At 39.2% G+C, this 144,179-nt stretch overlaps 6 protein-coding genes across 6 annotated transcripts; 4 read left to right on the forward strand and 2 right to left on the reverse strand.

The window, feature by feature from the left end:
- Positions 1 to 298: 298 nt before the first annotated feature.
- On the reverse strand, positions 299 to 17,972 carry ZC3H7A (zinc finger CCCH-type containing 7A). Its single transcript, XM_053471986.1, has 22 exons — positions 17,378 to 17,972; positions 16,548 to 16,587; positions 16,257 to 16,454; positions 15,264 to 15,422; positions 14,778 to 14,858; positions 14,640 to 14,678; positions 14,018 to 14,051; positions 13,145 to 13,413; positions 12,231 to 12,399; positions 11,124 to 11,185; positions 10,244 to 10,433; positions 9,434 to 9,595; positions 8,929 to 9,125; positions 8,541 to 8,641; positions 7,582 to 7,763; positions 7,032 to 7,105; positions 6,125 to 6,258; positions 5,914 to 6,019; positions 5,716 to 5,824; positions 5,175 to 5,296; positions 1,113 to 1,276; positions 299 to 501 (listed from the first exon to the last, which is right to left on the reverse strand). The coding sequence occupies exons 1-22, from the start codon at positions 17,443 to 17,445 to the stop codon at positions 312 to 314; spliced, it is 2,850 nt and encodes a 949-aa protein (XP_053327961.1). The 5' UTR covers positions 17,446 to 17,972; the 3' UTR covers positions 299 to 311.
- Positions 17,973 to 20,846: 2,874 nt separating this feature from the next.
- Positions 20,847 to 30,545, forward strand: NAGA (alpha-N-acetylgalactosaminidase). The gene is made up of 8 exons (XM_053471881.1): positions 20,847 to 20,946; positions 24,894 to 25,063; positions 25,849 to 26,023; positions 26,627 to 26,804; positions 27,460 to 27,554; positions 28,214 to 28,375; positions 28,521 to 28,718; positions 29,659 to 30,545. Exons 2-8 carry the CDS (start codon positions 24,909 to 24,911, stop codon positions 29,956 to 29,958), a joined length of 1,263 nt encoding a protein of 420 aa, XP_053327856.1. The 5' UTR covers positions 20,847 to 20,946; positions 24,894 to 24,908; the 3' UTR covers positions 29,959 to 30,545.
- Positions 30,546 to 33,573: 3,028 nt separating this feature from the next.
- On the forward strand, positions 33,574 to 44,070 carry PLA2G10 (phospholipase A2 group X). Its single transcript, XM_053471712.1, has 4 exons — positions 33,574 to 33,781; positions 40,665 to 40,830; positions 42,118 to 42,224; positions 43,691 to 44,070. Exons 1-4 carry the CDS (start codon positions 33,742 to 33,744, stop codon positions 43,840 to 43,842), a joined length of 465 nt encoding a protein of 154 aa, XP_053327687.1. The 5' UTR covers positions 33,574 to 33,741; the 3' UTR covers positions 43,843 to 44,070.
- A 3,701-nt stretch (positions 44,071 to 47,771) lies between these two features.
- On the reverse strand, positions 47,772 to 56,561 carry BFAR (bifunctional apoptosis regulator). Its single transcript, XM_053471689.1, has 8 exons — positions 56,476 to 56,561; positions 53,700 to 54,040; positions 52,194 to 52,398; positions 51,185 to 51,354; positions 50,139 to 50,283; positions 49,352 to 49,522; positions 48,515 to 48,717; positions 47,772 to 48,389 (listed from the first exon to the last, which is right to left on the reverse strand). Exons 2-8 carry the CDS (start codon positions 53,951 to 53,953, stop codon positions 48,197 to 48,199), a joined length of 1,341 nt encoding a protein of 446 aa, XP_053327664.1. The 5' UTR covers positions 53,954 to 54,040; positions 56,476 to 56,561; the 3' UTR covers positions 47,772 to 48,196.
- A 1,786-nt stretch (positions 56,562 to 58,347) lies between these two features.
- On the forward strand, positions 58,348 to 61,400 carry LOC128501109 (fibroblast growth factor receptor substrate 2-like). Its single transcript, XM_053470452.1, has 5 exons — positions 58,348 to 58,413; positions 59,219 to 59,405; positions 59,604 to 59,717; positions 60,307 to 60,449; positions 60,567 to 61,400. Exons 1-5 carry the CDS (start codon positions 58,348 to 58,350, stop codon positions 61,398 to 61,400), a joined length of 1,344 nt encoding a protein of 447 aa, XP_053326427.1.
- Positions 61,401 to 65,101: 3,701 nt separating this feature from the next.
- Positions 65,102 to 107,471, forward strand: PARN (poly(A)-specific ribonuclease). Its single transcript, XM_053471557.1, has 24 exons — positions 65,102 to 65,233; positions 66,956 to 67,033; positions 69,497 to 69,576; positions 69,794 to 69,861; positions 69,955 to 70,036; positions 70,167 to 70,227; positions 70,319 to 70,484; positions 70,936 to 71,001; positions 71,285 to 71,323; positions 71,856 to 71,898; positions 72,641 to 72,721; positions 73,086 to 73,142; positions 73,440 to 73,517; positions 74,145 to 74,188; positions 74,306 to 74,348; positions 75,068 to 75,143; positions 75,658 to 75,768; positions 76,092 to 76,161; positions 79,079 to 79,134; positions 81,131 to 81,217; positions 84,863 to 84,937; positions 104,022 to 104,214; positions 106,008 to 106,192; positions 107,106 to 107,471. Exons 1-24 carry the CDS (start codon positions 65,215 to 65,217, stop codon positions 107,156 to 107,158), a joined length of 1,911 nt encoding a protein of 636 aa, XP_053327532.1. The 5' UTR covers positions 65,102 to 65,214; the 3' UTR covers positions 107,159 to 107,471.
- Positions 107,472 to 144,179: the final 36,708 nt, after the last annotated feature.

Genomic DNA, 144,179 nt, shown 5'->3' on the forward strand with positions numbered 1-144,179 from the left:
AGTATAGTTCGTTAGTATGTTATCGTAAAAAAATACCAAATCGATGACGATAACTGTCAAAAGTGATGTAATTAGACGCATCACAATATTGCTACTCTTTTTTCTCTCATTACCGTGCCAGTTAGGCCTTTGACCGCACAAGTATACATACTGTATTTCTTACGGGCAGCAGCTTTATTCAGCTTTATGCCTTATTTTCTATCAAACACAACTGCTGTTTTCACACTGTTAGGAGCTTGTCAATACTATTGTATTTGTAATCATACTGTAATGCCTTTCTGAAGTATTTTATTATCAATTTTCTTTTTTTTTTAATTTAAATCCTTAATCAAAAAACTATATTTTCCAAAATCGTTATCGTCTGGGCTAATGAGCTGATCATTGCGAGCTTTGATTAATTTCTGGCACAGCACTTTTCTTCTCTCGTTCCATTCCAGGAGTTCAGAATGTCCATGGGCAAATTTGCATTTTTCTCCATCAGGGCACCTACTTGATAAGAACCTAATCGAATAGAGAGGAGAAAAATAAATCAGGTTTCTGAGCCATCGCATCTTCATCAGTCTTTAGAGCCAGTCTAGCCTGTCCTTGTGAAGACCGGCAGCAGGTTAGTCCTGCCTACTGATGTTACTTTTTAATCTTTGCAGCGTTTGCGCTCCAACAACTTATTGTTGGCCAATAGAGCGCAACTGCATCCAACCGGCTCAGACACAATGCTCATTATAGCTAAAAGGCCATACCTGGATAATAGACAGATTTGCAAATATACTTTATATACGAGTTCAATTTCATACATTTTAGAGATTAGGATTTTAGCAAGCCGAGTCAACACTTATGTATCTATATAATCTATACCCACGCAAGCTTTTCACGCACCACAAGCTCACTGGGGTTGGACCTTCACAATATACAGTCAAGGAGTTATAACGCAGCTATCCCTTTAGGGAATAGACCTCAAAAAGGTATATGTAGCTATATAGAAAAAGCTTTTTATTTTTTTTTATACACAATAAACTGTACAATGCATGCAATAAATCTCACAGCATTAAAATACCAATTGCTACATAAAATGAAACTTAATAGTATTCTTAAACACAATCCAAATGCAAACATACCTTTCACATAAACTAAAAGACCCCGTAGGGAATCGATGCTGCCAGATGTTGGGATCGTCCTCGGAGTGGAATACTTTTTCCTTATGCTTGTCTGAAGAGATGTGCATCTTCCACTGGCGTTCACTATTGCAGTTCTTGCCACAGAGCCAGCAATGGAAATCAACCTAAACATTAAATATGCCTACTGTTAGAAGTTGGTGTGAGCTTTTTTTTTTTTTTTTTTTTCAAAATCAGATTTTTATTGAATTTTTCAAAAACATAAAGGAAGGAGATAGGGCAGGGATACAGAAGGAAAAAGGGGAGGGAGGGCAAGGGGGAATCAGGGAAACCGCGGCATGAAACAGAGGAACACAAAAATACATAGCAAGGTACATATCAGAAGTACAGTCAGATACGTATACCAGCACGCAAACAGCATTACAAGCACCCATCACAGGAACAATGGAGAACAGAAATCAAGAAGTCAGGGCAACTCGCGGCCACGAACATCGGCCCGCTGAGTAGCCGGGCGGCCCCGGGCGAAACTAGGCAACTACACATCGTGCCCAGCAACCGAGGACATCCAGTAAAACCACGTGGCCATATAGGCCTCCCTAAGTTTCGGGGTCGAGGCGGAGAGATCCTCAACCCTCCTGATCTCCTCCACCCTTGCCACCCAGTCCCGACGAGAGGGAGGGCAAGGCTGTTTCCAGCGTAAGGGTATAAGGCTTTTAGCAGCGTCAAGGAGATGTCGGACCACCGACCGTTTGTAATGAGAGATCGAGTGAGACGTATGGTGCAAGAGCATGGGCAGAGGACGGAAAGGAGGGGGAGAGTCTGATAACTCCGAAATCACCCGGTGAACCTCCCGCCAATAAGGTTGCAGCAAGGGACAGGACCACCAGATGTGCAACATCGTGCCCACATCCCCACCGCACCTCCAACACCTGTCAGACGTACCCGGGAACATACGCTGAAGACGCTGCGGCGTCCTGTACCAGTGTGTCAACAGTTTATAGTTAGTCTCCTGCGTCTTAGTGGCCCTCGAGCTCTTGTGGGTGAAAACGAATATCTTATCCCAGTCCTTGTCAGAGAGTCGAGTGTCACAGACGGTCTCCCAGGTCTCACAAAAGGACGGTCGAGTCGCAGAGGTCACAGTCATCAGCAAGGAATAGAGCAAGGAGATGGCCCTCTCCGGTGGCCGGGCCCCCGTGCACAAGGTTTCAAAGCCCGTTAAGGGCCGGTGGAGACGGTCCCCATGCGGCAAGGTAGAGAGATAGTGCCCAAGTTGGTGGTACGTGAAGCGCTCCGACCACGTAGGATCGCGCCCCCGCAGCAACGAGCGCAAGGGGAGCAGCCCGCCCCCCTCCAGCAGCGCCCGGGCCCGGACAGGGGCAGGAACCCCGAGGAAGTCCAACCGGCCCACCTCCCGCCCCGGAGCAAAGTCCGGGTTCTCGCAGAGGGGCAGCAACGGCGACGGCGCGGTAGACAGGCGAGCGCGCAGGCACACCTCCCGCCAAACCGCCAGTGTCGCCAGTACAAAAGGATGGGAAATGCTGCCGTGGCCGCCACCCGGGCCCCACAAGGCATGGTATATACGGCCCCGCATCCCCCCAATCTCCAGATCGACCCACGGCTTAGCTAGGGGACCCAGGGTATGCCACTCCAAGATGCGAAGGAGGTGGGCAGCGCGGTAATACGCATGAAAATCAGGCAAGGCAAGCCCGCCCGCAGATTTGGGCCTCGTGAGCTGGGCAAACCGCTGCCGAGGGCTCTTATTGCCCCAGACAAACCTAGACACCAGAGACCGGAGAACCTTGAAAAAGTCCCGCGGTATCCGAATCGGAAGCGTCTGGAACAGATACAACACCCGAGGCAAAAGGTTCATCTTGACAACATTCACCCGGCCTATCCAGGAGAGATATAGCGGCGTCCACCGCCGCAGATCCTCAGACAGAACGGCTAACAAGGGTGTAAAATTAACATGATAAAGCCGCGCGGGATCGGCAGTCAGCCAAATCCCTAAATACTTAAGCTTCTCCGTGCACCACCGGAAGGGAAAGCAAGGCATAAGCGAGGACACCAGCCGAGGGGGCAGGGAGACATTTAAAATTTCGGACTTCGAATAATTTATCTTAAGGTTAGACAGCGCGCCGTAGAGGCGAAAAGCCTCAAGAATATTCGGGAGTGAAATACTGGGACGGTCTACAATAAACAGCAGATCATCAGCGTATGCCGCCACCTTATGATGTCGATCACCGTCCCGCAACCCCAAGATGTTCGGGTCCGAACGGACAGCCTCCAAAAAAGGCTCCAGGGACAGCGCAAAGAGCATCGGGGACAGGGGACAGCCCTGTCTGGTCCCGTTCCTTATCGCTATGGGGGGAGAGAGAGCCCCATTAACCCGCACGCGAGCAGTAGGCGAGGAATAGAGAGCCCCAATCCAGGCCAACATGGATGGGCCCAGACCCAGATGTTCCAGGGTAGCCTCCAAAAAACCCCAGTCCACCCTATCGAAGGCCTTCTCCGCGTCGGTCGATAACAGTAAAATCTGGCGCGCCTCCGCCCGCGCCTTATGGATGACAGAGAGAAGTCTAATAGTATTATCACGCGCCTCTCGCCGTGGGATAAAGCCAGCCTGGTCCGGGTGAACCAACAGCGGAAGGAACCGACCCAGGCGCAACGCCAGCATTTTAGCAAAAAGCTTCAAGTCGGCATTGAGGAGCGAGATCGGGCGGTAACTCTGACACAGACCAGGGTCCTTGCCCTCCTTCGGAATGACCGCGATCGTGGCCGCCAACGACTGGGAGGGAAACCGAAGTCCCCCCCGGATGGCATTGAGCGCGGCAAGCAGGTGTGGGAAAAGGGGCGCCGAGAACGTACGGTAGTACCCCAGGGGCAGACCGTCCGGACCCGGACACTTACCCCGCTGGGTGGCCTTCAGAGCCGCGGAGAGCTCCTCAGCCGAGAACGGCGCCTCCATAGATTCCGCCTGTTCACGGGTGAGTTTGCGCACACCGTGCTCCGCAAGATAACTGTTGATGCGGGCCCGCTTATCATGACTGGCACCCGGTGTGAGCTTTTATACATTATTATTGACCAATATTTCACTACTGCCAATAAGGATTTTCTTCTATTAGGTGTACTTTCCCCAAGCAGTAAGAAGTTTATTCTATACAATAATCCTTACCTCACAGGCCTCCCCACACTCACCTCTTTTGGGCAGTCCCCATCTTAAGAAATATTTCTTATTAGCCTCTCCCTACGGTAAGACACAACTAAAGCTCATCTTCCTGCACTCATCATCTGTCTTGACTACTACAACTAAGTCTTTAGTTCTTGTCCTGTACAGGCCGTCATGGATGCTGCTGCTGTTGGGTTTATCTTCCTTACCAATTGCTACATCTCTATCGCCAATGTTCCATTGGCTCCTTGTAAACCTCAGGATATAATTCTCATATACAAGACTTCTCAGGGCTGCCCAGTCATATGGAATTCCCTACTTTAGTTTTCAGGTGTCTCCCCATCATATCCTGGGTAGTCATGAGTCCATCTATAGTCTTGTCTAGCAATCATATATTTAAATAATGGGATACAGTTATGTGTCTTTTTCATCTCTAACTTTGCATCTTCACCCCCCCCCCCCCAACAGCTCACTGGAAAGTTACTATTAGGTGCATATAGAAGTAATGGTATTCAGTGTTAAAATTTTATTCAAATGGCAGTATATATTTTAAAAAAAATCCCTTTTGAAACCAGCAGCAATGGGTATAAATCCTGGGAGTAGGTGCGGGCTCTCTCCAGGGGTATGCGCAGACAGCTGGCGCTCTTGGTTAAAATATGTGCATTAAGGAGCAGCTTCAAGGCTCCATAGTAAAATCTCAATCAGACTAAAGAGACTTTTTCTTCACTGATTGTGGTATTAATAAAAAAGCTGATTGACATTTTAAAAGGGGAAAGTATAATCCAACTAATTCTTGTTTGTGACACTTAAAAAGTAAAAAAACTAAAGTTTACAAGCCCATACGGTCCACCATTTTTTCAGATACAGTACAAAAAATCCTTACTTATATTGTTACTTACAGTAGTTTCGGCATAATCGGTGGGAAGATGGATCTGTTTGTTGGCCTGAACAGAGACGCCATCGCCTTTCTCTGATTTTTTGCTTTTCAGTAACTTGTCACACAAATGTTCTATGTCCTGAACTGATTAGACAGAGAAAAGTACACGTGAGCACAAACTATCGGTTTCACCCTTCCCTCTACATATATAGCATAGATATCTACCGATGTGGTGAATGGAAAAGATACCAATCCTTTCTTATTGATAAAGTAACATTTTGAAATATTAGATAATTCTAATCCACCTATCAGATCTCCTCCTTCAAGAATGATTTACTCCACCTGTTCTCTATCATACAACCCAATACATCCAATTACAATACATAGAAGGCTTTTAACCGGCAATGTCTTTTCCAGCATTACAACCATTTCCTAAAATCATTTTCTGTGTATCTACAAGGATTTATGCGCTGCTTCCCAATGAACAAAACAAAAATATACATTTTTATTTATGAACAAAACTATTCAACAAGAAATCTTCCATAACCAAATGTTTCACTTACTGCCGCAATCTTTCATATAAGTCCAGATTTCTCTCTCTTCTGGGCTATGGGCAAAGGAGCAGTTTCCTATATATTGACATTTTTTCCCGGTCACAATATGATTGCACATCTGCAGGTAAGAATATAACGTAAGCACACTCTGAAAAAGTTGTCCATCCTGGAATTTGTTTTGGGGGATAGGGGGGAAAATCTCCATACCTCAAACTGAAGGGGTACAGGTTTCTTTGTTGGGAAAGGTCTGATAGATATCCACTTTTTGCGTTCATTGGACATGACTAAAACTACCTGGCGGTCTTTGGTCCATCTAAAAGCATAGAGTTAATTTGTGGGTAACAGCACACAAAAAAAAACACAATCTGTTGAATTTTATAGCTTTTACTGATATTCTAAGGCTTTTTTTGTTACTCACTGATGTCTTGCTTTTGCACTACAATATTTTCTGTTTTTGTCTGCCTCGATCACTTGACCGTTCCTCCAGCACTGTCCGCAAACAAACTTAATCTTGAAGTTTGGAAATCGATGATTATTGGGTATGTTGGGTATCTTAAAACAAGTTGACAGGGTCAATACTCACACACTGACTTTTACAAAACCATTGGCAATGTACAGTCTGGAAACAATGACTTTAATCTGGGCGGAATGAGCGTGATTTGGAACAGATATGGAAATAATTCTACTGTTTTTTTTATACGTTTGGACGTAACAGTATGTTTACTGTTTTTTCTATTAGATTCATTCAGTTTACTTTGTATTCACTTTTCATATTCATGGTAAAATTAACGGTAAAATAATTGAAAAACTTAAAACAATATCATGCAGAAAAATGTTGAATTTATAAGAAAATTATAAAAATAAGCACTATACAAATTTAGCTTATTACATAAGGGACCATGTTTTATATTTAAATATTCAGTTCAAATGTATTTAATCACATCCTTAAATCTACACAGGCAAAAACTGGAAAAAAAAATCCAGAAGATTTTATATATTAATTTATATACTATTTAAATGAGATGAGATTCAGTCAACTCTAATGAATACATGTAAAAAGCACTGAAGCTCAGAACGGAGAAAGTATGATCCCATTATATCAGCCCCAGAGAAATCACATTTAGTTTAGAATACTTGGATGATTGATTTATTATTAATTTTCGGTAAGTAAAAGGTAGTACGTACGATAAAAAGGTTAAAATATCAACTTTAAACTGAAGAGCGGCTCTGCATTTCATAGATGGAATTTTAGGTACCATAGTGTGTGCACTCGAGCTTAATGTATCACAATTTCCAAATCGGTGAGAAGTTACATATACAAATACCTGGGAACCAAGGGCACCCGACTCCACACCTGAGAAGTTCGTAGACTCCTGTACAAGGGTATCAAGAGACATACCTGGATGGAAAGACAGCTTACTTGTAACGTAAAAGCAGTGGTTATATGTGGCCATATAATCTAACTCTATAAAGTAATTACATTTTCTTGCAGAACTGGGTAGGGAATCCCTGATGTGAATAAATAGAAGTGACGGCCTCCCCCAAATGTATAGATCATAACATTGTAGAGCTTAAAATGAGAATTTAATTTGCAAGTGTGTCCGTTAATGGTGGAAGCTTTTGAGAGATCCATATAACCAGACCAATAGTCTTAGTGGGGTTAATGCAGGCACCCAATAAAGAGTCCATTAAATCTGCTTAATATTTTTTTGTACAACAGCAGCTTTTGGTCCATGGACTACATACATTTTGTGTTACGGGAAAAACAACAACTACAAATCAAATAAAACAGAATGCTAAGTCACTATTATGGTACTTTGTACGTAACAAATTAAAGAACTGCATAAACAGTAGGGGTTGGTCGCAGCTATTTACCGGTCTCTTTTTGCATCACCCACACCCGGAGCTCCACCAAGCTGTGAGCAAAAGAGCAGTCATCTTCTCTCAAACAGCCATAGCGGACCTCGTGCCGGCACAAATCCAACTCAAAACCCGGGCTGAAAGGACGTATCTTGTAATATTTTACTGTGCTCTCGGTAAAAATGTGAACAAGACACCTAAAAAAAACAAGATATGTATGTAGATATAAAAAGCATTTTATAGGAAATAACATTCCAAAAGCTAATGTAAACCTCCTATAGTGTAACAACAAACTGTCAACACTACAGAAGGGGAGACAAAGTACCTCAGTCTGAAAGCGATTGCGTGTTAACTTCCAGTTCACACCCTGCCCTTAATTTCACAAAAAAGTTTATTTAAGGTAAAATCATGGCCAGAAGTATTTTAGGGATCGGTAAAGGAAACCATTTGATTCATTGCTTCAATAATGATACAAGAGCGGCAGAGAAAAATAAAACTTGCAAATACAAGTCAGTGTCCTGTGAAGAATATTCTAGTCTGATTAATGATTGGCACACAAGTGGAGCCAAAACCTACTTAGCACACAATGCCAGACACCCTACTGCCAAAATAAATAAGCCACATACACAATGACACATAGGGTGCCCTCAACTGAGTTTGAAAAATGAAAATGCTTTTTTTGCTCCTCACAAACAGGACAAGGTTGGTGGGACGTCCTATAGGGGTCTATAAACAGGTATGTTAAATTAAAAAGGTGCTGCCTCACCCAAGTTACAGCAATACACAAAGCTACACAAAGCTGAAACAAGATGCAAAGAGGAAAAGCTACAGTATCAACGAGAAAACATGTCTACAGAGACCAAACGCAGCTGTGTGTTGCCTGTTGTGGTGACCGCATACATCACACAGTTATGAGTTATTCACTAATACGGTAGTAATCACTCACTATTCATATTCAGCTCGGCCAGACTTACTTGTTATCTTCAAAGTCATGCCTTAAGAGAGGATGTGAACAGTACAATGAAGAGTCCTTACTTTCCTTGCTAATAATTCTGGGCTTGTGATCAAAACATTTCTGCGGTACAAAAGAGGTTTTGTAATAAATACACATCATTTAGAATCAGTTCAATACTATGACAAATGTAATTTAGAAAATAAGAATCCCCTCTTTTGAGGATGTGCTCCAGAATCCCTGGCCAATGGAGCCAATACTGGGGAGAAGAAGATGAATAAAGAGGAAGAGGCAAGAGAAGAAGCAGACCTGCAGCAAAGAAGACAGGGATACAGAAGTGTGAAAGAGCATGACGTTATGCCATCTGCAAAAGTATGAATCATATATGAATGACGTAAAATGTAATTTACCTCACAAAGAAACACAAATCTTCCGCTGTATTCCTGCAGTAAATGCGGAATTGTTAAACTGTCTTTGCCATCTCCACCAAAAAGAGCATCTCGGCAAAAAATCCCCTTCCTCTCCAGCGTCCACACATCAATTTCTTCTTGGGAGTAGGCAAAGGTACAGTGTCCTGGATACTTACACTCTACTCCTTGAGCAACATCTAAAAAGGGATTTAAGTTACAGTATTAGATGGAGTAATATAGTTACCATACAAACATCACCATAGATACAGTACAAGTAATGTTAGATAAAATACAACAGCCCTCTACCGCTACTAAAAAGTCAACCAGGGAATCTAATGCTGTTGAATTTTACAAGTTCTCCCCGCAACCTGAAAAGACAGCAGGCTCTTTTTATATGCAGTTCATCACTCGCCTTAAACTCCAGTAAAATACATTGAAAACTAGATTAAAAGAAACAAAGAAAGCACTCAAAGCTAGAGGAATAATGTAAGCCAAAGGAATATACCTTTACATATATAAAATGGTCCCAAATATTGATTTTTTATTGGCCTTGGCCTTATTTTCTTCCATAGGCCATCTGCAGAATTTTTCATTCTACCAATAAGAATGTCCTTCTTGCATCTATGATCCAAAATGAAGTTAATGCTGAAACTATGGCATTTTGATCCTAAAAACAAAAAGGTACAGAATGTTGAGATAGTTTGTTAAAAGGAGATCACGGTTATTGAATCTGGCATAAAATAATTCTAACATCGAAAAACTACCAATTGTTTTTCAGTTGGTCTAAATGTTTTCTGGGTTTTTGGTTAATTAAGGAATGTTTCAACTTCAGGAAAGCTGAAATCCAAGTTGTTAAAACTCCAGTGCGAACATGCCTTTTCAATCTTTTGCTCTCAGCTTTTCAATTAAACAATGAGCAATAATCTTGCAGACCCAGAAAAACAGGATACCTATTCTACACTGTATACGTTACGCAATATGCATTTTATACATTGGGTTTCCACTATACTATGACATACCCAACATCATAGACACCACATTCCAAACTATACTATGGATTTAGCAAAAGGTACCTTGAAACCCTACCACCATGTTTAGAGCATCATACAGCTCTGTTGGCACCCTAACCAAATGCAGCTTTATAACAGTATTCCTAGTACTGATGAATGCCCCGATTCAGAAACAATTTGCGTATGTGCCCGAAAGAACAAACTACAGATCAGCACAGCAAGATATAGGAGGTTAATCTTCTGCATGGATCATGTATTAAATCGGGACAACCTTTAGGCACAGCCCAATAGCCATTATTGCTTACCTGCAATGGACAAGCATAGCTGACAAGCCTGCCTGAACTCATGTGTCCCTTCCAGCGGGTTTTCACCCTTCACGGGAGTAGAATATGAAACCGACAATGCACTATTGCTAAATCCTTCTAATCCTTTAATAGGACTCTCCGAAAATGGAGAAGGACTGTTTGGCTGAAGAAAATATGCAGAATTATGGACCTGAAAGAAAATAAAACTGATTAAACTGCAGCCTGTATAACTCCAGTGCTTGGATTAACACAAGAGTTTTAAATCAGCTGATCGGGGAGAATGATAGCTGTAGAATGAGATAAGTTCTCTTAGCGTTAATTGGTTAGATGAGAAAAGAGGAATTAAGGATAAGATACTTGGGCTGAGTGGAGGGGGAGCTTAGTTTCTAAATGAAGTCTTAACTTAATAAAATAAAAAAAAAAGGTCAGAAAGGAAATGAAGGAGAAGGTATGTGGAAGAGAAGAGGTTAACTGCTGTGGGTGCAAAGAACGTTTGCTTGTTGTAATAACTTCTTTTCTTGTAAGAACATGATGAACAAAGGGGTAGAAGAACAGTGAAAAAAAGCACATAAGGACCTAGATGAATGACAAAAAAACCCCCCAAAAACATACGTTAAGCATTATTGCATAATATGTATGGAAGTGTCCAGTCTTGCTAATTACTGTAGAAATAGTGGTTATGTCAACAGTAGTGCCCTTAAGTAAGACAAGGATTAAACCTTTTTTATTTTTTTATTTTTTTAACGACAAGAACGAAGTACCGCTTAAATATGCATCATGTGATACATCTAGCTCTCAGTTGTTACATATTGATACCGTTTACCTTATGGAAAAGCTACTTTTACATGTTGAGTAGTTAAAAGAATGTTGTCATACTTACTGGAAATTTGGAGGAATTCATAAAAGCAGCATTAGATGCTCCATTTTGGTGACCTAAAGACACTTTGAAATAACATTAAAAGGAAAAATACACTGTCAGTAAAGAGGTTACACAATCGCAATGGCTAATAGAAAAGAATTGTGTTTTGTTTTAATGTTCAGTAAAAGGATTTAACATACCCACTATAAAAAAATATATATATTTTACAAATATAATCATATGAAAAGCTCAGTAAATAATCACACATTATTAGAGCCAAACCCTGTCCAATGTCAATCTAAATAAATGTTAACCTTTGCAATCAGATAGTGGTACACAGATAGTGGTACACAGGGTCCCATGCTGAACATTACTGAACGCCTGACAAAAACTTGGTTGAATGTTGAGCCATTTCAAAGGAGTTGGGACGTCACTAAACCAATGCCAGAAACATACTGATCCAAATTTGGGACTTAAGTAAATGGGACCTAAAACATTCAGGGATCTGCATTACTCTCTCGCCTCAGCTAAGGTCGGATTTCATGACTCGCTCATCAGAAAAACACCGGACAAACATGGGATTTAGGACAGTCACTGGGTTTATTGGGGATTTTACCAATCCCTGCATATTACCAGGGATCTTGTGTGTTGCCCGACTGATCTCACAATAGATCATTTAGCTGTACGTGTAAGGCTTTCCTCTTTAACATAAGTAACATGCAAAACATTTCCGGGGGTAGCTGCCGACTACACTACAGAAAAGAATCAGTTTTAGAAATTGCAGATAGGGGACCCAACGGTATATGTTGTTTGCACATGTTACTTTGGAATAGATGGACGGATTTGTGACTGTAATCAAATTACAACAGATACTACTGCTTTCTAAATTACTACCAATGAGGTTACCCTGTAATTAATTCACTCGCTAAATTTTCATATAATTTGAGCCATGTCAGGTTTCAACACAAAGAAATACCCCTCCTGACAGTTTTATAAAAAAATATAATCTGTGTAACAGCCACAATGATCTTCTGCTGTGACACCATCCACCCATTTAAGCTCAAATACAAAGCATTCCTCAAAAATAATAATTCAAGTTCAGGGAGGGACAGAGATATTTAAGATTACCTCCATGAGAGTCCACAGAAGACTTTAGCGGAAAGCTATTGAATGCTGCCGTCAGCGGCTGGGAGTACATATCAGAAAATGAATAGTTGTGAAGTCGTATGGACTCTACCAAATTAGTAGGAAAACTTCCTAAAGTGGTAGATAAAGACTCTGGTAATGTCGTAATAGACTGAAAAAGAACAAGGAACACATACAGTTAATATCCCCAAAAAAATTAATAACAGGTATAACAGTCTACGTTATTTAGTGATTTCACTTCATCTAAAAGGAGAGATTGAAATAAAGTCAGCAGAACTAGCATACACACAGTAGTGCAGTTTATTGGAGGCAGGTATCCTACTCTTTATGTGGTATATATGCGTATTACCAAGACTGTATGGAACAATGTACCCCACCCCCCATTCTGGTAAAGAACATAAGAAGGGATTCCGGTGACCAGATAGAATAAAAGTAGGCAATTAACTGTGTTGCATGCTAATCCTATAGGTCTTGCTGATAACATTTGAATGCAATAAGTTGTGGATTTTGGACAATAATAGATCTACTGAACCAAGTCTTAGTTTTCAGTGGTGTTTCACTGCTTACAAAAGAGTTGAAGATGGTGGGTGATTTCACGGACCCCCAGACCAGTGGGAAGCAGCTGAGCACCAGCTTACATAGAGGGAAACCAGCAATGATGACCCAGACAACATGTACTTGCTTACTTATCTGCCAAAAAAACCTCCAGCTTCAATTTATTAGCCCAAATTCATATAGTCAGCAAGGAATTGCGTTCCTGCTCCTTTTCCAGAATGACAATTTAGTAAATATGCATGAAAATTCGATACGGAGTACATTTAACCGCAGATTTACATTTATGCATTAGGAAAAACGTGCAGGGGATATAGAGTTTTAGCAGAAGGCATTGATCTCACCATGTTTAGGTTAGAATCTGGCACAGAATCAAGGATGTGATCCAGCTCCTCTCCGATTACTTCTCCATCGCGCAAGTAGGAAGTTGGAAAGGAAGCAGAGCACCCATTACTGACAAGCGCAGATGGAAAAGTCATTGCTTCAGCCATAGAGATAACATCGGGAGAGGGAGAAGAGACTGGAACGGAATCCAGGTCATTTACAGAGTTCGTAGCAACACTCAGCGTTTGAAAGGACGACAAAGGAGACTCAGAACTGATTTCAGGCAAGTCTGGGAAAGAAAAAAGCATTTGTAAGAGAGAACAGTATTGTTAAAATACTTAGCGTAATAGTCTACATTACCATTGCCCCAAGGAACAGGCACACAAAAGGTTGTTGTTACTGCACTTTTTAAACATTACCAAAATATCACAATAGAGAACTTATTTTAACTGCACAAACTATTATGCAACAAGTATTGACTTAACATAAATCCATTTTTTTCTTGTTATATAATTTTGCTTGCAATTACGCCAGCACTGTTTATGGCGAGAGCCTCCCTCTATATGACTCTTATAATTAACATATTACATTTTCTCATGTACACATTACATTCTAACAGATAAGAGCCTTGAGAGGTTTGTCTTACTGAATTTCAGGGGTCACATCTTTGTAGAATTAAGCAGTATTACTTTTATTTAGGGACATCAGTTTAAAGAACAATGCTGTGAAAAAGTATTCCCGCCATCCAGATTTCTTCTATTCTTGCATATTTGTCACACTTTAATTTATTTGGATACTTTTGTTAGGTCAGAAGTAAAAATAAGGGACAAAATAACACAGAAGAAACATAATAGCTAAACAAAACATTCCTGAACACCTCCCAAGATACTAACCTGGCTCAATTTGCTCTGCCAAACTTTCTGACACCTGGAAGTACAAATGAAAAAGGTAAAAGGGTTCTTGATTATGACACTCACCATTTACTGTCCAATTTTTCTGTACTAAAATCAGACAAAACATTTCAAGGGACAAGGAAATAATTTTTATCCTTACTTTTTTTGTGTGAAAATCATTACTAAAATCCTAGTTTAACCTTAGGAGTTAAAAACAAAGCGGTATAGGAAAAGCTAATCCAATTATCTTTCATAATCATTAGATGCTAGTAAAAGCATGTCAAAAAGGACGACTATTATTATCTATTATTATTATTAAAATTCCCCTGACAGCAGTGGAAAAAAAACTCAATAAGCATCAAACACAAACAGAAGTCACTAGTCAATATGCTGGAATGGACGGTTCATGGCCATCGGTAATATTGGTAAGCCTTTTGTATATTATTTAAACAGGGAAGGGAAACATATGAAGTCACTACTAACATTAACAGAGACCCACAGGCCAACACATCATAATCTCTGAGAACCAGACATAACTTTTAGCCGTTAACTTTTTCCCAGCTGTTAGCTGAACTCTTCGCTTTTGAAGGTTGTGAACTGTGGATATATAAAATTACCATACCTTCTCTGTGCCATCCACGCTAGGCTTTTCTTGATCTGGCTGGAATAGATAAAACAATAAAAAATAAATTAAAAAAAAAACCCAAAACATAAAAAACGTGTCAAATCCTGATGTAAGCTTGGTAATCACAGTGTATACCTGGCATCGGACATATGCTTTTCTGATTTTTAGCTTCAACTTCTTAGCGAGATCTTGAGTTAGCTTCACAACACTTTCATCCTATGAAGGCAAAGAATTACTGACTTACTTCCAGTGCAACAAATGTTGTAAACAGTTATACATAGTTAAAAAAAAAACATTTATTAGGGTCCTGCTAAGCTTTATATTGTTTTTTTACGACGTAGTTGTTGCATGTGTATAACGAGCTACCCTTTACACAGCATGGAATTATGAAAGTGATATTTGGTGAATGAACACAAATTCATGATTTTTTTTGCTTACACTCTGTAGAAAGTTGTTTGCGTGAACATTCTGCATTTTCTTTATTACACAATCATAAAATGTTTATTGTAATCTAAACTTCATCTTTTATGAGAAATGAGCCTAACAGCCCACTGTTCGGAAAACTGGTGATGTCCACTCATATATACAGAGGAGACCCATGACCAGAAACAGAAAAATCACCTGTGGAGCAGTCAGGGAGCACCTGGCCACAGAGTCATACGCTTCCTTGTATCTTTCCAACATGTATAGCGCTTTGGATTTGCGATATAGCACTCTGAGGTTGTCCTCATTCAAGTTTATGGCGGATTCACAATCTTTTAAGGCATTCTCATGAAGGCCCTAGGACAAAGTAACAGGATTAAGAAAAAATAGATGCAACAATCTGCTTTTGAGGAGAACGGCTTCCTAAAATAAATCTTTATTAAGTACAAAGTTACCCTACACATTAAAGTAACTTTTAACTTGGCGGTGATGTCACAAATTGAAACAGATTTATAAAGTTCAGCTTTCAGGCGTCCCAAAGAACAGTAACAGTAGCAATTATTAAAGGTCTTTCTATCTAATGTGTACTGACTAGATTGTGGGTTGAAGCATTTTATGTTATTGATTTACCGTGTGCAATGAGAGCAAATGCTAGCAAGTTCCCACTACAATAAACCCTCCAGGGCTGGCCCTTGATGATGCATAGGTAAGTTTGGTAAATTAAACATTTGTTGCAAACAGGCCAAAGGAGAATGATCATCATGTTACCGTATTGGCGATAGATTAATTCAATAAAATGACATTAAACCTTAATGTTACAAAATGTTAACTTGTACTAAATTGGACAGCCAATGAATCCCAAGCGTCTCATATACAATGCTAGTGTAGCACATGGTCGTTTTAATGCTAGGAAGCTAGGAAAGCACAGGGTTTCTATAGACTCTATGCTTTGTTAGGTTCTCTTCTTCCCACTTCTGCCTGAAATAATACAACTACATTAGCTATGATAAAGAGTCCAAAAGGCGGAAACAAAAGCTTAATTTACTGTCCTTATTTCTTCTTAATGTCCTCACATCACCCATACAAAGGTTACCAGAGCCAAAGAGAAGGAGTGATATAACAGGGACTGCCAAGCTCCTGAGAAATGGATGTTACGATCATTACATAAATGCAGAGATAAAACTTAAATACCATTTTGGAGTAAGATGCTGCCCGGTTTGCATACACTTTTTCCAACACGTCATCGGGGATGGAAATATCTTCTGAAGAAGCATATTCGGCGACACTCAGTGCCTCGGAATACTGGTTAATGGAGTCATTTGCGCGGCTTTCTCTGAACAAGTCATTCCCTTCATTGTACAGGTTTCTAATGAGTCTTTGCAAGAAAACCTAAGGATAGACAAAGTTGAGGTAAACAAAATATACAATTAACAGAAAACAAGCCATAGGCAGAGACTAGAGCACGCTTAAAAACTGAAGTACCTCATATTCGTTGTCTGTTCCAAAGAATGGCAGAGAAGACCTAAAACATATATGCATGGTTACTAAATCAAGCTTGCAAGAAATCGTTCAATGTTTACCCCAAACAGTTGGACACAACTCCCATTTTATGATTTACTTCTAAAAACATACCTACCGATGTTTCTCAAAACAGCAAAAACGCTGTAGAAAATTTTTATTTTATGCACGGCTTGAACTCCGCTCATCTAACCAGCTCTCCAGCGAACTAACTCAGCAGGTGCAGAACGTGGCCGATGACCACAGCGAGTTCTGGTTCTAACTTAAACCACATCCTAAGTGGGGATATGTCTCATGAATCATTTATGAAAACTAATTGTTTTTTGCAATTTATATTTTTGTCTTTCATCCCAAAAGTAGATTTACTCAAGTTCATATGACAAAAAAAATTAGGATCTAGCCCATGCTCATTCTTTAGTAAGATATAATGAACATGTGACTTCCAATACAATAGATGCATTCATTTAAATGAGAAAGTTCCATTAGATGTCATCACAGCAGCTGCTGGAAACAGCTTGGATTTATTGTTATTAAAGACAATAATTGGAAGTGCATGAAGTTCCCTCTAACATCATAGCGCTAAGTAGTGTGAACTGTCTGGAGAAAACGTGTGAGCCAGAGGATTTATTCACTAAATAGTGAGCTGCAGAAGTTAGCTTTTGTACATTGTGAAGTGCCAACCCCCAATATCTATACCAACCCGGGCAATATGAAATATTCCATCTCATAATTTACTGTTTAGTGAATAAACTCTGGTACGCAGATTAATGACATCATAACTTAAACCGACTTACTGAATAAATTGAAGTCCCTTCTTTATGTCCTCCTGCCTGGTGAGTCTGTCACTCACAACATAAGACATGTTAACCACTATGCCGCTTCACAAAGTCCCGCAGCGTCTGAAAGGGAAGGAGAATTCCAGCTCACTGTGATGGTCACATAACTAAGGAGGTTGCTTAATACAGAACTTTTGTTCATCTTATTTTTTTTTTCTAAAATGGTTAAAGTTCACAATGTGTTTAAAAGGTCAACGCAATACATTTCACGTGATGCACACTCCCTCGTTACTACCCGGTAACCAATTTTAACAGTTAAACCAACAAGGGGATTTCCTTTAGTATCCAACTCACCCTTATGGCTTGTGAATATTTGAGATTATAAAATACAAGCTGCACCTTATTTGTAACGCAAACAAATCTTCAGATACATTGTCACACTTCATGCTTCTCACAATCAGATATTATGATGCAGTCCATCCTTTAATTCCAATTGGTAACACCTTATTACTTAGGATTTAGCAGAGCTTACCATACAGGTACCTCGGTAAACGGTAAGATCCATCTTTTCATATCAAATAATTAAGGGTATAATAAAAGGGTCTTGAGCATTGTTAATCAACCATATACATACAGTACAAACACAGTATAAAGATCTGTTCTCCCAGCTGTAGGTTACTTGTAATGCCAATGTCTTGTACACATCATTATCCATCTATCCACCTATAGACTTGGCATTACCGAGTGCTGGGTCCCCAGTAAGGTTTTATGGCACGCAGGACAGGACATTTGGCATTCATTGAAGATGCCCTGCTTGGGTGCTCTTCATGTTCCACTGACTTTATGATGGGGTCTGGCCAGGATTCCAGATAACATTTATGGCAGGATATGGCAATAGCTGGGAACTTATGGGCCCCGGCTACCTGGAGCCTATCCTTGCGGAGGCGGGGCCAGGACTGCCCACTGACATTGCTGGGAATAGTCCCATTTAAATGGGAAACGGGCAGGGAGTCGGCCACTGGGACCCTGCAATCAGGAGGATTTGTTGACCCGGAGAAGTCGAGCTTCTCCCGGAGTTCTCTGGGCCAAACCCAGACAGTTCCCAGGTATGGACATGGCCTAAGAAAAAAATACATTTTCTTTTTTTCATGCAAGATGCCTTGTTAACCCTTAAACAGACATTTTGCATGATAATTACTTTATTAATAGAAGCCTGCGGGGCCTTGAATGCAGCGCACACTGTATCTTCACCTCCCTACCTAATGTATCGGTTTGTCTTAGTCTGTTAGTTCTTGTTTTTTTAATAATTATTATTTGGGAAGATTCTTTGGAAAGTCTTCTGCTCTATGACGCAAGCTGATATTAGTACAATGCCAGAACAAGAGAACAATTCATATCCACTTGTCCTTGAGGCACTTCGTACAAAGCTAGAAGAAAAACAAGACGACGTTCAGTGAAGACATAATAAAATGGTCAGCCAAATCTTGCGCAAAGCTTTCCACACATCCAAGGTTCTGCTCATTAACCTTCTTATATTGTTTCCCTGCGACGTTTCTGAGGCATCATACCAACAGAAGCTTTGTGATGGACTATTAAAGAGTTAATATTCTCAAGGAAAGTTCCTAGGGGAGTCCATTGATAACTTAATGTTAGAGTATATTGATAGTACTATAAAAAAATCCTTAATGACATCACTGTAACTTCAAAGGGACAGCAACACTCACAATACAAGGTGTAATCCAGCCACAAACTACACTTTCTCCCAGTTTCCATAGTAACACTTCATTTCCTGCCAGGTAACCCACCTAGGCACTGGCACGTGCCCTTCCTGTACCACAATAGGGGCAGGTATGCCAATTATTACAGGAAGTGCCAACACACCCCCATTTAAAACAATTAAAAAATTCCCTTACATTCCCGGGCATTTACCGACCACCGTCACCTATGCAAGTTAACATGTTAGGTGCCGGTCAAATACGCCTCTCATACGGGTCGCACATTCCTTTGTAACCCCGCAACATCCGCCCGCCCGCCTTCTCCAATCACCGAAACCATTTTATCATGTATTCCAACAGCAAGAAGCAAACACCGTTACGTTAATGAGCGGACACAACACCCGCCGAACACACGTAAAATGCCTCGGATAACTCACTCGCTCGTTACCTGCCGTTCAAGCGGCGTTTCCGCTCCCGGCTTTCAATCTGTGTGCCGGAGCCGGTGTTACTCACAACGCCGTCTAGTGGGAGAAGGACCGAGGTGCGGCCACAATGAGAGGGCGCGAAATTCGAGCGCAGCGCTCGGGTACTTAGTTACAGATCATCGCTGCTGGGTTTTTAACTTTAGTTTTTATGTAATTTACACAGCGCTGCGCTACATTTCATACACGTGTTATGCGTCTGTAGAGAAGTCACACTGTGCAATGGTATAATACATAGGATGTTTAATCATTTCTTAATTATTTTAGCCACCAATAGGATTTACTCCAGTATCTCATGATATTTGGACAGTGTATAGTCTATGACTGGTCCGGACTGGCTAATGCTTTTGGGGCCACTGGCCAACACTTCTCCATGCTAACTCAATCTGCTGCTCTAGCGTCAGAGCGGTTGCTGCAGTTGGGTTGCGGGCTGGACATAAAGACAATGCACAGACTCTCATATAATTGAATAAGTGAGTGAGTGAATGAATAGATGTATAAGTGTTTGTGGGCCAGAGATGGCACAGGCAGGATGCTTAGGGGGCAGAGGTGGCACAGGCAGGCTGTTTAGGGGTAAAGGCGGCAGAGGCAGACTGTTTAGGGGACATAGATGGCACAGGTGTGCTGTTTAGGGGCAGATATGACACAGGTGTGCTGTTTAGGGGCAGATATGGCACATGCGGGCTGCTTAAGGGCAGAGGTGGCACAGGCAGGCTGTTTAGGGGTAGATATGGCACAGGTGTGCTGTTTAGGGGCAGATATGGCACATGCGGGCTGCTTAAGGGCAGAGGTGGCACAGGCAGGCTGTTTAGGGGTAGAAATGGCACAGACAGGCTGTCTGGGGGTATAGATGAAACAGACATGCTGTTTGGGGGAACAGATGGCAAAGACAAGCTGTTTGGGGGCAAAGGTGGCAGTGTGGGACATGTTTCTTGTAAAGCTGAGGTGCTCCCATGGCGATTTTCACACTGGGGCCCTGTGGTTTCTAGTTATGCCCCTCATGTGGCATCTGGGCACATAAGCTTGTCAAATATTTCCAGGGCTGACTTTCATTCACAGTCCCGCTCAGGTAAATATTGAAGAGGGGCTGAGCGGGCCCTGAAAAAGGAATAGTTCAATGATTATGGTAAATCCCTGTTAATATCCTGGTGTGGACGCCTTTTTATAACATGTACCAGCAGATGGCAGCAGTGATCTGTCTACAGGCTCAATGGATCCCCAGACAGAAGGGTGTGTTAGAGTGTGTGTGAGTGAATGTGTGTGTGTGGGGAAGGAGGGCTCGGGCTGGTCTCGTGATCTCTGCATTCAGTTCCTGTTTAAGGCGTTTGTGTCCCATTGTGTCACTGTGTCCGGTTACAGCAGTGGGAGAATCCACCTGCAGTGGGCACAGGTACAGTCCGATGAGGCATTCAATCATATGTTTAGGCTCTTTTAACGTTACATTATTTTGCTTATTGTTTCTTCACCTTTCCCAGTTGAAACTTCATCAGCTAATGTCTCCTTTCAGCTAAACCAAGTCATGATGTAGTTTGATTAATATTTTTATAGTAGGTACTTATAGGAGACCTAAAATCAGGACCCTGCATATGATCACAAGTGGATCGAACTGCAGGAGAATCATATAGAGACCTGCAGTCTCTAGTTAGCATTTTTGTTTTGTTTCCTGATTTTTAGTACAAGCCCTTTATCTGTAAAATTATTTATTATGCACCAGTAATATGTCTCCAGAAATATATATATTATAAGAAATTGTAGTTATTAATTTTAAAAAAGGTGTATTCTGTGCTGCATAATGCAGTGTAGGTTAGTGTGTAAAAAGGTGTTTTATGGAAATCAAACTGACTTTTGCACTTGCCTGTGGAATGATCAGACCTCTGCTTCCATCAGGTGACACAGGGCAGCTCACTTCATAACTTCCTCGGTCGCTTTAACTCTGGCCAGCTGGGATATGATATTTAAACAAGCTGTAGGTCTGATGCCTGTTTCACCAAATAGCTTTTTCCAGGACAGCCTCCGGTCACCCGCTGCTTTGCTGTCCTGTATACATTATGGGAAGAACCTCTCTGCAGTATGAGAGCAGCACAAGGTCTGCAAGGGAGTGCATGATGGAGATTTGTCCTGGAAGAGGCACAAGTAGTATACTATTACTTGATTATAAACTGTTCGTATTCATTTTGTTCCATGGGGATCTTTTTTTGCTCTTTGATAAGCATTTCTCCTAAGTCTGTTGTTTTCATGGGACAGTCCCAGTTTTTGGACACTGTTCAGCTGTGCCAGGTGGGGAGATCTTCTATTGCAACACATACCTCCACTTCAGCTCCCACGTTTCCACCTTGTGACACTGCAGTTGAGCAACACAAGGAGACCCTTCAGGTTAAGTGGGCTTATGGCTAAATCTCTGACCCGACCCATTCCTACTTCTTTTTTCCCCAGGCACAAATAGGAAAAAAGTTGATGTATTGAGGAAAAAAAAAACTTTTCTGTATATTATTAAAAGTCACATTTCGGTGTCACAGGAAGCCCCCTGAACAACGAATACATATGAAAATACTTTGTCAGTAGTTTCGTAAGCATTCATATTATCTTTTTAAACTGAGCCGGTGGAGGTGAGTACATCACATTCAGCCCAACACATCTTTTGGATTGCTTTGAGCTGGGGGATGGGGAAAGGGGCAAATGCATATATGGGGCATTCTACAGAATCCCTCCATGTACTTGCAAAGAGGGGACGCTCAGCTGGATAATGCATAAAATATTAACCCCTTTCTACTACACCATTACTTCTTGAACTACACCCAGCTTTTATGAATGCAGTATTAAAATCAGCATTCTGTCTTGTTAGTATTTGCTGTTAGTACGTAACTATTTTCTTTTTTTTTTTATTCTACTCATTGCTGTTTTTCTAGTGTGGTAATTGTCTACCAAGTAAAGCACTGTTAAGGAAAGCTAAAAACTACTAGTCCTAAACGCATGACTGAGTCTCTTGTGACTGCTCACCTAAAGAAGATCATATGACTTGAGTTGTTATTGAGTTGAGTTTATTTGTTTTTTTTTCCGCTTTCTTAAAAAAGTATTGACACTGTCCACTCTTACTGAGGACTTCACCACTGACAATGAAGGCTCAGGTTTGGGTGACAAACAAGTAAATCTGGATTCTTTCCAAACTGCTAATACCAGAACCGGTAATGGTTTGTGGATTAAAAAGTCGACTCCCAGTCCTTTCCCCTCATAGCTCCATATTTTTTGCACTAGGTCATTTTCATTGCCGTGTGTCTTGGGGGATTTTCACAGTGAAGAGTGATTTATCTTTCTACTTCACTTTTTAGAGTAACTTATATAGGAAAAAAAGCACTTTTAAAGATAAGGCCGAAAAACCTACTGAGCCTGTGCTCCTTCCGCTAAAGGCGTGAGAAAGGGTTCAGCAGCTACATACGTGTAAATCATGAGGTTTTGTGACTATTGGCATTCAGTGTCCAGTCATGAGAACATAGTAGGTCATTGTAGTTAATTTCTTTTAGTTGGCCCTGGGATGGGGTGAGTGTAAAACATGTGGTGTCCCGTTCCTATGGCGATCATTTTATATTGACATTATGGGGCTGTTTTTTGCTGGTGCACACTGGGTTCCGATTAGGTACAGTCTGATAAGGGTTGTAGTTGAAGAACATCAGTGTTTCTCCCTACAACCCAACTACAGATCCCCAACTGTTCATCCAGCTTGCTTCATCCTTACTGGACTTGGGATATCTATGATCAAGCGAGTGACGGCCTGAAACAATATGAGGCTAGGTTTCCACTTGGTTTTTTTTTGCTAAAAACGCCCATAAAAACGCCAATAGCGCCACCTGGCGTTTTTTTTAGTGAAAAAACGTTGCAGCCAGATGTTAGCTGTTCTTCACTAGGAAATCGCAAAATGCCATTTCCACTTGGCGTTTTTCTGTTTGGCGTTTTTTCAGTCCTCTTTGGCGTTTTTCTGCTTTTTTGGGCTCTGTGGCAGTTTTTCAAAATCGCAGCATGTTGACACTCTGGCGTTTTTTGCAAGGAAATCTTGGTGTTTTTCTCCAATAGAAGTCTATGGGAGAGAAAAAACGCCATGAAAAAGCCATGTGGGTTTATTGCCTTGGCGTTTTTTATGGCGTTTTTTCCACAGTTACAATGCAGAGGATGGACCCAGTATCTGTGTGTCCTACGAGAAATAGGCTGAAAACAAACAGTTTCACACAAAACAAAGTCCTGGACTGGTTCATATTGAATTTTACACCATTTGGAACAAACATGCCATTACAAACAAACTTACCCGACGCATCAACTGGATCCTGCGTGCCAAAAGCAACAGCAAACAATTTGCACCATCATTTGGGGCCAATCTTCCCAGAGGAGCAGACATTCGAAATAAAGCATGCCTTACAAACCACAGAAAAGAGACAAAAGGGTCCGCCGGGGCGTTTAAGTAGAACTCTACCAAGTAAATGACATCAGGAGAGGGCAGATACTTGCCATTTATCCTAATCCCTTTTAGCTGGGTGAAACTTCTAACTTGTAAAGGCTGGAAAAACTGCCTAAGGTCAAAAAAAGCAATTTCCACAGAAAGGCTAAAACGCCAGAAAAAACTCCAGAAAAAAACACCAAAACGCAGGTAAATGCAGTGGCAGTTTTCTTGGCGTTTTTCCTGGCGTTTTTCATCAAGAAAAAAACGCCGGACAAAAACCCAAGTGGAAACCTAGCCTAAGGAAGGTTTCTTTCAGAAAAGGATCCATGGTTATTGCGTCTCGGTGTTTCTCTTGTAAATCCGTTCGCAGTTCCCCGAGCTGTTCTCCGCCTGGGTACACAGTTGTGATTTCTCTGGCGCTCCTCGTTGAATAACTGCATGTAAGGAATGTTCAAGGATCATGTGAGCAGGAAATAAATGCCCTATTTACAAAATGTTTCATGGCAGCCACACCCTATCAGTGCCATTATATACTGATTTTGGACCTGTTTAGAAGAATATAAATAATCTATATTAAAACGCATCAGGTATGGATTCCTCATAGGGTTTGCCTACATGATGACTTTTTGAATCCTTTGTGTCATCTATATGAGGACACTTTCCCTGTCCATGAAATGCACACATCTCTAGCAGCCATGAACCTTTTCATGACTGACCCCTGCAAGGTTTGGCTTTATGGGTAATAAATTTGTTTGGCTAGTTTTTTTTTTTGTAAAAGATTTAGTATTAGGACGTGGCAAACGTAAACCGCAAAATATTTTGCTATCTAGAATTGTGCACATTTGTTTAAACCAGATTCCTGTACTGCATCAAATGATAATCTGCAATCCTTTTTGTTCACATTTTCACAGATAGTATTGGATACGATGTATCTCTTATCACTGAGCCTCCTGCTGACCCTGTACACGCTCAGTACTGCTCTGGACAACGGCTTAGTGAAGACCCCACCAATGGGATGGATGACGTGGGAACGATACAGATGCATCACAGACTGCAAGAATGATCCAGATAACTGCATAAGGTTGGTTTTAGTGACCCTGAACTTTTAGCAGTAATGCTTTGCCTTAATGTATTAGCTCCTATCCTGTTTACACATATTTATTTTCATTTGAATGGTGAAATTGTATACATCAACACTTATGCTGATGTGTATTAAAAAGATCACTGTTTCATTTAGGTATATGAATTATATTTGAATATTGCAAACAAGTATTTTAAATCCAATTGTGATTTTAGGATTTAATCGGTGGTGACAGATTAGTGAATAGATAATATATTATTATTATTATTGACAGTTTTGTAATGCAATAAAGGCCCACTAGATGGCACTCATGCTGTTGTTTCCCCACTAAACAGGACGGCGGAGAGGAGGTTCTCTTATCATGAATGATCCCATGTCATTCATAAAATGAATGTAACAATCAAGTAAAACAAGCTAGTTTCGGCAAACCCATATGTCGCATTATTAACCCATTGTGGCAAAGGGATCTTTTGTGTTTGTGTTTGTGCCATGGTAATGCAGCATGAGTTTAGATGTTGCCTTCCTACGTCAGACACCTCTTGCACTATATAGGGTAACTGTAGATTGAAAATCAATCTCAAAAGAGAGTGTCCTGTGCTCCTTCAATAAGTAGGATGATTTATTTTGTATTGCTATTATTTTTTCATTTTAACGTAAAAATGTAATTCTTTTTCATTTTAAATAACTGATACGGTATTCATCATTACATATTTTCTTGCTGAGATGCATAGACGTACACATTTACCAAATAGAAATTAGTGCTTGATGCCAAATGTTATTTACAGTGAAAATTTAATAAAAGCCATGGCAGACCGAATGGTTTATGGTGGCTGGAGAGAACTTGGATATGTGTATCTGTCAATCGACGACTGCTGGTCTCTAAAACAAAGGGATTCTCAGGGAAGACTCCAACCTGACCCAGACAGGTTCCCAAGTGGCATAAAGGCACTTGCTGACTATGTGAGTATGTGGAAACCAATAATATTCCAGTAATAAATAGATTTAAATAAAAATCTAAAGCTTGATCTGTCAATGTTCACAGTCATCTCCATGTCTAGCAGTTCAATGGCTCATTGTTCATGCCCCAGTCTGACTCTTAACTAATGAAAATCAATGGAGGAAGGGACTTTGTTAGCATTGCCATAAAGAAGCAGCTCTGTGTGGCGTTTGAGCAGGGAACGTCACATGACTGACAACAATAGCAGCCTCCTGTCTCAAGATAAATGAATCTTATTGGGACAAAATGAGAGAAATTCATTGTTTCCACTGATAAAGTTTGATTAACTCAGTAGAGAGGATAGAGTCCTAGGTATATGTATACCAGAACAGACTGGGACCGTATACATAATATATCAAGAAAAAAACTTAAAAATATGCCTGTGGCATCCAATCATACGAGAACCATGCATAAATCAGAGATAAAACATATTATATTATATATTCCTTTGTCACCATCATTCTTCCTTTACAAGAGAAGATCAATGTTACTACTACTGTTGTAATGATTTGTTTTTGGTTTTATAAAGTGTTAGCCATGGATATTCTTCCTCTCCCTTGATGCAGGTTCACTCCAAAGGACTGAAGCTGGGTATATACAGTGATATGGGTAATTATACCTGTGGTGGCTACCCTGGAACCACTCTCGAAACTATCAAGATTGATGCCGACACATTTGCATCGTGGGAAGTCGATATGTTAAAATTTGATGGTTGCTACTCAAATTCCACGGAGAAAGCCATAGGTCTGCTATCTGTTTTACTTCTGTCCATTGTATCTGTATTGTACATATCTGGGAACTTCCCAGGGGTAGGTTACCCAAGCTCTCCATCTTCTAGGAGAGTGGGTTTGTGAAGGAGGGGGGCGAACCACACATGGGGGCGGGACTAGCCCGGCAGTCTTTAGTGGGAGGGGAATGGGCACTGAGTGGGTGTGGCCAAATGTCATGCCCCTGTCCAGAGAAAGCAGAAACTGACTTGGGAAGCAGGGCTTCTCTCGGAGACTCTGGGTCAAACATAAGAGTTCTTGGGTATGATCCTGTAGCATTCATTATCTAGAGTAAATGTTTAGTTGTAAAAATAAATAAGACTTTTTATCCTATCTTTAGATATTTATGAGCCCAAAAGTGAGCGATTGCTCACATAAATTCCATAATGTATGGCACAGTCTCTTAGCATGGCCGCTTGTTTGCTATCAACTAATATAAGAGTAAATCTAGTCTAAAAGGCCACCACAATTTGTGTAATGGTTCAAAAACCTCCCATTTGATAACACAAATTCAAAGCAAGAAATAATTATATCTGAAGATTTTTTACTTAAATGGTACGTAGTGGTGCAATTATGTTGACTTAATGTTTGTACTTTTGATGTATAAGAATGAAGTTTGTTCTTTATTTTAGGATACCCTAAAATGAGCGTGGCTTTAAACGCAACAGGAAGACCTATCCTGTATTCCTGTAGTTGGCCAGCCTACGAGGGAGGCCTCCCACCTCAGGTGAGCAGAACTCTAACTCTCTCGTGACAGCTGATCATTGTCAGGAGAGAGAACTCTTTATTGTTGAATTATAGTGGGTCAGTACCTGTAGCCGGCTGCAAGATAGGTAGTCACGCCGGTTCTCAGAGTAAAGGTGCTCCTCAGGTGTGCCACCGGTCACAACACGACACACCAGTCAGGAGTTTGTGAGAGGGGTGTAACTTTTCAGCCACTTGGGGTAAAGTGGAAGAGCTGAACGTTTTAACTCCCTGATAGTACTAAGCATTATGAAGAGTCAGCCCCAAATATTTTCTCCTGAGAGAATGGCATCTCTCTGATTATTATTGAGCATCATTTACAGTGTCTTCTGCTAACTCCTTTGCACCCCAACACTCGAGGCATTTTCTAGAGCAATTGCTGGTGCTCCCCTGGCCCAGTCACCCCAGGCATCTGCCTGACTCACCTGGCACTAGAAGCAGCCATGAAGGAGTCTTACGAGTTTAACTCGTAATAAAGAGTTAAGTCAGGTAGTGTAAAAGCTCCAAGCCCCTGCTGTCTCCCATATTAATAAATAAACCCCAAACATTGGCGAGGCAAAATAAAAACGACCATGGTATATTTGCATGATATGCAAATGATAAGCATTCATTTTTCCATTTTTGTACATTAAACTTTAACAGGTAAACTACACCCTACTTGGGAATATCTGTAACATGTGGAGAAATTACGGCGACGTTCAGGACTCCTGGGACAGCGTACTTTCTATAATGAAGTGGTACGCTGCGAATCAGGATGTGTTGCAGCCGGCTGCTGGCCCGGGACGCTGGAACGATCCTGACATGGTGAGATTATTCTTCTGCTTCTCTGTGGATAGCATGAGCTGTATACCGTGTCGTAATGAAAGTACGAAGCTGTACGGAAATAGATCAGCTGAACAGTATGAGTTTCTCTGTAAATACGTGTATTGTCTGCTTTTCTGCCTTCTAGCTGATCACTGGGGACTTTGGGTTGAGCTACGAACAGTCTAAAGTCCAGCTGGCGATCTGGGCGATTCTGGCAGCTCCACTTATCATGTCCAATGATTTAAGAACAATCTCTGAAGACGCCAAGGACCTTTTGCAAAACCGCCTTCTCATCCATATCAATCAGGATTCTCTAGGAAAGCAGGGGAGACAGGTTTTAAAGGTATTTATCTCTATTGCCAAGTAACGTTTTTATTGTTTATTATCGTTTTTTACATGTCACATTTACAACAGATTGAACTGAATATAAACTCACATTTAGCACAAATGCATCAATCGTGAAACTAGTGGGTGGGAGCCATAATAAGAAGAAACCTAGTGTAAATAATCAGGAGTGGACCGATACATATCACGTTGTAGATTTTATTATATTCAGCCCGTACCAGCTGTACAGAACTAAAATACCAGAGTCCTCCCTCACCCCAGCCTTCCTCTTTTAATATTCACCCCTGAAATTCTGTTATAATGAGGCAGATGGTGCCAAGATGTGCAGCTTTATATAGTGGTTGACCCTGTTAAATGCCGCAGCGAGCGTTATAGGGTTCTGTAGACCCCGTGTTCTGAATTAAGTGAACTGTGCAAGCATGGAGTTCTCTATCCATCCACTTGGTCTGTGGACAGGTGGCAGCTTAAAAGGACACTCCAGCCATCATATGAACTTTAATGTATACGATAGCTACGTGGTCCCTTTACATTTCCATGTTGTCCATAACAAAACGTTAATGTCTGCTGAATCCCCTCAAAGTATTTGCCGTACAGAGGGGATATGTTCAGCGGAACACATCTTGTGTGATATACTTGCCTCTGGCCCGCTCCAGCACAGGCTCAGGAAATGCTGTGTCAACGGAGAAAATACTTTAAAAAAGATGCTTCTGCCGGTCTCTTCAACTCTCCTCTAACTGACCAGGGAGCATCTCCACCCAAGCACCTCTCCAGCTTCCTCCTCATCAATGCAGAAAACTGGACAGGCGCTTGCTTGGTCTCTGCAGGCATAAAAAACAAACTGGTGCATATCAACAAAGTGGCTTTGATGTCTCGGACGTGCCGACCACCTCGCACGTTTCACACACACATCTTATTTTTTATAAACAATTCTGTTACAGGTCGGACGGCTGGAGGTGTGGAAGAGGGAGATGGTGAATGGTCAGTATGCGGTGGCGATAGTTAATACGGGGGATGATGGGATTCCTAAACCCATCGCTACATCGCTCGGCATGCTGAACATCACCCAGTGTCCTGCTGGCTACAAGCTGTATGATGTGTTTGAAAAAGAGTTCCTGGGATACTTCAAATCAAACACGTTGATTAACCTGAAAGTCAATCCAACCGGCACCGTCATGCTTTTCATCCACCCAGCCTCTGTGCCGCATCATGGCCACAGAAAGTATTTTGGTGTCATGTAAATATGCCAGTCTCCATATAAAGGGCATTATGGATGGCGGTATCACCTGTGCGTCACGCCTTTCATTTCATGCGGTACATTAATATGTTTTGAGACACTGGGGTAAGCAGCGGACTCATATACAATGCTGGCATATGAAGGTTAGGATGTAAACTCGCGCCGTCTCCAGTCCTTTCTGTGACTCCAGATCACTTTGTGCCTTTCTAGAAGTTTGCCTCACTTTGGATTATGATACTTGAAAATAAATTCCAATATATGATGCTGTTACTGTTTTTTGATCAACTAAAAAATGTTTACCGTTATTTGTGATGTCTTTACTGGAAGATCAAAAAATCTAGAGTATTAGATTAAAAATCTTAGATTAAAGAATGATCACTGTATTCACCATCTAGCCATGTGAAAAATACCTAATTTGAAATATTTAAAGCTGTTCATCCAGCTGAAATAATGCTGCTTTTTGCTAAACTATCAGATGCCTTCGTTGGTAGATAATGTGGGTTTCTTTAAACATGTCCTGTTACATTTAATTTTCAGAAACGTTGTTGATATAATAATAATTAATTCTATAAAGATGTGTCATTTGCCTCAGTCACTGTTTCAAATAAGTTATTTTACATAAGATTGCGGAATCAAGACTTTAATCCTGATTTAATGGGAATTAACACAAGTATAACCCAAGCGGATTTTAGGGAATCTGGTTTCAGTACCCATTGCTTTCCATATTACAATCCGAGTTTCTTATTGGATGCATGCAAAGAGAGCTAAGACTACCTCTATATAATGATTCATTGCTAATTGCAATATCTAACTATTTTGTTTGGGAAGTTTTAGTTGTTTGGGTTTTTTTTCAAATATGATTTTTGATTTGAAATTTGATTTTGAAATCTCACTGACTTAATGAATGCATTCTATGGAGCCAGCCAAGTTTCTGAGGTGGCCGTTCATAATGTTTAGTGAAGCCAAAGAGATGAAACACAACTCTCCTGTTAACTCTCCATTTAGTGAATAAACCCCTTTGTCTGTTTTAAGGTAAAGTAAGTGAACCCCTTACTGTTTAGTTAAGAAACATAGTCGGGACAATAAATAATGTATATTACATACATTATACATATATGGGCTGACATACATACATATCTATTAACCTGTGACACAGTATAAAATGACTGATTATCTGTAGCTGTATTTTATTGCTGCTGTTCTTGTTGAATATATATTCTGTGTGTCTCTCTCTCTCTCATTCTCTCTCATTATATTTGAGGCCCAAATTAGTGCATACGAGTTAAGCCATATGTAACACCGCATTGCATATTTCATCTTTGTACAAATGAGCCATTTCACATGTAATTAGTGAAACGGCAATGAGTTTGCAGTTATATTAAGTCTTTACGCAGGTCATTTCTATAGTAGGAGCTCTTTGGTATGCAAGTGTACGGTAGCACATAAACATTAAGAAACATGCCTTTTCTGGAGCTTCAATATCCAAGTAGTAGTTGGCTGGTTTAAAAAAATGATTAGTATTGAGTATAGTATATAGAACCCCTTAATTTCCCCCGAACAAAAAACCCCATCAGCTGTGTTATTGATTTAAAAAGCAGAGGGATTGGGGAGGGGGGAGGGGTAGGGATCAGCATTATCTGTTAATGTTTCTGTTTTGTTTGCTTTAATGACAAAAACCTAATAAAAGATTTTCATAAAAAAGCTGAGATCGTTTTGTGTTTTGTACATCTTTTGTATTAAATTGTTTGGTAAGTATTGAAAATCAGATTTTTAAGTGCTGTGGAAATAATAGTTACAAGGAAACAATGTGGAATAAATAAATTCTAATAAATGTGTAGTCTTTAGTAATACTTTGGCATGATATGGAGTGATAAATGCCGATTAATCTGCAGTGTGTGGACAGAATGTGATAATACGAAGAATGTGAAAGGTTTGGGGGTTTTTGTGCCATGTAAATGAATGTGTATGTATAAATCCCCCGCAAATGACTATGCATGCACCCCTCCACTTATTTAATCTTTCGTCTCAAGGACAGGCAAAACCACCCAAAGAAATTGGCAGTTTACAAATAAAAACTCTTTCCCATTACACTGTGTAAAATCTGTTTAAAATCAGTTTGTTTATTATACAGATCCTGGAGGATGCCCTTCTTCTCTATTCTTATATATTCCTTTGTCCTTTTATTTATTAAGCTGTCGGGTAATTATTGTTGATTTTCATGCATAAAAGAAAAAGAAGGGAAAAAAACATATAATTATCCTGGGATAATACACACTAAGTAATTTGATAAAGTAACATTTATACTCCTAAATATCTGTAATTTGATTTTAAAAAAAGTGAGCTAGCTTAGTGCATGCATACAAATATAATTTCATATAATTTGGAGCATAATTGAGATGAAGGCTGAACATAATGTGGGCTTTTTCAGTGGTGGCCCCTGTCTTAAGCAAAAAACAAACAAGTATTGTGTTATATGAAAGAATATGGTTTCAAAATAAAGAACTACCAGTACTCATACCTATAAAGCAATATAAAATGTGTGTGGGTACGATATTGTCTTGATTATGAAATACCTTCGGTCACGGAGAGGTTATAAAAATACGGGAATGCGCTTCCTAAAGACAGAGAACTGGGTGTATATTTGGCCGTAATATCTACAAGGAGATTAATTTAGGGTGTGGAGAAATATCTATCATACAACACGCAGCTAAAGATTTGTATAGTGTCAAAAAAAGCCTTTCAGCTCTTATCGTATACAATACAAAACAATCTCGTGTTTCGCTTTACAGCATTTGCGGCTACTCTGGATTTCTAGCTTTGAGGTCGCTTAGTTTCTATATGGTGCATAAGATGGCGTAAAGCATCATTTTTCAATTGCATGCTGTATTTCTACACAATAAAAATGGACTGTATTACACTACTTTCTTTATATAGCACCAGAACATTCAAAAAAATATTTAACATGAGGACATTGTAATGTAACTGGACTAAGAAAGAAATGGTAAGGATGATACCGTGTTTTAATTACACGCTTAAATGGAGATGTTATACTTTCTCACACAAGCCCAATTTAAGGGTCGTTGATCAATGGGCTTACTAATTGCCAGATAGGTTCCTTGATGATCCCTTGTTATGAGAAGGAAGGCAGGCTCTCAGAGGAATTGGTGCACATGATTGTAAAGATGCAGATTTATTGTAGATGGTCTTGAAGATCCAGCAACTGACAGATATCACTTTACATCGCACTTTAGATGTTTGCACCAGGTGCCATCCTCCCGTTTGCACTTGCTTGTGGTTCTGGTTTCATGGATGGTCCCTAGGCAGCTGCCTAGTATACTTGTATGGTAAGGCTGGTCCTGATTAAGATGACCCTGGTCAAGTTTTCTATAGCTGCCGTATAAAAAAAAAATAGGAGAACATGATTTATTACCGTATAGTTATAAGAAAGGTCCATTGGGTCTACAAAGGTCACACAGGATCTTTAGTGTTGTTGCGCTGCTCTCTGCTTAAAAAACATTTAAAAAAATATTCAATGAAATGTTTGCTCAAGACACAAGCGGAAATGGTATCACCACCTCCTACAACTCAAACTCGGGAAATCACTGGGACAGATGCCAGGAATACCAACAGACAGACCTACACACACACAAAAAGAGGCTGTTGGGAGAGAAACATAGTTATTATGCCTTAAGGTCATAGAAAAGCTACTTAAAAAGGAACTCTTCTCTGCAGTCTTCGTAAGAGGAAGAAGAAATACAATAGAACTCTGTGTCTTTGCCATCACTCAATGGAGATGAAGATCGTACTCATGCTATGCCTTTATATTTGTAAGTAGATGATTTCTGGATTTGTGTGATTGAAATTCTCCCTGGTTGAGTTTGGAACTCCAGTTTGACGATCTGGTCGACGTTCTATAGATGAGACTATGTGAATGAGTATGTGTAATCTTCACTGACCATATACACTGTGTTGCAAATGATAAATTATCATGATTATATCCGGTGTGTATCTGAAAGTCAGACCATAGGTACAACTTAAATAAAATAAAATATTTCAATGGAAATGGACCGTTCAGATTTATGCAGCAATACTTTCTTATAAGAAAAGCAAAGGGAAGCGAATAATAGATATTATTACTTACATTTTATACAAAAAAAAGTTATAATACTTACCTGCTTTGCCCTGCCTGCAAAGTCATGGGTTTAATAAGTAACCACAGTAAGAAAAAACGCCTACGGGCAAACTTGTTTTAAAAAAAATAAGATTAAAATTGAAAAGAAAAAAAGCAAACAATATAATAACTTATCTCTAATATAACTTGGTGATACAACATGAAAGCGTTATTTTTCCTTGTTTTAGTGGATATTGCTACTTTGACAAAAAATAGGGAAAAACGAATGAACCCAGAGTAAGATTGTTAGATTGGCTGCGAGATGATATATTATTAATATAGTCCCCGGAAAAAATGCATTCATTTCCATACTTTTTTTTCTTAAAGTTGTGTATATGAAAGTCACGTTTTATTTAATATTGTTTGTTGCACTCTTATTAAGTTTTAATATCGATATTGTGGCTGTATTAATGGTAACGTCTAAGATCTAAAGAATAAAAACTATTCACAAATGCAGCCAACATCATCGTTAGCTCCTGAAATATGTAAAATATTAATGCTCCTATTTATCGGAAAAACGCTAGTGCGAATAGGTGGCTAAATACACAATTTTGAGCAATCAACTGGAACATTCTACTAATGTTTTGCTTTAATATGCATGAAAATAAGCTATTTTTTCACCCCAGACAACTGCAGTGGAGAATAAACTTTGTATGTTCCAAAAATAATTTTGGCCAGTATTGGTAACTTATTGGCACTTGCTGTTCTGTTGATGCCATGAAAATAAAATGGAAACAACTATTGGAAACAATGTACCTCTGAATACTAACCTTGGCCAAGCTGCACCATAATGATGTTTATTCAATAAATTCTCAAAGGTTCATCTAAATATATATGGCAAGATGTTTAGGACCTCGTACAAAAATACTATTAATAGATAGGACTATAAAGTGATTTACCTAAAACATAAAAAGAGCCCAATAGACAACTCTATCCCTAAAACACAGCTCCTTAAACAAAGCTAGAAAATATATAAAATATAAAATGTGTAATATATTAAGTAATCTTTTATACATAAATACTCAAAAGGATTATCCATTATACTCTATCAAAATCATTTTAAACAATGTCACCTCGACTATAAAACACAAATTAAACAAAACCAAAGTAGCTTAAAACTCAACTTAGATACAGTGAATAGGAGTGGAAATGTCCCAACATTTCATCTGTAAGCCTTTGTCGAGGGAGTAGTTTTGTTTAATACTAAATGAAAGGCTGGACCTTAGAGGTATGAATACATTAAAAACTAAAATATATAACCTTAAAATACCTACACAAACTCTATTTCCACCCCAACCATAGAAAGAAGATTAGACAACCATATATTTTCTGAGGTTAAGGACATGCCAGATGGATGTGCTGGAAACAGGAGAAAATAATTTATTAACTAAATATTATCTTTGTTAACATTATTATTATGTCACAGCTTGGCCAAGGTTGGTATTCAGTAGGGCTGCAACTAACGATTATTTTAATAATCGATTAATCGGCCGATTATTTTTTCGATTAATCGATTAATCGGATAAAAAAAAACAATATGCAAATTTTTCGTTTATTTAAAAGAATTTAATGAACTGGATGTTAAAAAACAACTTAAAATTTACATTAACATTCTTATTTTGTTATGATGTAATAAAAAACAATATTTTCAAAGTACAAGAACCCAAACACAATATTTATGAAACAAAATAACCCCAAACATTCTGAAAAGAGGTGGACTATTACTGTTCAAGAAACTTTGCCCCAGCACTTTGCACTTTGCACCCAGCACTTTGCACCCAGCACTTTGCACCCAGCACTTTGCACCCAGCCCTGGCACTTTGCACCCAGCACTTTGCACCCAGCACTTTGCCCCAGCCCTGGCACTTTGCATCCAGCACTTTGCACCCAGCATTCAGCACTTTGCACCAGCACTTTGCACTTTGCACCCAGCCCTGGCACTTTGCACCCAGCACTTTGCACCCAGCCCTGGCACTTTGCACCCAGCACTGGCACTTTGCACCCAGCACTTTGCACTGTGCCCCTGCACCCAGTCTCTAACTCTGCCCTGCACCCAGCCCTGCCCCCACATTCTGCCCTGCCCCCACACTCACACTCTGCCCTGCACCCACTCTGCCCTGCACCCACACTCACACCCTGCCCTGCATCCCCACCCCCACTCTGCCCTGCACCCAGTCTCCCACTCTGCTCTGCACCCACACTCACACCCTGCATCCCCACCCCCACTCTGCCCTGCACCCAGTCTCCTGCCCTGCACCCCCACCCCCACTCTGCCCTGCACCCCCACCCCCACTCTGCCCTGCACCCCCACCCCCACTCTGCCCTGCACCCACACTCACGAACCGCTCTGTGCGAATGGAGCCACTCGCACAGAGCGAACCGCTCTGTGCGAATGGAGCCACTCGCACAGAGCGAACCGCTCTGTGCGAATGGAGCCACTCGCACAGAGCGAACCGCTCTGTGCGAGTGGAGCCACTCGCACAGAGCGAACCGCTCTGTGCGAGTGGAGCCACTCGCACAGAGCGAACCGCTCTGTGCGAGTGGCTCCATTCGCACAGAGCGATTCGCTCTGTGCGAGTGGCTCTGTGCGATCCGTGCACATAGACCATGAAGAATACTTACCTCCGGAACGCGTCACATCCGTCACGTAGCTAGAAGGCGGAGACTGCAGAGCGTGTAGCAGAAGCGGGGAACGCTCGCGGAGGTAAGTAAAAGGAGCCGAGTGCTCCAACAACGAATTGATCACTCGATTAATCGATAACGGAAATCGTTATCGATGATTTCCGTTATCGATTATTATCGATTTTATCGATTCGTTGTTTCAGCTCTAGTATTCAGATAAATTGTTTCCAATATTGTTTTCCATTTTATTCTCATGTCATTAGCAGAAGAGGAGAAAAGTAACCATGAGCAAGCAGACAAAAAGCCCGATGACTGAAGGGCGTTGTTCTAGTTATAACTTCTCCTCTTTCAAGGAGCCAAAGCCAAGCCAGGTGGTGGGCTCGAGCCTCAGTCAAACCAACCAACCCTAACTCTACATAAATCTATCATTTCTACTTAAGTTTTAAAATATATGTCCTTACAAAAATCCTCACATGTCAAATGAACATGATCCCAATTTAATTGAAAAAAAAAATCTGTAGGCACTTTCCCTACATAACAGCATTTTTGTGTATGCATTTTCTTTGTAACCCACTTAAAGTTTACTTATTTTATGGTCCTAATACAGGTAGTTTACAAAAGTGTTAGAGCCTTACATGTCGTGGATTTCTGTATTGTGTTCTATAAATGTGTTGACCACCAAAATGTATACCTAAATACACCATCATCACCCTTTTTAGGTCCATTCACAGCCACCATTCAAAGCTAAAGCTCAAAGTAACTCAAGATCTCCCTTTATTCCCTTGTAATTTGTGACTTATGCTGGATATTTCTGAGCCCTCGTTGGCTTCACTGGGCGTTAGCTCAACCCAAGAGGAACTCGCCACAACCCATTTACTGTACTTCCCTCACTCCTGAACAACAAACTCTTCTACATAAATCTAAAGGCGAAGGCCCACAATGTATCATAAAATTGTGGGATCCCCTGAGTAACTTCTTAGGGCAGAAACCCTCTCATAGACCATGTTATTCTGTCTATGTGAATTTGCTGCAGTTAAATTATTTTATCTGAATTTATAACTTGAATTATAACTTGAATTTGGGAATAACTTTCCTTTTAGACAGAATATCATATATTATGTTATGGTATGATATATATTATTGTTTCATACATATATTATGTTACATGAGTAACTCTTATTTAAAAACGCCAGTTTGAAGCAGGATGCGTATCCTGTACCTTGGGCATTCTATTCTGTAAATATTCTAAACTTTCCACCCAGTTACAATGTGACACCCCTGGTTTTCCTATCCTCCCCCTTTTTTGCTTTTTTTTAAATTAAATTTTTTGACATTTTTCAATTATTTTTGGTTTGACTGAGTAGGCATATTCATTTTACCTTCAGATCCCGATGTTGAAGTGTACGGATATTTACACGCTCCACATGTTCTACTACCTATCGTTTTCTACATTGTAGATTAAACTCTTATTACCTTTTTCAAGTGGTTATAACGAGTTTGGACTGCTTCTTCATTTTAACTACAAGTTACGCTATGTACGCTTTATTTTGTTTGTTTTCCATGTAATATTATCCATATCAGCTTGAAAGAAGAACCGTGGAGTGATATATATAGATACATAAGTATATTTTTTATATTCTATCACGGTGTTGTTTCATAATATATTTATTTTACCACTTACAGCTCACTCTCACTTTATTTTGGATTATTTTTTGGGCTAGTTTAAGGGAGACTGCCCTGGCTTGGAAGCTCTCTTTTTTGTATAAATTTTTTTGTAGCGCTTATTTTCACTTTTGTTTTTTATTGAGTAAATGCTTGGTTGAAGACAAGTGGAGTTTGAATGATACCTTTGGGTGGGCAGAGGATCTGTTTCTGTATAAGATACTGAAGAACCCCATGCTCTAGAGCAACGTTGTTCATAATTTTTAATGCAAAGTGGAGGGATGTTCTGTGTTTGTGGCCTATCTGGCAAGATGTAATCTACCCACTTGCCCTCTTTCTCTTTTAATCAACATCTCAATCTAAGCTAATGTTTGGGGATTTTGCAACATCTGATTACCTGATAAGATGCTGACAATTACAGCTAAATATTTATTAGGCATTTATTAGTGTTGGTTTACAATATAAAAAGTACATCATGAGATCAAAACAGATCACAATTTACAAATCTGAACATTTCCTATACTCATTAACATCTTCCTATTATGATTTATCACAATTTGACTAAAATATATATTTTTTGCAACAAAACCATGAAAGTGGGAATGAAAAGGTAAACTTTATTGAAAAATTTTTACTGTGTACTTTTTGGCGATTTATTGTTCATACTGATGGAATCGTGAAATATAGCATAATGATCCGGTTTCCTTGAATGCTGATCTGCTAGTCACACGTTTCTCTCCTGTGAATTGTAAAGACATTAAGCTATTGTGTCTTTGAAAATGAGAAAAATAACTGTCCCGCCTATAGCTAAAAGACATTTAAATCCACTGAAATCATAATTTGTATCATGACCAGCATTGCCATGCAAGCGGATCAAGGAGCTGCTAATAGCCCCCATAGATGCATGTGCCCACTTAGAATATGTAGGAAGAATGTAGTTTATTTTTTGATTATTTGTGATAGATGGGCCCTTAAGAATACAGAGTCATCAAGCCAAGGGGCTATGAGATAAATAAAAGCAGAGTATTATTATGCTGCATTATTAAATGTAAAGATGAATTCAACAGACGACACACAGCAACCAAAAAACAGCTCTACCCCCACCGACAATAACCTCAGGTTTAAACTCGTTTCGACTTTTCAGAGAAAACAATCACTCTAATTTTATCAAAATATTCATACCCACAATGGCAATCCAAGATTAAAATACAAGACAACTCTCTGGTACCACCAGTTAGTCCTAATCAGTAAGATCCAGCTGGTGTCCCTCTAAGCACAAGTGAGCAAAAAGGTCCACGTCTGGAGTCATTGTTCCACTAGGTGAGAACCCAAAAGATCTCCCAAAGGATAAAAATGTGTAAAAAATGTACAAGACTAGCTCAACCAAGAATGGACAGCAACTTAATAGCCTGTCTCCCTGCTCAGAAGACTCTCTTAGTTCACTGGTACCATTACATGGGCCTCAGCGGGGTATATTTTTCTTTTGTGGGGATCACTTGTGGTCTCCCCAAGTGCAACAGCGAGACATCCTTGTTCATAGATAGATGTTAATCTTACCCCACTGATGAGAATGTACATCTGGGATGAATGGTTCCTTCACACATGGGATGTTGGCTTCATATTTTGGCTCTGGATGGCCCTTGTGGACAGGATGAGACTGACATTAGGCTGGTGGAGATTTTTTTTTTGGTTGAGATGGTTGTCATTGATCTCTTTGAATGCACTGAGAGGCTGTTGCCACTGACAGGCCTTATTACAGTGTATGTATTAGTTGTATGTCGGTGACTAAGGAAATAATAAACTGCTGAGGTTTACTTGCTTAACATATTAGATAGCTAAATGAATGTTTTGTCTAGGGATTATATTTTAATGTTACATATAACAAAGTAAAAAAAAATGGTATCCTTTACAGAATGATGTAACTAGAACAATGGAAATGCACTGAAGAAGTAAAGGGAAGAATACACAAGGAAGTCACGGGTACTTTTACAAATACAAGTACACAAGCACACCCTGAAACGTATAATACGTATAATCGTGAATGTGTATGGTGCATATTCTTTGTATGTTATCATATAATTCCCTTCTGAAAATGCAGTGCAATACAGGTCATGGAGAAACATATAGTGATCATCGCAGATGATAAACCCATCTACTATAGTGAACAATAAACACTACCCGGGATCATAAGCACAATATCACATTTGTAATTTGGTTGATATCATCTATAAAAACCTATGTTTCTATGTTTGCAGCTTTGAAAGAAATAGAAGGCAAATCTCATGTGATTCGGCGGAGGGGACTTGTGGACCTGGCAGAAGTTATCTACTGTTACACTGGTAGATCTTCATTTGCTTATATTGGGTATGGGTGCTACTGTGGAGTTGGAGGCCAAGGAAGGCCAAAAGACAGGACAGACTGGTACGTAGATGATATGGAAGATGATAAAATAAGTAATACGTCTAGGGAATTTATTTACTAAATCACATTTCAATTCACTGTACATTATTAAAGGCCCACCCAAGTTGCTGAGCTGGCCTTGTATAATATGTGGTTACTTTGAAGGAGTTTTGAAGAAAAATAATTTTATACATTTTGTCATGCATTTAAACAGTCTATAACTAGCTAGTAATTGAAATGTGTACTATGGTGTAGACCAAAATACGGCATTAAGTCCATACACCCATCTTGGTGGAACCAGCCCTAGCTACCAGTTCATAAGAAAAGATTGCCATTGGCCACTGTGCTGGGGACGGCCTGATCCCTCAACTTGAAGTCCCATCTACGTTCTTCTCCATTAAGCAGCAAATAAAGATGTGTTCCTATGCCAGCCTACAGAGCCTAGAGATAAAAACTACAAATATGGCTGCTTGTTGGGCTGGGCTCTCATGCCATGTACTTTTCTCAGAATTCAGAATGTAAACCTTAGGTCACCTCTTGCACACGGCAATGTTCTATTTTATCTCAGATACTGTTAGCCTATAAATACGTTTTATGTTTGTTTTGGCCGAGTTACATAGACAGGGGCTATTAAAAAACCACACTGCGTCAGCAGCAATTGCTTGTATATCATATCATCCGACTTCCACAAGCCATTGGAGCTCATGGTTAATGAAAGTTACCTAATGCAATGCCAAATGAATTGGTGGTTAGATACAAAATAGGTTTTTAATATATGTTTTAGCATTTTTATATTTTGATCATACATTGTATCCAAGTATTTATCACAGTGACAAGTGTTCCAAAAGATAATCAGTTAGCGATACTCTGCTGGTTCCGTGATATCATCAATCATAATTGGTTCAGCCAATTTCAACATGGTCAATGTAAACTTGTAACGTAAAGAAATCCAGCCTATAAAACATGCCTGATATATTGGTCTTTAGCTTTTGAGGTTCTTCCAGTCAATTTGAAATAGATGGAAAAGTTTAGAAAAGTGTTATTGAGGGAGGCGTAGTGTTCAGCTGCAACTGGAGAAGTCCTTGACTCCACAATGACTAGGATGGACTGTGGCTTTATGGTACGTCTTGAGTTGACATATTGGAGAGATCTGCTGAGGGCTGTAGCAGGGATGTCCCAGTTTTATTACCTTCCACCCAAGCTCACCGAAGACTTTTGTAAATTTGTTATATTATTCAATGCCTTTTAGTAACAAATGTACTAACGTTCAGGTTTATCCGCATTTACTACTTGCCTTTTTTCTGTAAGGTGCTGTCAGCAGCACGACTGTTGCTACGACAGAGCGGATGCAGCTGGCTGCGTCACCAAAATGGGTCATTACAGCTGGACCTGCAAAGATAACGCTGTGAATTGTGGTAAGTCCTGCCGAAACCAGTCTTCTGTGATTCATTTTTACTTATCTGATGGGCACTAGAAGGAATATATTATACATATTCACCCTTAGTTGGCATCAGATTTATGAAATTGCCTTCAGACAAGAATATCGTTGTTCTAAATAAAAGATGAATTTCAGAAAAATATTTTTGTACATGCTTTGTAACCAAAGATGAGCAAATGTGTTAAATTCAGACTAAACAGCAAATGGCATTTTAAGGGCACAACGATGGACGCAAGTTACAGGGAATGTAACGTCAACCCTCTATAATTGCAAAGCCAAGCGAGGACACATTTTAATTATAGTAATATTAAAAATGTAACTTCAGCACATGCTGCTGTCCCCGTATGATTAAATTTATAGTAGCCTCTGCTGGGCAGACTTCCTATCATAATTATGGCTTGCTGAGCCAGCAGGATGGTGATGAGTGAGAGCCAAGCCAGAACTCAGAGCTTCCCATAAGAAGAATGCCCCACCAAAGAAGAATGTATGTTAAAGTATTTTCTGAATACCTTAATATGCATTAAAAAAAAAACAAAAAGAAAGAAAAAAAATAACTATGTCATGTCCCTGCGCCTTTTAATGATGTCTATGAAGTTTATCCATAGCGTAAATAGGCCAGTTGGGGAGATCGAAGATCTCCCTTGTAATCGGTCCATTGTACGGAGTCTACCGCCCCTGAACCTGTCACCCCAGGCTTAGGCCTAGTCAGCCAAGGCTGTGATGTGTCACTGCGCACAGGGGGGGGTCTTCTTACAGCTGGAGCTGATTGGCCAAACACATCGCCTGCATGGAAAATTAGATGCAAGTAGGCAAAGAAGCAAATGAATATGGGAGGGTTCAGTAGAGTCCCCCATACATTTACAAAGGGGTATTGACAGATCCAGGGCAGCAAAGAGGGGAATTAGCCGACCAAAGAGACAGCGGCATGCTCCAGAAGTAGGGACAAAAGAGTCCCGACACCTACACTTTATTTCCCTAATTTCCAGCAGGAAGGTTGAGCGAGGCCACTGAACGTCATATTAACTGTGACCCAGGCTGAGGCGTTAGTGTGTGTGTGTGCGCACGGGGGGGGGGGGTGCCATTGTGTGAACATGTGGCTTTGTCTGGGTATGTTTGTGTGTCTGGGTGTCTGGGGGTTGCCACTGTATGAGCATGTCTTTGTGTATGTTTGTGTGGGGGGGTATGCCATTTGTCTGTGTATGTTTGTGTGTCTGGGTGTGTTAGTGTGTGTGTGTGGGGTATGCCATTGTGTGAGCACGTGTCTTTGTCTGTGTATGTTTGTGTGCGTCTGGATATCTAAGACAAGAACAAGGACCGATTAAGCTTTGAGTCTTTACATCAGGAAAAACAGAAAGACCAGATGTGCTGAACGGTTATCCGCCATCAAATATCGTGTTTCTATCTTTAAAACGATACAGACTTTCATACACTTTTCTCTTTCAGATGAGGCGGTTGATAAATGCCAAAAAATGGTGTGCAAATGTGACAGAGAATTTGGGAAATGCCTAACGAAATCAGCTTATAACAACAGGTATATTCTTTATCCAGACTTCTTATGTGGAAGTGTCTATCCATCATGCAAATATAAACCATAGTATGAAGCGAAGAAGACAAAATAAATATTTCATATGCGAAATGCACTAAACGTTAATGTTACATTTATTTGGAGTGAGGGGGAATTGAAGAAAAAAAATAATGATCTTGTGCTTGAGGAAAAATAAACATTGACATTGTAGCAGCATATCGGGCTATGAAAACAACCAGACGACAACTGTCAATCACTCTGCACTTTTCTTGTTCTATACAAATTGTCAATAAACCACCTAAACAGAGTTTGTGAAGATCGTTTTTAGTACTATAATATTATATAATATTTTAGAGAAATACTCCAGCCATCATATGAGAGGTCCCAATACATTTTCATGGCGTCCGCATACATCTGCCTCTTCCGCCCCCCCAGCAATATACTATACAGGCCAAAAACAGCTCATGTCATGTGATCTCCAGCACAGGCTTTGCACACCTTTCAGGGGGGGGAATGGGGGTCTAATGAGACCACCCGTGTATATGCCTAGAAAATGCCCCAATTGATTTTAAAGGGACAGCTTTCCTGCCACTGATTGGCCATTCTAAGCAGCCAATCATAGGACCAACAGAACCGACCACACAGGGGCAATCTGCTGCAGCTATGGAGCTGCAGCTTTTTCATAAGGTAAGTGATATTTTCCTTGTTTGCAGGTTTATTTACTATTTACTTTAATTGCATTAAAATGACAGAAGTGTCTGGTTTACATAGTAGACCAAAATACATTAGTTGCTGCCCTAGTCCATCCTCTTTTTCTATTGGAGGCAATGTGTTTTGTATTCTATTTAGGGGAAAAGTGCTAACATTTGGCAGAATCAGCATTTCCCATTTCTTTGGATGTGATTTGTTCTACATTTGCCTTTATAAATAAGATACCGTACTTGCCGGCGTATAACACGCACTCTCCCCAGGACCGGAAGTGAGGGAGATGTCGCTGCAAATCATGCAGCTCTAGGATTTAACCGGCGTATAACACGCAGGTAGGGTTTCAGCTTCGTATTTAGGTTTAAAAAGTGCGTGTTATACGCTGATAAATACGGTAAATAATAATAGCTAAAACCAGCTTAGGTGCAACACATGAGGATTTTGGTGCCGTTCCACCTACTAAATCGTAACCATATGCAGCATTAGGAATATAATTCTTTGTACTGGCGAAATTCAAAACCATAAGCATGTAAAAATATGCCCGTTCCTGAATTTTATGCAATTTTGATCATTTGTTTTAGTTTGTAAAAGGAAAACAACTGACCAATTCTTTTTTGTGGCATTTTGTAAGAAGGCTTTAAATGGCAACAAAAAATGACTGCCTTTTGCAGTAATTACAGTGAATTTAGCTGAAATCTTGGTCTACACATGTGATTATCCTGGATATCCAACTTCCTCGCATTTTCTTCCAGCCAAATATTTAACTTCAACAGCAAGCTGAAAATAAACTGTACTGGAACATGGTAACAAACCATTGATTAACTCTGAACACCATGGGAAAGTTGAAAACATGTATTACATAAAGACTTGAGATTTGCCCAGGGACAATGTGAATTGAGTTTGCCCTTCAAAGCCAAATACATTAACAAAATGCATGAAAACCTGACATATGTATGAGCTGTAATATTAAAAAAAAAAAATAATAATAATAATAATAATAAAAAAAACTGGGTAGGGGGATTATGAATGAAAAATCATTCAAACCTTTCTGTCTCTCATTCTTCCTTTCTGGGTATGAATCTCTGGTAACGTTCCAAAGCTCGCAAATGTTGCAATAAAAGGTGTATAAACAGCAGCATTTACACTGTATGGCCAAAGGTATGTGGAAACCCCGATTAGTTGTTTCAGTCACACCCATTGCTAAGATAAGGTGTATAACATCAAGCATATAGGCAGCCATCTCCATAGACAAACATCGGCAGTAGAATGGGTTGTACCGAAGAGGATGACACCCTTGACACAAGTCAGTTTGCGAATATTCTGCCATGCCAGGTCTGAACTGTAAGTGCTATTATTGTAAAGTGGAAGCATCTAGGCAACATGAAGCAGTAGACCACTCGTACCCAGAGGGGGGGAAACCGTGCTGAAGCATGTAACGCATAAAAGTCTCCCTTCCTCTGTAGCATCACTCACTACAGAGTTTCAAAACTGCCTCTGGAAGCAACATCAGCACAAGCACCGTGCGTCGGGAGCTTCATGAAATAGGTTTCCATGGCCCAGGAGCCACACACAAGCCAATGGTCACTATAAGCAATGCCAAGCTTCGGGTGGAGTGGTGTAGAGCACACAACTGGACTCTGGAGCAGTGGAAACATGTTCTCTGGAGTGATGAATAATGCATCATCTGATGGGCTAATTTTGGCAGATGTAAGGAGATCACAACCTACCGGAATGCATACAGAAACAACAGGTGAGGAGGACCCTGCTCAAAAGGAGCTTACAATCTACAGGGAGTATGTTAAACAGACAACCAGCTGACACCGCCTAAACTCAACCAAGCAAAAAAGTATACATTTATTAAACAGGTTTCTGAGCTTTTTTGGGATCACAACTTAGTTCTGTGATTTACATGGGGTGCGTGTGCAAAGTAAATCACTACATATTGCATACGCTTACTATAGGGGGAAGCTTTTAAGAAATTCAGTTTAAGCTAATTATACTATTTGGTTATTTATGGGAAATAACGAGCGGGATGAATGATGTCCCTCTGGCAAGTTGAAATGTTAGGATGTTCAAGAAGTTATGGTAACAACAGAATGAGGGTACGGCTTAATAATCCCATTCTAACCTCCATCAAGAATGCGTTTGAGCAACGTACTCCAGTATTTTGTTTTTCCAAAGTAGCTGGACAGTGCAAGTATATAGTGTTTTATACGGTACTTCCAAAACATTTACATGAGAACAAAAACAGGAAAAAGACAAATTTGCAAATCTTGTTTTATTTAAAGCACATTTAATAAAAAAAAAAAATCTGTTTCACAGTACTAGCTAAAAAAAAAAAAAAAAAAAAAAAAAAGTAGCTTGGAGCATGTATAGTCACAGCGACATAAACAAGCTGCTGGAAATATATTTAGGTTTAATTGGTATTAAATAGAACATATTTATATATTCACAGAGAAGACATTATACGGATGTATTTACAGAAGACCCATAAAACCATATTTATATACCTTATAAATACAGTTCAGGAATTAGCAAAGAAAAAAAAATGACCAATTCATGGCAAATCAGGAGGGTTTTTTTTATTTTTTAAAACATTTGTATAGCTCCAAAATTTCATAAACCCAGTTAAATTTAAATTAAATTCAACTAAGAAATGCGAAGAGATGCGGCATAAATCCTTTCCAAATTTACTTAAATTATGAGAAAAAAGGACCCAGATGGAAAGGTTCCTACCCTAGCCATCGCGATCCTTTTTTGATTTGATTTGATTATTTTGCCAACGTAACAAAAAGAAGAATTTTTTTCCCCACATCTCAAATGAACTTACCACAATCACAGTAACAAATGTCAACCTAAACATAAAGGAGTTTGTTCAGTAAAGAGAGAGTTGACAGGAGAATGTGAAGGAGAGCTGTGGCTTCAGCTCCTTGACTTCATTATACATTAGGGAGGGTCAACCCCATCGAGCGTTTGCTGCCGGAAAAGCTTGGCTGGCCCTGTATGCTGTGAAGTTAAATCGGCAAGGTTTTATACATTGAATTATGCATTATACAGGGCCAGCTGAGCATCACATTGGAGAAACCTTCTAGTGGTGGCTCTTCATAATGGATAGTAAAGTTAAAAAAGCACATTTTTTGCAAACTCCGCCTTTAGTGAATTAACACCAAAATGTTGCTATTTACGTAGAACTGGAAACATATTTAAAAAATGTCTAGTAAGTTAAAATAATTTGGGATAACAGGTCGTCTTTGTTATGCTGACATTCTTTTTAGCACACCCAGTGAAAACATTTTGGTAACATTTTTTTTAAAGCCACTCACTGTACAAGCCAAACTATATAATATAAGCTCAGGCCACTCAATTATTGCACAGTCCACTAACAAACCGAAATTTATCATGACCACTTATTAGCAATGATCCACTCGCAGGACCATAGTTCATATCACAGGACACCTTGCATTTGCACTGGTTTAAAGCAGCTGTACAATAATCCTCGAGTAGAACATAAAAAGTTCACCCAAACTAAGTTTTCCTCTCATCTCTCAAAAAAAGGGAAACATTGGTAACGGTTGATAAAGGTGATCTTAAAGTAAAATATGCTTGAAAATATTGTGACATTTTAAATCCCTTGACAACTCTTAGCTTGAAAGAAAGTGAAGTCTTGTCTTTCAGTTCAGTGTCATGACTTGTCTGTCCGTCCCCCCCGGGGCTTGACTTTAAATCACTTGCGTTTCCAGTCTCCTAATTTCTTTGACCACCAGGTCAATGTTTATGATTGGGTTAAAATACAAGGCCCAGTAAAACAAGCAGTTGCAGACAAACTGGGGGATTACTGGCCAGAAGATAGCAACAAAAAGCCCTTGAGTTGACATCTTCCAGAAATGCCCCCACATCAGTCGAGGAAGAGACCTAAAAGAAAAAGGGGGGGAAAAAAACAAACTGTAACTTTGTGACAGGTGCAGAGTCGTAGAGACCTTATGGGAGTCATTGACACTCGTCACACTGGGTTTCACATAAAACTAGTTAATACGTACTTCAGTTCCCTCCTTGACCACAATCTCCAGAATGAGAATAATTCCAGGACCGAGTGTAACATAGCATTCACAATAATAAACCGAGACGTCCAGTAATGAGCTTCTAGCCAGTCCCACGCAAACTCAGCAAGAAGCTGATATGGAAGAAACAAGTATTTCACCAGGAACTCTCTCCACTGCTTCCATGTTGGATCATTGAGATCCTGAAGAGAAAGCACACAACGGAACATTATATTACATACACAAGAGAAAGCAAGAGATGTTTATACCGTTTGCAGTAAGCAGCCACCAGTGTCAAAGCTTGATTTTTATTTCCCTTACCAACGGTTTAAGATGTACCTTCGCTTTGAGCCGCTATCAAAACTGGCCAGTTATTCTGATCACCAGGTTACAAGCAAACCCAAACACAGCATGTCCAAACTATGCATGAAACGCGGTACTCCTTCCCTGATCTTAACGCTCATTTCCCAGCCAAATGCTCTCGCAAGCTCTGCTTTATCTAGCAGGTAAATGACCTGCGAAGGCAACAGCCACATTCTGTGGGCTGATTATGCCGGCGGTATGCAGTCAAATAGAAAAAAGTGCAAGCTAAGTCGTTTTAATAAATACATTTGGTTATGCAGCTCTATATAACATGCGTGTATTTCTTCTATCCAATAGAAGGCCTGTAGATAATTACAGTATGCCTTTCTCATTGAACACAATTATATAAAAGAGTTGTAACTATAAGGTTTTTTTTTTTGCATCCAGCCTCAACATTATGAAAAGGATCTTTTCAACAAACACAAACTTTCTTAACTTAGAATGTATTGTATGCGAGTACACTGAATTACTTACAATAAATTTGGAGATGATATCCTCCTCTTGCTCACCCTGTAAAGGACACGTTGTATGGATAAAAGGTAAGAAGGTTTCTGTGTAGTCAAAGAAGAACATATACAAAATGCTGAACCGTGGAGAACTCTTCAGGGCATATAAAAGAAACAGCGATTTCCCAGGGTTTACGGCCTGCAATACAATAAAACAATATATATATCATATATATCATATCAAACAATGAGACCCAGCAAAAGAGGGTGGCAAAGTCCTTTGACAAGAGCTGTGTGAGCCAATCTTGGTTCATGCGCAATACCTGGAGCTAGAGCAGGACTCTCTCTATACAACAGGTAAATCTGGCTCAAGTTGTGTATAACGCGACATGCCAGCCCACCAGTCTCTACCAGATAAACTGACGGTTATTGACAAACCACACACCTTTTAACGTCCCTGTTTGACATTTTTTATGCTTTGCTTAGCTCCCTGGGAATTCTATGCAATGTTCTGGCAAATAAAAAAGGGCCATCTGCATTTCATCTTTAAGCCCATTACAAAGGCAAATGCCACTGGATAAAAGTTGCCAAATCACAGCAATTTTATGATGACCAAAAAGTAACACCCCCAATATTCCAATCTAATCCACCCATTTGGCTGCAATGGACAGACATTCTACGCTTTGCACGTAACATTCTCACACACCATCAGCGCTACAAGCCTTTTAAAAATACCGGCACTGTAGTATGAACACACATTCTGCACCGGAGGGATGTAAACATTAATCATTCTCATTAAAAATATATATACATACCTTATACTCCCATAAATTTTGAGGTGGCTTAACGCCTAATGTTTTGACTCTGTCCAGTTCCATGATAATGGCCTTTCTGTGGCTGTTATTCTCAATGCTGTAAGGCTCTTTGTAGAATTCATCCTCAACAAGAGTCAGGAGGAGTCTGAAAATAAAGATGCCAACCGCAATAAATTACTAAAATGGGCTTATTCACAAAAGGAGTGTTGGGGTTTCACACTCCTAACTTCACTATAAGTTATAGAGGGCCATCCCTAGTAAGTCTCTTTGCAGGAACAGAAAAGTTGGTCCTACATAATGCATTCTTCGGTTAGATGACTCCTAAACTCTCCTATTCTTGGAGCGGGGGCTCATTGCCTTGGCCTTCATTATGCACACTCCAGAAAAGCAAGAAGCACTCAAAACGCAGACTATAGAACCAGTCAGCATCAGCAAAGATCTAAAGCTCTTATCAGTAGAAAATACAAAAAGACACAGAGCTGGACACACTTAACGTGTTTCGCACATAAGCGCGCTTAATCACGAGCTTGCGGAGTGGTTCTATAGTTCGCGGATTTTGAGCACCGCTTGCCTTTCCTTTGTCTGGATTTGCCAAGATTTGTCTGCTTTCTTGGGGGGAGTTGATTTTTCACCTTATCTGGATAAGCCTGGCGCTTGGGAGCGTCCTCCATAATGCAAAGTAAATTCGAGGTGATGAATCTATAGCTCCCCTGGCATAGAGAACAAACCCTGACCCCGTTGACGAGTCAAGCAGCATGACGTCACGTCACATCTTCCCTTTAATCCTCTTTTATGTACTTTCCGAAGACCATTTAGCCTCAGGGGATTTTACATATAAATATATACACACAATCATTGTTCTCCGGCATCCATCAGATACAAGATAAATAAGGAAGTTAGATAGAGAACAGCAAATAATTTAAGGTTCTTTTCATAATAATATGATGCCAAGTAAAAATAAATTGAGCAATGCGGCATGCATAGAGGTCAGTGTATTATACTCATGCCAGCTTTACTTTAAAATAGCAATAAAAACAATGACTTGCCTCCCATTAACCCTCTCTGCCAAAAAACGTTCTTTGTAATGGGAAGCCCATGGACCCAACTGTTCTAGCCACAGGATGACTTCTTCAGGGGTCCATTTAGTAACCGGTTTATGGACGAGGAGGTCTTGTTCAGACTCGCGGCTGCTCCAGTGATACACAAGCAGGACAACCTGATGAAAGAGGAAAGGAGGATATACAGCTGATTAAGAATCCCATTAACCCAGAGAAACGATACAATGTAGGAAGAAGTAAAAATGTCAAAATGAATAACTAGAGATTCTAGGCCAGAGACAATTGTAAATATCCACAATGTTAAAAATCAGGTCTTTTCACAAGTGATTTGAGTAATTTGTTACTACGTAACCCTCACATCACAAGACAATGTTAGAAAAGTAGGAAACTGAGTATGCGCAAAGACAACAGGAGGGAATATTCTCAGCTAACGTTTAACCCTCCGGAGCCGCATATAAATAACATTACTTATTTGCCAACTGCAGCAACGCTCAACGTCAATTTTATATTACTAAGATTTGGAACGATAGCAGAATTACATCGCTCAGGGCCCTCGGATAGCAGATGATTTTACAGCTTTTTTCATTAATTATATTTATCAACAACTGCACAGATTAGGATTGTGGCCAAGAGAAAAACAGTTTACATTCTGCGTTAAGATTAACTTCACTAGTAAAAACAAAAAGGAGACGATTTGCTTGAAAAGATCAGCGTGCAGTAAACCATTCAAGAAGACAGATTATTGTCCATTAATACTAATACATAACTTCATATACTAATTGTTATATTGGCCAGTCGTCTAAAGTATGGTGTGATTTTAGCATGGTTTTCAAAAGAAGGTAGCTCTCAAGAGTAGAAGAGAAGCTCTATATATCACTATATATGACAATTAAAAGTAAGGTAATGTGAATGCTACCATCTATCTTTTACAACGACGGCGGAGAAGCCCAGATGGAAAGAAAGTTGTTGAAAGCATAGGATAGTTCAGTTTTCTTACCGCCACGCCTGTCAATGCGGACAGAACACCTGAGAAGAATCCCCCTCCTCTTTGTGGATTTGCTCGTCCACCGGTGGAAGAAGTCTGATTCTGATCATTGCCGTATTTATTGAAGGCCTGCAGCGCCTGGGCGATGTCACGGTTTTGCTCAATGTCCTGATATTTCTGCTGAATGTCATCAGGAAACAGCTTTTCTATGACATCCCTGAAAGAACGCCAAAGAAACAAAGTGACATTTTATACAATATACCACTCAGGCCAAGACCATTTCAAAATGCATACAAATCAAGTTTGATTTTTGCACGTGTACATGAATTTCATGATAATTGCCATTTAAAGTAATGTAGACCATTTATTTTCTTGAAATATAACAGATACCGCTACCTCTCTGTGCCTCCAGCTTAAGGGGCTTTGGTCACGAATCTGCCTTTAAGGGGAGAACACAGATCTATGCAACTAAATTCCCAGTGAGGTACGGTAGGCAAGCCAAGGTTAGACATTGCAGTAATCGGTTCCGTGTAACTTGTTCTCAGATATGTTGAACTGCAATGTTACATGTAGAAGAAAAGCAACTACTAAGCAACCTACATATTCACTAAAATAGGAAAGCTGTGATCTCAGGTCATTGACGTCACCTGAAAAGCTGGAGTGGTCCCTGTATAACAAATAGTTAAATCTGTTCTTCCTCACCCATTGAATTGTACATCACACAGGGCCAGACCAGACCTTCACACTGGATAAACCTGCCAGTCTCTGCATTTCATAATGAATAATGGACAACTATCCTGCCAACTCTTCCTCTAGTAAATAAACACAACATATTTAACTATATGAAACGCTGTCTTGTAATGGAAACAAATAGAGGGACTTTCTTTACACTATGACGATCCCCTGCAGCGCCACTGAGTGGCTTGACGTAGTGTGCTGTCCATCCAAATTGTGTTCCAAAAATCTTGGAATTTATTTTTATTTTATTTTTTTAAAGGTGCCGTTCCACCTAGGGAACCTCTTAAAATATCACCAGATAAATGCTGTAAAAAGTTTTACAGAACCTTAAAGGCATCTCCCCTACTAAACTGGCAGCAGAGCAGAACAGAGACAGGATTAAGAAAATACAGCAAAACAGTATGTTATTATAAAAAGGAATATAAGCGAGATGTACATAACACTAGTACATAATAAAAATCTAGGAACGTTGGGGGAAAAAAAAAACACCTATATGGAACAGCACCTTTAATACTTTCTCGACCAAGACAAAAACTTTGAATGATCTTTTTAGTTTTCTCATATTTATATCTACAGCTAATTATTTTGTAGGAGTTAACTAAAATTTTTGTTTGTCTGGTACCTCTTTCGCAAAGAAAAATATTACAATAATTTAATAAAATATAAATATTTACTTGCCAATGAGTGGATTGAAAAGCGTGGAAAGCTAGAAATAGGAAGTAAAATATACAACGAAAGTTTAAAAACATCTATATAGATATCGCCATGGTAACCACTTACCTAAGTAGAATGTTCACTTTAGGAAAGCCCTCCCACTTGTCTCGGCATTCAGGACACTCCGTCTTCTTTGAAGATACCCACCAAAGCGCCAGGCAGTGCCTGCAGAAACTATGGCCACAGTTCAGAGTGGTGGGGTTCACCAATATATCGTAACAGCAGTGGCACGAGAACTCGCTCACCGAAATCTTACGGTCTATCTTAGATGTCGGGATGGGGTCGACGCTGCTTCCTTTTAACTTCACGTCCTCCTCCATGCCTGAAGCTCACAAAACGTCTTTTCTATTGAAACGGAGAAACCAGTCCTCAGGGATATTCGTGAAATCCTTGATATGTAATTAATCCTAGAAAACAGCAGACGTCTATTTATATCAAGAACTCACATGTAAAAAGTCCCATTTTCCCAGAGCTGCATAAGGAATAAAAAAACCAAAAACATAATAGTTTGAATGCCGTTTTACCCCAAATGTTATCTATCACAGCCTCTGTTAGGTCCTGAACTAACAGAACATTAATCCAAGCCGTATCCAGAGCTGAGAACATGATGTTGTAAGTGGCCTATTTCACACGACTCTGGACAGCGCCAGTAACTTGTGAAGAGGAAGCCCCCCTGAAGAACTGGCTGAACGTGGCACAGCAGCGTGTGATGGACATAGTCTTCTGTGATGGTGGGTGACCACACAGGCACAGCTGGGACCCTTAGACAGTTCTTGCAGGACCTGCGTGTGAACGTCCGTGAGCCATGCATTGAATCTGGTTGGGTTTCCTACTACCGGCCAACGCGAAGTCAGATGAAGTCTTTCCCCCATTTGCGTTCCCAATTTTACAAACGACTATACGGCTCTGACTGAATGAGAAAGGTAAGTGGAACAGCATTTCGAGCAGAAGTGGTAGAGACTAACATAGTCAATGAATGTAAACATGCCTGCGATAAGCATACGGCTATCCTGAATCTGAGACAAAATCCGAGAACTGATTAACATTACACAATGTTGGGGCATTCGCACGTCAACTACTGCTCTTATACACGCATACACCTCCCATCACAGCTAAAGCAGCCAGACATGCTGCGCTTCACCGTGTTCTTTCTGTAGCTCATCTCGCAGATAAATCGGACTTCACCTCTGCCTACAGCAGCTCTAGCAAACAATGAGTATCCAAGGAGCTTTTCTACTATTGGGCGAGTAATAAAACAAAGACTCAAGGAACGATACAGTGCTCCAGCCGGCCTTAAGGACAAAGAATCCATTCTTTAATATGCATTTTTCAAAACTCGTCAACAAATCGCTTGCCTTTAGTGGATGCTGCAGCTTCCTGCCTCCTCTGCTATCTGATACTGGAAACAGCCAATCAGCGGCAGGAAAGCACTCCCATTCTGAATACGTGCATTGGGGTCCTCATTAGATTTCACCTAGTATAGATGGCATATGGGAGGATTCATTTGAAATGGGGACCTCATAGCTATCCTACCCATTAGAGTCCATATGATGGCTGGATATTCCATATTAATATAATACACCTGTGATTTCCCGATGGACATGAACACACGCCTCTTTGATATCCTCACTCACGTAGCGCCATCATAGATATGCCTGCGAAGTTAGGCAGTAATTCCCGCATGATTGTTTTCCCTACGGGGTAACAAAACTCCAGGGGTGGATTTCTAACAACTGTAAGCATATAACGAGAAGGAGAAAATGTGCGCCTTCGCCATAACCGAACGTATCAATCAGATTGCCACTTTTTGATGCACAACCCCCAGACCTTTTATGCGTTTAATGGCACTGATCAGTCTCTCTCGCTACAGAAAAGTTCTGGAAATTTGGTGGCGACGCTATTTATACATCGGACCAAGCGCACGCTTCCTCATTTTTTTTCTTTTTGTGCGTTGTCCTGTCGCTCAGCACTTAGAAACGCTCCACCTTCCCGGCATCCGTCTCCTAAGTGCAGACAAGTAACAGGATAAGGGAGCAGGCATCGGAAGGAAGCGTTCGCACGCTCAGCGCTTCTATGGAAGGGAAGGCACTCGAGATCTCTCGCTGCCACGTTCTGCAATGCACTGCGCTGGAGAAAACTTTATTCACACGAACAATAAAAAAAAACAACAACATGACTGACTAATGACAACGTAGACCAGGGTCACTGACACAAACTAGCAAGGGAATGACAAAATGAACCCATGACGGTGCAACCAGCCCTAGTGAGGTCAACCCAGTGGCAAACAGACTACCGTCGGGGGCTATTTTATTAACCAACACAGTACAAACCACAAAAATATGACATTCGAAGAGGGACTGAAATATAGGTGTGTGCACATTATATATATATATATATATATATATATATATATATATATATATATAATTACCACGTAGATATGACCTATTCAGCTCATCTAGTTTTTGTCTATAAAGTCATTAATCAGCCCCTGGTCTCGTCTTACATTCGGAATAGCCATATGCCAATCTCACACATGTTCAACCTCCCTGTTAACCTCTACCACTTCTCCTGGGAGGCTGTTCCATTTGCCTACCACTTTATCATTAGCATTAGCATTAGACTCTTAGGAACCATGCCAACCTGGCCCCTGAGATTTCTACCGGTTTGCACAAGCGTCATACATACTGGAAACCCCCAATTCACAGAGAAAGCAGCAGGCAGAGCCGCTGCACGATTGCTGCTTCCGTATAAACGTTGGCTGTAAACCCGAGCATAGCCCGCATCGTTACAACAAACGAAACCACCCGAAACGGCTGACGTTACGCAACTTAATAAATACCTTGATCCCCTTCCTCTTCACTTCTGGAGGGTGCCGCCATATTTCTAAGCGTCAACACATAGAGTACATCTCCTTCCTCTTAGAGACCGCCCAAGTGCTGGCAGCTTCGTGCGTAATCTCTCTGCCGGAATAGCAATGACGTCACCAAACCCGTACGTAGAGCCATAAACACAAGATACAGAAAACTTTGTATCTATAATTATCTCTTAAAAACGCTACACATTTTAGGCACAACCTCGTCTTATCTTTTATTTTAGACAAAGTGCCACTATCACAATATGAGGTGAAGTCCCAGTGCATTTATGTATTGTTATAAACACATATGTTGTGTTTTGAACTCGAGGCAGGAATCATTGAGCACTTCGGCACAATTTGTCAGTGTGGTGGACGCTGGGTCCTAGCACCGGTGCAGTGCTAACCAGCGTGCTGAATCCATTTACATTTGTATAGCATATGAGAGAAATAAAGTTTCATATTAATTATTATTATCTTTTATTTATATAAAGATTATTTCAAAGCTCTGTTTGATTTTTAAAACGCTTCTCGTTTCAGAGAGCAGAGCATTTTATGTGCGGTAACTGTGGTACATACCTCCCAGGTGTCCTGTTTTCCGCAGGGCAGTCATGATTTTGGGGTGCTGTCCCATTGAGCAGCCTCACCGTCTCGCTTCTCCGACCTCCCCTGACTGACCCAGCAAGCTGTGAAATCTATTGCTGCTTCCCTATGAGAAGTAGTGATGCTCTGCATTATGATATGACATCATATCGCACTTAGCAAGGTGCCCTGGCTGTGCATATCTATAACACTGCCTCTGTTCCCCTATAGCTGTATATACCTCCTGAAATGTTTAGGGGTAAGTTGTCATCTTGACCTAAAGGGAGAGCTTGTAGGAGAGTTGTGCACCTTGACTTCACTATACATTATGGAGGGCCAACCCCAATGAGCACTTGGCCGGCCCTGTATAATGTATAGTTAAACCATCAAGATTTCTTACATGCTGAATTATGCATTATACAGGGGCAGCTCTACAGTGGAGGGACCTGCCAGTATTGGGCCTTCATACTGAAAAGTGAAGCAAGAGAGTTTAAACCACAACTCCCCTCACAAGCTTTATGCCCAACTCTCCTTTTAGTGAATAAAACCCCAATAGAGATAATATGCCTGAGGATTCAATGTATGCTTCAATCCTGACTTGTTTCACAAAACTCAAACCCCATAGAAGTTTGGTTGTAAGGGATTTGGGGCAGGTGAGAGAGGAGTTAACGGGGTGTCTACATGCGCTCATTTGCGTTATTATATAAACCTGGTCCTGGGGCAGTCTGAGTGTTTATATATAACGGGGTATTTGTGGTAGTAAATAGGCGGCCTGGTCTGACTAGGTTAGAGAATCAGGCAGGTAGTAGGATATGTGGGGTTCTCTGGGGACTTTATTGGTTTATATCAGGCTTTTAGTGTTGTAACCTGGTGTGAACGATAAACTTATGGCGCAGTGAATTAAGTTAGCGTGTGGACCTATTTTTGCGGGAAAAAAATTGTGATGTTTATTTTATGTCATGTCCCCTAATGACAACATGCGATTGTGTATAAATTTGGACAAATTAAGTTCAGCAAGTCTGCTGGACTCAAATCCATCTTTAATATGAGACCCAACTGGAACTATACCTGTTGGGCTGGCTGTCATGTAAATTGCATCAGCTTTGGTGAACTTTTACTTTGTTTGTCTAATTGCAGTTTAAAAAAACAAAAAAAAAAAAACACTTTTTTTTAACAGAGATACAATGAGAAAGCTTGAGGCTGCTTAATAATTTATTAATGGTCATGTATTAACGGTGAGGAGTTGATCATTTTTGCTCTGGGATCTTTGCAGGCGGGATGGGCCTTTGTCTCTGCAGTAAAAGAAAGCGATGTGATGTCGAAGAAGCTGAAAACCGGTTTAAGGTAACGGTTCCGTTAAGGGCCCTTCCATCATGCGATCTGTTTTGGTAATTGTAACTAGTGATTACAACTAGGACCTCGGTGAACCTATGTTGTGTGTTGTACTTTGCTACAGTTGTATCGCTTTTCTAAGCTGATTTTTGTATCGTACTGTTCTGGGCTGATATCAAAAACCCCATCTGTGAAGTCAGAGGACAGTATTGTTGCAAATAGATGGATTTGACGGTACGTGGCTTGTGTAAGGATGTTTGACGCCGCTTATGTCATTGTTATTTAACTAAGACATGCAAAATTTGGTGATGAAATATAACTGTTCAGCCCACTTTTTCCCCAAGTTAAAGACTCCGACCTTAATCAGTCCTTGGTCTTAGAGTCTAGTTAGCTATATGTCTATTCCAGTCCCTTGCTGTATTAGTCTCTACCACTTCTGATGGGAGGCTGTTCCATTTATCTACCGCCCTCTCAGTAAAATAAAGATAACGGTTACGCAATCAGCGCCGTGCTCTGATCTCCAAGAGCCTTTCAGGTTGAGACCTAGCTTTACAAATGGCAGAAGATCGCAGGGTGGCTACTTCTATGTAACCTAAAATTAACAATTCCTTCCAACCGTAGGGCAATAACCAGGGGGCGTAAATGTTTTTGGAAGCTCCCCTTTAATAACATTAACCCTTCGCCAACATGCATCATAGAACTATACTGACTGAGGGATGGAACTTATAACAAATGCTAAAACCCCAAAGCTATTAACTTTGATTGCTATTAGCGACAGTTTACATTCACCTGTAATTGTGTCCTTTTTGAATCGAAGGTAATAAATGTGAATGATGATGGTAGAAAGATATGCCCGGGGGTTATGGAGCTTACAGAGACTTGTTTAGTCCTGCATCTGGAAAAAGGAGGGTTTGTGAAGTGGCCCTATATCTGCTTGGTGAAGTATGGATACAACTCCAATCTCTTCTCGTTCGTATGTGGCAGAAGATGTCAGACTGGGGAAGGTAATTATACGGTCCACTTATTTTAAAGCCCACACAGATTCTCTCTTGTTTTTTTGATCCACGCCATGGTTACTTTTTAATCCTTTCTTGCATCATATAGTTAAAAATATGCAAAACCAAAAAAGGTTCCAAATAGATCAGATTGCTGCGTGTTCAATATAAAATAAATGTCTTAATGTGATACTTTATCATTTCTAGGTATATTTGGCTTCAAGTGCAGCCGTGCAGAAGAGTTATTTAATAAGTTACAGGATTCCATGCAAAATAACAGGATAAGCATAATTTCTGATACAGACAGCGACAGTCCCACATGTAAGAAAAATAATTTTTTGCCACTGTTTTCTTGTAGATTTCCCTGTGGTACACAGTTACCTACAGACTGTTTGGTCGCATTAATGTATGAATCCCCCGGGTCACCGTGGTTTTTTATTATGATGTGAAGTGTTAAGGCTTTATTAATATAGTATGGGCTCATTGACCAATTTAGTTGATAAATGATGGAATATTTTTGTTGCTAGCTGAGTCTTTTAGCCCCAAATGATGACTCAACGCTAAAATACACTTTAGATAAGAGCAGCTAAAAATAGGTTAAAATTAATAAAACCTGGTTAATCTTTCAATAAACTCCTATTATCTGCATGCATGTAGGCATCTATTGGCAACCATGTGATATATTGGGTAATCTAAAACACCACACTGAGATGATTCTTTATGGCAATGCTAATGAAGTCTGTTCCATCGTAGTATTTAATTGGTATAGTAGATTGGGCAAAGATAAGACCTAGAATATATGCAAGCACCCAGAAACTTTACAAACAGAAAAACGAACAGCACAATAGCTTTAGGAGAACCTATTTCTGATATTATACTAGTAATAAAAAAAAAAAATGTTTCCATCTAGGTGCAGAGCAAACCTTGCCTTACAGATATGAGACCTACCCATCATTTCCAGCCTCGTCGTATGTGTTGTCATCTTCTAGCAGACCTGAACCAATTGGGGGTGAGATTATCCCTGATGTGATTTCCCCGCAAACTTCAGAACAGGTGAGAATCCTTCTTCTTAATCTCACCTGAGTGGAAATACTTGTACTTTTATTCTACGACCTTCCCCTTATGCATGTGTTCATTCTTGTTAAGCCTTACAGGTACATGGATTATAAGGATGACAGAGTGAGACTTGGATGTGATCATAAACCCCTGGAAAAGCAAACTTCAGATGGTGGGGTCAGCCAAGCATCTTCCACACGCAGTTATCTTGAGATGTCTTGGGAGTATCAAGGATCAAGAGCCTACCAAAAGCCCTTATTTGTGTTTCGAAACAAAGAGGAAAAGGCAGAAGTGGACGTCCTACACAGCATTAATTCTAATGTAGACCTGAATCATGCTATATGTGACACAGGCTATGACAGCGATGACCGTCGAGAAGCATCTTGTATCAGAAGGATGGGTTATGAGAACATTGGCGCTCTTCAGAGTGAGCGTTTCAGGTCTAGAAGTATGGTTGTTTCAGTCAGCAGCAGCTCAGATTCACAAAATACAAATTATATTTCAACACGAACTGCATTGTGTGGCTTTGACAGTCAGCCCTCAAGTCCGTCTGTCTTTGAGGAGAAATATAGCTTAGAACAGAGGGCTTCTCCTTCCAAAGAAGCAATGCGTTTGTGTCATAATAGACTGTCTTTAGGACAAGACTCTCTCAACCGTCAGGACTGCGTTGCTACGTATTTTAACTTTGATATGAAACAGCAAACTCAAGACTATAGGAAACTAAACTACATTCAAGTTGAGATGGAGAGTGGGTGCGATTCGGACAACCCCCAAACGCCACAAAGCCCTGATACGACTTCGGTTTCATGGACAACAAATCTGCAATGTGAGCTTTATGCTGAATTGGACCTAGAGAAAACTGTTGCTTTATCTCGCATACACAGGCACAGGCCAAAGGATGATGGCACTAGAAAGACCCGGCATAACAGCAAGCATTTCCCTATGTGATGGGGGGCGAAGAATGGAAACCCAAAACAGGGTATTGGTACCGGACAATCCAACCTCTTGAATGTCATAGCCCTTATACTCCAGACTCTATGCGATCTTGACTTGGCTTTTGCTTAGAATTTTTTTTTAGTTTTTCTTTTTTTGTTTAGAATTGATAAGTAGACTTGCAGCCTTGTAGACCATGCAGAATGTATTTCAGTGTTTAGTTATGTATTGAGTTGAAACGACAATTTAAACGTGTTTTTGTAACTTGTGTAAAAAGTTCGGTTTTATTGACATTTAGCACTAAAGATGTCGTCTCTTATTTGAAGATGCAGACTTCATCGGTTTCAGAAAGTAAGAAAATTACTGGAGGAGAGTGTTTTAGGATGAACGTTTATTTTTAAAGCATTTTTTATTGTAAAGATAAACAATATATAGTCTTAAGAGTTGGACAAATTATAATGTCTGTAAGATCCAAGTTGTGTGGTTTCTTGTGTGGTTGGGGGAGTTCCTGCTGAAGTTGGGGTACGCCACCCTTAAAAGGAAAAATGGGTGGGGAGCGGGACGTGTCAAAACCCAGAGAGTTCCCAGGTATAGCCATATGCATACCTTACATATAGTACCCTATAGGGTAGTGATTTTCCTACTTATGGCTTAACAGGTGTGGGGGTTGTAACTCTTAGATGTACTATGGTAATGGGATGTAAGGTATTTTTCTTATTTTTAATCTTTTATTTATTTTTTTTTATTTGGGAAAAAAAAAAATGCAGTTATCAGTGCAGTACAATTAGAGGACCTCTTGACCGTGTTACTTATGCAAGGGGGATAAATGGCATATCATGGGGCACAGTGGCATATAGGGGGTTAAAAGGCATATCAGGGAGGCAGAGTGGCATATAGGGGGTATAAGGCATTTCTGGGGGCAGAGTACATAACTGGGGAGAGCAGGTTGGCAAATAAAAGGAAATAAAAACAAAAAAAAATTCTCAATCATAGCTTTTAGTAAATATGAAAAAATAGTTGACATGAATTAATATTTACTAGTAAAACGTCTTTCCTATAGCGTACTCTTGTATTCAAGCTTTTTCTTTTTCCTAAATTAATATAATAAAACAGCCTGTTACTTAAGGGGTTAAATGGGAAATGGGAGGGGAGTGGGGCATGACAGGACCCCGTGACCTAGATGATTCAGGTGTTGACTCAGGGAACCAAAGAAGCGACACTTCTCCCAGAGTTCTCTGGGCCAAACCCGAAGAGTTCCCAGGTATGTTTATAGTTTTATATTGTCTTTTCAAGGTCTGTGTCAGTTGCATCTTTAATAATTTGTCAGTTTTCAGACACAGGCTGTGATGCTGTTGCACTGCTCTGTGCTCAGTCTTTATGACATCATGTGTTCCACAGCACAAGATTAGCGAGTGCAGGGCACTGAACATTTGTTCCTCTGCCAGTTAGCTGAGAGGAGCTGTGACTGTCTAGGATAACTTTATATTCCATTTTGCGAATTCAGTTGATATATTCTTCGGAGCAGGCCCGGACCGGCCATCGGGCACACCGGGCCGCGCCAGGACCAGATTGACTTAGGGGCTGATGGAGCTGCAGCTCCAGGCCCCTACCTTAAAATAGGCCCAGTCAAGACCTGCTTCGGAGATATGCCTTACTGGACTCTAAGCGATTTTACCTGTCCTGTACCATATAGCGCTTTGGGTTTCGTTACCAGAATTGATGATGGGTTTTGCTGCTATGAATGGCAGTCTATAATAGTGAGTTGCTTTATTGGAGAAATTGTGATAAACTTTACAATTAATGCCGTGAGAAACGTCGAGAGAGATAACAGACAATCTTCAATTCAAGAGTTGGAGGAGAATATAGAAGAATGTGTCCCTGGTCATGTTTACTCTGATGCTGTTCCTCCACCAGAGGAAAGTGAAGAGGACACAGGAGAAGCCGTCTCTAACATAATCATTCCAGAGGACGTTGCTGAAACTAACGAGGGAACACCATCTGATAACACCATTTACACCAATGCTGTTCCTCCACCAGAGGAAAGCGAAGAGGGCACAAGAGAAGCCGTCTCTTACACGATCATTCTAGAGTACGTTGCTGAAGCTAACGAGGAAACTATATCTGATAACATGATTTACACCAATGCTGTTCCTCCACCAGAGGAAAGCGAAGAGGACACAGGAGAAGCCGTCTCTTACACGATCATTTCAGAGTATGTTGCTGAAACTAACGAGGGAACACCATCTGATAACACCATTTACACCAATGCTGTTCCTCCACCAGAGGAAAGCGAAGAGGGCACAAGAGAAGCCGTCTCTTACACGATCATTCTAGAGTACGTTGCTGAAGCTAACGAGGAAACTATATCTGATAACATGATTTACACCAATGCTGTTCCTCCACCAGAGGAAAGCGAAGAGGACACAGGAGAAGCCGTCTCTTACACGATCATTTCAGAGTACGTTGCTGAAGCTAACGAAGAAACACCATCTGATAACACGATTTACACCAATGCTGTTCCTCCACCAGAGGAAAGCGAAGAGGACACAGGAGAAGCCGTCTCTAACATGATCATTTCAGAGGATGTTGCTGAAACTAACGAGGAAACACCTGATAACACCATCTCCTCCTCTGAAGCAGATCATAACAGCTCACCTACTCCAACCCCAAAGGTGAGCAGACGACAGAATGTGTTGGAGAGGCTGGCAAATTTTTTCTTAAAGAAGACCAAAAATGGAAGACAGCCAGCCACAGAAAAACCTAAAAAAAGTTGCCACAAATACTCTTGTTTTGGAGGAATGTTTGGAAAGTGAGAGGCCTGGTCAAATTCAATTACAGAAGGAAAACAACAGAAGAATACAACACGCAGATACTTTACTTGGACCAGAGAGCGATTCAATGTATACTGTTCATTTGTATGTAATAAATTCATAATCCTGAGAAAAAAAAGCATATGTGTGGTAATTGTTTAAAGCATATTAGAGGAGTGTATGACTGTATTGAGTGTATTGGGTGTGTTGTTTCACAGTGACATGTACCAGGAGCTGTAAAATCACACCTGAAGTGCAATTTCTGTGATAAAATGCAAATACTAAAAATTAAAATTAAATGCAAATACTAAAATGGTTAATATGCCACCATTTGAAATACCTTGGGGTATCTAGCTTTCAGAAATATATGGTTTGATGGGGTAAATTGAATAAGCCGGCTTCAAAGATGGCCCTATTAGGACACGGGGCAGTAGGACCAGATGTTAAAGTTCCAATTTAAAAAGAAGCGCACTTCCCAAATGTCGAATTTTACCTCCCAAACTACCTGATAAACCCATGCATGTGGGGTACATCAGTGTACTCGGGAGTAGGGTGACCACATATTATTTCTGGCATTCAGGGGCACACCACGAAGCACTTTAGATCACACACATATATATATATATATATATAGATATATCTATATATCTATCTATATATATATATATATCTATATATATGCGTTACACATGAATCGGTTCATGAATCGATTCATTTCAAAGAATAACTCGAAATGAACCGATTCACTTTAATGATGCGAACTTCCCATCACTAGAACCTACGCACGAACTAACGATGAGCGATGATGTTAAACGTCCGAAACCACGCCTCCGTGCAATGATTGGGCACGAATGACGTGACCACGCCCTTTCCGTATGCATGTGTGTAACGGGCGGGGGATTCCAAGCCGGCTGGAGTAGCGACCTGAGGATCTGAACACCGGAAGTGATACCCCGGGGAGGAGTTAAAGGGCAACTGGTGTTAGGCTTCTTAGCATTGCTGGTGCAAGGTTTGCAAGAATGGAAATCACCAGGACCAGTGAGTGATCCCAGTTATACGTGCTGCCTGTGTGTAATTCTAATGTGTCTTCAACCGGGGCCGAGGCGGAAAGCGTCCCCCGGAGCGCACCAAGCACACCGAGTCGTGGCTGTCATGTACTCTCACTTGGTGACACACATGCCGTGATATTTTGTGTCATCGGCTTAGTTCTGATAATTTTATATCCGGGTTAATCCGCACATGCTATAAGTAACCCTTCTTAATTCCCTGCTACGCGTTGGGATTGTGGTAGCTGTTGGTATCGGTGCTTTGGCTTTATGGAGTTAATGTCTCCGGTTCAGGCTGCCTAAACGGATTAGTATATTCCCTTAACGTGGTTATGGCCCATACAGCTGGCAGGGTTTCTACTGGTTTTGTGTTTAAACTCTGCCTCAAGGCTGTTAGTGAAATGGTAATAAAACTCATCAAGCATTCATTATAATTATTATTGGCAGTGGTGTAACAAAAAACTTCCCCCCTCCCCCTACAAGCTTTGTTGAGGGACCTCTCCCCATATAATAATTGTCCAGTTTGATGTGTTTTAGACTGTGCGTTATTGTGCGGTATGCTGGGGCTTTGTTGTTTGCGCTTATATTATGTGGCCAGTAAATGCAATTTGCTCAGAACATCACCGTGTATTAGCCCACACTCGTTTACCTCAATACAGCTTTGTATTCATGTTTTTGGGGTGAGTGATGGAGAGCACAGCCGTGGGAAATGTTATAAGGGCCGTTCGCCTGATGTGAAGAAGCGAACCGGAATCGGTCATTGTTCTCGTCTCTGAATATCCCTATCCTGTCACGGATAGTATTTAGAGTTGCGCTTTCAACTTCTTTATGAAGGGCCAACAATAGTAGGCTTTCTAGCGGGATGGATTGAGCTGGCCCTGCATAATGTACACTTTTTAGTGTACCTTAGTTAGAAGCCTCATTGAGTTTATTCAAGAACAGAACATACATATTACGTACAAGAACACAACCTTTGGCACCCTAACCAAGTACACAAAGGCTTAGCGTGTAATACGGTCAAAAATTGTAACACATGAATCAAACCATTGAAGAAGCCAGGCTCTTCCTGCCCTCCATCCCCTCGGCGGTGTGCTCTTCATAGTGTAAAGTGATGTCAAGCTGTTAAAATCCCAACTGTCCTGTCAACTTCTCCAATGTGTTCATCGACACAAAGAGCAGAAAAGACTAGAGCTAACAAGCAGGATCCCTAAGTGAAACATATACAGCGGACATGAGCAAGGGCCTTATCATGGAATAAAATGCATTTATCTGGGTTCAGAATACATATAGAATGCATCCCTGGTAATTGCTTCCTGACATCAAGGAGCAGCGCTGAGCACCCTTGAGATCTGGGAGGTCTGGTGTAGGCCACGGGAAATTGTTCAACATTTGCTGAATAGAAAGCCCAGATATTGTGCTTATTGTATACATGTTCTGACCTATTCATGCCAGCAAATGTGCATTCCTAAAGGCAGGGGCTGGCCATCAGACACCCCGGGCATCTGCCCAGCTGAGCCTCCTGGATTGGCACTACTGCAGAAGACCCTGCGCTGTAGTGTGTGGCCGCTGGCTGGATATGTGCCCATTGTAACCTTTATCTGTTATTTGCATTAAACTGCAGTCCATGATTTTAAGACTGTGTGTTTTCCTAGCCTGTAACCTCTTATTATTCTGGCCGTACGCGAGATATTACACCAAGGACTTTATTTTTCAGATTTTAAGGACCAGTTACCGAAAGTTTATCAAGCGATTGAAGAGGCAGACTTCTTAGCTATTGATGGCGAATTTTCAGGTTTGTTTCTCAAATGTTTGTTTTTGTTCTTTACGGTTGAAACATTGTGTTCTTCTGTTTCACTTTGTTCTGTAGAGGTTAGTGTCTTAAAATTAACCTGCATATAGACCGTGAATAGCTGTCTCGCTCAGGAGTCACTACGTATTACAGGAATATCGCCTTTACGTTTTGCTAGCCTGCACTCCTCTTCGTGTAGTCCCGGAAAGGCTACACGTTCGTGGCAGGAGGGATGGAATTAGGGCTGCAACTAACGATTATTTTCATAATCGATTAGTTGGCCGATTATTTTGTCGATTAATCGATTAATCGGATAAAAAAAATGAATGTAAATTTTTCATTTATTTAAAATAATTTAATAAACAAATGATGTTAAATACAAACAGCAGAATAAAAAAAAAGCTTTGATAAAATGCATTTCTTGTCTTTATTTCCCAACCAGCCCCCCAATTTATGCACATTTGAGCCCAGACATGCCACGCTGCCTCCCACATATGCCACTCCACGCTGCCTCCCACATATACCACTCCACGCTGCCTCCCACATATGCCACTCCACGCTGCCTCCCACATATGCCACTCCACGCTGCCTCCCACATATACCACTCCACGCTGCCTCCCACATATACCACTCCACGCTGCCTCCCACATATACCACTCCACGCTGCCTCCCACATATGCCACTCCACGCTGCCTCCCACATATGCCACTCCACGCTGCCTCCCACATATGCCACTCCACGCTGCCTCCCACATATACCACTCCACGCTGCCTCCCACATATACCACTCCACGCTGCCTCCCACATATGCCACGCTGCCTCCCACATATACCACTCCACCCCCACATATGCCACTGTGCCTGATACGCCTTATACCCCCTGATACACCACTCCGTCCTCCCCAGACATGCCACACTGCCCTCCCCACATATGCCTTATATACTGTATATGCCTTATACCCCCAGATATGTCACTCCGTCTTCCCCAGATATGCCTTATACCCCCCCCAGATATCTCATAGTCCCCTCATAGAGTCACAGACCCGTTCGCATGACACTGACACCATACTTTTATAAATAAGTACTGGGTTAATCTTCACTGCCCCCAGGATTTAGATTCCCTTTAGGCTGCCCCCCTTTATCTCTAACTGCACCTTAATTATTATTAATTATTAAATTAACCCTCAGTCCTCATCATTAAATTAACCCTAAACACCCCATTAACCACAGCATCCCCTATATTAACCCTAAAGACCCTGTCAACCACAACAGCCCCTAAATTAACCCTAAACACAACTGCCTCAAATTAACCCCAAACACCCCATTAACCACAGCTGCTCCTAAATTAACCCTAAACACCCCATTAACCATAGCTGCCCCTAAATACCCTATTAACCATAACTGCCCCTAAACACCCCATTAACCATAGCTGCCCCTAAACACCCCATTAACCATAACTGCCCCTAAATTAACCCTAAACACCCCATTAACCATAACTGCCCCTAAATTAACCCCCACCTCCCCTGACTTTCAGTAGCCCAAATATTAATTTTATACTTACAGTTAGATGAGTGTCACAGCCATGTGGTTCTGGCCTTCTGGGAGAAGGAAGGGGGCGGGGCCAGTTGTCACAGTGATTTACAGGGAGGGGGAGTAAGTAGGAGCTGCTGCTGTGAGTCAGACTAAACTATTATATAATGAGGGGTGTTTTTCAGAGCGTTTGCTCTGAAAAAACCCTCATTTTATAATCGATAATAATCGATTCAACTAATCGATAATGAAATTCGTTGGCAACGAATTTCATTATCGATTATTATCGATTTTATCGATTAGTTGTTGCAGCCCTAGATGGAATATGAGCCCGGCTGGAAGAACGCTTTCCGTATCTGGTGGGATTGTATGGCTGTACCCTTGTTCTGGCTTGAATAGTGCGATACCACCAGTAGGCTCCCACACCTCTACTGGTTTATGTGGAGGAAGTGGCTGATCTCCTGTTGTTGAATTGTCTCATCACCATACGATACAGAGATTTACATTAATACAAGAGCAGTATGGGGTTTGGGAGTTATGATGCAGATATGTTGAATCAAATTGGCTGGAATATCTTAAAACATTAACGCAGCTGATATTCATAGTTAAACTTACTGCTTGCCCACCTACCTGAATCAGTTTTATTATAATGTCTTGTTTGTTTGGGGATTTTTAATATCTAGTCTATAACATAGAAAGTTGATAACTTGGAATATGTATTAGACTCTTGTTGTGTAGATTTTTACGTTAATGCTTTATAGTAAAAGCCACATAATTCTGTGGAAAGTGTTCTGGTTATGAGTAGTTATGACCTAATTGTGATGTCATGTTTCCTATATGTGTAGAATATGTATAACTAAATCAGTAAAGGGAAAGATTTAATTTAAAGCACGTAATTATTGCGTGAGTTACAAGAATTTCCTGTGTTTTTTTTTTAGGAATAAGCGACGGCCCATCTGTTAGCACTTTAACAAATGGCTTCGACACACCAGAAGAAAGATATCAGAAGCTGAAAAAGGTCAGTTTGAAGACATTGTCTCGGCTTTGTAAATCAGCATGGACTTGCTTTCGAGTCGCTGACAGTGAAGCGCATGGCTACGACATGCATCACAGTCTCTTTATATTATTGGAGTGTGTGTGTGTGTGCATGCATGCGTGCGCGCGCATGAATGAATGCATGAAAACAGTTTATCAATACATTTAGACTCTATGCTATTTCCCATTTTGTCTTTCAGCACTCAATGGACTTTTTACTCTTTCAATTTGGCTTATGCACTTTTAACTATGATAACACAGATGGAAAGTAGGTGTTTCCCCCCCCCTCCCCCTTCTCTGTAGCCTTCGCTTGTCAAAATGTACCCTCATAATTGCGTGTTTTTGTTTTTTTATCTTGCAGATATTTGATAAAATCCTTTAATTTTTATATCTTTCCGAAGCCATTTAACAGAAATTCTCCAGATAAGAAGTTTGTTTGTCAGGTACTTGAACGATAGGTATTGCCACTCATGATCGCAGCGACTAATGTCTCATCAGTGCGTTCAGTTGATTTTGTTTTTATTGTGCACGAGAAATAAACTGTTGTGTGATGCTAATTTTTTGTTCTTCCAGAGCTCAAGTATAGACTTTTTGGCTAACCAGGGTTTTGATTTTAATAAAGTTTTTCGTAATGGTAAGTCGCCAGTCGGATGCTTGAATGGATCAGATGCGTTTTGTGCAGATGCTAAGGGTTTTTATTTAATCGTATGCCGTGTGTTTCCCAGGAATTCCGTATTTGAATCAAGAGGAGGAACGACGGTTGCGAGATCAGTATGAAGACAAGCGCTCTCAATCCAACGGTTCAAGCGCAACATCTTATATATCTCCGAATGCTCCAAAGACTCCTGTAAACATACCTGATGAGCAGAAGGGTTTTATTGAAAAAATCGTGTACGTTCTAGAACTGAATAACTCATTTTGTGATGAGTAAAGGTTTTGGCCTTAGCTTAGTGCTACATCTGCATGTATAGGGGAAAAAAATATTGAATATTATGTCATATGCTTGTAAGGATGGGTATTTATTAAAATATCAGTTGGAAGTATTCTCCTTCCCCAGGTAACTAAAGATGTTCCCGTTGCCCTATAGCAAGTGTGTCCAACCTGCGGCCCTCCAGCTGCTGCAGGACTACATCTCCCATACTCCTCTGCCAGTCATTGAGCTGAAAGAGCATTATGGGAGATGTAGTCCTGCAGCAGCTGGATGGCCACAGGTTGGACACCCCTGCCCTATAGTATAGGTCATTGGAGTTAGGCTCTAACACAAATAAATAAAAATAACATTTCTTTTAGAAATATGGGGCCCATTAATTTTTTTTAACTGGCTTTCTGATTTTCTTTCCAGTGAACGCGTGGAAGACTTTTTAAAAGACGAAAAGAGGAAAAGCTTAGATTTGGAGCCTTGTACTGGGTCAGTGTTTTATGGCCAAAGAAAAATATATGCAATTATTTTCCTAGTGGCTTACTTTTAATATGTGATAAGTAGATGCTTTAGGTTTATTTCATCTGTGAAGCTTTCAAAATGTATTTATATTCTTTACGTTGGTTTTAAAGTATAGCATTGCACATTAGCTCCCATTGGGTAATCCTGTTTTTAGTAAGGTAAACGCTTGGTGATATAGTTCTTGGCAAAGGGCTCTTGTTGCTGCACCTGCTGTTCATATAAGAAAATAATCTTTAATTCTCTGTCTTAGGTACCAGCGGAAGCTTATATACCAGACGCTGAACTGGAAGTAAGTGGGGTTTTTTCGCTTGTTTTTTCTTCTTCTTCTTCTCCCTTGGTCATATCATCAACCATATTTATACGATAAATAAAATTATTCCCAGTGTGGAAGAGGCAGAGCAAATGTGAACACTAACATGATAGAGTAGCAATACTTTTTCCTTCTCCATTCATATTAGTAGCATTTGTGGGTTGTAATTATTATTATTTACACAGTAATTGCTTACCTATCAGTGACACCGACCTTTCATTTATGACAGTGTATGCCTGGCTGTTGGCAATTGCTTGCAGCATTTTTGCAGACTAGAAGTGAAATGATGCTGTATAATCAACAATCCGTATTAAGCAATAGTAATAAGATCTTCATCGTATTCTGGGGTGACACCAGCGCTATGAGCAGGGATACCCCTTGGATTAAATGCTTAACAAAAGTAGTCTTTTTGCTGTTAACCTCTGTTCATTTCAGATGATGGATCGATGGTGTTCAGCAGTATTATGTGGCAATCTCATGTGAAATTCTAATCTTTTTTTCCTCTTGAAAGGTATCCAAGAGGTACTCATGTTGAGACTCTGGAGTCAGAAAAGGTAAGTTTGTTTATCTGTAATTCAGTTTCTAGTAACTATTATGTTTGGTTTTAAAAAGTAATGTGAAGCTTGGGTGCCCGCTTTAATAGTTTTCTCAGCCGAATAATTAAAGTGTATTGGACAATTCATTACGTACATGGTGTTCAAGTATGTGTCCCGATACTACTATCCTCCGTCACTTTGTATTACTATTTTTATGCTGTTGCATTCAATTTTGAATTGCAGATGTTAATTAGTAGAACTTTTTACATATACACTATTAATACCGCTTGCACCCTTTTGTGGAAGGACACGTAGTGCGTTGTTTAAGATGTCTGGGCAGGTAGTATTGCAACAGTCTTAAAGTACAAATACAGTAAGATGCAAGAAGAGATCCTGCTTTTCAACCCTTAATTTAAAAAAAAAATAAAAAAGTTTTGGTTTTTATGCATTGAATCACCGCAGCTGAAAGGTGCTTGTGTATCTTTACAAGCAAAAAAAAAAACCCAAATCAAATATATTTAAGAACTGCTTTTGGAACAAAAATTCTGCGGCCAGGATATTGTATCAATGAAAACGTTACTGAATATTAGACCCAGAATCATTGCTAGACAAGACACAGATGTGGTCCCTAAAATGGTTCGGTTTTGCTTCATCCCATGGTGACCCTCGCATTGATGCAGAGGTTTCTAAGACTAGCTAAAGTGGCATTTTTCCTGAAATATGTATAAAACTTCTGGTGTATTCTGCTTTAAAATTTCAGAAGGAGAGATATATAGTCATCAATAAAGTTGATGAAGAGGAGCGTAAGAAAATCGAACAGGACAAGCAAGCAAAGGAGCAGGTATTGGAACTTGCAATTACAAAATTACAACCAAATTAAGTGCTGAAAATAGATATCAGTCCTGAACTGATGTGGAATCAAATATATAAAGAAACACTAATATAGAAACTAAATCGCTAAATATATGTGATGACTACACATCATACTATAAAGAATAAAATACAATAAAGAACTAGAGAATAAGAACAGATGCATGATCAGTACATATGTTCTGCTCCCATAATTCATTTATTGCTCAAAATAAATCTGAACTCATGTGGAATCACTAAATTTAAATGGACTGGGCAAAAGCTGCTCACTTAACTTTTCATTTTTTTTCTGCTGTTTTGGTTTTTCTGTCTCTGTTAAATGTTTGCCGTTGCAGGAAGAACTAAATGATGCAGTGGGATTTTCTCGGATCATCCATGCAATCTCAACATCGGTTAGTCTGGTGCTTAAATGTGCTTTTCCTCCGCTTCCAAATGTATTGCTTTTACAGCACTCCTAGTACTAATATTACACGTGCAAACCCTTCCCAAAAATAATTCATCGTCTAAACTTTGGCACACTTAATTGTCATGCATTACAAGAACAGCCACTGGTAGGTAGTTACTATAGTCGGCTAAAAAGGATGTCAAGCGGCTTTGAGATAAAGTAAATATAATGCACTCATTCGCAGTTATTGGCAGTCCTATGTGTCATTCCTCTTTTTTTTTATTTTTTTATTATGTTTGAGCAGGGTAAACTTGTGGTTGGACACAACATGCTATTGGATGTTATGCACACTATTCACCAGTTCTTCTGCCAGCTGCCCGATGTAAGTATTTGCTAAATGTCTTGTGTTCTAATAACGTTCATGTTAGCGTTTTTGTGAATTTGATTCAAAGTTTTTTGTTAATGTTTTACATAACTTACTGCAGTGTTAAAAAAAAGATAAAAATAAATTACAAAGGGAATACTAGTAGGACACCATAAGTCTATAAATTTACATTTTTGGCGTGCTGCTGAAATGACCTGCATCTACAAACAACAAAACGAGGAACCAGCGAATACTATTTTGAGACCTAGCAAATACTATTTGAAAGCACCTTTCTGAGGGATGCTGCAGCCATTAAAACGTTAAGGCTTGGCTAGATGGCTGCATGGGTCCTATTTTGCATGTAGAATGCGTCAGTCTGCAGGTTTAGTAATTGGTTAACTTGGTTCGAGCAAGCCTGCTAACAAACTCTCCTGTACACCTTATAGACTACATACTGAAAGGTAAAAAAAAAATTGTACTATATTGTTTCAGTGGATAAAAAAACTCCTGAGGTTTTCTCTAAATCAATAAAATTTTGCTTATTTATATATTGCTTCAATTCCTTGGGTTTGTTCACAAACCAGTATGTACATGGTTGGGTATTTTTTCTATAAATCCAAATTATTTTTCTTTGTCTCCATGTAGGATTTAAATGAATTTAAGGAAGTAACAACTTGTGTCTTTCCAAGGTACTTTTTTTTTTGTACTATTTTTAAAATGTTTAAACATCAGAAAATTAATCCTGTTATGACATTCAGTTACATTTTCATTCAGACCTTTTTAACTTTTTTTTTTTTTCTTCTCAGAGTGTTGGACACAAAGCTTATGGCCAGTACGAATCCATTTAAGGTAGAGTACAGTAATGTAGGAAGTAGCTTATCTTAAAGGTGAAAGTCTAAGTGACCTATTAGAAATACATGTCCTGTAGTGGGGTACCCGTTTGTGGCCCGAGTCTCGAGGTACAATATATGCAAGCAACGCCACCAGAAATTTGCATTAACGACTTAACTTTTCATGGTGTTGAATCTGTTGGTGCTGTCGGAAGTACAGCTATAATTCAGGTATACCGGTCAAATTGTATATAATTTATTGAAATACAATGACAATGTCTTTTAGAAACTTTGGCCATTTGCCCTGATGCAGAAGCAAAGATTTGTACATTAGTCGGTTCTTGCTCTCATCTTAGATTCAGGGTAGCTCTATGCCTATCCCATGCGTGTTCACGTTTTATTGATTATATTCATGTTTTCTGAAAGAAAAGTGGGACACGGTTTCCGAGGCACGTGTCTGTTAGTCTAATGCATGTTATTTGAGTGGCTGTCTCATGATACCACATGGTGCCCCCTACATAGTGCAAAGTTCCATAACTTGTCTTTCCTGAAAACTATATCTATTGCCAGGGCGTGTTTTATTAATACATTGTTAGTGATGTCTATGCGTTCTGGTTCCTCTAACCTATATGTTCTCCTACCACATGAGGGCAATAGAGCAGTCTTCCCCGCTGTGCTGTAATGGTGAGCAATATACATCTGGCATTAATCTTTTTGTCTCTTTTTATGTGTTCTTAGGAAATTATTTATAACACATCCCTTGCTGAACTGGAAAAGAGATTGAAAGAGCCTCCTTTCAAACCCACGAAAGTTGGTAAGGCTTCTGTTGGCAATCGAGATGGTTACAGACTGGGTTCTGTAACGTTCATAAACCATGTTCGGTGTTGGGCTTTTTTGTTTTTGGGTTTTTTTTGTAGAACTTTTTTTTCATTACAAAGAAGCTGGTTTCAGAGGCATCATCTCATGTAGGAGCATTCTTACTGCCCGACCGCTATGTGAACTGAGAGTGCTGCCTACGTGTAGACATTGATGGGGTGTAATTGGGGCGTTGAGAGCCCTGTGCCTACGTTGGGATTCTAAATGCATAACAGACAACATGCATGTGTGGGGCAATAATGGACCTTCCTGCTATAAGCACATACATTGATTAGTTTTAGCAGAAAATCCAATTGAATGTGTGCTAAACCTGGTTGCGCATATCAGTGAAAGTTCGCTTGTTACCCACATATACGTAGATGTTTGGAGTCGACGGTGGCCCAAAGAGCAATATATGCAGTGTTCCGATTCCACTGATTTCTGATGTTTTGGGGTTTTCTTTTTCTATTTAGACAGTGCTGATGGATTTCCGAGCTACAACACTGCCTCAGAACAGCTACATGAAGCTGGCTATGATGCCTACATCACCGGACTGTGTTTTATCTCCATGGCCAACTATCTAGGTGATTGTTTTACAAATGTCTCAACGTTCTTCCATGCCATGCTTCTACTTCCATGATGCCACATCTCTCCTCTTCCAACTGTATGGCTAAGCTCCTGAATAATTTTCTGGCCTGTTACTTGCCATTTGATATAATGAATTTAACCGTATAATCTATTGGGTGGCTGGCTAGTTTAATTGTGTTTTTAGTTCTAAATCTATTTTAGGTTACTTAGACACATTTCAGCTCTCATTGAGTGCTGTTGACAGGAGCTCAGAATGCAACAAGATTCAGAAGTGTTGACTGGTTTTGTAATCTAGCACATTTCTCCTCTCCGTTACTAGGATCGTTTCTAAGTCCCCCTAAAGGCTTTGTATCGGCTCGTTCAAAGATCATCCGGCCATTTTTTAACAAGTAAGTAATGGAACTGCTTGTGGTGTACTCCAAGCAAGGCGCGTGCCTGGTTTGCATGTTTGGAAGCAGTTTGTCTCATTAATCTAAACAATAATTGAAGCCTCTCCATTTTGGAGTGTGACGTAAATCTGAGCAACTGCCCCTTTAATATCCATTCATTATTCATACTGTCTGTGCAACAGAACTCCGCATGGCTTATAGCGTTGCCCTTGACTATTTTTAGTTAGAAAATGGGTAGCTTGTGTCTGCAACTCGGCATGGCCTTCAGGCAGAAGACCCTAAACAGAATCTGGCCATGGGCTTTTCGCTGAACAGCCACGCTAACATTAAGCCTGGAAAGCATGGAGCGACGGTAAATATCTCCGCCGGTACTTTACTAAAACACAAATCTGGCATTTCATCAAAATATTATACTTGATTTGATTCTTGAAGTATAGAATAACTGCAAATATATAGCAAATTAAAATTTCAACAGGTGGGTTTTAGTTCAAGGGGATATCTGACATTTGATATCCTTTATTACTTACTGTGAAGCATTACTGCCCATCCAAGACAGTGGGTTAGGAATGACTCGGTCTACCGCTTTTGGTTTGTGGACCATCAGGCTAAATAAAGTATTGTTTGGCTTTATAACATACTCTCCCGTTCTGACAATAAGGATCTTCTGTCGTGAATTAGCTAGGATTAAGGGTGATTTAGTGGAGAGCTCCTCTTCCTACCTGCTAAGGCTGTAGAATCGACAACTAAACTGCTCTGGAGGGTTGACAGATGAGAGCTGTTGTGCTAATTTATGCTCTTGATTCTTTTAGCGCTGAAACATCTATGGAACCTGGTGTTTGAGTTATGAATCAAAGAAATATTTAGCTGATCGCAGGATATCTTGGCTGAAGACGTTTTAACCGCTTCCTTGTAAATTTAGTACAGCCATCCCGAAAGCTAGCACTGCAGCTTATGGCTTAGCAACGTACAAAGGGTTAGTGTGAGGCGTGTTGGTTTTGGACCTGGCTGCTGTTTATTAGATAGCCTTCTCTACCCACCCCGTAAAGACAGCATGTTTCTTTGATTCGACACACTTGCAATAACAGGGTACTAGAAGCGATAACAAACTTACACGGCCATAAAGATTTCGGTAAATACCAGGATATTGATTTATTTTACATAGGAAACTGTGCAAATGTTGTAATATAAAGACATCCTATTTTGCTTAGAAACCGCACTATACATGGACTCCGGTATTATAAAGGCACAGTTCACGCGCTCCGTAGTTTGCCGGATTTAACTCTCATCTGTTTCAAGAAGGCTTCCTATGCATGAGCGTTGGGAATACCCACGTACTTGTTAACAAGTGCAAAGTGTAGACTTTGGAAGAATTTTGCTTTTTATTTATTTTTTCTTCTTCTTAATGTCTGCCCTGACAAGGATTTGCCATATTAGTTTACCAAATTAAAAACTTGGTAGGGAAATCTTAGGCACTAATGTAGACCTTTCACCACAAGTTAGCGTTGGCTTTTACCCAAGAACTGTGAAAGTTGGCCAACTGGACATGGCTTTCTTGTTTTTTTTTTTTTTTTCCCTCTGTTGTCTTTATCCAGCTTTCTACCATGAGATATGGCCATGTAAAGTGTGCTTCCCATATCCATATTCAAGATCCTTCAATATGGATATCTCATGTCCTTTTAAAGGCCTCACATTGTCAGATTTTGCAAGCTCTTAACAGTGCGAGCAGCCCAGACAGCGAAGCAAATGGATAAGCGTAATAAATCTCGAGGCAGCTCTTGGTCTAACAGTATATCCGTTTTTGTTGGCGTTTAGTCATGTGTTTATCAGTGACTGTGGAATGGATTTACAATTTGTACTTAAGATTTCAAGCCGGGCTTTGGTTTAGTCTGCGTTCACATATCCAGGTGGGTTCCCGGTGAGATCATCCTGCAAAGACCAGCTATGAATCTGCCACTTTCCGTAAACGTTACCATCGCTCTTTAATTCTACAGAGGAACTCGAAGATCTTTGTCAGTCCATATGAAAAACTATACTAAAAATGTCAGTTCATGTCATGTGAGCTCATCCCATTTTGTTTTAAGGCACACGGTTGCAATTTTTTTCATCTTTATGGAGTAACTGGGGGCAGATTTTTCTCCTCCGGTAGAGTTAACCTAGCAAAAGATTATTAATGAACTAAAAAGAGATGCCCTTCCAAGGGAAAGTGTCAATATCTGATATTCTTTCCTGGCTTCTGTGGGTGCAGACGAGCATTGTTTTTGTACTTGGACTTTAAGCAATTCGCTTGAACTCCTTGTAGGTTAATCAAAATATTTTATTGCGGAAATTTGGTTTATTATGAAAAAATCGTATGTGGGCAATTTGTAGCAACCGGAGATGCTTACGAGCAAAGCGATTATCTTAATGCATTATAAATACGTTATTGCTTTATACCATATATTGCTACGGTTATACTAATACAAAAAAATGTATAAACTTTTTTTTGTGTATTTAAAAAAAAAAAAAAAAAAAGGAATGCCTATAGTATGGTGCTTGGAGGCCGCAATGTAGACAAAACAAACTATTTCGCCCAACGGAGATGTATTTGGCCAAATGTATCTCCAGACGTCAGATATGCTTCCGGTAGAGCGCTTTCCTGCCACGGATCGGACATGCAGCGCGCGTAAATTTATTAAGGAAAAATTGGATGCATTCTTTGTTCGGTGAGCTCCCAGGCAGTTGAGTGCCATAGCTATTTTTATTGTGGTCCATTTTACAGAGGCATAAACATAGACCGAACTTGGCCATGAGAATTGCTTTTTGTGTAACGGCACAATTTGCTATATGCTTTTATGCCGATGTCAATTGAAGCTGCTTTACATCTTTACGTTGTCATTTTTCTCTGCTATTAATTATATATATTTTGTTTACTATTTAGGCTGTTTTTGATGAGAATTATGGACATTCCTTATCTCAATTTAGAAGGCCCGGACTGTAAGTAATACCGTTCTTGTTCGTTAAGTTGTAGAAAACGGTCTATTGTGAGAACATAAATGTTGATGTGCTGCAGAGGACACACACACACACACACACACACACACACCTTTGTTCGTCTATCTGGCGTTGCGCTGCACTGCTATAAGCACAGTACTGCTAGTACCCAACATGGCAGAAGCAGGTAGGTTCTGATTCATCTTCATTTACTTGGCATTTGGTTTTGGGTTGAGTTTGTAAGGTGAGAAGTTTATTCTTAAAACACAAACGACGGTATTCTCCTACCATAAAAGGGCCATCGTTAATGTGATGCGTTGACTTTAGCCCTTTCTCGCCTCAACATACTGTGTACTAAATGAACCCACAAGTAAACTTAAGATGTGTTTTATACCTCGAGCTAATGCTCACAGGTTTTGTGAATAAACGTGTAAGGTTTAAGGCTGCATTTGCTGTGCCTTCTGCGTGTCAGGTATTTTGGTAACGTGAGGCTGCCGTATTTATGTGCAAAGCAGTACAAGTATATGGCGCTGCGTTATTTCCGCCTACCTGCTGTATCCGTCTTGGGTTGTGGCACCGGAAGAGTGATAGGTTTTTTATTATTTTTAAGAGACTCCTAAAATATGCAGATTCTTGGCCAATTTATGCACGCTGTCTGGGCATTTTTTTTGCCCATGGGAGATGGCGGTGGATTGCGTTTTGCGTTCTTAAAATATTATTTGATTACATTTGGCGAAGCAGGATAATGCGTTGGTAATAAGTCTCTTCATGAAGGTTTTATGTCCCTGATTTTGTAAAGAAATACTTGCAATAAATTATCTTGTAGTTGCATATGAAGTCTACCAGGGATTTTTTTTTCTTTTTCCCCACTTAAGAATATCTCATTCAGTTAAACATTAATTCTCTTTATAATAAACTTTACAAAAAAAACGACTGCCTTTGCACAAGGTCAAAAGTTCCTAAACACTCCATATGCTTTGGACTGATATAAACAAGTTCCTTTTGTGTTTTGCCATCACCCCAACATATCATAAATTCCGTGTTATCTTCCTTCATCATGCACAATTACTATGGTTATAAATTTTGATGTTTAATACTTTTCCGGACAGAAAAGAAACCTCAGTTGCTATCTAACAATAGTTATGTTTTTTTATTGTTTGTATTGGACGTGTTGTGGTGTCATTTTTAATTTTTGTTTTCGACCAAGAAATCTCTCTTCATCGGAAGTTTCCGGACAAGTACCTGGCTAGAATTTGACGGTCTTCTATTTTTAAAAACCTAGTAGAATTTTCAGAACAAAAATACTAAATGTGGCCTTGATCTTTGGCTCTTAAGCTGCCTGATAATGGCGTAGTATTTAGGGTGTGCATCTCTACAATATATGTAAAAACAGTTAAAAATGTAACTATTTATCGGCACTGTGCTATAAGGGCAGCTCTGCGAACCCTACCAGTCACCTTGGTTTGTTTCGTTCCACGGTGCACTTTTACATAAGTGGCGTGTAAGTGTTTTTTAACAAATTATGGATGCATGGGGAAATCTGACTAACATGAACCTTTTTATGCTGAAAATATCTTGGATGAAGATTTCCACGTCGTCATGCCAGAGTGCGATGCCAAGTTGTTTTTTGTAAGCTGTCATTTCTTTAAGGAATCTGTAAACGTCAAGATCTTTCTATCCCAAATGTGAGAATGGAGCCTTCAGCTGATACCTTGATGTTACCGCAGCCGCCTTGCGTTCTTGGCCGCAGCGTCAAGTCATTATGTATAGATTTATGGAGTAGATTACAGGTGGACGCTCTGCCTGTATTACAAAACTACGCCGCTCATAAACGCAAGTTTTGTGTATCGCGGGCTGATGTTCTCTCGAGACGCTTTAAAATAAATTGAAATGCAGATAACGTATGGTTATTGCCAAGCTGCAGGCATGACTTGTGCTTTCTCTCCAGTTTGTATTCTAGCTTTTAATGTGTTTTTTGTTTTGTTCTTTTTTTGTTTAGTGAATCCAAAACGAGACAATGTTCTTCATGTTGCTTTTCCAAAAGAGTGGAAGACAAGCGACCTTTACCAGCTGTTCAGTGCCTTTGGTAAGACATTGAAATATTTAAATAGCGTGCCATGAATCAGATTTGATACTTTATTTTTTTTATATTTTGTTTTTTATTGGAATTTGTAATGGACAATTGCCGATCCTGCAACGGTGTCCTATGGGGTTATTTTCTGTAACGTTATTAATTGATCAATCATTTTCCAGGCCTGTGTGTCCTCCATGGTTTTTTTTTTTTTTTTTTATTTTTTTTTTTTAAACCACTCCCATTTCCTTGGATATGTCTACCACTTAGAGAATCGTTAGATGAGCGATCTACATAGAACGTAGTTGTGAACGAAAATGTCTGAGGTTTAATATCTCTGCAGAGTATTTCCCTACGCAAAAAAAAAACCAAAACCCTCTGGAAATAATGAGAGGCTGAGAAGAAGCCTTACAGGTTAATTTAAAAATAACTGTCCCTTTAATTCTAGCCCCCTACTTCTTACTTATATTGTCTTATTTGAACCAAATTATGTGGATTAGTGAAACTTTGACAAATATTCCCGCATGTGGAATTATACAGCCTACGCTAGAGGGTTTCAAATTGTTTTCCATGTGGTTTATAGCCGGATGCGTTTATTTTTTTATTAAAGTGACCTCATCGTCCTTATTGGCCTGTGCTATAGTGTTTAAGATAAGAAGTATTCTCCAGTCTCTAACTCAAAGATAAAATGTATTTTGAAACCTTTTTTTGTAAGGTGGATATAAACCAGTTGTTAATGTAAACCTTGCCTTATGACATTGATACAGGTATCCTATGAAAATCAAATGTTTAGGGCATATTGTATCAAATTGTGATGTATTCAGATTTGACCAATTTTTCTTGATATATTTTAAACTTCATGGCGTGTATGTTTTTTAAAAATGGGCAGATTGCATTGCACCTGTTTCCAGGAAAAACGGAAAGCATTCACAACTGGAGGTCACCCTGTGTCTTTCATAGGAGTGCCTTTTTGGGTGGAATTTTACTGTCTCTGAAATGCTAAGAAAGTAGGCATTGATCACCAATGAACATCTCTTCCTAAAGTGCCCAGATAAATGTTACACGTTTGCTGTGCCAGTAGCGGGATTATTACTCCGTCACCGCATAGAGCTCTAGGTAACCTGTATCGGCCAGTGATCAGTCTTTGAAATCAAGTGGCCGATGTACAGCAGTGTATGTTGAGTGATGCCTTTGGGTCTAGCGTTAAACGTGAGGTTCGTTCCAAGAAAGTGGCTTAAATGGGCTCTTTATGTATAAATGAGCGGCGTGCAGTGTAGTCAGGCGAGGAGAAAGCAAGATAAACACTACATTTGCTATGTTTCACGGGTACAATGTATAGGGATTCTGCATTGCAGTGTGAATCTTTTATGTTGGTTATGAAGCCCTATTAAGTGATCTATTCAGTCCCAATTGGAAGAATATATTCCTTTTATATCCTTTACTTATGTAAAGGTTCTAAACTCTGACGTGTCTATAGAATATACTGTATATGTATATAATACGGTATATTTGAAATCCAGGCAAAGTGCACCTTGCAGGAAGATACTTAAGCTTCCGGCTGCTGATCTTTTCTCTGCGTTTGGAAAACCCGACTGCTTGTTCGCGGATTATGGAGAAAAAAAAAAAAAAGTTCCTAACTTTTAGACCAAATCACCTAAACTATTACATTGATTTGAGAAACTAAAAGCACAGGTTATCGGTAGTAACCGGAAGTCATTCTTATAACATCTTGGGAAGAGCTAGAATTAAGGAGATTCCCTGTCTGGGGATGTCCTAGCACTGTCCACTTACTGGGACGAATGCTTCTTCCTACCAGATGTCCTGTCCATGCCACCCCCCCCAACTAAAATGGCTTTAAAAAAAAAATAAAAAATTCCCATAAGTCACTGGAGTTAAGAACTTTATCGGAGGCTGGTTTAACTGTAAACAGTTGCTACGCCTCACCTAATTGGACCATTCCCATGGTTGCCGTGTCAGCCATAATTTATTTGTTTCTTTTCCTTCTGCAGACTGTTTCCTTTAGGGCTGCAACTAACGATTATTTTAATAATCGATTAATCGGCCGATTATTTTTTCGATTAATCGATTAATCGGATAAAAAAAAACAATATGCAAATGTTTCGTTTATTTAAAAGAATTTAATGAACTGGATGTTAAAAAACAACTTAAAATTTACATTAACATTCTTATTTTGTTATGATGTAATAAAAAACAATATTTTCAAAGTACAAGAACCCAAACACAATATTTATGAAACAAAATAACCCCAAACATTCTGAAAAGAGGTGGACTATTACTGTTCAAGAAACTTTGCCCCAGCACTTTGCACTTTGCACCCAGCACTTTGCACCCAGCACTTTGCACCCAGCACTTTGCACCCAGCACTTTGCCCCAGCCCTGGCACTTTGCATCCAGCACTTTGCACCCAGCATTCAGCACTTTGCACCAGCACTTTGCACTTTGCACCCAGCCCTGGCACTTTGCACCCAGCACTGGCACTTTGCACCCAGCACTGGCACTTTGCACCCAGCACTTTGCACTGTGCCCCTGCACCCAGTCTCTAACTCTGCCCTGCACCCAGCCCTGCCCCCACATTCTGCCCTGCCCCCACACTCACACTCTGCCCTGCACCCACTCTGCCCTGCACCCGCACTCACACCCTGCCCTGCATCCCCACCCCCACTCTGCCCTGCACCCAGTCTCCCACTCTGCTCTGCACCCACACTCACACCCTGCATCCCCACCCCCACTCTGCCCTGCACCCAGTCTCCTGCCCTGCACCCCCCACCCCCACTCTGCCCTGCACCCCCACCCCCACTCTGCCCTGCACCCACACTCACGAACCGCTCTGTGCGAATGGAGCCACTCGCACAGAGCGAACCGCTCTGTGCGAATGGAGCCACTCGCACAGAGCGAACCGCTCTGTGCGAATGGAGCCACTCGCACAGAGCGAACCGCTCTGTGCGAATGGAGCCACTCGCACAGAGCGAACCGCTCTGTGCGAATGGAGCCACTCGCACAGAGCGAACCGCTCTGTGCGAATGGAGCCACTCGCACAGAGCGAACCGCTCTGTGCGAGTGGAGCCACTCGCACAGAGCGAACCGCTCTGTGCGAGTGGAGCCACTCGCACAGAGCGAACCGCTCTGTGCGAGTGGAGCCACTCGCACAGAGCGAACCGCTCTGTGCGAGTGGCTCCATTCGCACAGAGCGATTCGCTCTGTGCGAGTGGCTCTGTGCGATCCGTGCACATAGACATGAAGAATACTTACCTCCGGAACGCGTCACATCCGTCACGTAGCTAAAAGAAGGCGGAGACTGCAGAGCGTGTAGCAGAAGCGGGGAACGCTCGCGGAGGTAAGTAAAAGGAGCCGAGTGCTCCAACAACGAATTGATCACTCGATTAATCGATAACGGAAATCGTTATCGATGATTTCCGTTATCGATTATTATCGATTTTATCGATTCGTTGTTTCAGCTCTAGTTTCCTTTGCTACGTGTAAGAGGAGCAGATATATCTGCTTAGCTGGTAGAAGTAATAGAAATTATTCTACTGCTAAAAAAAATGTGAAATGCATTCCCCCTGCTTAAGCTGTGTGTATGAATGTTTAGAGTACCGTAGCTCTCTATAGCCGGTTTACTCCTTGTATTCTCTTTTTCAGGTAATATTCAAGTATCTTGGATTGATGATACATCAGCATTTGTATCTCTAAGCCAGTCAGAACAGGTTCAAATAGGTAAGGCGTATTCCTCAAGTCGTCAATATTAATGTAAGATTTTTTGTGTTTTTTTTTTTTTTTTTTCCTGTTATCTTTTGCGTTCTTAAATGTATTTTTTATTTAGTAATATGTACATGTCTGTCTTTAGTAAAAATGTAATCCATATCAAGTTAAGCATTTTTAAAATGATTTAAATGGTTACAACCACCACATTTTGTTTAAAATAACCGTTTAAACAAATCTGCTGTGACGATACCATGTGACTCTGTGGTTGACATGTGATAGTCACAAACCTCTTTGTTTTTCCGTGTATACAGTTCTTATGACTGTTAAGAGTAAAATACACAAGCACTTGTTGATAAATTGATGTGTTGAGCTTGTGCTTCCAAAAACACTTTCTTGTGACTGAGGACTTTTCACATTGCCTTTGGGATTTATTCACTAAAACAAGAGTTGGCAGATGTTTCGGCTTCTTGAATTCCCTGTGCGCCATGATGATCCAACCCTTGGTGGCTCCTGTGGCAGGAAGATCTTGTCTGGCCCTGTATGATTTGTATTATGCATTATACAGGGCCAGCTCAGCCATTTTAGCTGGAGGAAAGTGCCTGTGTTGGCCTTTCATAATGAATAGTGAAATGAGAGTTAAAATCACAACGCACTCAATGAAAAAACTGCTTTGTAGTTTGCTTTACAAAAAACCATTAAGGAAATAGATCTTTATAAAGGACCAGACTTGCACCATAAGTGCAAAAACAACCTACCACCGCTCTCCTAGAAACCCTGGGTGTCACATTTCAGAATACTATAAAAATGTTTTTTTTTTTTTGTTTTTTTTTTTCTCTAATGCTGTAGACATTCTCCTTTATCTACTTTCGTCTCCTTTACTTGTTTTGTAAATCTTTCATGTTCTTGTTTCCATGCTTTTAATAAAGTGTCCCCACCCAGATAACACGGCTAACATGCGTATAAAACATGACCTTCCTGTACATTTATGAATATGTCTCCGCGCCCCATCGGAGCCGTACGAATGCCGTTACATTTGTTTTGTTCTTGATCCATGTATTTTAGCTGTTTCACGGAAACATTTAGTTCTGCTCTAGAAATATCGATCGCTGCAGCATGTTTTTCGCAAGGGGCATCTGCCAAATCGGCAAGTGGCCGATTGATCTGCGCATTTACCTCTAGCTCATGGCGGTGTACCAGTGGCCGCTGGCCTTAAAGTGTCAGGCCAGTGCTTATAGAATACATAAATTAACATACAGCCCTATTATAATGGCCGAGCTTGCAATTGATTTGGCTTCCAAAATTATCTTCCCTTTTGACGTGAATTTATTTGCACCACATAGATTTGACTTTTCATTAACTGGCGCTGAATGTGCCACTTTGCTGATTGTGGTGATCCTAATATCTGAAGTAACCGAGAATGTATCTAATTCCTAGGTTTTCCTTTTTGGGGGCGAGGGGGAGCTTGGGTTTATTTACCCCAAATAGTTTTGAGTGTTTCTCTTTGCAATAAAGTAACTAGAGATATATTTGCATGGGAAGTCATGCTTCATGTTCAGGACACAAAATTGGTGTATGATTTATTGATCTCATGCACGCACTTTCTTGAATGTCATTATACACGCATTTACAGTCTGAGCATGGGAAGGAAGCCAAAAAATATTAAGGAAAACATTTGGAGATCATTCAGGCTCTGTCTTTGTCCATTTTGATGCTTCTTTACTTAATGCACTCTGGAGCAGGGCTCTCTATCTAATGTATTGGTTTCTTCGTCAGTCGTAGTTCTGTCCTTTCATGTATGTATGTATTGTATGTATGTATGTATATATATATTGTATGTATATATAGTGTGTGTGTGTGTGTGTGTGTGTAGTGCTGCATGAACTGTTGGCACAATATAAATAAAGGATAATACATATACCTTGGCTTACAGACAGAGGTCCTATTCTCATTTCAAGTGCAGCCCACCAGCTGCTGTTGGACCAAATAGAAATGAAGCCAATGCTTCCCATCTGCAGCGTGCCAGCTGTGGGAATAAGTGGCATGTTTATCAGACCACAACACCTACATCTGCAAGACTCCTAACAGCTGGCGTGCTACTGTCAAATATTCCGACTTTGGCCAGTGGCACAACTTAAAAGGGCTACGAAGAGTGTAGATAGGAAGAGAATTCTGTAAAAATAGAGCATTGATCCTACAAATATGTTCTCGCGTACTATGCTACCGTGTGGGGTGGGGGAACCCTGAGAAAAAAAAAAGGTCCCCCTTGTGGCCATTGGGACTAGGGGATGCTTTGGGTGTCTTACGGCTCGATTTACTAAACTGGGGTAAATAGTAAAACTATGCGTTTTGTGTGTGTGTCCGGAACTACTGTTCTGTAAGAATTGAGATGGTTGTAACTAGTTAACCTTCCCCATATCAATAAAGCGATGAGGTTTCTTTACTCATCTCACGGCATATGCATGGCAAGCCATTCTTCCAGGATAGACTCGCTGCAGGTTTCCGCCTTGTAATGTTTGCATTAGATGTATTCACTAAACCCTTAAACTATCGGATTTGCAGGCATTTCTGATATACTCTCCTCCTTGTGTAGGAGCAGACACTGCCTTTATCACACTGCTTTACTGTCACTGTACACTAGTTCTTTGTGTAAGTTGCGCTAAATAAATGCAGTGTGTCGAGAGGCTTCTCGTGACATGCAGCATATGGCTGCAAATGGAATCCAGAGAAGCCTTTCCCTTTCATTGCAGGGCTTGTTGCTTAAACTGTGCCGTGCCAACACATGGCAATTTACACCCCGTACGCACAATAAGCCACTGCTCTAATCTCCTATACGGCATTGGGCTGCTTGGGCCCTCTGTGGAAGGGATATGCTGGTTTATACAAAAGCCGACCGACGTTCTTAAGGCTTTGAAGAAGTTGTTTTTGTTTAATTTGTGGGATTTGTTAGTGTCCGACAAACAAGCCAGACCTACATCTCGTGTAGACTTTGTCACAACTATAAACTACAATATCATCTGTGGCCAGAGCTTATATTGGCGGTAGAGGCAGGAACTTGCAGGAAAGGAGCAGAACGAAATGATTTATGGTCTTTAGTTTATGTGGTTAATCTAGAAGTTTCCTTAATGGGACAGTATGACTAAACCATCCCCAGACTGGTTAATTGTACATCTCTTGCTGCAGTGGACCTTCACTTTCTATTGCTTCCTGCACTCGGTGCCAGCCTTACATGGGGCCCAGACGGCAGCTCTTCCTGAGGCTTCAGTGGTGATAGTGCGGTGACTGAGTCTCAGTGTGTGTCTGTGATTTTTAGTTTGCGTGTAGGTCTTCATGTGTTAGTGTGTTTGGGGTATGTTAGTGTGGGTGTTATTGTAAGTGGGTCTTTTTGTCCATTTGAAGTTAGTGTGTGTGAATGAATGTCCCTGGTTGTGAATGTAGGTGCGTCTGTATGTTTGAGTGTCTGCCTGTTGGTGTCACATAATGCGGACGTGGCTTCAGGGGGCAGTACTCTATTTTTGGACACAGGCAGCACGGTGTCTTGCGCTGGCCCCATTTTGGATGCCTTTGAAATGCATATATACAAGCTCTTCAAATGAACATAATCATTTTAATAGATTGTAAACTCACAAGACCAGGGTCTCCTCTGTCAGTATGCCAGTAAGCTTGTGTTAACATGGTGTTTTTTGAAAAAAAATTATATTAATCTTCTTCCCATAGTATAAGAACACTAGTCTACTTGACTTGATGTAAAATGTACTAGTGAAATATGCTATTCGTGTTTAGCGGTAGTTGGGCAAATCTTGATTGCTAGTTGAGGGATGCACTGGGCCCATCGCGCAACTGAATTAGGTTGTCTCTGTTGCTTTGTGCGTTTCAGTAACGAGGAGTTGGAATGCTGGCGTTCTGCTTTAGAAATCAGATTTGTCAGCATGCCAAGGTAAACATTCAGTGATGATGTATGCACTTCACAGTAGAAACAGGCTTTTCTTTCAGTGTTAAAAGCACAGGAGTGCGATAGCAACTATGTAGAAAGAGCTCCTTCGTTACAATGACTAGAAAGCTGCTGTGACACATTTTCCAAACTTATTTCCTTAACACTTTTTAACCATTACTGTTGGAACAATTCTGAAACCTAATGGCATATCTGGACTGACAAGACCTGCAATAATTTTCGATAAAAATAAGAACTTGTTTGTTCTTTAAGCTTTGGTGTTAAAATAAAGCTACTTTATATGAAGTAACTAGGATTCAGGAAATGCACAAAGGCCATCTAATCTACCAAGAGTTTTGTTATGGTGGGATGTTCTCCGCTTTGGTGTCTGTCTTGTAGGCGACTTGAGGCTTCAACTCACGGATAACCCTTCATATTGCAATCCCTGTGAGTTTCTCCAGAAGTAATGGCTGAGCCAGCCTGTATAATGCAGAGTTGCATTTGAATGGTTCTTGAGTCTCTCCATGGATCAAACGCTGCTTTTATGCAGGGCAGGTCCATCCCTTCCTGCAGGGGAAATCTTAATTCATGCTGGATTCAGGGTTTTACAGCTTCCCTGCAGGTTGGTATGAGCTTGTGCATAGTTTTTGGAAGGTGTGTATTTAATCCACCCACTGGGATCTCCCTTTTCACCCTTTGCAACCATCGAAGAATCTAGAAATTCATCATTTTGAGGTACGCACCCCAGTGTCCCATGCAGGGTCCTCAACAAGAATGCATATTGCGGTACCGCAGAATCTATCCACGGACCACTCTATCATATACATTAAAGTGCCCATAACCGGAGTGTCCCTTTAATTACATATTAAGTTAGAAAGGAATATTTTTGAGCACAGTTATTCTATAATTTTGTCATGTGATATCCTATAAGAACTTGTGAAAAGAATCCTAGCCACCGGTGCAGAGGCCTTTCCTGTCAACACGCTATTTTATTGTTCCTTTTAGTGCAGCTTGAGGTCCACCTCTCTTATATAGATGACAGCTTCGTGTTTTACACCAAGCCAAACCGGACAGACAAAATAAGTGATTGAGAAACATTTGCATTAGACTTTGGTTTTGCCAATTAAAACATTATAAGGTGCTTATGGAACGCTGTTGCTTACCCAAAGTGTAAAAACCCAATGTTTCTTCTCATGGCTTAGAAGTAAATTGAAACCATCCAGCTTAGCTCCTGCCAGCATGTCCATAGTCGAAACATGTATTAGTAATTCAGCTGCATGATGAATTTACAATATTGTGCAAACCTTTTGTGCACTGAGGTTTCCCTCTTTTAGGGCATTTGAAGAGTTGATATGTATTGGGTATAAAGAACCCAGATTTGCATGGTTTGCCCAACACCTAAAAAAGCTGCCTCAGTTTGCACTATTTTATTCTATTATCTCTTGTAATTTAAAGGCTGTATCTATAACTCCAACATCCGAAGAGGTGTGTTTAGGGGCATTGCTAGACTTTCTACTTTAAATTGTGTATACAGTCTTGTAAATGCTTAGATGTATTTGGTCTGTACCTGGAATATGCTGCAGAAAAATGTGATTCACCAACATTGTTTGCAAAATTAGGGACATCGGGATGATAGAGGGACCTTTTGGGAGATACCGTGTGTGATGGCTGTAGTCTTGGAGGGGGGCTGACCCAGAAGCGGGAATTGTGTGAGATTTGGCCACCAAACCTACCTTACCCAGTTAACCGCCTAGCCTGGCAAGGAGGCAATGTGATGGCTGCAAACTAGGTCTGATTCAACCTCTCACAACTCCATTGCTTTGATCTCCCCTAAATGGCCCTGGGGGTGAAAAACGATCTCCCCAACTGGTTCATGCCCTATACTGCCTGCAAAAGTGGGGCAGTGTGATGGCTGCCTGGGACAATGTGCATAAATTGGAACCGTCCAAAAACAACAGAGACTGTTGGGATGTATGCATTGAGCTCCTAGGAAAGAAAAATTTATTTGCCCTTCTGTAAAAAAAAAAAAAAAAAAAAAAAAAAAAAAAATACTCCTTGCTGAATTAACCAACTTAAAAGGATCCTGGACCTTCTCACATGAATGAGCTGAATATCGTGTCTGAGTCACTGCAAACATAGGAGCATAGAACGTGACTTACACTTAGTCCTTAGTTGTGCCGTATATTAAGGATCCAATAATGGGCCACAATAATGCAGAATAAGTGCACCCCTGGCCCGTTGTATTGTTTAGTGTTGGCACGCATAGTAGGAAAGCCTTGGCGTGTTGAAACGTTGCCAATGGCAATGTCTAAGTCTGTAATATATCAGGATATCCCATGCATGTTTTAATTCCCTCACAGTATTAACCGGTTCCACTTATCTGTCACTTTATCTGTAAATTCACTTCCTATTTGGTGAGCCATGCCTGGCGTTTTCTTGATGGTGACGATAATTGCTTATTACAGTGTAACAGGGTGCTTGAATGGTTTAGCCTGGGGGGGGGGGGAGCTAGACATAAGCTAGGTTATTCTTTAAGGAGCCAGCACAGAGACAAACTTAATGCAATGACTCTTCACAAGTGTAATTCAGTGATGGCTCCATCATATTTATCTTGGAAGGAAAGTTGAGTTTGCTGCCACTTGACTTCCTGCTATGCATTTGATTTAGATCCACCAGATGGAGAGCAACTGTCCTTTTTATTGGCAGCGAATATTGTTGAACTGTTCCATGTGTCAGCACCCGGATATATAAAACTGCAGAGGGTTTACCGTGCATCATATGCCTGCCTCGGGAACCTGAGCAGACCAGGCCACTTGTACCTAAATTGTTGTAAAGTTTGAGATTAGAGCAGCTGCAGAAGAGCTGGGTGTCTAAACTCCCATCAAATCCCAGGTCTAAAACACAGTTTTACACCTAACTTTGTATGCATCTCATGCACCCGTAGCTTCAAACGTCCCAGAATTCCAAAGGAAATAATAATAATTAAAAAAATTGCTTGCTTTTACACCCCCTCAAGCTCATCCCCACTTAATCCGATAATGTTTAATATTTTCTGTATAGTCTAATTATAAAAGTTGTAATGTGATATTTTATAACAGAGGATTATAGGTCTACATACTCTAAGATGGTGTGTCTTTGTGGAGGAAGTAGCCGGGCTGAGAGCGAAGAAGTATTTGTGGGGAGGCTAGCAGTATGATGAAAGAAGCACTCTGATATGATGTGTGAACACATTTCTAGCAATGAACAAATGGATATTGCCTAAGATTTTCCTATACGTCACGGCTATATTTTGGTGAAAGCATGTCATCTTAATATTGCCTTTTTCTCATTGACTTTCAAGGAAAATACTTCTAACATTATCTGCTGAAGCACTGGATACCCCTTCAAGTGGTCTTTTTTTTATATAATGCCAACAATGTACAGTGTTAATACATACATTCAAAGGGTATGGCATTAATTGACAAACTAAGATAACCAATATGGCAAGTAAATGGTGCCCTGCTCACTATCTAGCCGTGCTCAGATTCAGCAGTATTTTTGTAATTGTCAATTTTAATGAAAAACCTTTAGACATTCTGTTTACTTTTTTTTTACATTAAGCCTGAGTACAGACTGCCTAATGAAAGGGTTACATACTAAGGGTTTACTTGGTTTGCTCTGTAATACAACTCCAAGCAACGGTGAAGTTGGTTCACATGTTCTTGCTAAACTGGAATTGTAACTTAATGACTTAGATGCAAAGTCAAATGCAGCAGAATCTTGTGATCAGTCAGTTCCTATCATGTTATGAATAATCTAATATGGGGGGGGGCCCTTTTTATTAGTCTTTTTCCAGATTTCTAGTGGTAGTGGGTACAAAGGCCACCTACCGATCCTTGGTGCCATAGGGGCAACAAGGCAAATAAACTGTAATTTCACTCGCTAGCTTCTTGTCTTCAGCATTTTTCTTTTTTTTAGATTTTTTTTGTATATTTACCATGTTGTAGCCAGTAAAATAGGGAGCAAACTTTAATGGCCTTTTTAGATACTAATATGGCTGCACAAATGCTCTTGTCGAAGAAGATTGTGTCCATATAACATTTCATCATAAGAAATGTTCTGTTTTTACAAAGTTGTACAATAGGCTGATCTACCCTCTGCCTTCCTGCAGGGGGAGCTTATCGGGGGCCAGTGTGTCCTGTTATTTAGCCTCAGCCACTGGCTCGTTGCATCATGTTCTAATGAAGGGCCACGCCTCGGCTGCTGCAGACTGCCCTCCTCTGCAGAACGCTACTTTTTCTCTTTAATTTATTTTTTAAGCTGAATTGGGGCTTGCCATGTCCCTACTGCAGTCGGACGGCTTGCTGGAGCCCTCATTCTCTCGCACTTTATAACTCTCGCAACTGCCTCCATTATGGAAGCTCAAGAACCTTACTCTATTTTTCTCCCAACACACCAAAATTGTACAAAACAATTCAATAACAATATTATATATATTTTATATATCATTGAATTTTTTTTGTCCAATTTTAGTGGGTTAACACACCCAAATCAGGCACAACGGTTCAATAACTAATATATATATATATATATTTATACACACACACACCCATGCTATCACAGGCACTTATTCATATACTCATTCATTCACAGAATCATTCCCACAATTACGTATACTCGTTCATACACCCTCCCCCACCTCCCTGGGTGGTAGAAGAGAGCGAGAAACACACAGGTAAGCAGGGCCCCTGCGGACTATTTTCCACCTAATTTTTTTTCATTAATTTCGGCATGTTGCTGATAATGCTATTTTTGGCCGATATGTTTCGGCCACCGATATATTACATCCCTAGTCACCATTTCTCTGCCTCTCCTTTTTTCTGCTTTGTGCCTCTCACACTCTGATTAATCTTTACATCTGTCTGGTGCTCACCTTCTTTTGAACTCCATGTATTTGACTTGCCCAAATTTAAGAAGAAAAATAAATTAGAGCTTGGGTGTGAGACTTTCTTCTCTCCCCCGAGTTCAGGACAGGGAAACTATTTATCTGGATTTTTATAAATATATATATCTCTTTTGGGGGGGGGTGTTTGTTGGTCCTATTACTATAGTGCCTCACGACCAAATTTCGTTACATGTTTTTCAAAACAAAGGTCAGATTTGAGCGGGCAGACTTTACAACTAGTGATGGGAAGTTCGGATCATTAAAGTGAATCGGATCATTTCGATTCGTTCACTGAAATGATCCGATTCATGATCCGGATCTTCGGATCACTCAGTGTGTCTGCACGGAGTTACTGTTTTCCAGTAACTCCGTGCAGGCACACTAACGATTGGCCCCGCCCCTTTTATTATGAATCCCCCCCCCCTGCCTCCAGTGATGTCAATGAAGGCAGAGAGTCGTTCAAAGATTCGGATCTTACAGGGATCCGAATCTTACAGTGATCCGGATCACTGTAAGATCCGGATCATTGTAAGATCCGGATCATTGTAAGATCCGGATCATTGTAAGATCCGGATCTTTGAACGACTCTCTGCCTTCATTGGCATTCTAATCATTAAGAGAATGTCACCATACTGTTATAAATAAATATATTAATAATCACTGCCCCCAGGATTTACATTCCCCTTAACCTGCAACTGCACCTTAAGCTAACTTTATTAAATTAATTAAATTAACCCTCACCATTAAATTAACCCTAAACACCCCATCAACCATGACTGCCCTAAAATTAACCCTTAACACACCATCAACCATGACTGCCCCTAAAATTAACCCTTAACACCCCATTAAGCATAACTGCCCCAAATTAACCCTAAACACCCCATTAAGCATAACTGCCCCTAAATTAACCCTAAACACCCCGTTAAGCATAACTGCCCCCAAATTAACCCTAAACACCCCATTAAGCATAACTGCCCCCAAATTAACACTAAAGACCCCATTAAGCATAACTGCCCCTAAATTATCCTTAAACACCCCATTAAGCATAACTGCCCCCAAATTAACACTAAAGACCCCATCAACCATACCAATTTATTAGGTAATTTATCTGGAGTACATGCAATTAATTTAGGGGTAGTTATGGTTAATGGAGTATTTAGGGTTAATTTCAGGGGCCGTTATGGTTAATGGGGTCTTTAGGGTTAATTTCAGGGGCCGTTATGGTTAATGGGATCTTTACGGTTAATTTCAGGGGCAGTTATGGTTGATGGGGTATAAGGGTTAATTTTATGCTGATGACTGAGGGTTAATTTAATTAATTTAATAAAGTTAACTGTAGGTGCAGTTATAGGTAAAGGGGGGCAAACTCAGGGGAATCTAAATCCTGGGGGCAGTGTGAACATTATTAATGTATTTATTTATAAAAGTATTGTATCAGTAATATTCTCTGAATGATTCGAATCTCTGTAAGATTCGGATCCTTGTAAGATCCGGATCCCTGTAAGATTCGAATCATTCGACTCTTCGGTTCATTCGACTCTTCGGTTCATTCGACTCTTCGGTTCATTCGACTCTTCGGTTCATTCGACTCTTCGGATCATTCGACTCTTTGAACGACTCTCTGACTCTATGAGTCATCGTTCCTATGAGAATTAATGAGCTGTAACCTGACCCCAGAGTGCTCTGCAGATGACTCACAGCTCTAGGATCAGGTTACAGCTGCATGATTCACAGACTGAACCGCTACAAACGAATCGTTCAGTCTAGTGAACCGACTCATCCGGATCACTAAAAAGAACCGGATCAAATGAACGATTCGTTCATGATCCGGACATCACTATTTACAACTTCTCTTTTAATGATGCATTGATTTGTAGAGCAGCTGATGTGATGTTTATTAAGCATTAAATCCTGAAGTACCAAGTAAAGAACATCTTGTGTACTGGGCTTTCACCTGGTAATATGGAGAAATATACTTTTATTCGGCCACATGTAGATGCTTATCTTGGACCAACGTAGAAAAAAGGCACATACTGTAAACTTATGGGATCTCGGAGGTCTCCCCCTCAAATCTTCCTCTTATCTGCAACTAAAGACCCCAGTTAAAAAATTATTTTTGAACTTATAGGACGTAATAATGTCGAAGCCACTAGGTGGAGTAAGGTAAGCTTCAGACTCATCACTGCCACAGCATCCCGAGAACTACTTATTTCTATTCAGTGTTTAGATGTCCTTTAAGTATTGGAAACACAACAGCAATTTACTAACTAGAAAAACTGATCTATGCTACCATTTTTGTTTTGGTAGTTTTTTTTGTTTTTTTGGGGGGGGGCGGGGGGGACCCGTGTAATATAGGAGCAACAACCTGCCTGTATCTTATTCTACAAATGGGAGTGTATGAAGGTTCAACTTCTGGATTTTACAAAGCTTTATGAAGGATGATTAGATTTGTTAAACATCTTTTTTTATGCAAAGTAAATCAATAGAAATTTTAAATTCACCTTATTGATTGAACCATGCATTAAGCAAGGCCAGTTTAGTGCCATTTTGTAGGAAAATCCTGTCCGGCTTAATAATGGACAGTACATTTGGACAGCAGAAACTGCAACCCTCCTAATGGACTTCCTCTTTGCTGATAAACACACAAAGTAGTTTATTCACTATACTTTCTTCTGGTCTTAACTGATATCAAACTCGTAGCACTGCAACTTCTGGTAAGAAGCATTCGTGAAGGTGCGCGGTGTAGCCAACAACTTACCTGACTTTCATGGATGCTAATGCATTTTACTGCATGCCGGTCAGTGCAAGTATTTTTTATTTGAGCTAAACAATGAGACATCTGTCACCTTTTCCTCTGTAGAAAGTACACTTTCTACATGTGCTGCACTCCCATTGAAAGTAAGGGGATTAGCATTTCGCTGGCATGCTTGAGTTTGTTGCGGCTACTCGCAATGAAATCAACAGAATATCTACAGAGCTTGTCTAGGAAGTGTACCCAAGTACACTTCCTGTTTCTAGTAGGGGCCTCCGGCAGTAGATGGAAAAGTCTGAAGAATGCCTGCGCTGGTTTGCTTGCAGTACATGCTCCTTTAAGTGGCAGTGTTACTCTAAAGTGTACTTTTCCTAACTAGCAGTGTGGCATAATGGGCGTATTGACCAGTCTGCCCGGACAATCGGCAGCCTGTTGAAACATGCTCTTGTTGTTGACTCTTGAATCTTTTTTTTTTTTTTTTTTTTTTTTTTCCTCCTCATTGTTTCCATCATAAATATTTCAATCGTACCACGATGTCAGAGGTCTCATTGCAGGCATTCCCAAACTTCAGTTGCGTTTTCTTGCCTATTACAAATACGGGCCTGCTTTATACTTTTATTTTTCTTGATAGTTGGGTGGACTGTGGAGTAATATCATCACCGAAACATTTCCCAAGGCTGTCATGCTTTGTTTATGAAAATATTTTATATTACCTAGCAAATAGGTATAAATCATTCTGCTGCGTTTGTTCAGTCCTCTAAACATGTCTTTATCCCACAGCGAAGTTTGTCTTTTGGTTCAATAATCAAATAATAAATACGCTTGTGGCAACAGCAGAGTCCCCCTGAGAGAGCAGTAAAGTCATTAAGTGCAACTTAAGCTTGTTGACCTTTTATTGCAGTATGAAGTTTGATGCCTAGGAAAGAAATATGTTCCACCCTTTCCTGGCAAGGCTCTGAATTAAAGTTACGGTGGGTTATTTGCTTACAATGTCGGGCTCTCGTTTGGCTTTTGGGATCCTGGTTATTTCCACACCTTCATTTTTCCTTGTATATGTATATATATATATATATATATATCTTTTAAAAATGGAGAATAACGCAGGGAAAGAGCGCAGCATAGCGACCTTAACAAAGGCAACCAAGCAGGAATGTCAGCAGATGCCAGGCAGCAGTAACTCCACCAAGGCCTCCTCCACAAACCTGGCATTTAGTTTTAGTTCGTAAGGAAGGTTAATGCTTCAGGTATCAGACTGAGATTTTGCGTAAACTTTAATCTAATTCTAAGATATTAAAGGCTTGGGTCCATATAAATTTGAAATGTGAAATTCCCCAGTCTTATACCATTCTGAATGATTTTTCACAAAAATATAGTTTAATCAAATGGCCGTCGAGACCCTACACTCCAGAGTTTACTATCAAAACATCTAATATATATATATTTTTATGTTTGGTATGTACATTATATCTAATAGTTACATGTTCGTTGTGTATGATATACATCTACATGTAACTAATGTCTAATAGGTTTTGAAGATAATTGCACTTGATTTAAAAAAACTATAAATCTTGCAGTTTTTGAAGCCGGCCTTCTTTGCAGTGATGTATGGATAAGTCTTGGAGGCTTTGGAAGGACTGAGCGCCTGTACAAACACTAAGCTAGGCTGGTTTCTGCATACTCACTTTCAAGTGCTTAAAGCTTTGATGCACTTCGAGGTTCCAAAACCGTTTTTGTAATATTAATAATTGAAAGTATTGTTGCCTGTAGATACCAAGTTAAAAGTTGATGGCTGACACTTGAAAGTTATATCAGAATGTACATGTATATTATGGCCTGTATCTGACTGTTTGCTTTGCACTTTTATTTTTTTAATAAACATCAGTTTTGCATTTTTTTGACTGCTAGTAGCTGTAAGATTCTTTTGATTTTCCTTTTATCAGTTAACCATAGTACAGTAGAGTCAACATCTTAGATCCAGATTGCATTTATTGGCCTTCTTCATAATCCTGATGGTTTTAGAACACGAGTTATCCTTTATAACCATGCGGCAACGCGCAGCTTAGAGCTTTAATAAGTCACAGACCTCTTGTGTAACTTATTTATTGCACTTCAAAATTTGCGTGGTTATAGCTCTGTGGATTTGTTTTTATCACCTCTGGTAGAACGCTTCCATCTACTCTGCTGAATTTAACGCTTACGACCAAATGGTGCTCGCTAGAAGTAAAGCATAATCCTAACGCAATGCGGTTAAATGTTGCCCTATTCTTGGTTTGCTGGCCATGCGAGAGAAGAGGTGACATTAATAGGTTGTCACCATATTGTACATCTGGTTTTATGTGAAAATGCCACTAAGTGGAAATTATTAAATAGTCTGCTAAGCTTTATTCGCCTAAAAAGAATAATAATTGCAGTTTTTGTATGCTGCTGTTTTACTTTAAAATGTCATGATGGTAAAAATACATGTAGGAAAAAACTCTTGAAAATAGCATTATGTTGTTGGGCTGTGTAGAATCCATTTTATAAATGGTTCTTTGACGTCAGCTCCTCCTCCAGGTGTTTCTATTGAAAGCAGGGAGCATACTGCAGTATGCCACTGCACATGATCCGTAACGCTCCCATTTTAGTCCATGGGATCTAAGCCATCATTGAAATCCATGGGGATCGCCAAACGCAATCACGTGTGTGCTATCTGAACGCAATCACGTTACCACTTACACGAAGACCAGCCTACAAATCACACATTACTAGTACCATACCAGTTAAGTAGCTATACCCCCACCAACAAAAAACAAAATGGCGGGAATGCCCTTTTAACATTGGTGCATTTGGGGGGAAAAAAAGCCCCAAAGAACAGCTGAAAAATGTGAAATAGTTAATATATATTGCTGTGTGCCTCTATGCTTTAACTGTTTCCAGTTAAATGCTACTTTAATGGAGAAATACGTGATCTAACATCCTTAAAGAAATAAGTCTTCTATGGGCGACTTACTCTAGAGATCGTCTGTTAAATGTTCCTTCCAGTGTAACTCTGCTTAGAGTATTTCTTGTAAATAGTTTACTGCTTTATCATAGCAGCACTGGGAATATTATGTTCTTGTTTCTTTTTCTGTGTTGATTGAGATTTTGTTTCTTCAGACTACTGTATTATCCGCCTCTAATTTGTCATCCTATTAGGGTGTTTTGTTTTAAAATTGTTTAATTCATTAGGATAGTCTGAAAGGCGGGTGGGTTTGACATTTTGGGAACAGGAAAACCTTTTTTATGTTTCAAAGGTCTATGCAGAACCTGAAATAGACTGGATAGATATCCTGTTATTACACACCGGGATATAATGCAATTTTGGCTTACTTTGCAGCGTCTTCGTTCTAATTTGTGCTCTGGGTCATGCTCTTTATAAAGAGCAATTAGCAGACCAAATTCCCTCGGTGGAATAGTTCCCATACGAATGGGTTGTTCCGTAGCAAGTAAAATTTTGCACTAGAATTGATCTTAATAAATATTTTAATGACCTGCCTTGTGTTATCTATAAGTATATAGGTGACATGTGATCTGGTTATTTTTTTTTTTTTTTTTGTTAATAGGTTTTATGCAACTTTGTTTGGAACTGTACCTATGTGAATCCCACCGTTCATGTATTCATCTTTTGGTTTTTGTGTTCCCACACAGCAGCAAAAGTCTGGGGTCTTTCTGTCCAGCTCTTTAGGATTGACACAAGGCTTTTGTTAACAGAATTTTCTTTGGCCTTTCGTCAAACTTTCCTCGGTATTACTGGAGTTTTCCAGTGGGCTACCATCAGAGATGGAAACCCTGCAGACCTCATCTGAAGAGTGATTCTGGACAGAGTCTTTTAGAACATAGAACAGTTTTGTATGGTAGATGTTTATAATGCAACATTACAACATTTTGGTTAACCTATAAGAATACATGTGAACCAAGTTAGCAGTTTTTTGTTTGTGGGTTAACAAAGAGGGGTTCGTCGTTGGGGAGAAAGCGCCGCTCCTTGGAACAGATGAGTCACGGGATATTTGGGTGCACAGGTGTGATAATACAGCTACAGTATCTGTAACTGACAAGAGTTTGGCACAGTTTCTTTGTTATTTTTCCCCTGCGGCAATAGATTGGCCGAGAACCAAGTTATCGTATTCCGCCTGTGGTGGATTCTTTTCATCATCTGAGACCACATCACAAGTTCCAAATGAAAATTATTTCTTTCCTTTTTAGCATCTTTTGTAATTAGTACTTGGATATACTATTTAAGCAGTTCCATAGATCACAACCTTATTTTATTTTAAAGAAACCTCACGAAAGATACAATCCTAAAGAATACATAGAAAAGGATTCAAAAAAGGGGAGACTAGCTATTCAGATGTCACGGTCTATAAAATGGCCTTGTGTAAAATCTATGGCTTGTTTAGAGCGTTGGAGCGTTATAACGTTGGGCAGTCATGCTGACGTTCTAATCCTGTCTTCCATGATCATATTATGATGCTATAAACCAAAACTCAACTCTTGTCAAAATTACCCCAGAGTAGAGAAGGGGACCATTAGATGAAGCTGGGGCCTATATTTGAGAAGATGGCTTTTGTTAGGACATGTTGCATGGTAAAGTTTTTTTTATTTGTTTTTATTTTAACAACTCGTTAAGGTCCAGCTCTGATTGTGTGATGCTTGGGCTGAACAGAATAAGTTGCATGGCTGGTAAAGAAAATAAACCTTTCTAGGAGATATTTGCCACTTTTATGCAACATTTACGGGTTTATTTTTTGCAGTTGATTTCTATGAAATCAAAATTGTAATCCGTGGAATATGCAATGATTTTGATTGGTGCGTACAATGAAATACTTGCAGCCGCAAGTTGTGAACACGAAAAATGTTGCACAATGGGCGGCCCCTAAACCCATTGAAAACAATGCATTTTGAGCTCTTACATGTACGGGCTTTGTCATTAAGGGGTTAAATCGGCGTTTAAAGCTCTTTGCAGGGGAAAACAAATGTCATCCAAATTCCAAAATTACGTTTTAAAGTTTGCGACTTCTGTCTGATATAATGCACACAGTGCTGGCTTGGAAGGTTTTAGGTTATATTTTGAAAGGGCACCACTGTATTGCCTTAGGATACGGTACTGACAGTTTTTAAGGTTTGAAGAAGTACTATATTCTGGATCGAGAGATTTTCTGGGGAATTGTTTTTAAAAAAAAAACAAAAAAAAAACTGAGAGCTCATTGCAACGAACCGATTCAGTCAAAAAAGTTGTGTGTTCGTACATGTATTAGGAATTTGTATTGACGCACAATTTCACCCACTCCTAATATTACTTTCAAAGAGGTTGCGTTTGCCGCTTGGGGATGACCTAGCGAGGAGATCTGTGCATGACACTTTGTGCTGTGAAAGTACAATAGCTCGAGCAACAATGCTTTTCCCGCCTCCTTTTTATTATTTTAATATTCCAGACAGTTAAATTGGAAACTGCAGAGGACACTAGTTGACAGCCAATTCATTTTGCTGATTCATCCATTCTCCAGATGGCTCCAGGCCAGAGCTTGGCTTGCAGATTAAAGGCTGAAAGCTGCAAAGCTGCTGGGACTTGAAGGAATGTTGGTAAATTGTTGCTGTATGAAAGCAGGCAATGAGGTTTTTTAATGCTACTTAAGTTAAAGCAGAAAAGCCATCAGTTACACATGAAGCTCGGCACCATGAAGGTTTTTTTTTTTTTGTCTAATGCAAACGTTTAACTCGGTATCTAGTTTTTCCATGTGAATAGAATATAGTTATGGTCTTAATGTGTCGTGGCTTCTTACGCAGTACAACGTAGGGATGTGGTGTTTAGCCGCATCTCCATATTGGAAGCATTCTAGACTGCCTTGGTCTTCTCCAATGATCCTGCCAACTAGAACCTGAACGATCTGAAGATGATAAACAATAGAGTTTTATATGCCGTATATGGCAGGGCTTTAAGACTTTGGATTTGTGTTTCAAGAAGAATGACGAGAGCTATTACAGAGAAATACCAGGCATCGGTCATGGCAACATCTATCGTTGATGCATAGAACCACAGCAAAAGCCAAACCAGGCTTTAAGTGTTTACTAAACACGACATTTCTGCTCTCCTCCACACACTGTATGGATCTTAACAAGATTGCCAGACTAATATTGTTTGCTGGCACACTTGCAAAGTAAACCTCCTGGTTTATGTAATGAGACTTTAAAGAAAATATTCAGAAAGCCTGTTTATACCAGTGAGCAATATGGAAGGTATGTGATGAATTAATGGCTTCCCATTAAAAGAAAACTCTGACATGCTGCAAGAGATGTATATTTCCAACAATTCCCTCTTAGGGCACCTATTTTGCATTGTTTTTATCTTCAATGGAGGTTCAATGCTTTTACATGCCATTTGTGTAGTTTACCCATCATTCAACGTATGTGTTTTTTGATTACCCACCCCCACCAAAAACCCATTTCATTCTATTGCAAATCTGACACTAAAGTACATGCATCACCCTTAACTAAAACCAATCCCTATAAAACAATAAATGTTGCAACAAAGAAGTGTGCTGATCACAGTAATGTACTGTACTTAGATTTATATTTGTGTTGTATAAATTTGTTCTTTATTCTGAAAGTAACCCCCCCCCCATATCGACAATTTGAAAGTTACAGAAACTATAAAAGATGGCTCTATCCCTTCTTCATGGTAGGAGTAAAGTATGGGAGAGAAGGGGTGATCACCGATTGGCACATGTGATCATATGACTAGACTGTTTGGTTTCTATGGGACATTGACGAAACCCAAAAATCATAAGTGACTTTACAGACGCTGGTTGGAGGGACGGTTTACTGCCCCAAACAGTTTCTCCATATGCTCACTGCAGAGCACAGGATGGAAGGCAAATAGTCGGGGGCCAGCGATAAAATACATATTGGGGTGGGGGGTTATGAAGTACTCTAATGAATAAATTAGCGGAGAGGAATATATATTCTTTGCATACAAATTTATATAATGTCCATATATTTGCTGGAGTGCTTCTTTCGTTACAAGTTGCTGCTCAGATGCTTTCCTAATCCGTGGTCCAAAGCCCTTTACGAGGATCAATGAAATAAACAATGACGTGCAAATCCTCTTCTGTAACTGTGTATGTAGTATATTGTTTATCACTGTGAAATGCTTCTGAACCATGCTGGTACAGCTCATCATCCAAGTGAAATCCCGTTAGTATGGAATTAAATCCATAAAGTCTGTCCTTGAAGAAATAGTATGTAAATTGATCTTTTCACATTTAGTGTACAAAGAAAAATAAAAGCTCTGGTCACTGGAGTGTGATAAAGGCTTGAAACATTAGAAAACTGCTTTGCTGCAATTTACATTGTTAAATTTTATTTATTTTTTCTTCCTTCCAAAGCTTGGTTCTTTGCACTGAATGATCTTCCTTTTTTTTTTTTTTTTTTTTTTTTCTCAAAAACTAATTTTTGGAATTGGTCTTTTTTCCTGCAGCCGTTAACACCAGCAGGTATGCAGAAAGTTATCGAATCCAGACATATGCAGAATATGTTGAGAAAAGGAATGAAGAAAATAAAGCTAAAAGAAAATGGGCTGAAGATGGCTGGAAGGATTTGGAGAGGAAGCGGTTAAAAACTCAGTACAATTCATACATTTCACAGAATCCCAGAGATTTTTACATGAACAGGTGACTATCCGTTCACACCATACCGGTGTCCGCTGCCGCCCCCGCCCTCCCTTCCCCATAAAGTGTAGCTTAGTTCCCAAACTGGTCTGTGGGCTACCAATGTGGGACCTTTTTTGAGGTACAATTTATTGATAGGACGAGGTATTCTGTGATCCAGGAACAGATGTGTTCTCTGATCCTGTTGAATAGCGAGAATTATGTCTGGCTAACACGGGCGCTGTAGATTATGCAACTGCTTGTTGTAGAGCTCTTCGTGGGTTTTTTTTTCTCCCTGCGCTTGAAAAACTGGTATGCTTGTACAGAAGTATGCCAACATTTTTCCCTTTATTGGACTATCAATTATCTTCATTTGCATTGTATTTTTTTTTTTTTTTTACATTATTGCATTTATGTAAATAAAAAAAAAAAAAGAAAAAAAAAGCTCCAGAAAAAGTTTAAAAAAAAATAAATAAAAAATAAATATATATAAAATTCAAAAAAAAATCTGGATCATTTCTGCTGAACAAGCCAAATGTCTCTGACATTCAGAAAAGTCATTAATCTGGTCTCTCCCTTTTTGAGCAATACCTTGATGTAAAAATCCATACTGGGAATAACATCCATCCCATGTTACTGGACATTATATCTTTGAATGTAACATCTGGCAGCCAGATGTATTTTGGGGATGGCGTTCATACCGGGGATATGCGCAGGGAACTGCAGTGTGGAATCTCGGACTGTCTTCACTTTTGTACTGCCGTCTGATCAACGCAATCTTGCACTCCTAGTTTTCCGTTAGCGGGTGATAACGCCATGTTGGAAGTATTTAAAGGGGGGATGTTCCTTGGAGGGCAAGTTTTTCATTGAGTGTTAAGTACTGTGCAGTATAAAGTAATGTGTGAAATTCAGCGAGATTAAGGTTCTAAGCAAGTAGCGATAGCTTGTGTGTACTGCACCTTATACTGCCTCACAAAGGGGTCCGCTCACTAAAGAGGTGTTTGGAGAAATGCTGAACTCCCTAATGTCCATATATATTAAGGGCAAATGCCAGAGAGCCTCTCTGTGCCGGCCCTGTATAATGCATAGCTAAATAACCGAATTATGCCACATTACCTATGCCTTATTCAGGGCCAACTCGGCCCTTTCTGCCGTAGAAACTCTTTAGTAAATGGAACAATCAGCAACTTAATGCAGGGGCACTGACATATATTCATATTCATGCAGAACAGGAGAAAAGAAGGTTTAAGGTTCCCCAGTTAATATACAGGGTAATATTTTTTATTTTTTAATGCAATATTGTGCTTTGTGTTTTGTTTTGGTTTTCTTGTTAAAATGCCACATTTCCTGCCTGTTTTGAATAAGTGTCAGATTTATTTCCATATGGAAATAGTAAAAGGCTTACAACAGAAGCAATATCTCTGTATCTGCTTACTGTTTAGAATATGCCAAACCGTAGACCTGCCGTGGGATTAAAAGACAAACGAATACGTTCCAAGCGATGTTATTACAGTGAATGCAGAGTGAATTAGCCGTGATAGGGATTTTAAATTGTCTCTGCCTATTCATACCCAACCTCTAACATAATCCAGGCTATGTGCTCCTATATGAATAAATGCTACTCGCATACGGTGATATGGATGTGGCATAAAAGGCAATTATGCTCCTCTATCCTGCAGCACAAAAACCATCTTTTTTTTAAATTTATTTTTTTATTTGCATCCTTTGTGTTTTTTGTTTGTAGTAATCGTTTTTTTTCATGTCATAATAAAGCATTCTAGCTCTGAATTAATACACGTGTTTTCACACCTTGTCAGCTTTGCTGCCCCAAGTTCGTCTGTAAAAAGGAGCATGAGCCCGATCCAAGAGGAGGCCGTGTCTGAAGATCCAGATTCACACGCCAAGGAAGAAGAAACGGGTTCTGCTGAGCCCGCAGCGTCTGAGCAGCTGGAGGAGAAAGCAAAAGTTCACAAGCGCCAGAAAACAGACTCTTCACCAGCAGGTTTGCTCTTCTAGTTGCAATCATTTTGTTGCACAAAAACTTGTTCATTTGCTTAGAAATAAAGTGCAAGATATCGGACTTGCATACAAATTGCACACTATTTTAATAAGCTGAGCTTCTCATTTGGCCAAAATGTTGTGAGCGATCCGGTCGGATGCCGATACTGTCGATTATTAAATATAAAATGCGTTTTTCCCTAGTGCTTCACTGCATTTGCAGATTACAAGAGGCTTCCGCAGCAGACAGAATGAGCCATTAAGGAAAGATTACATTCTTCCAGAAACACAAAATCAGGTCCAAGCTTTGCGAAGCTCGGCCAAACAAAATACTATTTGCAACAATTTAGCGTTAATGTTTAAAATGTAACAAGCGGCCTTTTGATTTAAAGGCCAGGGCGCAAATCTTTTCACCACTCCCACATTTATTTCAATTATATCTGTTTTACTTCATTTGCAGAATAAAAATACAAAAAAAAATAAATGTTGGCCAGAGATTTATTAACATATTTTAGCTTATACGTGTTTATTTGGAGTTCTGTATGTATAGTCTGTTGTAGGACCTGGTATAAGTAAGAATGCCAAAAAGCACAAAACTGAAAATTTCTTCAATTTTACACAATATTGATGTAAACAATTTATATAGCAAACAATATCTTTTTCTTTTTTTTAGGAATAGGTTTTTAATTTAAGTGTGTGATTTTTCCATAAAAAATGCTCTAACTGAATCGCTATTCTTCTAAATGTGTTTGGTAAACTGCAAGAAGGGATTATATCAGTTTATCTTATGGCCAAGTTGCCTTTGCTTTTTTGGATATTGCAATAGGACAGTTATTTGTGCAAAAAAAAAAAAAAAAAAAATTGGTGTAAAATTTGAACTCATTTTGATGTATTTTTTATGTGTTTTTGTCTTCCAGAATGCAGTAACAGCAGCTCCTCTGTTCTGTTTGAAGTTCCTGACACTTGGTAGCAGTGGTGATCTCAAAACAAGATTTGGAAGCCATAAATAACTTCATTTTGTGTCTAAGATAGCCATGCAAATGTTGTCTCGCAGCTACTTTCTCCAACCCTGATACAACATAATAAAAGCACAACTCACTGATCACATCAGCATTGCTGTCTCTACATAACTTATCATAAAATATAGCAAAAAAAGTAGTGGGTTATTTAAAAATATTTAATATTTAAGTCATCAAAACCCCTTCAGGTCATTTATTCTCCTGTGCTGGATTTCACCATCCATTCCCTTTTACCTTGAGTTTTTTTTTTGTTTCGTTTCTCCTATTCTGCACATACTATGTTCCACTGCTGCAAGATGTAAATGTTCTGTATGCTGCTGGAATAAACATATCAATATAAAATGTCATTTAAAAAATCTTTTCCTGTAATCTTGCGGTCGACCTGGTATTTTTTACCTATGTTGTATGTACAGATTTTCTCCTTGAATTTTTTTTTTTTTTTTTTGCTTCTCCTACCTGAGCACAGAGTGCTCTCATGGGGCATTTAAAAACATTTAAGAAACTAAATATTACAGGTTTCAACAAACTTTAATCATTGGACTTGAATATAAATACATTGGTGCTCTGATCACTATGGTAGGAATCTGTGAACCACTTAAGATCTCTTCCAAAATTCATCATTTTGTTCCCCATCGCTAAACCTATTGACTGTTAGATGTTATTGATGCCATTTGAGTAGGTTTAAAGCCCATTTATTTCCGTACGTATTTAATTAATATGACCCTTTGCTATGTTTTTCTTAAATCTTCTAAAGTTTTGTCTGCTGGATAATCCAGATTACATTTACCTTAAACAAACCACTTAAACATTAAGACCCTGGGGAAAATATTTTAACAATGTGTCACGATGACCTGTTTTAGTTTGCCTTCCTTTGTGTTTGCAGCTCTTTGTAATGACTGTGATTTTTGACTTGAATCTTAAAGTGAAAGGTTGTTTGTTCACCAAACACATATTAATGCCTACACATGGACAACATTTTCCATCTTGTAGTATATCGATCTATGTATGTATTGTATGTGTGTTTTTTGTTTGATTTTTTTTTTGTGCTACACATTAAGGTGACAAGGGATTTTTTTTGCCACGTGTTAAGTGTCACATTCATCATCGTTGTGGCCTGTCACTGAAATTGGTTTAGTTTGCGTTTATAAACCATAAATTAATATAGATGTTTTATGTTTGACTTTAATTTTTTTTTTAGGACATCTTTCCTTTCCCTTGGTGTGTACATGTGAAGTATTGGTCTAATAAAAACAAATAAGTTAAAATGAATTTCAACATCAAAATTGTTTTGTATTTTGTTTTTGTAAAATGATTGTCAACCTATACAGAATGAAAAGAATTCTTGCAACTGGCACCAGCCATTTGTTTAAAACTTAATAGATCTGCATTATTAGACAATGCTAGCTATTTATCTTTTTTTTGTATGATGGAAATAAAGTCCCAAATGTATTTCCATAAAGTGAAATTAAAGAAACTTTTTGTAATTACATTTTGGTGTGGTGTGTTTTTTTTTTTTTTTTGTGGTTTAATTTTTCATATTTAAGCTCCCTATTAAGTTGTATTAACTGTATAGATTTTAAATACGTGTTTCTATATGCAATTCAATGTTGTGGTAGGAAACATAAATTGGTAAAATGTGAATTTTTTTTTTTTTTTTTTTAATGTTGCATCAAAATATTCTGGTGATCCTCTAATATAAGATTAGATTTAGTTGGTCTAAGGGATACCTGATGTTGCAAGCATTATCCCCTATTAAAGCTTGCCATATGATAGGGAGGTAAATATGTTAAATTACCCAGTGGCTTGTGCCTCCCCAATGCGTTGTTCACGTCACCTGCACAGGAAGACGAGAATGCACGGGTACCATGCTGAGACCCTTCTCCTTTACATCTGTCCTGCTAACCGGGAAACATGCCAATTAATGCCGATAAGCCTTATGTTCTCACACAATACATATGATAAAGAATCAGACTTCTGCAGATGTTGTGCAGCTGCCAACTGAGTATTGAAGCAGCACAAAAAACTAAATTTTAATTAAATAAATGGCCATGATGGCACCCTTTTAGGGAACCACAAAACTTAAACCAAGTAATCATACAGTAAAAATACATTCTGAAGACCCCTCTGTTTAAATTCAATATTTTTATATTATACATAAAATATTATATATAATGTTCTTTCTGGAGCTTTTAATAAAGTCTCATCCGTTATTTTTAAACATAATAGAAATGTGAACTTTGGTAGACCTTTACCTTTTTAGCTTTAATTTGGTTCAACTATCTTATTTCTTTGTCAGTAGTTGGGTACACTTCACTGGACGCTAGTAATTATCATGTAAATCCTTTAAGTATCGGGTTAGATAGACCTTCACAGAAAGCACTTTTAATTATTTTACAGTAATATATCATTTTGGTTCTCCTCTGAACAACCAAACTGTGGCTTACTTTGAGCACCACATTAATCTTTGTTGGACAACTCGAGTCTGATCCTTGTTACAGTTTCACAATATCTTCTTAATGCATGTGAAAATAAAAATATAAAATTATATTAAAAAAAAAAAATTTGCCTGCTTTTAGTAAATACTTTATCACATAGCGCTATATCAGACTTGCGTTTTTTATTGGCCCTTTTAAGGGGCCATAATGTGGTTTCTTCATCCAGTCACTAGACTATTGCGTGATGTCTCGTTGTTTTGAGTCACTGACACTGTTTGACTCATGAATCAATGACCAGTCAGGATAGGCTATACCTAATTAAAGCAAAACCAGTCATTCTTGGAAATGGTGATTGCTTGCCTTCCTAGTGGGTGGCTGACTGCATATCTGTATCAAGACAACTATGATTCACAACACACTGCCTTTTGGCGTTAACTCTTTCTATAAGTCACAAAAAGGTTTTTAGCTTTTGCAGAAAAGGTACAAGTATGGAAATTGAGACATACACAAGGCTTTTCTCATGAAAGTGTCCCTAGGACATAATAAGGAACTATCCTTAAATAAAACCTTCGATGTAGGTCTTTATTTGGCTGTCATTTAGTATTCTCCTGGTGCAACAGCTTTGTGAATTTTATTAGGTTTTTTTATTTATTTTTTTTGCTCAGATTGGAGCCACTTCTGTTACCATAACATCTTATGTACTGACACTATTGCATCCGCATACATTTACCCCTTTTTGACAGTTTTTAGAGGTGGGACTTTTTCTTGTCCAGGTATGTATGTATATCTATATATATATATCTATATATATATATATATCTATATATATATATATATATATATATATATATATATATATATATATATATAGTGTGTGTGTATATATATATATTATATATATATAATATATATATAATATATATTATATATATATAATATATATTATATATATTTTATATATATATATATATTTGAAAATTCAGTGTGACATTGACCATCTCTTGGTTCCAATAAACAAGATATCAATATTTTAAAAAAAAGACTATAGCATTTTATTGTATGGGCTTAAGGTAAAGATAGCCCGCAGCCTCAGTGACCCCTGTGTTTTTGAATCTTCTACTTTCAGAAAAAAATTCTTACAATGCATTGCAGTATTCCTCGTATGTCTAAAAGAAGCAGCTTTTTTTTTTTTTTAAATTATTTATAAACTTGGAGCATTTAATCAATCAGTTACCCAACCTAAATTTAGCTTTCAATACTGGGAAACAGGTATGCGAGCGCCTTTAAAAGCAACCCACAATGTAATGTTTAAAAAAAATTGTTTAATAAAAATATGTTGATGAATAATCGCAATATTATTTTATTAAAATAGCCATATGTATTTTAAAATGTAGTGGAATGGTATAGCTTGCTATCATAATGTTAACAAATACATTAGAGTTTTTCAATGTCGATAGTAGCCTTATTAAATTAGTTGAGCGGTTACCATTCTGACAGCATTGCTTGACTTTTAACCCTTTGCGTCTCCAGCTGGATGTATAGGGTTACAAATTGGGGGTGTCCCTAGATATAATTCACTCATTTGATATCAGAAAAATAGGTTGTTTGGCCATAAGTCTTCATTTAAATTCCTGGTTTATTTCCCATTCTTCAACAAATGTATATGTATTTAAGTTTTACATCTGCACCTTAAGGGCCACGACTGAAAAAAATATTCTATGTATAATACGTTCTTTCTATAGGTCCCATTTTACAAAATAAAATGTACTTGGGATATTTTCTTGTATAAAACAAAATAAAATAATCAACAGATCCATAATTACAATTCTGGGTGAAGTCTTGACCAACCACGCATGTCTTCTCCATAAGTTATTTCTCTTTCAATGTATATTAACGGGAGAAGTGTGTCTGGTTTTATTTTAGAGTTGGGTGATTAATTATAGTGCGTGACATCATTCAGAAACGCAGGAAGTGCTGACCTTATCACCTCAGCGGGGATACAAGCTTGTGGTATCTGTGTGGGTGACATCATAAAAGGAACCTTTTTATCAATATGAAGGCCTGTCAGACTACTTTTAATTTCCCTTAGTCATTTTGGCTGAGGTCATTAACTCTTAACGGTAACTAGCTTTTCAGTTCCATTCATGTGGTTTGCTTTAACAACCGAGCATCGACATGCTAATTCAGAGAAAATCCATGTCTACGTGCTGGAATATTCTAGTCGCTGCGTTATACGATACAACATAGACACACACGAACACAAACACACACATATAGAATTATATTGTAATGTAGCCCTTGCTTGCATATTTGGTTGACAGTGCTATTTGCTTATAAACTAGAAGTAATAAATCCTGCTACCTAAAATAAGTGAGCAATGCCATGGAGAGAAAATCCCAATACATGTTGACCTAAAAGAAGCTTTAAAATGTCAAACTGCATTCCGTTGGTACTAAGAGTATTAATTAAAACCAAAAACATATAACATTTATGGCACAAGCTTTGATGCATTTCTTCTTTTAATATGCTAGCTTATAAAACGAATCTTTAGCCATATGTTTCAGACAATAAAAAAAAGAAAATATTAAAGTTCTTGAAATAAAAGAAGAAACATGTAAGTGGTTAATTTCAATCCATTTTCACATGAGTATTTTTTTTTTTTTTTTTAAAGTTGATGTAGCAATGCAAGTATTTTTTAATAAGAATTTAGTAATCCTACAACTAATTAAAGGTGGATACATGGATTAGATTGTCGCTTTCCTCCCAAAGCATGATAGATGTTTGACTTTGTGATTATTTGAGTTTTTTTTTTTTTTTTTTTTTTGTATGTTTGTGTACTAGTCCTGGCATCTGTATTTAGGGGCACTTGGGGTAGTAGGAGATAGAATAGCATTGAATAAAACGTTATAGCTTGTTTTATAATTGTAACCATTTTTCAAAGTTTTTTTTGTCTGTAAAAAACCCAGAAATTATGAGTTTGGACAATAAAATTAATCCCTAAAATGCTGGTAACTTTATAGCTGCTGTTATAGGTAGTTTAAAAGGAAAGTTTGCTCCACTTGAAATTTTTTAATTTCATGTATATCGGAGTTATATGGATTCCAATGCATTTTTCTGCATGCAAATCTGTGACATTTGGATAGTGTGAACGCATCTGTTAGTAAAAGAAGGAGAACAGTTAGACATAAGTCCCACTCTCTAACGTGAGTAAACCGTAAAATGCAATTATTCCAAAATGCATTTAATTTACGAGCGGAGCAGTCATCATAAAGTACGTCATCAAATTCTTACAATGGCTTCAAATGGTGATGTTCTTCCATTATCGGATTATGCCTAGTGAAACATCTTCAAGTTCAATATATCTTTATGACAACTCAACACAATAGGCAAGCTAAAACGCTGCATTAGATCTGTTTCTGTTCTCTAGTGTCAAAATGTTTTGGTTTGTTTTAAGTTCTTAGCTTTTTCCCATTTTCAACATATTTTGCAGTAAACAGTATGTGATAAATTCCCACAAGACAAATAAATATGTGCTTTAGAAAGGAAGGAGCCAGAGCCAAATGTATTGGTAAGATAACAGTAATTTATAGTTATATGTAAAACATATATTTCCTGCATCAGTCTTAATTCCTTAACTTTAAAGTCTCAATTTCTCCAGAAATTCTTTCAGTCTTTTCCATTTTCCTTTTCTTGTTTCCCCCTTTTTCCTTTTCTTTTCTCTTTTCATTTTCTTTCCTCTTTCATTCCTTGTCCGGTCCCCTTTTTCCTTTTGCTCTTTTCTCATATGCTTCTTTCTCATTCCATGTTTTCCCATTTCTTCTTTTTCCACTGGCCAGTTGCCCCCTTTTCCACTTTTCTTCCTTCCTTTTTGGCATTTTTTCACTTTTTCCTTTCCCCCTCTTTCCTTTTGAGATTTTCCTCCTTGCCTTTTTTCACTTCCATTTTTTTCCTTTTCATCTATCATCTTTTATCCTTGTACTCTTTCCCACTTTTCTTCTATACTTTCTCTTCTTACCCATTTTTACATCTCCCCTTTCGCCACTTAGCATGACCTTGAACATGTCACTCAATGTTGTTTACTACAAATCTTGTTTGGACACCTGCGAGACCTTGAACCCGACACATACTGCAACGTTTAGTGAAAACTAAGCAAAGTTCAAATATAGTTAAGCATTGTACTAATATGGCGTAGCTAACATTAACATAATATACATATATGCACAACATTCTAAATAAAAGCGTGAGTACACTAAATCTTAATATATATTACGTCAATCATGAGGAATCTGTTATAAGTATGCTAACATGAGCCTGTCACAGAACACTTCATAGTTTGCAGCACTTTGTATATATCTTACAATGAAGGGGTTAAGATACCTCCTGTTCTTTGGTATCATGTTTAATTCTTTGATTCATTGTCTTACTTAGTCACTGCAAGCTCCAGTGGTCTCCTACTTTTAAAATAATGCTGTCTGCCTTTGAAATTGGATTCATTCAATTTGATCCAGATTCCTGATATCTTACTCATCAAACCATAGCCAAGTTGAAAAACATAATGTTGGCCGTATTATTGTAGTAATATGAATCCATACAGAATATACATGCAAGAGACCTAGCACCAGTATTTATCAGTAAAACGATGTGAGGTCATTGTTCGCGTTGAGTGTTTCTCAGTTTCACTAAGCAGGCCTAGACTGGCCGTTGGGCACACTGGCCGAATGCTGGGTATGTCTGGCCGTACCCCATGTCAGCGGAAAAAAGTAGTACATGGCTGCACATATCCAGCTGTCGACCGCATTGATGTCATCAGGTGGCCGCCAGCTTTAAAATGCAATGGCCATCACCAGTCCAGCCCAAGCAAAAGACTATATATGCCTGTAAAATAGGAACATTTATTTTGTTACTTGGTTCTTTCTTTCAATTCTTACTAAGAACAGCAGACTGTTGGAGTGATCCCTCCTTGAAACCATCCCATTTATACGGTAATAGACTGTGCAGAACTCAACACTTTCCTCTCCCTGCGTGATGTCATATGCCAGCGCTCCGCAGAGGACAACAAGGACCCCCTCTGCATTGTATGTTGGGGGACAACTCTCCTGGGTCGGGTGTAGGGCATAAATACATCACTGGTGACCATGTCCTTGCGGATGTTGCCTGACCCCCCCACACACACACCACCCAAGAGCTATGCCCACAAGCCTTGGGTAGCACCTAAAGGTCTTGACAAACTATTATCTGAAGCCAATCTTGTCCAACTTAAAATACACCTCATTAAATAGACTGCTTTAAATGCGTTAACCAGTATATTGTCTTTGCATAATTGTTGTTGAAATAATGATGGGAAAACAGTATATTTGCACTTAAGATTTTTTATCAATACTGAGTATTTGGACAAGATAAAAAACATTCCGGAATCTGTTCAGCAATGAACAAGGAGATACCAGTGAGCAAGTACAGGGATGCAATGGTAACGTCTGTCTTCAGCTGATGAATAGAGGCACGTCTCTACTACAGTTTTCTGTATTTAGATAAGGTATGTAGTAGATATGGCTATTTCAGGTCTGGATGTTTGGTAAGAAAATCAAAGCAATCCTCATATGAAGTACAGAGCGCAAGAAATTTCATTTAATCCATAGACAGGACAAAAGTTGGAGGGGAGACAGAGGCAGGAAGATACAAAAACGCTGCTGGACATCACTTAATCATAGACCAATAATTTATACGCACGGATCATAGAAGGACGTGTACATGTAATAGATATGTAAGCACCTGAAACATATTCATATCATCTATCCACTGTATCATCATACTGGGCTCCAAAAAACATTCATACCACTTTGCAATGGCCCAGAGAACAGAATTACATAAGATTTGCAGCTTGTTTTTGCAATCCACTGTTAAGTAACACGAACCTTACATGATCTTTGTAGTCAATCAATACTGAGCAAGGAGTTCAACTCCTCTATGTGGTTAAAAGGAAAATACTGCAAATGTCTGTTCTCGTTACAGAAAAAGAAAAAATAAATGTTGTTATCCACCTTAAGATGTGTGATTAATTATATGTGCTGTGTGCATTCACATAGGCTATTGATAACTTGCTTTTACAGGTTATGTGGTTTTTAGGCAGTTTACAAAAAAAACTGTATTCTGGTTTATGACAGTAACAATGGTAATCTACTTCATTGATACAAAAAAACTGCATTTCTTCTGTATATGTTCCACACCTCAAAGATTACTGTGTTAGGGGAAACTTACTGAAGATTAAAAAAAACACAAAAATTTAATGACATAATACAAACATGTTTATTTGCACATAGTGAGCACATGTATCATTCATATAGCCTTGGCACAACCCCATAAACTTCCTCTTAGATATCATAGACAGTGACTTGGCTAAAAGGTCTAGGGGGTGTCCGTCCCTCGGCGGACTAACAGGGATCACGCCACTGCTCATCATGTCGATTAAAAGGTAGATTACTGAGACAATGCACACTCCTCCATAGCTTCCTTTTGCATGGTGCAGAGCATCCTTAAAAGGTGGAATGCAGGGATATGATGTCATATCCCGACTCTCTGCAGCATGGAGGGGGTGGATGGTGACGTTGCCATTCGGTTCGGCCTAGGACAGAAGTGAAGATAAACATGCCGCTGTCAATAATACCAGTATACCCTGAGACATTAAGTAATTATAAGCCACTAGTGGCCAGCAGAACCACGATTTTGTTTCATAAAACATTATTCATAGCAAAGCTTCACCCAAATTAAACCAATTTCCGCATAGTCTTCAGTTCAAGTGGTGCTACAATGTAAGATTCAAAAATAATGCAAGAAAAAAGAAGGAATGGCATAATTAAGTAAAACTGAATGTGCCTCATCTAACATTAATGAAGATATTGTCGTATGCTATTGTATTGTCTTTATTTATCAGTTAGTTATTTATGACATTGAAAAGAAAATGAAATATTCTCTGCATTATGCTCTGTTATGCAACACGGTGTGTGTGTGACATCATTATGTATGCTAAGGTTACATATGCTGTCCATGAAAAGACAGAGACGTACATGAATGAACCAAGGTTTCCCCAGAATTATTACTAAGAACGGTTTGAGCATTCAGCAATACTAGGAATTATGTTTTTAATGCTGCATTTATTATACAAATGTTGCCTTTAATAGTGTAGGTAGAACAGCACTTTGAAACATAATAGATAAAGTGTAAATTACATGAAAACACAATGAGAGTTTAAGATTAAAGCGTTGTTATAGAGCAAGAATGCATACCTTTTCCAAAAGAAACACCCTTTAACAGAGCTTACATGACTTCCCGGTAGGTCCCTGTGACCCAGGCGGCACTTAGACTGGGGTGGCACCCCAAGCATGTTCTTTCTGGTGCCCGTATGTGTTTGCAAGAATTATTAATATTGTTATTATAAAAGAGGAGACAGGATCACATCATATTGCTTTAAGAAGCTGAATTAAGGACAGGCTGAGGTTTCACAATGGTAGGTGAGTTGTGTATGTGACTGTGTGTCTGGGTATGTTAGTTTGTGTGTTTGTCAGTGCGTGTGTCTGTCTTTGTCTGGGTATGTTTGTGTGTCTGCTTATATGTGTGTTCCTGGGTATGTTAGTGTGTTGGTGTATGTGATTGTGTGAGTGAGAATGCTAGTGTGTGTGTGTCTGGGAATGTTACTGTGCGTCTCTGTATGTTAGCATGAGTGTCTGTGTGTGTGGGTATGTTACTGTGTGCTTGTCTGTGTGTGTCCAATTGCATTAGTGCCAGTGAGTGTTAATGATTCTGGTTGTGGTTGTGTGAGTGTTAGTATGAGTCTGCTTATGTGTATATGTGTGAGTATGTTAGTGTGTGTGACTGTGTGTGCTGTGTATGTTAGAAAGTGTGTGCATGTTAGTGTCTGGCTATGTGTGTTAGTGTTGAGTGCCTGGTTGTGTTGGTGTTTGTGAGTGTCTGAGTGGGTGTGTTAGTGTGAGTCTCTGGATGAGTGTGTTAGTATGAGTTTCTGTGTGCGTGTGTATTAGCGGGAGTGTCAGTGTGCTAATTGATAATTGATAATTGATGCAGAGTGATTTTAGTGGTTGGTTTCATTCTTGGACCCAGGCAGCACAATATCTTGGGCCTCCTCTGCCCTTTAAGCAACATTTGATCTTTATTTCAAAATACCATGTAAGTTGCAATGGTAGAGGTTTCTCAACTGAGGGACAGTTCATTCCTTTCATATTTTAATATTAGTAATTCCTGCCTAAATACAGAATTCAGTATTAATCCAGTTTTTGGCTTGACACTGTGCAATGAACAATTCCTTAGTGAATATTGAGATACACAGAGGGTGGTGAAAGCTCACCCCACTGTCCAACCATGTAAGCCAATACATTTTACAAACTGATTTCATCTTTGTCACACATATATTGCAACAGTGTCTTGAGTGTCTGAAAACTGTGACATCTTTCCTATCTTTTAATTTGGTGAAAGGGCTAGTTCTTTCTTTAATCTCTTGCTGACATGCAAGTACACTCATTCCCCTGTTTGCAGAATCCGGCTCGCTCCATCATATCTGCAGCTATCAATTATGTTAACGCTCTAAAAGTAACATTTCAAATCAACAAGCTGGTTGGTGAATGAAGTAAGCTCATCAGCAAGTACATTGACCAGAAACACCTCCTGCAAGTCACTATATGGCAGGGTAACAGTGCAAGTACATGGTGGGGGTACTGATAAATCCCTCTATGCATATGCAAAAGAACAAAAAAGATAAGGGTGACTATGCAAGTCCATATAGTAGCTGGAGTAGCCCTTTAATGTCTTATTTTACTTCATTAATTTATATTTAATTGGATTGACCGAGGCTGCTCACTCACTGTGCGCGGGTGGCCAGAGAGACAACTGCAAGAGCAGTGAGAGGTAAGTGGGAACGGGCGAGAGGTGGGATATATATCTATACTATAGGTACATGTGGGCATGGATGTGTACTTGTGTGTGTTTGAGCGGGATGTGTGCTTGTGTGTGTGAGACCATGAATGTGTACTTTGTGTATGAGCATGGATGTGTAATCGAGTGTGTCTGAGAATGGATGTGTACTTGTGTGTGAGCATGGATGTGTACTTGTGTGTGAGCATGGATGTGTACTTGTGTGTGTGTGAGCATGGATGTGTAATTGAGTGTGTCTAAGAATGGATGTGTACTTGTGTGTGAGCATGGATATGTACTTGTGTGTGAGCATGGATGTGTACTTGTGTGTGAGCATGGATGTGTACTTGTGTGTGTGTGTGCATGGATGTGTAATTGAGTGTGTCTAAGAATGGATGTATACTTGTGTGTGTTGAGCATGGATGTATACTTGTGTGTTTAGCCTAGATGTGTGAATCATTTGAATGACATCCAAGTCAAATATCAATATTAAAATAGCACAGGAAATTATCACACAAGGAACAAGATTTTACTGGAAAAATCACACTGCGAGAGCAAATATCTAATATCCAAACACAGAAGATGGTAAATTCAGGGTCCCAAGTTAGATTGCAGCATAGAATAAAATATCTCACCAGTTTACAAAGAGTAAATGCCCATGATATATATTTAACAAAATCTGTTAAAAACATATGCTGTGACCATGCTAGGATAATAATAATTTCTTTTTTTTAATAGAAAACATAATTCATTTTTTTATTGCCCAGTGCAATAAATAAATGCACTCACTTTCTGTTAAGGGATGCTAAAAATATTCCTCACTAAAAAAATGGAGGGAAACCAGTCCAAACCAGTTGCTTACAGTGGCATGCCTTCACTTTCTAAATACAGCATATTTTATACTGTTTTCCTTCATAAATCCCATAGCTCCAGGCTAAATATAAGAAACGGGTGCAAACGTCCAGCATCAATAGAGGCCTCTGTTCTTCGCTGACAAACTGTAATCATTATAAATCTGTAGCATCAGTGTTGTCATATGGTCAGGGGAGTTCAAATTACTCATGTCGCTATTTTCTTGGTAAATTAAAGGACTCGATAATCAAAATTTTGTATAATCGTACATGTGTTTAAACAAAGCCTTGAGAAATGTACTGCGATTTTATGTTTCATGTAGGTGCCAAACTGCGTACGGTTCTGCTCTCGGTTATTTTATTTTTCTTATGTCTGAGTTTGCAGTCCTTATCTGATAATATTTTCTCAATACATCCTTCTGTGTGCTTACTTTACTGCACTGGAACAATAGGTGGTTGTAATATAAGTAATTAGCTGATATTGTTGGTTCTAGCGTTAGTTGTAAGGCTTCTTGGGTAGATGTGTTCTGTAGTGATATGGCGGGTTTTCTGCTCCCCTGTGTCGTATCATTAAAGGGACACTCCAGCCATCACATGCACTTTAATGAATTTAACAGCGGAGTGGTCACTTTAAATGTTCACTTTTTTTTGCAGGATCACCTTAAATGTATTTGCATATGGCTTACACACCTCCTGCCACATGATATACTCTCCTCCAGCCAGCTCTGGCACTGGCTCTACAAGCATTCCAGGAAGGTCTAACAAGACCTCTGGTGTACATGCACAGTGCCATTGTTGCTCCCAAACAGCTTGTGAGTGCCACCTTTGTCCCAAACAGCTTATCAGTGCCCCCAAACAGCTTATATGTGCCAACTTTTCCCCAAAACAGCTTGTCTGTGCCATCATTGACAATTCATCATCTTCAACATACACTATGGCATACATATGTAAACACACCTACACACTCATTCTAACACACTCCGTCTTATACCATTCATGGTAACACACAATCCATCCCACATCACTTACACATACATGCTCATGGACACATATACATCCATAGTCACATACACTTAGACATCTATGCTCACATGCATATATGCAAACATACATACCCCCCTCCCTTTCTTACCTCCTTACCTCTCCTGCAGCTTTTTCGCACACACTGTGCGAGTAGCCTCAGTTTAATTGCAGGCTAACGTGACATGTTGTGGCCGCCATTTCTTAGTTCACTCTTTATTTATTAAACTATTAACCAAACCGGTGCATTGCTACTATCCTTAGCCTTGCATAGCCCTATAACTCTAAGTCTAAGCTCATTTTGAGTTCTTGACTCACTTTCTTCCATCCGCATACCTGCCAACAGTCCCAAATTTCGCATCAAATTCGGATTGTAGGTAATTATGCCATTGTAGGTAAGTTGTAAAAGTTAGGCAAGTATGTAAAATTGGTCTCAAATTCCCTATACAACTTCTACGAGTTCATTTATTGATTTCATAGTCGTTTCATGTCATTTCCATGGCAACCAGTGGGAAACTAACAAAAAACAAATACGAAGAACGTATATGAATATTCGTATGCAGTGCAGATACCTTCTCAATGCAGACCTTTGATACAAAATAGTGCAGTGAACTACTCCAATGATCGCAGGTAAACTGGCTCCGGGTCTTAATTTGTAATAATCATGTAATCATCATTATGTTTTTATGATTATTTTCAAGTGGTTTGCCGTTAATTGTATGACACACATCCCTAGCATTAAAACACTTTAAATAGTCATGTTTGTGGAAATACATTCTGCAAGGTTTTTTTGTAACAATAGAAGGTCGTGGAACCCAAAGAATGAATATTTCATGAACATTCCCATATGAAGTGCTTAAGTGGTTTGGATGTGTGAAACAGCAGGGCTCTGGGATGCGCTACCCACCAATAGCCGGTACGTATGCTGCCAAAAATAAGTGTTAGAAAGAATTCAGCTATATCGCGTTACGCATTAAATACTGAAAGAATTATTTTTGAAGACGCACATGTAAAGTGCCATTAATACATGACATCCAACATTACTGACAGAGCGAGGTGTTAATTATAAGTATAGATTGCTGATGCAATAATACCATTTCAGTGATGTGAGTAAACCCAAAAATAATCTTAATTGCCAATGCATATCAGTTTACACTAATAATTTCTTGTTGCATTTACGCTATGTGTAGGCATAAAATACAACTAAGATTAAGAACAGACATAAGAGTTGTTGACGTGCACATTTAGTTAGAGAAGCTGAGCACCACACGGCGGCTTTAAAGCCAGGGTAGGGTGCAGTTTGGCCCTGGCCTTACCCTTTCCACCCATGACCCTCACCCCAGCAAAGACGCCCTGGTTTCGACATCTTTAAGTTTACGTTATGTAATATAATAAACAAAAAAATACCTTCTGAAGCTTGTGTCTCCCGTGAGTTATTTTCTTTCTTTTAACAAAACTTACTACCGCCTTAGTGAATTATATTAGCTATTTTAGCAATTAATAGCAATATCATGGCAGCTCGCATAATGTGCAACTAGCTATAAAGAAAGGCTCCAGGCAAGGGAAGGTAAGGGTGTGAGAGGTGTGATGGAATGAGTATGTTTTAGTGTATGCGTGTTTTGTGGGTGTGTATGTGTTACGGTGAGTGTGTGCGCATTTTAGATACTTGTGCCCATGGGGCCAGAAGCTGTCAGCCCTAATCTGAATACAACGAAGCATTAAAACATTCAGTATTCAGACCTTGACATTCTAGTCTACAATGCTCAGCGTGCCTCAGAGGGTATTGATCAATGTCCTTCCTTATTCATTCCTAACAGTGGCCTTCAGACTCCCATTCTATATTTTATTTCTACCTTTCCCTAATAACACCTGTGCTGACAACTTGTGAGCTGCTATGATTTTAAGATTTTGGGCCACTGGTTGAAGCTTTCTTGTGTGTTTCTTGTAATTTTACATAGACCCTCCAGGATTTCTGGAGAAACAAGGGCTTTAGGAACAATTTACTTATTGACTGGATTTTAATATTATGCATTCCTTTTCTTTAAGCATCTTTAAAACTAGACTATATAGCGCCAATTGGGCATACTGTCTTCCACATATATTTTGGGCTGCTATAATACTGGCCCACCTGGGTGAAATTCTACTCCTGGTGTTGCCAACTCTCTGCTGCTTCTCTCCATGCTGTCATTCCATGGTGAATAATGGATAGAAAGTGAGCACTGCCCAAAATCTCACAAATCAATGCAAGTTGCTGCACCTTGGATTCTGACTACATACTGCCCAATGTACTGAACCTTGGTGTTCATCAGCATGGGGAAAACTCACTCCCAACTAAGTACAGTCCCTAAAAAGTCAGCACGATGGAGCTGCTTGGTGAAGTTTGCAGACTCCATTTTGAACAATGAAAACACTGAAACATTGACTTGTCCTTTCAACCTAACAAGGGTACATGTTTTCCTATTTAGTAGATATGGTAAACACAGTTCAGAAGGTTATGATGCAAAATAAGTTGTTTTTAGGGAGCAAAGACATTTTTGCCTCCAAATCAACAATCATACAGTAGTATTTAATGCTTTTTTTACTAATTATAATATACTATAGAGCTATAACTGTGATTGACACTGATTTCAAAAACACCCTTATTGTTATCATACATTTAAGCTTGACTTATTTGCACTCATCAATGGAGCTTAAATGGTATCTAGCGTCTAAATGTCTCCAGTATTTATTTTGTCAAAGTAACTGATCATTGTTACCTAGTAATTATCACATTTTTGTAATTTACTTTATTAGCATTAACAGACACAAAACCGAGTCCTTAAAACAATCTAGTAGATTGTAAATGAAATATTTTACTGTTATCCATATAGGCAGCCATGATTTGTTGATTTAATGTCTTTTTAATTATAGAATGTAGTTAAATAATTGTAGTTTAGACATCATATGCACGTATCTGAATGCTCCCTTTCGATTAGGGGGCAGTTGTTCTCTGGGCAGGTCCTAATTTTCCAAAGAGAGCTGGGTCAAGACCCAATTTTTTTACAGTAAAAAATAAATTTGTACCATTTTGTCATATTAGCTTCTTTTTTTATCCTGTTAAACATTCTATTACATATTCTCTCGTCTGTTCGTCTGTATTAATATATTGTAGAATACGTCTAGCACGTTCGCTAGTGCATATACATTTATCCTCCCGGCTTTTAAACGTGCAAGCAATTTTAGAAACCGGGAACAGAAACCTTGTATCGGTAGCGAGGGAAAATGTCTTCTGTACTTAAATATGTGATTTATAGACTGGCCATAAATCACTAAAGAAATCCACCTCCAAACAGAATTGGTGTCTCTAAATGGCATGAACACGGCATAGGGTACGGAGAATAATATGCACGCTTCTTTTTTACACTTAAGTGGTATTCAATTTCCAAATGTTTTAGATGTCTGGATAAGGTCTTGTGGCAAAAGACAGATGTCAAGATACCTGATTCTAAAACATTCTGAGGTCTATGTGTCAGGATCTTGAAAGATGACTAGTAAGCCTTATTATGTTACCTTTACAAAAATAAACTAGTTTATCACCCAGAAGTAAGACTAGATTTTTATCTCTGGCCCTATAATTGATTTTCTGCTATGAAAGGAACTAGACTTATTTAATTTTTTTTATAAAGTGGTAAAGAACCTTGACATTTTTTGGAATATAAGGTTTAATTTTTGCAAACGAGTTAATACCACCACGATATGAAATAGACGAAAGGAAATATATTTTAGAGCTACTTCTGTTAACATGCCAACTCCAGGAAAAGATCTTATTGATTATTAGGAATCTTATTAATTACTCTGCTTATGCTTTATTTACCATTATTATTATTATTATTATCTTTTATTTATATAGCGCCAACAATCTACGCAGCGCTTGATACAATTCATGTATTCAGGAGTTATGACAAGACCAGAATTGACAGACTAAGACAAACCGATACATTAGGTGGAGAGAGCCCTGCTTAAATGTTTAGGTGTACTAGTGGAGACGTTGGTGAGAAAGTGAGCACTGTTAACATTATACCATTTTCACAATTATGTATTTTGCCATCTTTTACCAGTTCCATTAATATTCTTAGATTGTTGAGCAAACTTTATTAAAACTTCTATATTGTGCTGTCCAACCCTGAAGAAACTTGTGGCTACCTAGCCACCTAGAGTTCCCCTGAATTTAGCCGCTGAGATGTGTCCACATTTAGGTCAATGCAGACTCAAGTTGCCATGAGTTCCTCTCTGAGTGACCAATGATTAAGTGCTGTTTAGCAGAAAAAGCATCTAGCGTTTCGCCCCCCTACCTTACGGCTTCTTTCTCTTTGGTGGATAGCTGCTTTCTATAGCAAATAAACATTAAAAAAGGTAATTTCTTCCGACTTGTAAATATTATCAGCCAAACACCTTACTACTTCTGAAACACAATGTACTTTGGTGCAATCAAAATTAAAATCCACAAACAGTTATTCTGGGGATTTGTAAAAGTTTAAAAAAATATTTAATATTGTAACCAAGTAACTAAAAACACAGAAAATGAGGTTGTGATTTATCAAAATGGTCAAAAATCCTGCACACTAAATACAAATAGTGGATAATCCAATAAACATAGTTTGTTATATTAATTCTACCTCCCAGTCGGACCTCAGGGGAGATGTATAAGCTATACACACGAGTTTCTATGGGCTAAATATTTCCTTCTCTACCCCACTCTGTCTAAACATGTTAAACTGTCATAAAATATGAGAAATCGACGATCCAGACAGGAACGTTTCTACATTTCTAGAAGCAAAAATAAGGATAAGCTGATTCAGATGAGCCACTCAGTAGGGCAGTGTGTGAAACACTCATGGCACCGATGCCTCCTTAAGTTATATAGACGTCAAATGGTGCGCATAACTAATAAATAACCTAAGTAGGTGACTAAAACACATTACACTTGGTAGACAATGGTAGACGAGATTACTTTTTGTACAGGTAGATTAAACAAGTAGATTTAACTAAAACTAAAATCGGTGGTTGGATAAATAACCTTCTAGAAGACGATCAATCACCATCAGAAAATCTACATAGAGAGTGATATGAGATGGTCATTATTAATATTATTAATATTAAGACAAAAGACTGTTAAATAAAATAAAACAAAAATATTAAACAGCTTTTAAACTTGTTGCCTCATTAAGCAAATGAATTGGGTACCCCGTTACTTAATGTGACATCATTACATTGTATTGGGATATTAAGAGGTTGCGTGTTTTAATTCCTGAACGCACAGTTAAATTGTTAGGATATTGTACTAAAACAAAAAAACAAAAAAATCTCTATGAGCAAGGATTTATTTAAAATCTTGTTATTTTGCTTGTGTTTTATTTTTGGCTACAGACTTATATGGTGCAATTTGGGATCATGACTTGAGACCTTCACAATCTGTAGAAGTCTATTGTAGAGCGCTGCGGAATATCATGGCGCTATATAAATCCACACATAATAATGACAGAAGGATCTACGGAACGGAGAATGGGAAACCCAAGTCTTTTTCCACAGCCACAACTTCCTTGTTGAGTGAAAGGCTTTTGTCTAAAACATGTCATTTTATTAATTGCTCTGAGTTGCTTAAATGTTTTTTTTTTGCCGTTGATAAAGACTGAGACCTTAAGCTTCTGACTTTGTTCCTTTGATGTACATGAAAGAAAAGTTGTTATAAAACAGAAGAAAACCACTAATTTATATAAGTAACAGCACACATAAAAATATACCAAGCGCCTTGTTTCTCCCCTTTGTTGATGAAGTGACATTATTTAAACCTCGTAAAGCAAGTTTTGATCTTTATCTCTAAAAGCACTTAGTTAGAACCAAAAAAAAGTAATTTATTAGTGATGAGTCACGCCAGAGAGAAGTTCTATCCAAACACTACTCTTGATGTTCACACAAACTATTTTCCTTCTAATAAATATACTACAGGGCATTCACAGTATTTCTGGAATCTAAAAAATGTTGGTTCCAATGAGAAAACCGTTTTTTTTTTTTTAAATGAATTCTTGTCATGAATAAATAATTCAACCCGACAGATATAAATTCAAAAAATACCACAGTCTCAAGGCTATTTCTAGAAAATGGAAGGTTTATGCCTGAAACTGATGCTTCTTAAATGTATCATTTCGATACCTTAATTAAGAGATGCAAATTGTGATTCTGGTTATATTAAAAAAAGGGAGATCTTTATATCTCATAAGATGGCGCTCTCCATAGTACAGCTTGGAGATAAAATTGTATTAATGTCAATATCTAAAGAATGGTGTTGAGGGTTGACTACCCCTATAAACGTCCTGGTTCAAGTGGTCTATGACCCGACTGTAACCAAAAATAAGGCCCAGTGGCCCACCAGGTCTTAACTGACTGTAATGGCCTACAAAGAATAGTTAAGTAATGGGTATCTGGCATCTTCTTGTCATGAATCCATTTTCTTCACAAGCCTCTGACATGCAACAAAGTGGCCCCAAGCTTACCATAGGGGCTGAGGGAAGGATGACTATGGGTGCTGGCAGAAGATATGGTTGGCCTAGAATACCACACAGGGGGCAGAAGGGATGTTTTAGCCTTGGTCCCATCATCATTACATATGATCCTATTTCCTCCTCACCACACAAGTATATTTCCTCCAGAAACATTGTTACGTTTGCTATCCTTCATCTTTCTCCTGGGAGAATGGATGTCTGCAGATTTTGGTCCACCGATTGCATGCACAGATAATTTATTAACCCTCTTGCAGCTCCGTTCAGAAAGCAAACATTGCCATGGAAGCCTGGCAGACAGGCTTTAGTGCCAGCTTTCTGAAAAGGGTTTAGGAATTCTGTGGAACAAATTTTGATTATTTTCAAGACTAGAACACAATGAAACATTTACAGCTAGTGATTGTTGTCAAAACATTGTGTCCTTATTAATAATGATTATAATAAAAAAGCACCAACATATATCATTATATTATACAGTGCCGTAAAAATGTAAACTAAGTGAAAGAGACCAAGTAAAAAAAAAAAGTTGCCCAATGTATTAGAAATTGTGCTTATTTGCATATTTGCAACTAGGAAAATTCCTTTTTAATCTATTAAATTAAAAAGGACATTAAAAGTACAGTATACTGTATGTGCGTATTTGTATAATATCTTAAGCGCTTATAATATTTAACTAACACACCTTCAAATCATAGATGCACATGGAAATATTTATCATGAATATGAGTCTGAAAACCACACAATACAATCCTTCTCTGCAGGAGCAGATACTCATTTTTAGCTGTGGTGTATAAATATGAGTTAGTCATGGGTGTGTTTCTTTCAATAATTTTACCAGATGTCAGTATTACCTCCTGGGAAAATTCTCAACTCGCACTGGAAGAGCTTTGAAAGTGGAAAACGCTGCCAAGGTATTTTTCAATCAAAGCGTGAGTATTACACGGTAACTTGTATCTTGTGGCAGCTTGTCTCGTTTTGTAAGCTTGCCATTAAGAATAAATAATTATTAGTATGTGTGGATCTGAATATGTGTTGTTGGTAGAACATTGAGGAAACCAGCAGACAGCAGTTTTGTGATCATTGTGTAATTTTTTGGTATGTCTATTAAAGTAATTATTCATTACCTGTATTGCAAATTGGACAGTTTACACATCCTGCTCTGAAATCTACAAGCATCTACTACTGTATTTTTTAATCAAGCAGAGGCATATTTCCTCAATGTATGATGCATCACCATGGCCAACTTTAATGCCTCGCAAGAGGGGCAGCTGATCTGGGCCCAGGCTTGCCTTAGGGGCTCATGACAGCTATCCGTTGGTCCTCCTCGACAGCCGTTATAGTCAGTCGGTGGAGGTATGTGCAGCGGCCAGCACAGACCTCCCCACTGATGCCTCCGCCAGCTGTTGGAGAGCCCTTGGGTAGGACACCATATCCCATCGCTATGAAGCATGTAGACTGTGCAGAGATTCGTAGGAGAGGGGTCTGTGCTAGTACTACGGGGCTGAGGAGGCCACTGAAAGAGCTCTACCTGGGTCTCATTATATTAAAAGATGGCCCTGTTGGTAATCGTGTTTTCCACTGGGATACCTTATGTTATAAATAAATTGCTCATAGAATACTGATGCTCTGTATCTCCAGCACCTTATATTATGCCAGTGCAGCACATTGATAACACCGCTTAAAATACCCACCCTATGTACCAGGTTTATTACGATAACCAGATAACATCTCAACAAGTCTCTGGTATAGTAACAGCCAATTAATTAAAAATAAGTAAATATAAATGGTGCTTATCATTATGTGCACTAAAGACGGAAGTACTTTCTTTCATATGCTCACTAAAACCTGCTCCTGTGCACCTCTTTGAAGATGTAAAGTTTACAATAGAAGAGGGAGAGAGTGAGAACAAGCTATTTCTTGTCATTTTTATGGCTTCCACAAAATCCAGAAGGCCACACCTTGAGGTCAGCCTCAGTCGTATGTGTTTGACGTAATATGTGTAGTCATCATAGTTATTGCGGCTTCTGCAGATGAATAAATGCCCGATGATGCCATTTTGTGTAGAAAGGGACACACCTTCACCTAACCACAACACAAAGAATGTGCACAAAGCAATACAGTAAATATACCACTTTACACTAAACTTTGCCAAATAAAAGTTTCCTATGTTTTATTTCCAAATAGAAGAAAACTAAATGAAATCACAAAATCCACCCTTCTCTGCCCGACCACTTTGCTGTCTCTGTCTACTTTCTGGCACCTCCACTTCTACTCTTGACTCTTCCTTCTTGCTCTTATGTCTTTTTTTCTTTGTCATGCTTCTCCACGTGTCTTCTTTCTTCATCTGCTTCTCCATGAACCTGGCCTCCTAGTGAACGTCCTCAAAAAGGACACAACCTCCACCCCAATTGCAGGAATGTTTCTCTTTCTCCACAAATCTGTCTTCATGATTCTGGCTTCCTGGTTAACTTCTCCAATTGGGGAAGTAATCGTGCCCATCGGCCCCGTACCTTTCCTTTACTTAACTTTGTGAATTCTTCACAAGGTTATATAGTAGCAAAATGCCATTCGATGTAACAAACTATAATATCGCGACATACCCCTACTTTATGTTCATTGAAAACCTGTTGTTAGCGTTTATCTATTTGTGAAAAAACCTGTAAGATACAAATCTTAAATAAAAAATAAAACTAAACACTTTCAAATGTACAGTCATTTACAGTGATTTCCTAGATTTTCGTGGAACTAACTGTCTGGAATGTGCAGTGCCGGAAAATGTGTCAGTATACTCACAGGCAGGTCAAGTCCAGTGATACAACATTTAAAACCCAGAAACCATGTGGACCATCTAGTCTTCTCATGTTACCTGATGCAGAATAAGTTCTTGGTATTGTCTCAGACCCAGCCACATGCATGTCCAATAATCTAATATATGTTTGACTATATTAGCCTCTACCGTTTCCGCTATATGGCTGAGATAGATATGACTGAAATAGATTGGGCTTATATAAATTAATCATTTATGTTGGCACAAGGTCATGTGTGTGAACACATGCAGGATGTCTTTTATCAGCTGATTAATGTTGTTTTCCTAAATGACTAACTGAGATATAAATATATTTGTATTTAAGGTTGCCAACATGATTGCAATGTTAAAAAAAACACATTGTAGTTAACAAAACCATAAAAAGTCTCTACTGTTTTTTCCATGCTTTTTTTTTACTGTAAAGTAATATAAGCAGAGGAAGGAATCCGTGGTCTTATCAATCACCATGGGTGGTTAACAGACCCTTAACCTTAATTAGTAAAACTCTTACTGCAAAGCATGTCTCAACATGAAGATACAGAAGGCGTTAATCTTCCTGGTGACACTCTCTTCTTTCCGGGTCATGGGTCTTCTTTCCCTGGAACCATTCAGGATTGTCACAAGGAATTGTACAGACAAGAAAATGCCAAATATTGCTGATGTCAGCGTTATAATTGTCAGGTGTTTCCAAATCTGTAATGTCTTCATTCTGTTGCAGAAACAAAAGAGACACTCGGGTGTACAATTTGCATTGTCTGTTGCCAACAGTAAATAAATAGGTGCCATCCAGCCAACAAAGCTCTCTGCTCATTTTTATGCGTATTGATGTCACCCGGAGGAGCTAATTTAATTATTTCCAGTTTATGTATGTGTATGGCAGGACTCAGCTAGAAATACTAATCCCGAATATTGATTGCAGTACGTAAAGGATGTTTTATATTCTCTTCCATTACAAGCATAATTTGAATTGAAAGAACTTTCAGCTTTGCTTTGCTAAAATGTTTCATATTGATTACGCCTTTTAGGACAATCTCCTTATTTTGTGGAGGATTGGCAATGAACATCTTTGTGATTGATAGTTGTGAGCATGAGAATTCCTATGTAAAGTGGGAGCTGCTATTTTTCAAATGTTCATCCTTTCTATAATCGCCACCTCTGATTCCCTCTTGGAGAACTGCACTATATTTGCCCATCGTTTGCATATATTCCAGGAAGATTTCAGAATTACTAAATAAATTAGTACTGGGGCTGGAGTAACAGGTAGGGTTACAGAGGTTCAAAACAGAAAGACAGAATATTTTAATACTCATAGTGGGTAAGAAAATATAACATTTAGTCACCCATATGCTGCGGAAGAAATGCAGAAGACCTACCTCAATAACCTCATCGGATGGTGTGGGGTATTTCTAGATCTGAGGCCCTGCAGAATTAAGGTTTTTTTGTTTAAAGATTACTTATTTTTTTACATGTAAGTCTAAATCTATAGCATTGGCTTGTTTGTCCATGCTCTTCATCTTTGAATAAGTATGGCTTGCCTCAAGTAGCTCCTCGTGGTGGCCAATACTTTCATCACTGAGCAAATCATTTGATGTCCAGTGGCTGATCACATCTGGGGTCACCATGGGAGAAGACTTTGTCAGGTCTTTGCGCTCATTGGGTTACTCATCCTATCATGAATGCTCACAGAGTGACTGTGTCAGGACAAATTTGTCATCAATATGTATTAAAAGTACACCATGATGAACAAAATAACATAGTTATTTAACATTATACAAACTACATTTATAATGATCTATCACCAGTGCCATCTGCTAACCAGCTTGCAACGAGACATAGAGATTAAACGTTAACCTATAATGAAGTTACTTACCTTGTGTTCGACACAGAAATCTAAATATGTCTAATATTTCTGCTAGAGGGCTGTATATCCAACCCTGCAGCCCAACATTCGGCTGCGTATATCTGTACATGTTTGGTATGGAGAGAAGGTGTCTTGTAGGAGGATATTTTCCATTTGGCCAAGTTTGTAAAACTTGTAGTGTTCAGTCCCCTTGTCTTCCCAGTGTTATATTATATCTTAAATTGTAGTCAAGTTTTTTTTTAAGAGAGCATGGACTAGCCAGTTCTCTTATCCTGAAAGTTGGCTGTGTTTCCTACACATCCAGTCAATCATCAGCTCCATTTCCTAATCGTACCACAAGCTGTTTCAATTTCACTCACTTTTTCCAAACTTGTGTAACCTCCAAAATGACCCCAGTAATTATATATTCACTGTATCCTTAATTCAGTATTATTTGCAGATGGTTGGTCACAGCTGACATTATGACAGTTAATGTTGCATCTTGACTAAGCATCAACACTACGTACATATGTGCAACCTTCCTCGGACCATGGTGTCTCTTTACTAAAGTAGGAGTTGGTGGCAGATATAATATCACTATACATTATGAAAGGCAAGCCCCCAGAAGCTACGTTTGCAAGAACATCTGAGTTGGTTCTATATTTAGAGTAAGCATAATTTATTGAGTAATGCACAGTACTCCTGTTTGCCCTGCTCAATCTACCATCAGGTTATTATAAATAAATAAATTATATGACGTTTAAGTCACATATTCCAATTGAACACATTAACGTTCCTACCAGAATTCAACTCAGAGGTCATTGTTCATCAGGTTCGTTTAGTTGGATTAATTTGAAGATACAAATCTGATTAAAGAATTGGTTAACAAAAACAAACGTACTACGAGTCGAGATTTCATACAAGAGAAAGTAAAACAGGTCGCCGGAGCTCTAAAATATCAGCTTCATGAATTTATGGAGTATCTCCCTGTAACAAAGTAAATTACCAATAACAAGGATGGTTCTATCTACAGACCTCCATCTACAAACGTATGAAATCTACAAACATTTTCAAAGGAGCACAGATACTTTTAATGTAATAAAATCTGCAAGATATGTAGCACATTATTAACAGGATATTAATCTATACCGTATAATAGTGTGATGGGACAGCTTCCTAGGACCTAAGCCTAGAGCCTTATCTGCAACAAGTGATACATTTGATCATATTAACCTCTTAACCAAATGCTCTCGTTTCATTTGCCTTGGGGAGCCCATCCATTCCCCTCCTTATTCCCCATTCCCTATAGAGTAGGACAGGGGTCAAAATAGGACAGCTTCTGGGAGCATGGTGCGCCATTCACAGATTAGGTCGGCTTCATAAATGTGCCCACCATCTAACCCATTAAAAGTTTAGAGCAATTTTCCAGCTATCGTATGATTAGAAAATTAGACTCTTTTTAGGGAAAATCTACGAGTTATTTTGATGAACTATTCTAATTGAGGTTGACATCACTTTTCCTAAAGGGCTAATTTACGGCACAGAACCAATTCCGATATTTATGCTCAAGTAATGGGAAATTACTCACATTGCTTAATGAGGGATTGTGTGATCTGGATCAGTTTCCATTTGAACGATTTTAAAGAGGACGTTGAATATATTTCACCATTGCGATGATGCTATTCTTTGGCATCTATTTTTCAAAGTAAATAAACCCAAATAGCTAGACATTCCTCACAACTGATGTCTTCCATTTCCTGTAGTCATTTTGTACCCCTCCTTTGAATATTTCCAATTCAACCAGTAACTTGTGAACATGTGATGTCTCCTTCACACTTTGTATAGAAGGATAACAACCTCCTCCCCCCACTTCTGCTGTGAAAAGTATTGCATGGAACTCACTTAACAATGATATTAATGGTCAAGTTCCATTCATCCTATTTGTAGTACTAGGCATTGGCCAATACAACATTTCTGTTCTTCCTACATACCTAGACTACATGGGTACCCAGGGAAAAGAAAAAATGTCGGTGCGCTAAGCTAGTCACAGGCTCAAATAATACAAATGTATAATATGAGCCTGTGACTAGCTTAGCGCACCGACATTTTTTCTTTTCCCTGTTTGCACATATTTGAGGTTGTTGGCTCCTCATCAGTCTGGTTGCAGCTTGCTGTCCAGGGGTTAATAGGGAGGAGGTTTAATTGCACCTCCCCCAACACATTAATAAGGTTTTGGTAGCAGTATAAACTGCTTTGTGTGCCCACTACGCAGGAGGTGAGAGTAGGTTCTCGCCCTATTGAGAGTGTGCCTTGACGTGGCGGGTGAGCTTAATTATGCTTTGGCCAATCCATATAACCAAAACCTCTCATTTATATTATGTTTATATATTTGTTGCCAACTTTATTAGGGTGAGAAGCGCAGACAGTTTTTGTTTTTTGTATACATGGGTAACCAGTCTGTTGAAAACAACATCTCTAAAATGACACCGTAAGCTTTACTTAATATCCAAGATGCAATAAAACTGGTTGGGTTGCTGCAGAGGCCAGGACAGGCTTTAGGGATGATGTTGGTAAGTATGAGTAGTAAGATTCTGGAATGTAAAATTGCGAGTTGATGACTAACGTGTCACCCTTGCTTGGGTGACAAGGATCCATGCAATCGTGTTTGAAGGTAAAGCATGGTAGAACTATAGCAAGAAATAGTTTGTTTCTGAATAGCCACTCATATATTCTGCTACACAGAGAAACCAAGAACAGCATTTTCTCTTAGACAACATACTTCAAGAGTAACCTATTACAAGGGATCTACTCAAACTAACCTTGTTTCTATGTGTATGCCAATGTACAAGCATGTACACACCAGATCACAATATTAATATTGATAAAGAGGTCTTGCTTGTTTGATGCCTATCTCACTTTCTGTACCTCACGAGCGGTGATACATTGTTAAGTTTTCCTAACATTGCGAATCTTGAAGAGGTTAACATATTCCCTGTCATTTGCTGTTTATTCCAGTGATTGTATAGCCTCCAATGAAAGATGGACTCTTGTAATCAATAACATGATGAGCACTAATGTTTACAATGCTCAACATGGAGCACGGAAATACTAGCGGGGGGTTCATTTGTATTTTCAAGAAGCTATTGGGTGTTTCCATTGGGCCTTGTAATGACACGCCATCTTGAAAGTGAAATGTGTTACGGCGCTTGCAACTGCATAGCTTTGTTTTGCTGCTCTGTGGTATAACACTTACAGCATGGCATCCATGCTATAACTAACTTGGCAGGGGATCAGCCATAGCGTTGCCACTTGAACATATTTTCTCACAACCCTTTCACGCAGTGAGCATGTGGTTACTGTGCTTCCAGGAAAGGTTGCACACAACAATCTAGAAAGAATATTAACAAATCACTATAACATGTGACCTCTAGTATCAGGAAAGATCTATTTAAGGCAAGCTATAAGATACTTGGTAGTTACCAGATCATTCCTACATCCTACAGGATGGAACTGAACTTAATAAAGCTTTGTGGAACAGTTTTAGATGTTATTGATAGTTCGTAGGACATTGTCAGTAGTATACTCGCAGTATAAAGGGACCAGGTGCTTGTTTAAAATGTTTCACTCCCTTACACTTGAGTTTCTTGGTATTGATCTTTTATTTTATTATGTTGTGCATGAAGATTCCACTTGTTCTCCGAATCCTCCAAATGTATTTGCCCCTTTAGGCAGATTCAAGCAGATTCAAGCAACCAATGAGTGGTGTGAATCATCATACCCAAGAGAAGGCATTCTAATGCAGCTCCAGAGCTGCAGCTTCTCATAAAGTCAAGTAATCATATTTATTTAATTATTTTAGCTTTAGTGAACACATATTAAAGTACTAACAAAGTAATGCATTCTAAAATTCCAACTTTTATAAATGAACCTACTGTACATGTACCTCGGAGTGTGTTAAATTGTAGTTCCAGACATAATAAAAATGTCTTCTGTATGAAAGAGTGTCATGTAATATCCTCTTGTAGTTTTCTGTTGTACACGATATGGTATCACTTTATTAATCATTTGTTTTCTAAAGCTGACTCGGTGTTGTGCTATCAAATTTAGATGTGGAGTAGAAGGCAATGAAATGGCTTTAAAAAACACAACAGTTTATTAAATATACATGGAAAACAATATAAACATAAATACTCCTCGGGAGCCACCACTCTCTAAAACATAAAAAGTTTAACATGCTAGAATATGGACATCATATTTAACTTCCGTAGAGTTGCTGTCCCTTTCTATGTAACTCGTAAGGATCATATAAATAAAAAAGTAAGACTAATTTATTTGTTCAGTTTATAAATATATGACACATCACAAAATGAAAACCATCAATAAAGCATAAAAAAAACGTGTTGCTGTGGATTGCTTGCGCAGGATATGTGCAAATACTTATCCGATGGACCAAAGAGATCAAAGGATAAAGAAAGACGGGTAGAATGCAATTAAATGATTTTATTGCTTTACTAGTTTCAGATGTACTACAAAGTATTGTTTGGTTCTGCTTCATGATCTGTAAGAGGCAATGCTGGACACCGGGTCAGTATTTCCACATGGACTCCGTAGCAGATCTGTGATTGTCGTTAATTACAATCCGCGTTAATTACAAGATCCGAGGTCTGCTATACTGGAGGCACCGCAGGGTTTACAGAAGGATACACTATGGCATACTTTTGGTCCTTAACCCCTTAAGGACAATGGGCGGTCCATAAACCCATTAAAAACAATGCATTTTGAGCCAGTACATGGACGGGCTTTGTCATTAAGGGGTTAAGGACCTTTAGTATGGTATAAAACTTTTACATCCACCAAAATGTGTATTTCATTTTAATAGAATAAACTGCATTAAGTCTATAAACCGTTTTACTCAAGCAGGTTTTGCAGTTTAAAATGTATGTCATAACTATTTCCTATAACGTAAACCTATCATTTTGTGTTATAAATCTGTAAATCAGCTACATTTCCACGTGCGTCAATGTTATGGTATCTCTGCGGCATCCTATGATTAAAACAACATGATTTTGTTACTAATCTGGAAAAAAAAATGAAATGTATGCAACCTACTCTCTGAAGTTCGAATATTATGTTAATCTATGAGAGCAGAATTCAAAGTGAAGTAGACTGGGATAGCTTCCTTTGAATTTCAATTTGAAATTTACTACTGGATGATAGATATTAAGCTATGAGAGCGGAGATTTTGAAATCGCACCTGGAACAGTTTGAAGTAAAAACATCAAAACCCACAGGTAGAAAACATTATTACCAAGAACGTTAAAGTAAACATGTTTTCTTCCATCACATGATGTATTATATTTAGAAATTCTTTCAGTTATATTTAGAAAATTGCAATAAGTTCAAATCAACAAGTACCTTAGTCATAGAAAGTTCTTTGTGGAGTAAAACCGCTAATGGGAACGAATACCTAGAATTTGGGGTCAAACTTTCATTACTTCCAACGAAACAAAAAAAAATGCGTTATTGCAGGCATGTACTGAATGATTACTGTGTCATTAAAGGAGAAATTCCATGTATACAGAAATGTAGGTTAGCATTGACAAAAGAACTAGTTAATTTTGTTCCAGTAAACTTTCTTTATCTGCAGACCTGGAGGCCGCCATTGTTGTCAGTCATGTGATATTTTGGCTGACTTTCCCTGCTTAAGCGCCACACTGAGCTGATTCTTTACGGCAATGCTAATTAAGTCTATTGCTCCATAGAGAGCTTAAACGAAAGCTCTTGGTACCTGGGACAAGGTCGTAGGTCCCAGCTCGGACTGACATCACATCAGCATCCAGAAGTGGCAGACAGCACAGGAGAATTCCTGCTGGGCGACCGAAGGGTGCCCCTTTATCTTGCAGCGCTTGGGGCAGGTGCCCCTCCTGTCCCATGGAAGTTACAGCCTTTCAGAGTCTGGTTGGGTCTGGTTGGGTGAATAAGACTGAGCCGTTCCATTGTTTACCACAAGCAGTATGATAAGAAATCAGGGTGTTGTTTAGTAAATTGGGCTACAGGTAGAACACGTACAAATTGTTAATATGCAGCTTCCGGAAAACATTTTATTATGCAAAATCTACAACTGTTTTAAAAAAAATTAATGAGTACATTTCTTTTGTAAATTTATTTATCATGTATTATTCACAATCCATACGCTGCATAAATCAGAGCCCGGTTTTTAAGGCTCTGGAGAAGGTGAGTTAAAGTCCGATGGGAATAAAGGGGATATCCATTTATATAAAACATACAGAGTTACACATTTGTATTGTATATGTTTCGATTTTCTTTCAAATACTTGGACAATTTCTCTGGATTTGCAACACAGATATTATGAAAGATAATTCTCTGATGCACAACACCTTTTTCCACTGACTTAATAAAATCTACGTTAGTGCTGGAAAGATTTTTACGAATCGTTTAAAGGAGCGATGGGAATTTTTTACTTGTTGGTTGACATTTATCTTCAAATGGGATTTATCATAGTCATTTGCGTTTTTTGGGCAATTAGAAAACATCTGCCGGAATGCACGGAAAAGATCTGCTGCTACACCGATGAAGTTTTTGGATAGATAAATGGCAACTGACTAGGGGGGAACAGACGGCCTCTTTAACAGGGGGCTTATAAAAAAATACAACATTAGAAATAGAAATACATCTATTTCAGCCACGCCGTGTACAGTTTCCACAAGCATTGCTAGCTTAGAAAGTAAGTTATCCAGCTTACAATGGACTCAACTGATTTTTTTCATTATAAATATGAAAAGGATTAGAGTAAGTGCCCACGTAAAGAAACCTGTCTATATTATATGTAGTAAAAGAAGGGGGCGCTCGTAATGATAATGTTTACCTTTACCGGGATTGCCGAGCCAGTTTTACAAAATGTCGGACTTCAAAATCAAGTCATGTAAATCAGTCAGTAGAAGGTGTGAGGAGGACTTCTCCTTTTCATGAATAAAGATATGTTTCAGCCATCGAAGTGGTAGCTCACCGAAATTGCCTCCAAAGACCTCCAATAATGTTTATCAAGTTCACCAAGCTGATTTCAGAATGGATGGACGGGGAAAACATCAAGCTGTAGCCTTGGGAAGAGGCACCACGTCTAATGGAATCCTCTCTGAACTTCTTAACATCAATTCCTGCACGTCCCATAGGGCACAGGATCCAGTCTCTAATAGCATTTACTTTGGCTGGTTGAAAGGGTTGTCTAGAAATAATGAACATTGAGAAATGTTATTGCTTGGACGAGCTGTGCTTGCCCATATGAAACCGGAGAGATCAAGCTAGGCACATATTTGGCTCTAGTAGATATTCAAGTCAGGTTCCACTCGTGTAGAGCCTATATTAGAAGTTTTTGTTCTGCCCAATAATCTGTTTTTGCCCTAGGAATGTGTGTGCGGCATTACCAAATACCATTTATTGGCTTAAAACTATCACAGCAACCTCTGACACTGTTAGGGACAGACTTCTTTTTTCTTTGGACATTAAAATATACTGTACTTATATTTTCAAATAAAAAAAGTGACCAAAAAAATAATAATCCTACTGAAGCCTGATGGTAGCAGATTCCAAAATGGCTGCCCGTTACACTACAGTGTGGTTTTTGTTGATATACTTTTCATTGACACCAAAAGTATTTTAAAAAACACATATCAGCACGATTTACCATGTAAATTTCGCAAGAAGGCATCATAGATAAATCTTCAACATTCTTTGGATTTCTGGTTCAGACTCCTTCCAAAGTAGAGCTCCGCATTCCTGGCTAAATTTATTCTTGGCTAATGACTCTCTTTGATCCTATGTTTCTCATAATAATATATTTTTAGCCTGAATTTCATAATCACGTATCCCTCATTGCCTACACAGTGGGCCATTGACCTTTCATATTTATTTTTCATAGACATTTATTACAATTTTATATAAAATTGCTCCTCGGTTCCTAGCTCTCAGCAGCAAACACTTCATTTGTTTATAATTACACGTGTATCTAGTTCCTTAATTCAAAATTATTCTCATGCACATCCAAATATGCAGACATATAATTTCATCCTGAAAAACAAATGTAAGATATGGATTAAATCTCAAGTGCTGAAGCTTTGGCTTTCCTGGTTACAGCGGGAAGTCATGCTGCAGCTGTTTGGAAAAATGTATAATTAAATTAAGGTTTTATTCAACAGTGGTTTTTATCTAGACTATAGTTACTTTCTCCGTATGTTTGATTGGCACGTCTCACCATCTGGGTTTGGCCAGAGATAGATTTAATTACATGGAAATGCTGATGGTCTAATTGCATAATATTAAAATATTTTGTGATGTCTTCTCTCTAAACTAACAGTAGAACAGTTTTCGTTTAGTAGAAGAGGAAATCATTTTTTTTTTCTTTGGCTTGGGTCTGTGCATGAAAATGTCACTGATTACAAATTAATGTAATCATCCATTGGCAAAATAATCTGAAACAGCTTCCTTAATTTACAAAATAGATGATGGTGCATATACAGATCTGCATTATGACGTTACCTGAAAATATTTTATACATTGTACCGAATTGGGTCTATTCACTAGAACTGACTCAACTGAACATGAATTCTGACAATCACTCCCTTCTACCACCCTGTGAGCACTGCGGTGGCAATTAATCAAATATTGGCCTGGGATGTAAAGGCTACCTATACACATCACCCTATGCTCCATGGGATGACGTGGCTATAATATATTTAAAAAAAACAATGAGTCAATGAGCCCATTTTGGACCTCCCACCATGCCCCTCATTAGGTCCCCATGGGATGACAGTTAAGATCCCCACCTGACCTCTAAGTCCTCAGTCGATACTTTGAGGGGCCATCCAAAGAAACAAAATGGTGGTCTCTATTTATATCTATGGACACCATTGAAGTCAAAGAAGGAAGCACTGGGGATACAGATGGGTTACTTTAATTTAGTTTCTTTTGCACCAGAGATCTTTTTAATTTAATTTTTGGATGTCTCCTTTACCTGGGCAAAAAAAAAAAAAGACTGATAACTTTTCAGATTAGCACTGGATTAGCCTTGAAATGGTGATGATCTGTTTTCCCTATAGGTTGCACTCTTTGAGACAGGGGTTTTAACTGTCCACCCATGTGACCCTCATTTTGCTTATTCTTATTTATTAATTATTAAGAATGGTTATTTGCACTTTGCGAGTTTTAGGCAAGGACATGCAAATTTTTATTAAATTCTGCCTGTAACCCACAGACAAAAGCAAACAACTATTATTTTAATGAATAGGCCAGTTGTTTTACTAATGTTAGCATGTGACCTCAGTTGAATTAAGCCTTAACTTGATGGACCTTTCTTAGTGAATTGATGTAAGGGAGATAGGTGCATACGGTAGAGGATTTACTGACAAGCAGTTTACAGCGTAATACTCTCTGGAAAAAACGCAATCATAAAAAATGCAGTCTGGCTCTTTAGACTTATGATCCACCTATCTTTGTGATATTTACATTTTCAGCTGCACATCCCTTTGTCCTGATTCTCTCCCCCCTCTGACCTTCTACAGCCATAACTACTCCCCTTATTACTTTTTACTATTTTTATTCATGTCTCTCTCTTTCCCCTCTTAGCTTTCCTGCATCAGAACAGCCTCCTCTTTTGCTCTCTTTTGCACGCTGAAACCGCTTACCCCTAATTACTGCTACAAGAGAGCTACTTCTCCCTCTTTTCACCATTCACTAGTAAATATGAATTCACATGTTAATAAAAACTATGATTGAGAAAAATGCATTTCTTTTTTTTTATTTCCTTTTATTTGCCAACCTTCCCCCAGGCTTGCCACTCTGCCCCCCAGGCTTGCCATTCTGCCCCCCAGAAAATGCCTTATACCCCCTAAATGCCACTCTGCCCCCCCTGAAATGCCACTCTGCCCCCCAGTCTTACCAATGCATCCCCAAACTTGCCCCCCGTGCTCCAGACTCCATCATAGAACCCCAGCGGAAGTGCTGGGCAGCAGTTGAGGCTGCCTGTGCGCATCGCGCAGACGTCCAAAAACTCTATATTGTTATGTGACACAATAGTAAGTATTGTTTGCCGTTGCCATAGAAATACAAAATATATTTTATAATGTTTTTATGTGATTAAACATTCAGAGGAAAGAGTGAATTCATGATTTCTCTAAGTGGAACAGCACCTTTAAATAATAATGTGTGGGAAGATATTGAAAATCAAAATGGCAAGGTTAACAAATTATTATACACACAGGCTGTTTTATTTTGCGCAATTGGTTGGCGTCCTAGCAGTTAGATTGTTCCCAGACTACTGTATATTGTTTTTTCTAGCTCTAGTATGAGATTTTACAAGAATGTGTCAGGGTTCTGCAATAATGTGCAGGGTATTCAGTGAGTCAGGAAGAATATGTAATATCGTAAGATTAAACACCCCGTGGTTAACATGTATTTTAGACTAAACAATTATGTTCTGAGCTCTCTTTGCTCAGAGGGTGGCTGAGATCTCCACTATGACATACGGGAAACAATTCCATCCTTGAATAAAATAAGCAGACGTAATAATACTGAGGTCAAAACTAGTACTTAGTGTGCTCAAAAAAAAAAAAACAGATACCAAATAAGAAGCTAATATTTTTAAGAGGCTAATAATTAAGAAACATCTCCAACTTTTTTTTTTGAGTGGTTCATATTTTCACATACTGTTTACTATTTTTGCTACAATAAGTATAAAGTATACTAATAAACTTAAAAAAAACGTGTCAGGTCTAAATATATTATTTTATTTGTTAAATGGCTAGTATAAAATTCCAATCTTAAAAAAAAGGAGATGTTTCTTAATTATTAGCTTCTTAAAAATATTAGCTTCTTATTTGGTATCTGTTTTTTGTTGTTATGCATTAAGCATTTCTAAAGGTTAAATAGACTAATCAAACCGTGACTAAAAAAGTCTGAAATGAGTCACAAGGTGGCCACGGGAGAGCTGTAATTGAGGAACTGACCTCAATCAATGTCACAGCTTGCTGGGCCAGTCAGGGGAGATCAGAGGATCAAGCCAATTGGCCCACGATCCACACTGTCCCCAAAAACAAGACAGTGGGGGTCCTTGGTGGGACAACTGGATACTGATCAAAAATTAGCACTCTCATTTGAAAAACAGCTTTTTTGGAAAGTATGAGCAATGGTTTAAGTCTGCCAGTTTGAACTTCTCAGAATGCATGAACACTGAAAAAGTCTACAGTGTTTAACACACACATGCACACAATTTTGACTCTTTTTCCAGGTTGAGACACAAAACCGGGCAAAATCCATCTTGACCACAAGATATCAGTCATGTGTCTCTCAGATAACTGTACTACTTGTGTTAGTAAATTAGCTTGTGTTATTATATCAGCTAAAGTATTGCACTATATTCTTAAACCTCTTCTAAAGAAGTCAATCAACTCTTTAAAGTAAGAAACTATCGTATCGCCAATTGTGAACAACGTAAGTTATTATTATTAATTCCATATTGTCCGTTTGATTTTACAGGAGGGCTTTATTAATTCTGGCCTCACGTGCTGGAGTTCTTTACCTTAATGAGCTTCTATGGACCTGAGTCCATCCCACCACTCTACAGACTGACAGTTCAGATGCTAATATATTGTTTGTCTTTGCTGCATCGACTTGACATTGAGTGCTTGGAATCCATTAGTATGCCCAAAACTATTGTTACTACAAGTAGCATCAAGGGGCTACTCCTGAGCTGGTTTAGTAAACAGTGATTGGATACTAATCCTTTCCTAACTGTTGCACGGCTGTGATAAACTCTGGTTCTCAGAATACAAGAAGGACTATTTTAACCCTGTTTTGTTATCAGTTTGAGCATTATAGAATTATTTTAGTAGCATATGAAGATTTTCTGGCATAGTGTAATTTGGTAACAAATTGTCCCTTTGGGTTCCTGGTACTATTATTTACACAGTGTGCATCCTTAATAACGATAGAATATTCCTTGTAATCTTGCAACTTCCATCCACCCCTCTATAAACTTCCCTTCCATAAGCTCTTGCCATGACAATTAGGGGGTTCCACCTCCGTTCCCATTCTGTTTGGGACGTGTTCTTCTGTTTTGCCATGAGCACCTTAGTCTCACACTTTCTCTCTTTTCAGGAAGGTTCTTCTATGCTCTCAATAAAGGAAAAGTCATTTTTGTTTGGATCAGTGAAGCAAACTGGATACCTTTCTCTCAGCCAAAAGAGCTGCATTTCACTAGCCAGCAACACCATGCACTTATGCACAGTCACTGGCAGCTTTTCCAACTTTCAGCAGAGAGGATGAAGGAACCATAATTTTAAAGTGCAGGGAACTGCTGCGTCAAACAAACCTGACTGTTACTTTCATCAAAGCTTCACCACTTTGCTCTTACTCTCACACAGTCTTGAAATTGCTTAAGTAAACAATAAACCCCTTGTGATAAAGAATATGCCATACAGAATTGTAAATCACAGAATGTAAGTTTTAAAATATCCGTGCTTTTATCAGTGTGGTGCGTACTTATCAGTGTAAA

The sequence above is a fragment of the Spea bombifrons genome, chromosome 7 (genome assembly GCF_027358695.1).
Source record: "Spea bombifrons isolate aSpeBom1 chromosome 7, aSpeBom1.2.pri, whole genome shotgun sequence".
In the NCBI taxonomy this organism is placed as follows: Eukaryota; Metazoa; Chordata; class Amphibia; order Anura; family Pelobatidae; genus Spea; species Spea bombifrons.

Bases quoted from the DNA above. Each gene is read 5' to 3' on its own strand.
- BFAR (XM_053471689.1), bottom strand. From the start codon at position 53,953: ATGGAGGAGGACGTGAAGTTAAAAGGAAGCAGCGTCGACCCCATCCCG. The intron at 52,399-53,699 runs GTAAGTGGTTAC...GCGTTCTTTCAG, and splicing joins AAAGTGAACATTCTACTTAG to GGATGTCATAGAAAAGCTGT. The intron at 49,523-50,138 runs GTATGTATATAT...ATTGTATTGCAG, and splicing joins AAAATTTATGGGAGTATAAG to GCCGTAAACCCTGGGAAATC.
- LOC128501109 (XM_053470452.1), top strand. From the start codon at position 58,348: ATGGGCCTTTGTCTCTGCAGTAAAAGAAAGCGATGTGATGTCGAAGAA. The intron at 59,718-60,306 runs GTAAGAAAAATA...GTTTCCATCTAG, and splicing joins AGACAGCGACAGTCCCACAT to GTGCAGAGCAAACCTTGCCT. The intron at 60,450-60,566 runs GTGAGAATCCTT...ATGGATTATAAG, and splicing joins CCCCGCAAACTTCAGAACAG to GATGACAGAGTGAGACTTGG.
- PARN (XM_053471557.1), top strand. The intron at 73,518-74,144 runs GTAAGTATTTGC...GTCTCCATGTAG, and splicing joins TCTTCTGCCAGCTGCCCGAT to GATTTAAATGAATTTAAGGA. The intron at 81,218-84,862 runs GTAAGACATTGA...TCTCTTTTTCAG, and splicing joins CCAGCTGTTCAGTGCCTTTG to GTAATATTCAAGTATCTTGG.
- PLA2G10 (XM_053471712.1), top strand. From the start codon at position 33,742: ATGGAGATGAAGATCGTACTCATGCTATGCCTTTATATTT. The intron at 40,831-42,117 runs GTACGTAGATGA...TTTTTCTGTAAG, and splicing joins CCAAAAGACAGGACAGACTG to GTGCTGTCAGCAGCACGACT. The intron at 42,225-43,690 runs GTAAGTCCTGCC...TTTCTCTTTCAG, and splicing joins AGATAACGCTGTGAATTGTG to ATGAGGCGGTTGATAAATGC.
- NAGA (XM_053471881.1), top strand. From the start codon at position 24,909: ATGTATCTCTTATCACTGAGCCTCCTGCTGACCCTGTACACGCTCAGT. The intron at 28,376-28,520 runs GTGAGATTATTC...TCTGCCTTCTAG, and splicing joins GCTGGAACGATCCTGACATG to CTGATCACTGGGGACTTTGG. The intron at 28,719-29,658 runs GTATTTATCTCT...ATTCTGTTACAG, and splicing joins AGGGGAGACAGGTTTTAAAG to GTCGGACGGCTGGAGGTGTG.
- ZC3H7A (XM_053471986.1), bottom strand. From the start codon at position 17,445: ATGTCTTATGTTGTGAGTGACAGACTCACCAGGCAGGAGGACATAAAG. The intron at 16,455-16,547 runs GTACTTCAGTTT...GTCTATCCTTAG, and splicing joins GAACAGACAACGAATATGAG to GTTTTCTTGCAAAGACTCAT. The intron at 7,764-8,540 runs GTAAGTCTGGCC...TGTTTTTTTTAG, and splicing joins CATGACTTTGAAGATAACAA to GTGTCTTGTTCACATTTTTA.